Genomic DNA, 144,179 nt, shown 5'->3' on the forward strand with positions numbered 1-144,179 from the left:
AAGAAAATATGGCATAGGGACACAATGAATGTTATTCAGCCTTTAAGAAGAAGGAAATTCAGCCATTTGCAGCAAGATGGATGAACCTTGAAGACATTACGTTAAGTGAAATAAACCAGTCACAGAAGGACAAATACTGCATGATTCCATTTGTATGACATATCTAAAACAGTCAAACTTACAGAAGCAGAGAGTAGAATGGTGGTTGCCCCGGCTGTGGAAAAGCAAAAGGAGGAATTGTGGACTAATGGGTGTAAAGCTTTAGTTATACAAGATGAATAAATCCTGGAGCTCCAAGGAACAGCACTGCCCCTATTGTTAACAGTACTTAAAAAGGTGCACTTAAAAATGTGGTTGAGAGAAATGATCTCAGGTTAAGTGTCCTGACCACAAAACAGGAGGTGGGGGCAGGAAGAAACTTTGGAGGTGATGGATATTTTTATTACTTTGATTGTAGTGATGGTTTCCTAAGCGTATGCATATATTCAAACCCATCAAATTGTACACATTAAATATATACAGTTTTTTTGTATATCAATCACACCTCAATAAAGCTATTTTTAAAATACCCTGGGCCTCAAGAAAAGAGTAGGCTATTGGACTCTGGAGGAAGAACAATCACCAGAATCCTAGTAAAAGGAATAGGTTATTCAAGCAAGCCTGCCGTAACAGCATTATTACACGCACCTTGGGAGGACGAGTGAAGACAGCGGGGTTGGGGGAAGGCAGGCGTGTCCCAGCTGAGAAAGTGAGCCTGGAGATGAAACCGCAAAGACATGGGCACGTGAAACAGGGCAAGCACGTAGGAGATTACCTGAGCAAGTGTCTAGATAAAGTCAAAGACGGTTTCTAGGAAGAGGAAGAACTGGCACCAGGGAGACACCGTCAAGACTGGGACATGAGAGATGGTAGAGGTACAGTTACACACACACGGGCAGCGAGAGGCAATTCGGTCTTAGCCTTTCCATCTGTGCAGCACTCTGACTTTCAGCGGCTCTTGCACGGTAGGCAGGACCTGATCCCACTGTGTTCCACGTGTTCAGATCAGCAGGACTGCTGGGAACACTCGTGCAGATTGTACAAAGCACGGTGCTGAGGACCAGCGTTCACGTCACGGGGCACCGTCTGTGGCCACACACTGTCTGATGTGCAAAGCTGCAAATCAGAGAACCCAGGGAGGGCGTCGATTACAGTCAGTGACCAAGAAAAGATCAGCAATGGGAGTATAAGCCCATGAAAACTTTCTGGAAGAAAACATAGCAATAGGTGAACAAAAATGATAAACCTTTGGAGCCAGCAATCCCTCTGCCTCTGGGAATTTAGCTTTACAAAATAACGATGGACATGCACAAAGAGTTAGTACAAAGGACTGTCGTGGCTCAGTGCTCCTTGTAAGAAACAACCTTCATATCCAAAATCTGGGGATTGGTTAAAATCATTCTAAATGTTTTAGATAGAGGACATGCATTACAAGAAATTGGTTTTCAGCAAGTCCATCTCTAGGTAATTTATCAGGGAATGGTGAGGCAACCCAAGGCTAGCAATAGCAGGCAAAGCCCGCAGTTCCTTGGTAGTGGGCTGTTCTGGGGCAGGAAGCTCCAGACCTCAGGGCAGGTGCCACTGCCTCTGCCAAGGTGAGGGAGAATAATACCTTGCAGCCTCCCTTCCTCCTTCCTTCCGGCCTTGCCCCTGTGTCTCCCGGTGGCCTAACCAGGATGGAGATCAATGCTAAAGGCATCCTGGAAAATGTGTCCCCATGACACAGAGCGGATTAGAAGGGTGGGAAGAACATGAGCTCAGATGGAGAACAGCATGAGAGGATTGCATTTGTATACAGTGTGCACATGGGGAGAGATAATAGGCAAAATATGCCTCTCTCTAGCTGTTGAGATTATGCGTGGAACTGTATTCTCGTCCATGTTTACCAAGTTATCTACACAAACAAGTGACGTGGATGCAGGGAGTGCTGGCCAGCATCCCTCCCAGCTGAAGGAGATGCTCACTCCTGGGAGGCCAGATAGAGTTGCTCTTCAAACCCTCTGCCCTTGGCTGGAGACAGCCACCAGCCCAATGCCATGAGAGTGGCGGGTGGCCGGCTGTATCCCATGCCCGATTTTTGAAGGAAAATTAAGGCCTGCCTTCGCCCCATTTCACGGTAACTCCAAGGGCCATCCCAGACCAAGAGCTGCCTTTAGAATCAGGGAAGGCAACCAGTACTGCCGGGAGTGGGGCGAGTGCAGGTGGGAACACTGCAGAGGGTGCTGGATCCAGGAAGCAGAGCGTGTTTGTTGTGATAGAAATGCTTTCCCATGGCAAAGGACGAACACCAAACGATATCATACCATCCACCGGTGGTCACTGATTTTCTAAAAGCAGCTTTTGCTACATGAGGCTGTTGTTCCAGGTACCAGGCTCTGGTGATCTTCCCCTCCCCTGCCCACTCCCACCTAAGGTTGGTAACAGCTCTTTCCATTGCTGCCCGCTTTACTCAGCCCAGAGCTTTGTAAACAGTCCCATTATCAAATCCCCCTCAAATCATCCTGCTTCCATTCTGTCACCTCTTTCCTGTGGGAAACCTGACTGATGCAGCAGCCCACACCACGCCCGTGGCAGGGGCTTTCAGTGAATTTCCAAATTAGTGGGCATGGGCATGGGCTGAGCCAGCCACGGAACCAGCCTTGTGCTGTCATTCACCCATCTCCCTTCTCACTCGTCCTGAAGTTCTAGCCATCTTTTTTCATGCTGCAGGAGCTTCATGCCCTAAAGTCCCAGTGATTACAAAGAAAAATCTTTGTAGTGGGATTGATTGGAAGTCATTAATCCAGTTTTATGTAAGAGAACACCAATAACACCATAGAAAGCATTACTTTTAATTAACAAAAGCAATTAGCACTAATTTAAAAGCTCTCACATTTGTCAAAGAGCCCATTTCACCTTAATTGCTAGGTGTGTTAAATAGGCAATTAAAAACAAATTAAAATGAAGACCACAGATAAAAGGGGGCAGGCAAACACATCTGTGACAGCGAGCAGGTAGAAATGCTTCTCTGCTTCAAAACGCAAAACTGCACTTCACAGCCATTATACCAACTCCTGGCCCGGGACGCTTAAGAAGACACGATCATAGATATGTATTAAGGGATTCATTTAAAAAACAAAGTGAGCAAACTTGAATTCTGGCACAGAAAGGTAGAATTCTTTCTGGAATTTCACACAATCCTCACATGAGTAGTCCGTGTCTCCTTTGCAAGTTCTACAAGGAATCTGGAAACCATTCTGCCCTCCAGCTGCTTAGAGTGATGCTGCCGTGTAAGATGCTGTTTTAAGTGCTCAGGTAGATGGAAAAGATGTTAAATACAGTAAATACACTCAGGAACTAAGAGCTCGTTAGAGGGTGTCACAATCAGACAGGGTTTAATGAGAGAAGTAGAATTTAAGTCAGACCTTGAAATATGAGTTGGAAATATTTTAAACAAGAAAGAAAAAAACAAGAGCATTCAAACGATATCATACCATCTACCCAGTGGTCACTGATTTTCTAAAAGCAACTTTTAGGCAAGAAGAAGAGCCTAAACAAAGGCTCAGAGGTTGGAACTGAAACCAACAGGTCTTAGATGAATGCTATGTACTTACTAAGTGCTAAGATGTGTTGTACAGATATTTGTAAGATGTGTTGGTTTGAAGCGTGTCCTTTGGAGTGAGTTGAGCCCTAGGAGAGCAGTGAATATTTTTCAGCTGGGTAAGTTATATGATAATCCTGGCGTGCCACCCCTGACTCAGTGATGGGCTGGCTGTTCTGTGAGCAGCAATAAGAGAATTCTCTAATTCTCCAAGAGTCATCTGGCTGCCGGAGGACAAAGTGGGGGTCAGGGTTTAACTCTAGCCCTAATGCAAATGTGTGACCTTCTAAGTTACTTCTTCTTGAGATAGTTCTGTCCATGGAGGTGGGAGTGACACGTTATCAGCTTAATCAAGGACATGAAGGTATGAACACGTAAAGTTCTTTCGAGGCCTCACACAAGTGAATTAATAGATACTCAGTATGATTAAGTTGTTATAACCTCACTGACAGAAGGACGAAGTTTGGAGACATTATATGCTATTTCAGCGGTTGGTTTATTGAAAGCAAAAACATTCAAGGCTTCATTACTTTGAAAGCATTCATATTACAAAAGGTCTTGAGTTGATGTCACCAGCCCACATGAAAAATTTCTACCCTCGGGGATTTCTGAATTTTTCAAGACCATTGCAATTAAAATCAAATGTGAGGCACAGACATTTGTTTGGAAGAAGGTGGGAGTGGTGTGGGGATGAATAATAAAATGGTAGGTATCTCAAGATTCAAAGTCCAGATTTAAAAATTTCTAACTCCAAATGATGGAACAAAGTCAATGCATTGCCAGATGACTTATAATCCTAAGGCTAACTCAGTGACCTCAGTGCATAGAAGAGGGAGCCATACACAAATCTCAAAAAGCTACCAAGCTCTGATCCCAGAAAATATACGCGTGTGTGGGTGTGTGTGTGGAATATCACATCCCAAGCTCAGGCGTATCTTATACGGGTTGACATAAAGGACTTGCTAGATGATGGTACCAACCGCCAAAGGACATGTGGAAACCCTGGAGTATTGTTGTGGAGCAAATGTGTGGGGAAAACTTGATGTTAGGAGAGAGAGGGGCAGAGATGCTTAACACTTTGAAATACACAAGGTAGACCAACCCAGCGAGAGTCATCTTACCCAAAATGCAATAGCATCCCATTGACAAACACCAGGATGGCCTTGCAGCCACTCCCACTTAACTCATCCAAGCAGTCTCCTGACCAAATGCTCTTCTTCCTGCTTATATGGACCTCAGTGAAGACAAAAGCTTTATCATCCAAGAAAGAGGACAGACAAGGAGGCCGCCCAATGGGTGTTGTTTTACTTACAATACCAGTTGTGACAAGTTTCTCTTAACAGAGTTTCAGGAAACACAGGAAATATTATCAGAATTTTACACAACCCTTTTTAATCTAAGCCCAATCATCTCACAAAACTCAGATCAGAGTTCCAAATCAACTGTCCCCAAACTGTATAGACTGTATTTAGGAGTCTGATGGCTAAAGAGTAAATGGTTCCTCTTTGAGATCATGAACCCAATTCTAAAAGTGACTGTGGTGATGGCTGCACATATTTGTGAATATCCTAAAACCCACTGAATGTTATGCCTTTAACGGGGAAACTGGAGGATATGTGAAATATATCTCAATAAAGCTGCTTTTAAAGTGGAAGGAAATTTAAGACATTTCCCCCAAAAAGAAAGTTAATGAATTTGTTGCTATCAGACCAGCCCTTCAAGAAATATTAATGGGAATCCTTCAGGCTGAAAGAAAAGGACACTAACAGTAACTTGAGTCCACACAAAGAAATAAACAGCACCAGTTCAGATAGCCACATGGGCCGGGCATGGTGGTTCACGCCTGTAATCCCAGCACTTTGGGAGGCCAAGGTGGGTGCATTACCTGAGGTCAGGAGGGTAAGACCAGTCTGGTCAACATGGCAAAACCCGTTCTCTACTAAAATACAAAATTAGCTAGGCATGATGGTGTGCACCTGTAATCCTAGCTGCTTGGGAGACTGAGGCAGGAGAATCGCTTGAACCAGGAGGTGGAGGTTGCAGTGAGCACTCCAGCCTGGGCAACAAAAATGAGACTCAGTCTCAAAAAAAAAAAAAAAAAAAAAAAAAAAAAGATGGCCACATGAGTGAACATAAAAGTCAGTATTAATGTAGTTTTTGTTCACAATTCCTTTTTTAAAATCTGTTTTAAAACACAACTATATAATGCAATAGTTAGAAATCTAACTTGATAGGCACATGATATATTAAAGTGAAATTTGTGAAAATAATAGCATAAAAGCGGGTATGGAGCTACATAGAAGTAAAGTTTTATATACTATTGAAGTTAAATTGGTATTAACCTGGACTAGGTTGTTACAAATTAAGAGATTAATGATAAACCCAAGGGCAATCACTAAGAAAATGCCTCAAAAAATGTATAGTAAAGGAAATGGCAATATAATTACAATTCTACACTAGAAAACTTCTACACTTGTTTTGTGTGTGTTTGTTTGTTTGAGACAGAGTCTCGCTTTGTCACCCAAGCTGGAGTGCAGTGGTGAGATCTTGGCTCACTGCAACCTCCACCTCCCGGGTTCAAACGATTCTCCTGCCTCAGCCTTCCAAGTATCTGGGATTACAGGCACATGTCACCATGCCCAGCTAAGTTTTTGTATTTTTAGTAGAGACGGGGTTTCCCCATGTTATCCAGGATGGTCTCGATCTCCTCACCTCGTGATCCGCCCGTCTCGACCTCCCAAAGTGCTGGGATTACAGGCATGAGCCACTGCACCCAGCTTACACTTGTTACACTTACATTTAACACAAGAGAACGCAATATTGGGAGAACTGAATACCAAAAGAGATATACTACATTTAGAAACAGTTGATATTAATTTCCAGAAAAGAAATAGAAAAAATTATTTAAAAGTTACATCCCTCACACTTTGGGAGGCCAAGGCGGGCAGATCACGAGGTCAGGAGATTGAGACCATCCTGGCTAACACAGTGAAACCCCATCTCTACTAAAAATACAAAAAATTAGCCGAGCATGGTGGTGGGCGCCTGTAGTCCCAGCTACTTGGGAGGCTGAGGCAGGAGAATGGCATGAACCTGTGAGGCGGAGTATGCAGTGAGCCGAGATCGCACCACTGCACTCCAGCCTGGGGGACAGAGAGACTCCACCTTAAAAAAAAAAAAAAAAAAAAAAAAAAAAAAAAAAAAAAAAAAAAAAAGTTATATCTCTCAAAACACTATGATTTCACAGATAAATCTATAAAACTATATTATCCTAATGCCTATTAAATTATTTCAGAGCACAACAGAAAAAGGAAGAAAACTCACAGATTCCTTAAGAATTGCATGTACCTTTGATATTTCATTCTCATAAAGATTGAACCAAAACAAAATTCTACAAACCAATCTCATCTACAGCTAACAATGTAAAAATCTTAAATGAAATAATGGCAAAAAATCAATGACATTCCTAATATTAAGAAATCATGACTATAGAGGATATATTCCAGGAATGCAAGGATGGCTGTATAATGAGAAATCTATATGTGTAATTCACCTTTCAAAAAGATCTAAGAAGAAATATATCACATGTTTATTTTTAATAGGTATAGAAAAGATCAAATGCCAGAAAAAGCCCACAAAATCAACATTTAGTCCTGGTAAGTATGTTAATAAAATAGGAATCAATAGATACTTCCTTCACATGCAAATGTATATACACCTCAGTCCAAAAGCCAGCATCTTACATAAGGCAGAAACACTAGGCACATCTCCCTTAACAGAGAGGGGGGGAAAAATGCCCATTATCTTCCCTATTACTCAATATTTAACTTTGTATTGGATACTGTTATAGTTTAGATGTTTATCCCCTCCAAATCTCATATTGAAATGTGATCCCAGTGTTAAAGCTGGGGCCTAGAAGGAGGTGGTTGGGCCAGCAGGTTGGATCCCTCGTGAATGGCTTGCTGTCCTCCCTGCCGTAATGAGTTTACATTTTCCTATGCTATTTCTAGAATTATCAAGTCTACTCTTAATTTTAGTTTCTGGGATATATGAAAAGTTTTTTCTTTTATTTTCATTATTTTGCAGAAAAACAATTCAACATTAACTCACGATCAAAAAAATGTTTTATGCAAACGGCATGAGGGAACTTGCTAGGAAACGAAAATATTCTAAGTCTAGCTGGTGGTGATGCCAGTACAGTTCTATAAAGGTGTTAAGAATCACTGAATTGTACATTTACAGTGGGCAAATTTGTGAAATGTAAATCACACTTCATTAAAGCTGTTTAAAAAAATTAACTTAAAAAAATGTTTTAGCAAGAATAGAAGGAACTTCTTTAACCTGAAACCTCTGAAAAACATACTTACTGAGTATATCTCCATCAAATATCTCCAATAAAATCCAGTAAAAGACATTAGCAGTCTTTTATGCCAAGTCGTATGGCAAGTGCAATAAGATAAGAAAAAAGAGATTAGAGGTATACCATGTTCATGGATGAATAGATACAATGTACTAATTACATTAATTTCTTTCTAATTAATGTATAAATTCAACGTAATTTCTACTGAAATAGATAAACAGAATATAAGAGAAATCTGTGCTCAGATGTTCCTCTTTCTTATCTAGGACATGAACACCTCCACTACCTAGAATCAATCCTTGCACTGGCAAAGGTAATGGCTCACACCCTCTCTCATCTACCCATGAACTTTAATCCTGCAACTCTTCCCTATTTCTTCTTTCTTATTGAATTCTCTCTATTGATTGGATATTTCTTATCAACATACATACATCACAGGTGGGCAAGTCCCACAGAAAGAAGTGTTGAATTTATAATAAATAAAACATGTGTTTTTGGCACATGGATAAACACCAGATCAATGAAACACAATTAGCTCATAAAAGGACCAAGGACTTGCTCACTGAAGTCTATGAAAGAAGCCACTACTGGTCCAGGTGCCCTCTTCTCTAACTATACTCAGGTGCTGGTGACCTCATCTAGTTCTATGGTTTTCATTACTATCTATATACAACCACATTTACATCTGCAAGCCTGATTTTCTTCCTGAGCTCCTGGAACTTATTTACAAGTGCTTACCAGACATCTCCATGTCTAACAAGCATGTCAAACTTAATATTTTTTAAGATAACAAATCCTTTCATTATATTGAAAAAAATTAAGATAATACTGTATTTGGAAGAATGTGAAGAAATAAGTATATTGTAGGTAAAAGAGTAAGCCAGTATATTTTCTAAGGAAAGAAATCTGGTAGGATCTATCAAACTTGCAAATGCAAATTTCTTTTACCTGAAAATTCCATTTCTAGAAATTTATCCTTACACTTGTGTGGAATTGTATATTAATAACTATGTCTTTTAACCATAAAATGTTTGGAAATAATTGAAATAATCTATGGGGCTAGTTAAATAAATTATATACAACCATACTATGTGCTGTTTTTTCTTTCTGGGTTTTAAAAAAGTGTTATTGAAATGGTATACATTTATAGTGTACAGTGTGATGTTTTGTTATACATATACATAGTAAAATGATTAATCAAGCTAATTAACATAATCATCTCTTCACATAATGACCACTTGTGAGTGTGTGTGTGTGTGTAGTGAGAACACAAGTTCTACTCTTAGCAAATTTTATTTATGCAGTACAGTATTATTAAGTATAGCTGGAACTCTCTGGCTGCCACAAGGACAGGATTTTTACTGCCTGGTCTAAATCTTATCAGGCAGCATCGGGATATGGTGTGTCTGACACTCACCGGTGCCAATGCCGTCCCTTAGGCAGCTTGAAAGGTGAGCCTTGGGCAGCTCTCAGATTCCCTGTGCCTCCTCTGTCCCCTGGATCCGGGCTGATTACCTGTCTTAGCTAACACCTCAGCCTAATGACACCCAGGGCTGGTGCATCCGGCACCTCATCCCTCCTTCCTGTTCAATGCCCTCCTCAGAGGGGCCAGCATTTTGGCCAGAACCAGTGCATCTTCCCAGCCACCAGCAGAACACACAGAGTCTCTGACCATATTTCCCATCCACAATGCAAGTGAAATGCCACATCACAGGATCTGACCTTCCCTGTGGCAGCTGAAGAGGCAGCTGATACCCCTGGAGGCAGGACAGGTCAATATCAGGAGGCCAAGGGCAGACAGGGCAGAGAACCTTGCTCTTCCTTCTCCCAAACTGACTGTTGCAAAGCATGGGGTTTCTTCCATGTGGCTGAGCAGGCGCACAAGCACAGTGACCCAGTGTGTCTCCCAGCAGCTCCAAGGAAAGCAGGGCCAATGCCCTCACATGGACCTGGACTTCTTCCCCACCCCTGCTCCCTACCCTCTCCATCGCTCTCTGCCCTGGGATAGCACAGCCTGCAGCACCAGCAGATCAAATCTTGCCCGAAGCTCTGCTGTCTTTGAACCAGCCGTCACCTGGTTTTCTCATCTGACCATTAAATGAAACCCAACAGCCTCCCTCCTGAGCACCGGATGTGTAGGGCACATGCTGGTGTGAGTTGGAGAGAGTTCACATCCAGACAGACCTCAGCTAGATGCGGGCTTTGCCACTAACCAGCTGTGCAGCCATAAACAAGGTACTTCCTCTCTGAATTTTCTCTAGCAGGAACTTCACAAAAATCTTGCAAACTGATTAAACAGAAATTGGCCCACTTGACAGATAAATACTGAGACAAAGTTGAGTAACTTTCCCAGGTTCACACAGTGAGTGGCTGTGTTACATACAAATCTTCCTCTCAGCCGGGCGCAGTGGCTCACGCCTGTAATCCCAGCACTTTGGGAGGCCGAGGCAGGCGGATCACCTGAGGTCAGGAGTTGAAGACCAGCCTGGCCAACATGGTGAAACCCCCTCTCTACTAAAAATATAAAAATTCGCCAAGTGTGGTGGTGGGCACCTGTAATCCCAGCTACTCAGGAGGCTGAGGCACAAGAATCACTTGAACCCAGGAGGCGGAGGTTGCAGAGAGCCGAGATTGCACCACTGCACTCCAGCCTGGGTGATACAACGAGACTTCATCTCAAAAAAATAAATAAATAAAAATCTGCCTCTCATTTATTTCTCCACAAATGTTTGTGTTTTATTTGATATGCTCAACAATGACTGCAGCCAGCTACAATGTTTTACTCTCTCTTATTTGAAAGAAAGATTAATATGCACACTCAAGTTCTCTCTATGACACTAAAGCAACCACTTTAAAAGGCATTATTTCATGAAACAAGGATGCGGCATCATGAAGACCAAAATAAAAGTTTCATAAACTAGTTTAGTAAATTGAGTGTCACACACTGTATACATATACATCCACACTGCCAAAAAAATCAGTTGCTGACGATGAAATTGTTGCCAGCCATATGCTAACATCAAAAGTAAATCCTGTAGGCTGCTGCAGGGTTTTTAATTGTTTCAGGGGACCAGCATCTCAAAGCACTGCTGAGAGCCACAGCCCATATCCTCCACCGTCACGCGCAGCCTCGGCACTCCAGCTGACAGTGTGTCAGTCCATGCCCAGGTGGCATCCACTGAGGCATCTGCATAAGTCTGGATGCCAAGAACAACCGTGGAATGTACAACCCACACTCGTGGGAGTCCCATTCCTGACAGTACTGGAAAATAGTTTCCTATAGGAAGCCTTGACTATTAAGCTATAAAACACAACACTGACAGTGTCATGGATACAGCCTCAGCTGCCCACATACACTTGCTCCAACTCTGCCATCTGTGCCCACTGTGCACTATGATGGGGTCCTCAAAGTTTTCTCAGTGAGTCTCTTTGAGTTGCTGTGAAGTCTCAAGGCTGCCACTAAAAGAGCAGGGAAGTAGGAAGTGTCAGCACAAAGTCTGAGGTGGAAAAGCAACCTGTTGAAGTCACTGCCAGGATCCCTGAGCCACAGGAGAAGTCCTACCTACCAAGGAGTCCCTTGGGCCATGGAGGATGGGATGATATGGACCCCAGCAATGTCTCCAGGTACCAGGCGGGTAAGACGCCAAGACTGTTGGGTAGATCGAGGTCTACTTATTCCAGAATCCCACCACAGCCCTGCTCTATTTTCTGTTCACATGTGCTATGTGCAAGAATGGGCACGTTGGTGTTACTGCTGGACAACTTTCCGTGACCCAGCCTTTCTCTGAGCACACACTCATTGGCAGCCTCCTGTGGGCAAGCACTGTTCTAGACGCGAAGGACAGAGCCGTAAGGAGCAGAGCCTGTGCCTTCAGGGGCTTTTGCTTTACTGGGGAAGACAAAACAAGCAATAACAAAGATCCTCATTAAAGCATTGTACTATAGAGTGTGATCAATGCAATTCAGAAAACAGGGCGCCAGGAGTGTGAGTCAAGGGAAAAGGATGCTATTTTTGATGTGGAGGGTAAGGTGAGGCCTCTCAAAGGTGGGATGTCACTTGGTTAGACCTGGAGGAGAAGAATGAAGGAAAGGGTGTTCCACACCCAGAATGAACATGTGCTGGCCGAGGTTGTGTTTTCACAGTTTCATATTCAGGGTTCTAGGGCAGAACACGTCGGCAGGTTTAAAATAGAAAGTGGGGCCGGGCACAGTGGTGCACACCTGTAATCCCAGCACTTTAGGAAGTCAAGGCAAGTGGATCACTTGAGCTCAGGAGTTTGAGACCAGCCTGGGCAACATAGCGAGATCCCATCTCTACATAAAGTACAAAAAATTAGCCACACATGGCAGCAGGCGCCTGTAGTCCCAACTGCTCGGAAGGCTGAGGTGGAAGGATCGCTTGAGCCTGGAAGACAGAGGTTGCAGTAAGCAGAGTTGTGCCACTGTACTCCAGGCTGGGCAACAGAGTTAGACCTTGTCTCAAAAAAATTTTTGAAAAATACATAAAAAATAAAATGTGCTGATGTGACTGGAGCCTGGAGGGGAGGTTTGAGTGTTAGACATCGTGGGAGGGAGGGCTGGGGCGGACACGTGGGGCCCGCAGGATGCTAAACAGATTTCATTCTGTGAGTGGAGCAGTAAGGGAAGGTGTTTAAGTAGGGGCATGTCATGCTTTCAATGACTAATGAGAAGAAGGTAGGAGCTAACTTATTTTATATCTACTGCCTATCTGAAGCTGAGAATACACCATCCTCCTGCCCCCCTCAGCAAATTCATGGTTTGTCTAAAACTGTTAGCTCAAGATTCAGGAAGAGCTAAATAGCACTGGAGTTTCCCATGAGGAGACTAGATGGGATACGGTATAATGCCACAGCCTGCAGTCCGAGTTCTCTTTATTGAAGCAATATCGTGGGCAGCTCAAGGGACCCCAACTTCATTACTCTGCACAGCTGTGCCCAGCTCTATCCTAAACATACCCCTATTTGGAAGGATACTAGATATACAAAGAGCCAGAGAAAATAATGTGTGAACTTTAGAAAAGCTAAGGTTTCCTGCTCAATGCACGATAGTGTTTTCAAAGCAGCCTGCCCAGCAAGAGGTCAGCAGGGTGGAAGTGGAGGAGAACATCAGAGCGTAGGTCTTTTATTCTCAGCCGTCCCATCCTGCCCTGATCCTATGTCTACTTACAGGTTATGGGGGGAAAGCACATTATTGAGGCTTTGTTGAATTTCTTAAATCCTGAAAATATTGCCTAAAATGGTTACAAGATGGCAAAATACCTTCTGTTAAAAGTTTATATTCCGAAGATGTGCAAACAGCCAATAACACGTGAGAAGATGTTCAACACCATTAGTCATTAGAGAAATGCAAATCAAAGTCACACTGAGATGCTGCTTCATACCCACTGGGATGGCAATAATAAAAAATCAGAAAATAACGGTGTTGGCAAGGATTTGGGGAAACAGGAGCCTCAGACGCTGCTGGTGGGAGTTTGAAGTGGTGCAGCTGCTGTGGGTTGGCAGTTCCTCAAAAACTTAACTATGCAATTGTCGTATGAACCAACAATTCCACTCCTAATATGGACCCCAAAGAACTGAAAACAGGGACTCAAAAAAACATGAGTGTGCATGGTGCACTCTTCACAAGCATCAAGGAGTAGAAGCAACCCAAATATTTGTCAATGCATGAGTGGATGAACAAATTGTTTATATGCATACAATGGAATATTACTCAGCCATAAAAAGGAATAAAGTTCTGATATAGGCCATAACGAAAGACGAATAAAGACCAATATTATATTATTCCATTTATATGAAATATCCAAAACAGACCAATCACAGGGACAGAAAGCAAATTAGCATTTCCCGGGAGCTAGTAGGTTGCAGGGATAGAGGGTAGCTGGATACAGGAATTTATTTTGGGGTGAGGAAAGTGTTTTGGAATTACATAGAGTTGGTGGTTGCAGAATATTTGAATGTACTAAATGCCAGTGAATTGTACACTTAAAGGGGTTAATTTTATATTGCATAAATTTCACTTCAATAAAAAATAGCCTATGTTCAGCCAACACTTTCTGAAATAGAAATCCCCCCAGCTCAGCCCTCCGCATCCCACAGTGCTTAACTTTCCTTGGGCAAAAGGGTTCCAATGTTCTCCAGCAGCCTCTGGTCTCCCCTCCCTCCACCATGATAGACTGCAATGGGAGTGATGGAACCAGGAGAAAGGAAGAGGTCATATATTATGAGTTTCTGTTCTAGCTTTTTTTTCTTTTGAGATGGAGTCTCACTCCGTCGCCCAGGCTGGAGTGCAGTGGTGCAATCTCAGCTCACTGCAACATCTGCCTCCTGGGTTCAAGTGATTCTCCTGCCTCAGCCTCCCGAGTAGCTAGGATTACAGGTGCGCACCACCACGCCCAGCTAATTTTTGTATTTTTAGGGGCAGTATTCACATAGGGGAATCTTTAAGACCAAAATACTGAAAGTGTAAGTAGTGTGATCTGTCACTGAATAAACTTGAATTTGAACTAGTTCATATCTCCGGGTGTAAAGAATAATACATCCCTTCTTATCTAACTTATAGAGCTTTGTGATAAGCAACTGCAGTTTTATAAGTGAAAGAGTTCTGAATAGAATATAGCATTGTAATAAGATTTCTTAAGTTATTATACTTTTATGCATAATATCCTTTTCCTGCAGTTAGGATATTTAAAGAGTGAGACATGTTTGGCAATTAAATATTCTAATATCAAATTGCCATACACATTCATTACAAATGTACCAGAAAAAGACAAATAACTATCTTATTTCCCACGCATAAATTACTGGATACTGACGAAATTTATCTTTGAAGATTGAGAAGGCACTTTGTGGTCGGTATTTATATCCCCAACTCTCAAGCAGCAGATGCAAATAAAGCCAGTGGGGATTTGGATTAACAGGACGCCAGATATTGATGTGCTTAGAGACATGCTGGCTTATAGGAAAGGACAAATAATGGAACGAATGGGCCGATGCAACACAAAGCCGACTTCGGGTATAAATGTGTGGTTTCAGGGACTTGAATAAGAGCCACAGCTGCTCACTGGCTGGCCCGGTGGCTCTGAATCATTCTCTTCCTGGTTCTTATCAGCAAGAGGAGGGTGATGTTACCCAGCTAGAGAAGGCTGCAGGACAGATCGATTCAAGAAGATGAAAGCGATGTTCTGCCTAGTGTATGTGAACGTCTTGAGAGGAGATTTGCACAACAGGGAGAGAACTGGGGATTGAATGAGTAATCAGTACCTAGAATACTGAGGAAAGAACAAGAGGAAAAGGGGGAAGGAGGGGGAGAATGGAGGGGGTGGCAGAAAGAAAGGAAACGAGAGAGGAGGGGAAGAGAGAGGAGGGGAAGAGAAAGCGGGGAGGGGAGGGGAAGGGGAGGGGAGGGAAGAGGAGGGGAGGGGAGGGGAGGGAAGGGAAGGGAAAGGAAGGCAAGGGAAGGTGGAAGGAAGAAAAGGAAGGAGAGAGGGAGGTGAGAGGGAGGGGAGAGGGAAGGGAGAGGGAGGGGAGAGGGAGGGGAGAGGGAGGGTAGAAAGAAGGGAGGAACAAAGGAGGGAAGAATGGAAAGAAGCTATGCTCTATCAAAAAGAAAAGAAACCATAGTATGCTACAGAGCCCAGCTCTAATGAGATTTACATAGTCATAGTAATATAAACATCAACATGTGATTTAACTAAAATTATACTAATAGCATATTGGGAAGACGGGAACAGAACAAATGTGTGTATACAGAGTAGTGGAGAAATTGGGTGAAAAAAGGCTAAATCCTCAGCTTTCTTAATGGGAAAACAAGACAATGCCTAAAGCTGAAACATTTAGAAAGCAGAAATATAAGCATGATAATTGGAGTTATAGATGTAAATACCAACAAAATATGCTGGAAGAGTTCAAAGTAATAGCTTCAGTTCAAAGTGATAGCTTCTGGGGAGAATACTAGAGGAGGAGAAATATTCTCTTTCATAACTGGTTTTGTAACATAATTTCACTCTTTAAAACATATGTGTGCATCTCCTTGTTCAAAAATAAAAACTACATTTTGAAAGTGTAACGGATGGCATGAATCTTGTAGATCAAGAAAGTCAAGAGTCGTAATTTTAGAGGCTTCCCACTTTACACCCTTCACCCAGGGAGTAGGAATTGAGCCCAGGGTAGGAATTCAGTGCTGTGCCCCACAGCACACTGCTATGGTAAGATCATCACAGACTGGGATAGGCTTGAAGTCAGGCCAGAAGTCAATTCCAAGTTGTGCTGATGACTTGCCGAGTGAACTTAGGCAAGTTGCAACCTCCAAGTTCCATTTCTTAATCAGAAAATGGAAGATGCTACCTAGTTCACAGTTCCCCTTGGTGTCAGGGGACTCCGTGAAAATGTGGGAGTATGTCCCTCAATCTGCACTCACCTTTCCTGTTAAGGACGTTGGCTGGATTCTTGGAGAATAATTCCAAAAACACTCAGCTAGAGACATTATCTGAGCCCAGAGTTCCATAAACAGCCATGGGTGCCACAGGGAGAGAAGCAATCATTGCCCAGCAGGGGAGGGGCATTGCTGCACCCTCCCAGTCACACACACTTGACTTGTTATAGCTGGGCTTAGAAACAGAGACGCTGACAACACAAAGAGGCTCAGCCTCCTGGGGAGCCATTGTCTCCTTTTCATGGCTCCAGTGTACAATTGACTAAGATCAATCTCAAACTTCACTAAACAAGTGAATTCTTTTTATGCAAACAATTTGTCTTACGTTTAGGTAGGAACACATCTCCCCCTGGTGTCTCATGCTTGCAGATATACTGTACTCATCTTTTTTTTTTTTTTTCGAGATGGAGTCTTACTCTGTCACCCAGTCTGGAGTACAATGGTGCGATCTCAGCTCACTGCAACCTCTGCCTCCTGCGTTCAAGCAATTCTCCTGCCTCAACCTCCCGAGTAGCTGGGATTACAGGTGCCTGCCACCATGCCCAGCTAATTTTCTTATTTTTAGTATACATGGGGTTTCACTGTGTTGGCCAACCTGGTCTCGAACTCCTGACCTCAGGAGATCCACCCGCCTCGGCCTCCCAAAGTGCTGGGATTACAGGCATGAGCCACCGCACCTGGCCTGTACTCATCTTAAATCAAGAGTCACACTGTCCAAGTCTTAATATCTCAGTGGAAGACAGGCACTGAACAGCACTGAGCCTCACCTAGTTCTCCCATGTCAACCCCACAGCGTTTAGGTTCAGGCCAATCAAATTAAGTTCCCACCATAACTTGACACAAGGCAGGTGCTTCCTACTCTCATGTAACCTTCAGTGTCCCTAGGCATTAGGTACTATCCCCACTTTACTAATAAGTCAATGAAGATTCACAGATTTTAAATTCCTTAGGAGCAAGTTATTTAGAGGCCACTTTCATGCAAGCCCAGCACAGCTTCCTTAAGGTAGCTGCTGGGCAGCTTCATGCTCACAGAACAACAGAATGAAAAGGAATGGAGGCAGAGCAACACTACATCCAGGTGGAACGTGCCCCTAATTGCTTCAAATTATTGATCAAAGTCTCCTTAGGAAATTGAACGTGAAAAGCCCCCAGCCACAGTCACTCAGACCATCAACAATGCATTGCCAAGTGGAAAGTTTTTGAGCACCTGTTTTAATGAAAATCATTATAATTAACAAACTGATTAGTGTCAAAAAGTCCTACCTGAATGCAATTCTTATTAAGATGAGCATTCCCCACCCCAGACACTGTGATTAATTTGCCTTCTTAACTGTACAGCTGCCTCCGGGGGCCGCTGGTAGTAGACACTGGCTGTTGGTCTGCCCAGCAACCATTTCCCCTTTGTTCTGATACACAGCTTAGCGACTCGCATGTAGGTTTGTCTTTGGTTTAGGTACTCATGCAATCAGTTGATTCAAGGGGCAGGGCTATAGAAAGTTTACACCGAATTCACACATGGGAGCTGTTCCTCCAGTAGACAGTAGCTCGCTGTTGCCCAAGGCACAGCTCTGCTCCAGAACCCTAGAGTTCTGTCTACAGCTCCTCCATCAACTTCAGAGCATCCTGACCCAGTGTGGATGCTCCAAGCACCGCCATACCTCCTAGTTTAGGAGGCTTGAGAATTAGGGCAACTTGCGCCTGCCTTGAACCGTCTACTTGTTCTGCCCTCTTGTTCTGTCTTCCCAAACACTGACAGCTTTCCCATTTGCCCATAAGTGGGTCAGGGCAATATTCTCCAAAGTGCTTATGCTGCCTTCAAAATCTGAAGAGGCACACCAAACACACACCTCCTTCTTATCAGTAAGAGGGTCAAGTTCAAGAACTTCTCGTTCCCCTTACAGGGGATATCCCAGCATGTCCCAAACCATCAGACCCCTACGAACTTCGCTGATATGGCAGCCTCCCAAATATTCCCGGGTTTTCACTCCCATGCTCTGTCTCACTTATGAGTTACTAAGGCATTTAGGATACCTGCTACTTTTGGTTTTATCAGATTCAATTAGCGGATTGTCATCAATACTATGGATTAGTGTGGCAGTGTGTGAAATGTTGAGATGTTCAAGGTCTCTGTGGAATAGATGGTAACAAACAGCTAAAAGTTCACATAGCCACAGGGCGAGACAGAGAATGAGAACCTGTTTCTCCTTTCTGAAGATGAAACTGATTTTGATCTTCCTTATTGATGACTACCAAGAAGAACGCATTTGATTTCACTTCTAGGTCATTACCTAAGAGAAATGGAAACAGGGAACTCTATAGAGGCAGAACTTGGAACAGTCGTTCCTTAGGACTTGCAGGGAGGGGCTAGGGAGATAGGGGGATAAAGGGTACAGGGTTTCTTTTTGAGATGATTAAACCTTTCTAAAACTGACTGTGGTGATGGTTGCACATATATGGAATTTACTAAAAGCCATTGAATTGTACACTTCAAGTGGATAAATAATATAACATGTTAATTATATCTTAACAGAGCTGATCTAAACAAAGAAGAAGGAGAAAGATGAGAGAGAGGAGGAGGAGGAGAAAAAGAGGAGGAGAAGGAGGAAGAGACAGAAGAAAAAGGAAGAGAAGAAGAAAACATTTTCAAGTCAGTAACCATGTATCAAATGGCAAAGGCTGTGTTGGTCCACTCCAGTGAAGATATCCCCCCTAGTAAGACCCAGAGCCAGCGTGGCAGCTGTGACTGGAGTTACAACCTAGATAACTAATCATTGTCTACTATCACCTGCCATGATGCATCCTGTTTTTACAGAAACCCGGCTGGTGAATTAATCAGGCATATGATTGAAATCACCATCCAGCATCCTTTATTTTTGGTGATACTAATCTCTGCAATGACTCAAACGTGAGCGGGTTTCAAAAGCTTCCCCTTGTCCCTTCCTACCATAAAGCTCCTTACTTCACTGTATCAGGCTGTTCTTGCACTGCTGTAAAGAAATACCTGCGACTGAGTGATTTATAAGAAAAGTTGTTTAATTGGTTCACAGCGCTGCAGGCTGTACAGGAAGCCTAGCAACATCCGCTTCTGGAGAGGCCTCAGGAATCTTCCAATTATGATGCGAGGCAAAGCAGGAACAGGGACATCACATAGTGAGAATGGGAGCAAGAGAGAAAGAGAGAGAGGGGTGCGCATACACTTTTAGATGACAAGATGTCATGTGAACTCAGAGTAAGAGCCCACTTATCACCAAGGGGTTAACCCAAGCTATTCATGAGGGCCCCCCCATGATCCAAACATCTCCTACCAGCCCTCACCTCCAACATGGGGATCACAATTAAACATTTGGCAGGGACATGCATTCAAACCATATCACTCACACATCAGGAAATTAACCTTAGGGTTCCCTCTGCTGCTAAGTCTATCCCAGTGTAAAACCAGCAATGATACAATTTAATAGATCACACTGATCCATTCATATTATTGCAATTCCCACTCATAAATTACTGGATAGTGATGAAATATCATATTATCATATTATCACTGGAGTTGGTGCTACCTATTATTTCAGTAATTGCATTTTTGTTGTTTTTAAAACATATTTTACTTTTCTTAGCAGATCTCACACACAGCAGGGATCTAATGAGTGACAGCTAAGAAGACAGTGGGTAGGACTGATGGAATGTTGTAATTGTTCATCTCACCACCAACAGTGAATGTCTACAGGATGTTCATGGTGCAGTTCCATCCAGTTCGGTTCAGTTACTAAGTAGTGATCAATGCATCCAACAAATAATATTAGGTTGGTGCAAAAGTAATTGCGGTTTTGTCGTTAAAAACTGCAATTACATTTTCTTTTTGGTTTTTTTTTTTTTTGGTTTTTTTTTGTTTGTTTTTTGTTGTTGTTGTTGTTTGAGGCAGTCTCACTCTGTCACCCATAATGGAATGGAATGGCACCATTTCGACTCACTGCAACCTCTGCCTCCTGGGTTCAAGCGATTCCCCTGCCTAGCTAGGATTACAGGTGCACGCCACCGCTCCTGGCTAATTTTCGCATTTTTGGTAGAGACGGTGTTTCGCCATGTTAGCCAGGCTAGTCTTGAACTCCTGGCCTCAAGTGATCCGCCCGCCTCAGCTTCCCAAAGTGCTGGGATTGCAGGCGTGAGCCACCATGCCTGGTCCACAATTACTTTTACACCAACCTAATCGTAGCATATTGGTAATGAAATCAACTGTTTCAAAACTTCAGCCATCTAAAACAGAATTAACATTCACTAAAATGTCAGCATATTCTGTCTTCTACAATATTTATTTTATGGCTCCAGGTTTTTATCTCTGGATTAAACTTATATCTCATATTCACACAAAATATGCATTAATAATAGCAGAAGTATAATTCTTTATTCCTTCTAGGCAGGTTTGTATCCAAGGAAAGCAAATTCTTAACTGAATGAGGGTAGCTCCCCGAGGGCTGTATGTTTGCCAAGTAATCATTTCAAGCAGTGCTTAGGATACGTTTGAGCTTCATGTTCATATCACGCAGACTTCTACCTACTCTGCCTTCAGTGGTCATAAACTTCAACTGAATAATTGTATTTGGTGGTGCATCTTTCCATGTCACGGCACATAGAATCCCAGGTAGAGAGAATCAAGAGAAGGGGAAAGAGAGCTGCATGACTGGAGAGACACTGAAGAGGTTCGTACATCCAGAGACGGAAGCTGGGAGGGAAATAAGGAGCCACGCGTGAAGCAGGCAGCTCCATCCCCGCCCCAGCCCATCATTCTCACCTGACACACTGTGTCATGCCTGTGCCCTCGAGAAGCACAGGCTGAGATGGAGGTAGGAGTGCCAGAGATTTATGGAGGGGTGAGGAGGGGAGAGTGCCTGCGAAAGATAGAGAAGAAGAAAGATGGAATATCATCTCACACTGTGGAAGAGCACTAATAAAGTCTCTACAAACTCATTGGGGAACTTCAGGGCAAAAATTGCCCATCGGAGGTTCAGGACAGAAGTGGTGAGAAGCCTCTACTCCTCTCACCGTGGAGCTCAGCAATGGCCTGGGGCCCCTCAGGTTGAGCACAGCCTCATTTTAAAAGCCAAGGTGGACTCTGAAGGTGCTGACAGCTGGATGTCATGAGTTGACTGCACTTCTTGCAGCTGAACAAATTCTGCATGGTGGCCGAGGTTTATGCGTGGGGCACACCTGCACGGTGGCTGACACCCGTGTGAAGGGCACATCTTCATGGTGCCTGAGGCCCATGTGTAAGGCACACCATCATGGTGGCTGAGGTCTTTGTGGGGTTCACCTCCATGGTGGCTGAGGTGTGGGGTTCACCTCCATGGTGGCTGAGGTCTGTGTGGGGGGCACACCTCCATGATGGCTATGTCCACCCAATGCACCTCCATATATGTACATGGGGAAGATTCCCTGAAGTTCCCCTGAGCCTCCCTTTCTGAGGGGAGATTGAGAAATGGGGGTCAATGGCACAAGCTGTGCCCTGTCATGCAATTGCAGCTCATCCTCATCACCTTCCTCCTCCACTGTACTTTATAAATTCCCCTCTTCCTCTGTTGTCATCACCTCTGCTGCTCTCAATGGCTTACCTGGTGTTTTGGATTTGCACTGTGTCCTCCAGAAAGGTATGCTGAGATTCTCAACCCAAGTACCTGTGAATGTGACTTTATTTTGAAATAGAGTCTTTGCAGATGTAGTTAGTTAAGATGATGCCAAACTGGAGAAGAGTAGGCTCTGATTGAAAATGACTGGAGTCCATATAAGGAGAGAAAAAGACAGAAACACAGAGGGAAGATGGCCAAAGTGAAGGCAAAGGCAGCAATTGGAGAGATACATCCATAAGTCAAGGATTCCCAGGAGCTCACCGAAGCAGGAAAAGGCAAGGAAGGATTCTCTCCAGCGTGTTTCAGAGGGAGTGGTCCTGCTGACAGTGTGTTTTCAGACTTCTAGAGAAAATGAATTTCTGTGATTTGAAGGCTTTCAGTCTGAGTACTTTGTAACAGCACCCCGGGAAAACCAAAGATGATCCAGTCCTGCTTAAAGGGGTCTGAGCCCCTGAGGATCATTCCTATTTTAGGCCAGGGTTGCTATTCTTGTTGATTCACAATCACAATCAGACAAGGGAGTACCCAGGGGAGACAAGTGGATCACTGGAGTCCCACGCTGGACGCTCACACTGGAGTCCCATGTTCCCTTCATGGTCTTACACAGCAGCAACCCTATCTTCCCCTGCTAATCAGGGCCACTTATCCCTGCTAAGACAGCAACCCCTCTTCTTGTCTGCTGGCCCCTGGGCACAGAGAGTCCAAAGTATCCAGCCAGCAGCCATAATTCAAATCTCACCGGGACCTTTACTGAGTCTCCTGGAAAGAATATGCACCCTTTGGGGACCGTGATCTCCAACCCTGCAAAGCCCAGAGTTGTGGGCATGGGAAACAAAATGTCCCCCAGTGGAGAGTCATCTGTGCAGGCAATTTGCTGCTGGCCAGAAGATACGTATGTATTTTCACTCGGGCCACTTCTCCTTCCACACAAGTGGGTGACCAGCCAAGCCCAACACTTTGTCCCTTAGGAAGACTTTCCCTGGCAACTGTCTTCAAGGGCACCCCCAAATGCAGTCATAATGCAGCTGCATCTATTTTTGGTTTGTACCCAATACTGCGCCAACTTATCTGTAAACCAAGTTCTTCTCCTTCAGCTTGTCATATGGGATACCTTTGTAAGGCCACAGGGACCTGGAGGAGGGGCTACTGCAGCCATAAAGGGCAGTAGGAGTGTCTGGGGTCCCTGTTCATGCAGCTTCCACAGGCCTCAGGCCACCCTGGGATATACCATTTCCAGCTTACACTGGACTGCTGCTGGGCCCTACTGACTTCGTGACTTGGTAGGTCTGACAACCCACTCATGATAGGCTATTTCCGGTGCATAGTCCTTTGGTGCTCCACAGCCACGCATTACCAGAGCCCAGTAGCACATAAGGCGTACATAAGAAGCTGTTTGCAAAGGATCTGTAACTCCCTACTGCAGGAGGCACAGCGTGCCCCAGAGCCCCACTGGATGTGGGGCGTCATGGAAGAGGAAACCAGGGCGAATGCCAGGTCAGTAAACTGGTGCTGCTGGATTAAATCCAGAGATCCTGATTCTGGAGCCTGAGCTCTGAACTTCTGAGTATTGAGGACCATTCAGTTTGCTCAGGGACCAAGAGAATTTCTCAGCTGTCAGGGAAGGAGAGATGAGCACAAATTTAAAGAAAGTTCTCATGAGAGTCACAGTGATGCCACACCATCTTCAGGCCCCAGCCTGGACTGCAGGAATAAGGATGAAATGGTTTTTAATTTAATTCTGCTTTCTTCCTAGGGGCTAGACATATGTGTGCACGGGGAGGGGGAAGAGGTCTGACTGACCCTATGCTATGAGCTCCGGCAGGACACCTGCTGAGTTCCCAGAGGATGAGAGGGTAGGTGTCATTCAGCAGACTTTTCTTTTAAATACTTTATGTAACAAAGTCGCACATTCTGCACATGGGATACATGGGATACCTGGGATACATGTGCAGAACGTGCATGCTTATTACATAGGTAAAGATGTGCCATGTTGGTTTGCTGCATTTATCAACCTGTCATCTAATTTCTCCTAATGGTCTCCCTCCCCTAGCCCCCATCCTCCGACAGGCCCCGGTGTGTGATGTTCCCCTCCCTGTGTCCGTGTCTTCTCATTGTTCAACTCCCACTTATGAGTGAGAACATGCAGTGTTTGGTTTTCTGTTCCTGTGTTAGTTTGCTGAGAATGATGGTTTCCAGCTTCATCCATGTCCCTGCAAAGGACATGAACTCATCCTTTTTTTATGGCTGCATAGTACACTCCTCTCTGCACTGTGCAGATACGCTCTTGATAGCCCAACCTATAGAACAGTTCTGCAGACATGCATGGTCATGTTCAACTCCCAGCAATGAGTACAGATGAAGCTCAACTTGGGACCATCGCCAAACCAGAAAACCGTCATGTTCTCAAAATATTAAGAGGGTAAGGGCAAAGGTGCTGCCACTTCTCCTCCATCAAACTTCATCCTCCCTTCCCCTCTCTGTCTCTTGGTAAAAAAGTGTTTCCTCCAATAAATACTGTAGAAACTCTTTGGGTTTTTTTTTTTCTTTTCCTGAAGTGTAATTTTATTCATGCTGTGCTTACCTTAAACATAAGCATATTGGAAGAGCTCCCAGACATTCTGCATATTTTTAAAACATTTCCAGCTGATTTTCCTCGGTAACAACAATCTTCCTTCTTCCCGGAAGTGTCTCCAGCAGCCGACGCTTCCTTTGAGGACCACCTTCTACTGCACGCAAAGACTTTAAAGGGGAGGTACTTTAGCTGGCATTGAGCAGAAGAACAAAAAGCTCTGAATAAGCATTGTTCTCACTTCCAAAGAGGATAAACAACATGGATTTTCCATAGTAAAGAAACGCTTCCAAGGTGATTTTCCCAGGAACTTCTCAGATTCTAAGTTCTTAACTCTTCTGTCTCCTGCAGGACTCTCTTGTCTAGGAAGCAAGACAAGTCCGCCTAAAGTCTTAGAATGCCTGCGTGCTATGATGTCATTATAGGCTGCTAATTTTTTTGTGTTTAAAATGAAGCGAAGACTGCATTGCAGAGAGTCGGGAGGTGCACTTCACCTCCTAGCTCTAAATACGTGTGCTCCATCATGACCTTAGGCACGGCATTTGATTTAAATTTATTTCAGTAGCCACTGAAGGCCATTAACCAAGTTCAGTGTTCCTCAAAGTCTGGCCCAGGGATGACCTATGTCAGAATCACTTGGATTGCTTGTTTAAAAAAAAAAAAAAAAAAAAACAGATTTTCTGGTTCTTACTGCAAAACTACTGAATCAGAATCTCTAAGGGTGATAACTACAAATAGGCATTTTAAACAGGTTCCCTGCATGACTTATAAACATTAAAAAGTTTGAGAGCCATTACCCCATGGAGTGATTACTCTTCCGTGTCTTGTCCTAGCCTGGTCCTTGGGAGCATCCGTTGGACTGACAGTAAAGCATATGCAGTTAGAAGGAACGGATGTGGGGTTATGAGACTCAGGATGAGGATCTGACTTTGCCTTGAATGTGCCACTTAACTGACATCTTCATGAATCCTCTTTTCTGATGTCTGAAACAATAATGATAGTATTTCTCTTTTGCCAAAAGAGTTGTTGCAAAAATTTCAAGACATAATAAATGTAAAAGCATTTCAGACTTAAATTCTCCTTTTTAATTTTTTTAACCACCTAAACCTTAGAGAAAGTTTGCCATACAAACTTTTTGTATTGCAACACAGTACCAGAAAAACAAACCTTTTTTCTTCTCTGAGCCATTTGAGAGTAAGTTGCCATCCTAATGCTTTTGTGGGTATTTTCTACAATCTAGGATGGTCTCTTATATAACCATAATTCAACCATCAAAATCAGGAAACTTGCAGTGATATGTCACCAACATCTAATTCTTTGACTCCCCTCAAGTTTTGCCAGCTGCCTCAATACATTTTTTAGAGCAAGAGAAATCCTGTTCAAGCATCACACATTATATTTAGTTACCATTGATCTTTATGTAGGATTAATTAAAACAACTTTCAGATCTTTCCTTGACTTCCATGACCTGGATCCTTTTGAAGATTGCAGGCTAATTATTTGGTAGAATAGCCCTCAATTTGGATTTGCCTGGCATTTTCTTGTAGTTACATCCTGGTGACACATCTGTGGCCGCAGCAGCTCAGACATGACCCTGCGCTCTCCTCATTGCATCCCTCGGGTGCCGCATGACTTGGATTTCTTCCATTACTGGAGATTTCACTCTGACCACATGGACAGGGCGGTATCTTCCAGGCATCTTCATGTAAAGTTATTCTTTCCTTCTTTTTGTAATTAGTAAATATTTTGTGGGGAGATACTCTGAAACTGTGTAAATATCCATGCCTCATCAAACTTTCAATCTATTTATTTCCCTATTTATATTGGTAAGAACTCCTGGCTATTTTACTCAATGGTTTAACATCTGTCACTATCATTACCTATTTGACCCTCAGATCCCCTCTGATGTGGGCAGTGGGAGGTCTTCTACATGGCTTCTGTGTCCCTTTGGCTTATCCCCATCATTCTTTGAGCACTTTCTTGTTTGCTGGCCAAACAGGAGGGTCTGTTCTCACCTTTACTTTCTCTTCTCCAGTCCTGGTATCAGCCATTTCTCCAAAAAGCCATAGCTCATTGTTGTGGAGAATAATATTTAGAAGCCAAATTTGGGCACTTGGGGTGCTCATTGCAGTGGAAGTGTTGCTGCTCCCAGTTCCTCTCAGTGAACAGAGCTAGGGAATATCTTGCGTGTGTGCGTGTGTACAACACACACATTTACATCTATATTCCTTTAACTATTCGTATGTCCATATTTTCATACATATAGATAGGTTATATATTCTTAATATACATAAAATCATTTCATTCATACAAAATTATTTGTTTGCATAAATATCTCCAATGTCAATCCAACATTGCAGTGTTCATCCTAGCGATTTCCCTTCTGATATGGTTTGGCCGTGTCACCACCCAAATCTCATCTTCAATTGTAGCTCTGATAATTCCCACTTGTGGAAGGGACCCCGTGGGAGATAACTGAATCACGGGGACGGTTCTCCCACACTGTTGTCGTGGGAGTGAACAAGTCTCACGAGATCTGATGGTTTTTTCCAGGGTTTCCCCTTTTGCTTGGCTCACATTTTCTCTCTTGCCAGCTGCCATGTAAGATGTGCCTTTCTCTTTCTGCCATGATTGTGAGGCCTCCCCAGCAACGTGGAACTGTGAGTGCATTAAACTTCTTTTTCTTTGTAATTCACCCAGTCTTGGATATGTCTTTGTCAGAAGCATGAAAACAGACTAATACAGCTTTCCATATCTGTAACTCCATTTTGGCAACTCCCTTCTCCAATAAGAAATCTGGCTTCTCATATCTTTAATGTATTTACTTCACTGATCAGTCTCCTTGTGTGCAATCAGCCTCCCATATCAGCCTCTACCCCCTCCTCTGGATAAGACACTCTCCTCACCCTCTCAAGCTCCAACACCCCATGCCAGGCCCCTCACCAGGATGCCCCACCCTGCTAGGATTCTGACACCATGCTCTGTGCTACTGTAGCCCACTACCCCACTGCCAGCACAGACACCAGTGTGATCCACCTCACTACTGGCTTGAAGATTAAGGTGTTCAGAAAAATCCAAGGGGAAAAACCATTTTTAGGATTCTTTTAAAATGTTTTACATGTTTAGTCCTAAGACATGTGTTATTTATCAAAAACTATAAGGAGATCTTTTAGGTATAATTAGTCTCAAAAAAAGGAGATTTGCTGCCCATTTTCATTATCTGGGAGTTCTTAGGACACCAGAGGGCTGGGGCACCTGTGTCACTGCTCTGCATTCATGCTGAGAAAGATGTAACCTACAAGGCAACCTTCAAGCATCAGAGCACAGCGAAGAACTGCTTATGTGCCTGACTCTGGACGGTATCCCAGGGACAGCGTGATGAAAATAAATAGCATCTGTGCTAGAGAGGTTTAGTATACAGGAGAAGGATTCAGACACATAAACAAGAGCAGTTAACACATAGTCATGCTATGATGGGCACTTACGAAGGGACCACTGGGGGGGGACCAAGGAAGGTTCTGTAGTTTATCTGATGGGATCTGGAAGGGGCTGCATTAGAGAAAGTGGTGCTTGTGATGTTATTTTAAGCAGAAGGATCATGCGTATAGGTTAGGAGAATCATTAATAAAAGTCAGACGTAAGGGCGTTTGAGAGTGATGAGGAAGGTCTCGTATCTGCCATGCTGCGTTAATTGGGGGACGACTGGCAGGTCTTTTAGCAAACTGTGTGTGAGTAGAGCAGGTTAGGGAATACTGTATATCCTACTTCAAAAACTAGGTCTTGAGGAACCAACAGGAAGAAGACTGGAACTCCTTCATAAAATTTTATTTTTTTATTTTATTCATTTATTTATTTTTGAGACAGAGTCTCACTCTGTCACCCAGGCTGGAGTGCAATGGTGCGATCTCAGCTCACTTACAGTCTCTGTCTCCTGGGTTTAAGTGATTCTCATGCCTCAGCCTCCGGAGTAGCTGGGACGACAGGGGCGCGCCACTACACCCAGTTAATTTTTGTATTTTTAGTAGAGACGGAGTTTTACCATGTTGCCACACTGGCCTCAAAATCCTGACCTCAGGTGATCTGCCAGCCTCAGCCTCCCAATGTGCTGAGACTACAAGAGTGAGCCACCAGGCCCGGCCTTAAAATTTTGCATCTGATGAAATCTGTTTGGAAGTAGTATTCCAGACCAAAGGGTACCATGATGTATGTGGAACCTAGGACTCTAAGCAAAGTCTCACAAACAGCACAGGTGTTGGCCAGACCAAAGAAGAATGACATTGGGTAGAGCATTGACTGGAGGCTGATACGAAGTGGGTCTACTCTACCACTGACCAGGAAAAACAGTCGTAAGAATCCAAAAGCCTACTCTATTTCCAGTTGGCTTGGCCCTGAGGTAATGGAAGCAATGAGAAGCTCATTTCCTGGGTGTACTCATCTGTATCCATCTCAAATTTCCCTCTGTCTCTAGGACCTGATTACCCTAAAAAAACAAAACAAAACAAAACAAAAAACCTTAACCCCAACTTTTACCTCTTTTTCCTAAATGTCTTATTTTTGTTTCATGTACTATAAAGTCGAATAATGTGTATTTACGATTAAAAGCTAAATACATGCTGGGCGCCGTGGCTCACACCCGTAATCCACACTTTGGGAGGCAGAGGCATGTGGATCACCTGAGATCAGGAGTTCAAGACCAGCCTGACCAACATGGCGAAACCCTGTCTCTACTAAAATTACAAAAATTAACCAGGCATGGTGGGCACCTGTAATCCCAGCTACTTGGGAGGCTGAGGCAGGAGAATCGCTTGAACCCAGGAGGCGGAGGTTGTAGTGAGCCGAGATCGCGCCATTGCACCCCAGCCTGAGCGAGACTCCGTCTCAAAAAAAAAAAAAAGAAAAAAAAAAAAGCTAAATGCAGGTTTCCATCTTTCAGGACAACACAAGAATGACCTATTCTCGCCCACACCTGAGATGTAATTGTCTTTGCCAAATTCCTGTGGCACCTCTGCTTTTATTTTTAGGTAGTCTTCAAAACTATTAAATATTTTTGTCCTTTGTAGAGCTTAATTATTTCTGAATATAGTAATGCTTACAATATTGGAGAATTAAGGGATTTATTAAATCTAATATATTGGTTAAATAAGGTTATAACTTTAATCACATTTTCCGACACATATATTCTAACATTTTGTTCACTCTTCGCACCTCTGCTTTTAACGTAAAATCCTTTCTTGAATCTGAGAGATGAATGGCATCAAATGCACATCATCCCAGATCACCTGCTTCATTTCTAATCGATGCTGCATCTCTCCTTCACATTGCATTTCCTGAGTGATGTATAGAGAAGAAAAGATTGACAGAAAGGCCACATGCACAGGGAGCTTTCTTGCTTTGATTGAATTTTGGATTAAAGCCCTCTTCAGGGATTTATGATTAAGCGGTAATTCCAAATGTTAACGGTTTCTGCCATAGAACTGGAAATAAACACTATCAGAATTGAACATAGCCATTCTTTGTATTGTATACAATAAGAGATTAAAGGAAACCCAAGTGCAAAGCTCCTTTCAAATATGCTTTTGGCAAAAGTCAGCACCCATGGAAAAATTTCCATTTAGACTCTGCTCTAAGACTGGAGTCAGAGTTAGTGAGGGGAGAGAAGCTTGCTGGGCACAGGTAATGACCATGGGGGCTGCAGCATTCCTGTGTGGTTTTACTTGCCCTCAAAGCCCACAGGCCACGGGTGATCTGCATCTTTCGCCATGCAGGACCTGAGAGGGGTTGGTTTGTGCGGAGAGAGGAGAGATTCCCCCAATCCCACAGGCCGTGCGAGCTTCAGGACGCCGTCTTCCCCTGGTTCTCCTTTCTGTATTCGCAGTGGGCCTGTCCACCTGCACAATTCTGTCACTTGCACATCCACCTCTGTGGCTGAAACTACCACTGAGATCAAGTCATCGCATGCTTCTGCCCCGGGTAGCAGGGAGTCAGAGCCTGCAACAGCAGCAAATTGCAGAAAGAACCACGCGGCAGTCTTGAGTCATCTCCTCCCTTGCTCAGTGCCTGCTCACTCACATCTGCACCTGCTGTTTCAGGACAATCTAAAATGTTAAAAATGCTGCTTGCGTTTTTCAGAATTGCAGCTGTCTACTCTTGGACTCTGCAATGAAGAAAATGAAGTAATATGATCTGCCATTTTTAGAAGTGGTCACAGGAAAATCTCATTTTACCTTCACAAAGACTTGTGCCTACTGCCACGTTGACTCAGATTATCCACTGGAGGAACAGTCTTTGCACTAGAAAGAATGACCGTGTGCAGCTTTGAGGGCTTCCAAATCTGCTTTTCATTTTATAAATTAATACATTCAGTTGGGAAGGCTATAGGAAGGCAAAGGACTTTTTGAAATCAACCAGGCCACTATCTAGTTTTCAAATCATTGTTAGACATTCCCAACATTTTAGGGTTTGCAAACACCCTAATTTCAATTGCGCGGATTATTACATCTATCTCTGTCTCTATCTCTTTATCCCTCCTAGTTTTACTTTGGAGGTTTTAATATTGCTTCAGAAACTACTGGTGGAAATGTAAAAGTCAGGGTTGTTAATAGTTTCATCTAGTATTTTGGAAGACCTTCAATAACATCATTAAAAATATAATGATTCCTCCTTTTTGCCCCAATCCAGAGGGATTTTAATTTTCTTTGCCTGTTGGTCCTAGAGGACATGTTGTAATCAGAGAGCTCTTGTGCCTCCCTGTGGCTGCTCATTTATATTATGTCAAATTCTGTGCCAGGTTCCGGGAAGTGAATGAAAAGACACAAACTATCGTTTATTCTTCTGTGCCTTTCCTATGACACAGAAAAGAAGTGTTTTGGAGTATTTTAGGTATGGAGCACAAGAAACTACTGATTTCTTGAAAAGGGGTGATGGGCATTAGTATACTTTTGACTGTAAATAGAATGAGTGAACTCAAACTGAATTAAAATGAAAGGAACAATAAGAAAATGATTTGGCCCTGTAATTGGATGTTTACAGGTAGGGCAGATGTCCAAACTGGTTAATTCGGCAGCTCAATGATGGTATCAAAAATACTGGTTTTCCGTTTCTCCCCTGTTTACAAAGGGGAGGCTGGTTCCCTCACAGACACAAGTGTGCTCAGTGCTTCTTCAGAATAGCTATAAGAGAGACTTCGGTGGCTCCCAGCAGCTTTTCCAAGACGAGTGAGGGACTTCCTTTTCCAGAAGGCTCTAGAAACCCTTCCTCATGCCCCATTGGCCAGAATTAGGTCACATGTCCTTTCCTCAACCAATCATGGGCAAGAAGGAGTAGCACAATCAGGCATAGATTAATAAGGGCCCATCTCTAGAGCCGGGACCATGGTTCCCTGCTGTGCATGGACTGTGAGAGGAAGGGGTGAAAATACCTGAACAAAACCCAAGTTTCTCTTAGGAATGGAAAAGGGAAAGTTATTGCTGGGGACCAGCCAACAATGTCCACTACAGGTGCTGAGGCAGAAATCAAATGATTACAGAGGGGAATCTTCCATAGCTGTACGAATACATTGCTAGACCAGGATTTGGAGCCAAATGCTTTCAGGGCCCAAGCAGGTAAAAAAAACGAATGAACAGGCTGGTGTCCTTCCATAAGAATGGCAGGATTTTGTCCAACTGAGTGTGCATGCCTTCCTAAATAAAGCATTCCTATCTTACTTAAACAAAACCCCATTCCAATCCAATCAAAATACTTCTCTTGGTGAAATCTCCTCAGAGGGTGGCAGTTTCCTGACCTCTGCAGGAAAACTAACAGATTTTGTAGAATTGTCATTTGGAATTAGAAGGAGAAAACAGTCACAATCCAAGTTATCAAATTTTGTGAATCATGAATAGCAAGTCAAGATAAGCAGTTAATAATATCAATCAAGTAATCACAAACTGTGAAAGCTATCAGAATCAAAATGAACTCACTAACGTTAGGGAAAACCTGGCAAATAGAGCCGGAGAAGACCATGAAGAGAGGGTTCTCACGCATGTATGCCTGATAACAAAAACTATCACAAAAGACTGCAAAAACGATAGCCTTGCACATCAAAATCTTACACAAAAAAACACTTCTCCAGGACCATCTGCCCTGCAACTGCCTGTCCAACCTCAGAGCAGTTCGTCCTTGTTACTGATCTTCACAGCCAAGGATAATTATTTCAAAACCATTGTGGAATCTCCTCATTTTCTCCTTGAAAACCCATTGTCTTCTTTTACCTCCCTGAATACACACGCTGTTGACTGTGGCATGTGGATTCCCATAGCAATGCTCTGTCTATTCCCAAATTTCTTTTAGACAGCCTCTGTCTGTTTTGTTTAGGTTGACAAAACACTACACTGTTATTTATTTTTTAATCCTTATTTTATCATTTTAAGATCCAGACTTTTTTATTTTATTTATTTATTTATTTATTTTTTTGAGACAGAATCTCACTCTGTTGCCCAGGCTGGAGTGCAGTGGCACAATCTTGGCTCACAGCAGCCTCCACCTCCTGGGTTCAAGGGATTCTCATGCCTCAGCTTCCCAAGTAGCTGGGACTATAGAAGTGTGCCAATATGCCCAGCTGATTTTTGTATTTTTAGCAGAAATGGGGTTTGGCCATATTGGCCAGGCTGATCTTGAACTCCTGGCCTCAAGTGATCCACCCACCTAGGCCTCCCAAAGTGCTGGGATTACAGGTGTGAGCCACCGCGCCCGGCCAAGATCCAGGCTTTTTAAAGATCCCATTTCATTTAATGGACAACCTTTCTCCTAGCCTTGAAACCCCAGAGGGCCCTCTGCTCCACCTCCTTTACTCTCAGGATTGGACAAAGGGCCACCAAGTCCTCCAGAGGCACCTGTGCACCGTCACTCAACACCTTCCCCTTCCTGGCCTGACTCACATGGCTCAGGGCTGCTGCATGGCCTCCCATCTGGTTCCTCTTATCTTCTCTTTTCTTTGAAATATCCTTCAGTCTGCTCTCAGGGGGATTTTCCTGGAATCGCTTACCTGCGCCATGTAAAGGCTCAGTATCTCAAGTGGTTCTGCTTTGTCTGCAGGTCAGAAACCAAAGCCGGGACTCTGTATGACTGTGTCTTATGGAATCTGGCTCCAGTCATGCCTGTCGCCTGTCCCCTCTGGACTGTGGGCCTCCTCGCCTATCCTCATCCAGGAGGCTCTAAGTCACCCCTTCCTTTTGTCTGTATATGTCCCACCCCCTCCCTGCTCAGCCTAAGCTCCCTACGCACCGTCACAGCTTTTTCCAACATAGGCTTCCTTCCAACAGCAACCATCCATTCAGAGCCACACAGCTCCCAGGGGCACTACTGGACAACATCTGCATGATCTTAGTGGATTGCCTGGTGTCTCCTCCCAGATGAGTTCTCTGTGTCTAGACCAGCAGCAAGTGGCAAAGCGCTTAGCAAAGTTTAGCAAAGTGGCTGCTGCAGACGCACTTGATAACCTCGGGCAGCCTTGCCACTCAGGACGGTCCTGCCCTTCTCCCGCCTCCACTTCCCCACCTGCTGTCCCTCAGCGTGACACAGTGGCTTTGAGGACCACGAGAGGCCTTATCAAAGTGGAGAAGTCATTGCATGTTCAGGGAGCACAGCGTCCGAGGTGCTGAGCCCGGAGAGCCAGGGGGCACAGAGCAGGGTGCAGCCTGTGCACCTGACTCATCAGCCTTCCTCCCGCTTGCCCCAAGATCCTCATCCCCACTTCTCCTCCAAACCTGCACTGACCCTCTATGCCCAGACCCCCCCCAGATCTCCCCCATGGCCGGTCCTTTTCCTCCCTTCTCCTCTCGGTCCTGTGCAGCCTCCGGTGCAGAGTGTAAATCCGACCCACTGGCCAGTGTGAATGACCCAATCACAGACTGTACCAAAGCGCAGGGACCTAAGATGGAACGTTAATAAGCTGGTCCTAACAATTATGAAATTATGAATAAGAATCTTGTTTTTTATGTTATTATCCGTGGGCTCCATATCCACACATTCAACCAACCAAGGATTAAAAATACTGGGGGAAAAATGGATGGTTGCATCTTTACTAAACACATATAGACACTTTTTTCTAGTCGCTATTACCTAAACAATACAGCATAACAATTCTCTCCATAGCATTTACATTGTATTAGGTGTTATATGTAATCTAGAGATGATTTAAAGGACATGGAAGAATGTGCATAGGTTACACACAAGTACTACACTCATTTTCTAGAAAGGACTTGAGCATCTGTGGATTCTGGGGTCCATGGGGGTCCTGGAACTCATCCCCCATGAACACTGAGGGATAACAGTACCTTACATTGCCTAATGCCCTGCCCCCAGCTTATATTCATTTCTTGAATCCAAGCTTTTGAATATAGTTGAAAGAGCTGGACAGGCCTTACCTATATTTGAATTCATATCCATACAGACTCAAAGATTAATATCCACCCCAAAGGTATTTGGGTGATCGCACGTGGACTTACATAAGTCATCAAGCCCTAGCCTCATGTGCTCAGGAATTATCCCCCAAGCCCCAATCTTAGTTCAGACAGAAGTCTTGAATTATTCTGTTTTTATATGAAGCTATTGAGTCACATTTCTCCCCTAAGATTCCAGACTCTTACCCTGATCTTGCTTTGTTTGAATCTTCCACAGCGCAGAGCTGGGTGAGCTCTCAGTAATGCTTGCTGTGTTGACATTTTTAACCCTTCTTACAGAATCCCATCTCTAAGGCTAACACTGCCTCTGGGCCTAACCTGCCTCGGCCCCTTCAAGCGGACCATTTAATTTGGAATTATGTATTCGTTGCTGACTTTTGCCTTATCTGATTGCTGGTGTGAACTTTCCGCGGGGCTCTGTTATTTTACTTCTACTCAAATATTCAGAAAAGCCTCCAGTATCTGTCACAGCCTTTCAACATTTTCATTTATTCCCATCAAATGTCAAAGTCGTGCTCTAGTGATCACTGGCGTTCCAAGAGCGCACGCTCATCCTCCAGGCCTCCCGTTGTCTCACGCCCTCGGGGCCGGGCAAGGAGGTAAGGCCGCCGCTGCAGGGGTGGAGGAAAGGAGGCTGCACAAGGTCAGTGGAGCAGGCTGAGGTCACAGCCCCGGCCTCCTCAGCTCCTTCCTGCCCAGTGACAGGTCAGGTGCCCCTGGCCACCCTTCGCTTCTCCCCTAACCACCCTATTTAAAATGCTACCCTCCCATATCTGCCACACTCCCTCTCTCCTTCCCTGCATAGTTTTCTCCATAACACTTATCACTAACCAAAATCCATCTCATTTACTGTTTTATTTGTTGTCATCGACACCATAAAGCCACATTTTGGTGTGTTTGTTTTGCCCACTGCTGTGTTTCCAATGCCCAGAATGGTACCTGCACGTCCTGGTAAGTGCACAGATATTTGAATGAATGAATAAGCGAATAACTGAGCAAATAGCATCTCCTGCCCAGGATCGTCCCAGGATGCCTTTTCTCATCCCACATTCGTCCTCCCGCCCAGGATCGTCCCAGGATGCTTTTTCGCATCCCACATTCGTCGTCGCTGTCACAGAGCTCGCACTCTGTCTGTCTCCATTATTATACATCACTGTGTGCCAATTTGCGAACACAGCAATAACTATTTGTGGACCAAATGAACCCAAACCTTCTATTTCTGAATCCTATATTCAACCCACTGCACCACAGTGGTCATTTAATAAAACTAAGACCTCGGGTTAACTCCACTACCTTATCCTTGAAGCTAGGAGAGATGGAAAACCCAATATCCCAGCATAGGAGTTCTCATTCCTGACCCCAAGTGTTCGTAACTCAGGTGTGGGCAAGTCAGCAGACTCATTCAGAAGCTCCTTCCCTTTTCTCATTTTCTCAGTGCTGTGTGATCACTTGGAAGATGAAGCCTTGCCGGCCTCGGACAACCTGACACTACAACTCGTTTCTCTGCCTTTCTGCTCCCCGGAACACTTTCACACTGAAGTCAATTGTGCGCCTTCTCTCCCGCTCAATGCCGTTAGTTCTTAGAGACCTACGTGTGTAACTGAGGGGTTCACACCACCCAGAAGGTCCTATTAAAAAGCTACATAACATCTTCCTTTGCCTGAAGATAATTTTTTATTTCCTTTTTGATTTCTTGTTTGACCCATTGGTTGTGGTTTGAACCATTGGTTGTGAAGGAGCGTATTGTTTCATTTCATATATTTGTGAATTTTCCAAAATCCCTCCTGGTATTGATGTCTGGTTTCATACCATTGTGGTCAGAAAAGATACTCGATGTGATTTTAATCTTCTCAAATTTCCTAAGACTGGTTTTGTGGCCTAACATTTGATCTGCCCTGGAGACTGTTCCGTGCGCACTCGCGAAGAATGTGTCTCCCGCTGCTGTTGGATGGAGCGCTCTGCAAATATGTTAGATCCATGAGGTCTGCCACAGTGTTGTTCAAGGCTGCTGTTACCACAAAAAGTAATAACATTGATGATAGTAATAATAAAGGGACCAGGAGGAAACTCTGGGAGGCGATGGATACCTTTATGGCCTTGATGGTGGTGAGGGTTTCACGGTTGTGTGCATATCCCCAGGAGGAAACTCTGGGAGGTGATGGATACATTTACAGCCTTGATGGTGGTGATGGTTTCACGGTTGTGTGCTATCCCCAGATGTATCAAGTGGTGTGTTTTAAACATACAAGGCTTTTCACACGTCAGTCACTCAGTAAAGAAGGTACAGAACAGGCTGGGCACGGTGGCTCACGCCTGTAATCCCAACACTTTGGGAGGCCAAGGCAGGCAGATTGAGGTCAGGAGTTCGAGACCAGCCTGGCCAACATAGTGAAACCCTGCCTCTGCTAAAAATACAAAAAAATTAGCCAGGCATGGTGGTGAGCACCTGTGATCCCAGTTACTCAGGAGGCTGAGGCAGGAGAATCACTTGAACCCAGGAGGTGGAGGTTGCAGTGAGCAGAGATCACACCATTGCACTCCAGCCCGGGTGACAGTGTGAGACTCTGTCTCAAAAAAAAAAAAAAAAAAAGAGGATGGTACAGAACAAATAAGAACGTCAGGCCCAGGGCGTGTGGGCTGTTTTGCAAACCCTAACAACTGTGTTGACTGCATGTGCTTTAAGCTGGGGATCGAGTGGGGGTGGCTCTGGGCTGCGCAAGTGAGTGCCCTGCTCTGGGAGGAGAGCCCTCCCCAGGCCCACACAGGTGATCACCCCATCAGAGCCCCTTAGGCAGCTCCACTTCCCCGCGCCCGCTGCTGCTGACATGCTCGACGTTTCAGAAAGGAAAACACAGACACAACTCCTTCTTGCTCTGGTTAGCCTCGAAAAAACAGCTCTCCAGGGAGGCCCTACATCCAACAGAGGTACACCAGGGGCTGTGGAAGGGGCAGAGGCACCTTCCTGCTCTCACCTGGCTGTGGAGAGGGGAGGATCCTGGCACCTGAGGATTCTCTTTCTCAACATGAGGCCATTCTCGAGCTTACCTTTGCGCCCACAGCCCTGTTCACAGCTCCGTGAACTGGGGGCATGATACAGTTTGGGTATCTGTCCCTCTAAATCTCATGTTGAACTGTAACCCCCAGTGCTGGAGATGGGGCTGGTGGGAGGTGATTGGATCCTGGGGGTGGATTTCTCATGGATGGTTCAGCGCTGTCCCCTTGGGGCTGCCCTCTCCATAACGAGTTCTCACAGGATCTGGCTGTTTAAAAGCTTGTGGCCTCTTTCCCCTCCTTGCTTGCTCCTGCTCCTGCCTGTGATCCGCCAGCTTCCCCTTTGTCTCTCCCAATGACTGTAAGCTTCCTGACTCACCCCTGGAAGCAGAGCAGATGCTGGCGCCACACTCCCTGTACAGCCTGCAGAACTGTGAGCCGATGAAAGCTTCTTCCTTTATAAATTACCCAGTCTCAGGTATCGCTTTGTAGCAAGGCAAGAACAGCCTCCTTTAGGGTAGTAGTAGATATTTTCCAGGTGAATCTCCACTGTGGCTGCTGCGCATCCCATGCCAGTGCGCTTTGGAGAAAGGGCTGACCCGAGTGCCCAGAGACGGCTCCAGCAGCAGCTTCACCTCCTCCCCGTGAGCAGTGCCAGCTCCCAGCACACCCAGGGGCACTTAGCAGGGGCACACAGAGCTACTGGAGGTCGGCCCTGCTGATTCACAGCTGTGTTGACAAGCCAGGGCCACCTCAGGGGACTGAGCTGGGGACCTCCTTCCTAGCAGCATGGACTGCACCTCAGCTTCCTGAGGGACCCATGAATCCCCGCCCGGCAGGAAGGGCTTTGGACAGCTGTTTCTTTCAGCTTTCTCCTGTAAACATCCATCATTTAATCCAGCTGCTGAATGGCCACCCGGTCATTCTTTCCTCCTAATTATAAGGTTGCTCTGGCACTGCCCCATAAGAAGGGAGAGCAGAGGCACCTCCTCTCTGGAAAGCTGCTCACGGCATGTTCAGGTGGGGTTGGGGTTAGGGTTAGGGTTAGGGGTTATTTTGTTTGTTTGCAATTTTTTTCCTTTTTAAGCAGAAAACAGATAAGCTGCCTCACATCTCTCACCCCTGGACAGAGGCATTCCCCTGGCCTGGGGATTCCCCTGACCTCTGCACAGAGGTAAGAGATGTGAGGCAGCTTACCTTCTCTCTGGCTAACCCTTGTTTAGCAACTCCCCAAGAGGCTCAGCTCCCTAATCTGTAATGCGTGCTGCAGGAATCACCTCTGCCCTGCCTCGTGGCAGTGTGGTTGAGTGGTCTCCATCTGCCTCCTCCTCCATGTCGACTTTAAGTTTCTTTAGGAAAAGAATTCAGTTTGGCGATGTGTCAATGTTGGATACTCTTTAGGCTGAGAAGAAATCTAAAACATATGCCTCACATCCTTCCCCAGATTCTCATATGAACACAACTCCCATCTACCAAACTACCACAGCGATCACTGAGGATAATAGAACAAAAAGAGATAATGCATGTACAGTTCTTAAAACAGTATTTTTTTCTGGCTGGGCGCAGTGGCTCATGCCTGTAATCCCAGCACTTTAGGAGGCCAAGGCGGGCGAGTCACGAGGTCAGGAGATCGAGACCATCCTGGCTAATATGGTGAAACCCCTTCTCTATTAAAAATAAAAAATAAAAAAATAGCCGACTGTGGTGGCGGGCGCCTGTAGTCCCAGCTACTGGCAGGCTGAGGCGGGAGAATGGCGTGAACCCAGGAGGCAGAGCTTGCAGTGAGCCGAGATTGTGCCACTGCACTCCAGCCTGGGTGACAGAGCCAGACTCCATCTCAAAAAAAAAAAAGAAAGAAAGAAAGAAACTGGGAGCCGGACCCATAGTAGTGGCTCATGCCCATAATCCCAGCACTTTGGGAGGCCGAAGGGAGCAGATCACTTGAGGTCAAGAGTTCAAGTTTGAAACCAGCCTGGCCAACACAGTGAAACCCATCTCTACTAAAAACACAAAATTAACGAGCATGGTGGTGCGCACCCATAATCCCAGCTACTCAGGAGGCTAAGGCAAGAGAATCGCTTAAACCTGAGGGGCAGAGGTTGCAGTGAGCCAAGATTGTGCCACTGCACTCCAGCCTAGGTGACGAGAATGAAACTCTATCTCAAAAAAAAAAAGAAAAGAAAAGAAACTGGGGCTCAAGGAGGATAAATGACCAGCTTAAATTTGCACCCTTAGTAATTGATAAAGTCAGGACTCAAATCCAGGCCTTGTGACTATGGACTAAAGTTTTTTTCCATTTTGTATTCTGCTCTATGCCCTCATCTACGAATCCATAAAGCGTTACTTCACGGCGGCTTCTTTCTTTAATCTCCCTTTATAAATCAAGAGTAAAGATTCCACCTGAAGCTCTGAATTGCTTCTATTTCAGCCCTGAAATGTAAGCGCTTCGCCAGCGCTTACATTTCACATTCCCCGCGCTCCACCACCCGGGTAGATTCCTCCCATTACGCCCAGCAAGCCGACCATGTAATTGATCGTGGCTATTACTCTCTGGAGGGTTACGAGTGCCATCAGATCTGGGGAGTAGACTCACACTCTAGTTCTCATTTAAAATGTTTAAATAAGGAAAAGAGTTATGACATTTGAACATAAAAATGATCTTTTAATTAAAAGGTGATATTGTATTTGGCCCCTGTTTTTTACATCTGGTACTTATGTGACTTTCCCCCCAGTTCTTTGGGAATGTTTGCAGGGAGGGGTTTTTTTTGTTGTTGTTTATTTGGGGATTTTTTTTTCTTTCAAAGGAAAAAAGAGAATAACCTAAGTACGAAATTCTCTTTCACACTGTCAGGGTCTCAGCCTGGCCCAGCTTGGCATATAGGCAGCAGGACACAGCTGAATTACAGATAAACAATGATCCTGGAGGTTTCTGCTTCACCCACAGTCACAGTGGCATTAATGTAGAGCTGTAAAGTGGCATTAATGTAGAGCTGTAAAGTGGCATTAATGTAGAGCTGTAAAGCAACATTAAAATTTCAGATTTGAGTAACTCCATGGAGGCATGGAAAGAAAGTTATCCCTGAAAGCTTCCAGCTCTCCTCCTTACATTCTATGCTCATGAAGTGCTTTCTGATTTTACATTGTGATCCCATCTCTGTCATTATCATAACCTTCTGAGGACGAGGATGGCAGTAATTGAAGGTCTGAAATGAAGATTCAAGATTAGGTGCTGATGGGTCATCTGGTAAAATTTGGGAGGCCCCAAATGGCCTAGCTCCAAGTTCCCCATGCACTCGACTCCTATAGCTAAGATCCTAGAGCCAAAAAACCCTCCCTGTCACAAGGGCCTGGCACAGGCCCTACCTATCCAGGAGTGGCAGATGGCAGTTCCCTGCCACCTTGTGCAATTACTCAGCCTCCTGCAGGGGCCAGGCACACCTCACCATCTTGTTACCACAAAGCGTGCCTCCTACAGCCCCTGCTTGTTCATTCCGTTCCCAAGCACAATCGCTGTGTGGCCCTCACGGCATGTGGCACCGTCTTCCCCTGGGCTGTGAGTCTATGTGATTGATAATGTGCTATTAATCTCATCTGTCCAGTGTTGGGTACTGTGTGTTTCACCAGCCCCATAACCCTAGGGGAAAAATCCCTGCCTCACCACAGTGTGAAGGGGAGGTGATTTTAAAAATGGGTATATTAGCCTCGTTTCAAAAATGTTGAGAAATATTAGCCCAAGACATATGGTTATTAAATAATGGGGCATCTTAGATCTTCAGACTTGAATCCCAAAGCTCTTTCCTGCTTCATTCTGCTATGTTTTGGTTGAGATCTCCCAGAAGCAGACCCTGACCTGGGGACTTTGGCACACATGATTTATTAGGGAAGTGCCTGCAGGAGAGACCACTACGGGGGTGGAACAAGGAGGGAAATTAATGGGAACCAGCCAGGCCATGGAAGAAGTTTCCAGGGAAAGTCACAGCCTCCGTCTGAGCCCACAGGGAGCCCTGATGTATAAATGCATTTCAGATTTTTTCCCATCTTGAACTTAATTAAACTAAAAAGCTCTCCACCACCAAATAAATAATCAGCAGAGTGAACAGAAAACCTGAAAAATGGGAGAAAATATTTGCAAACTGTGCATCAACTGGAGGATTAATATCCAGAATTTACAAGGAACTCAAACAACTCAGCTAAAAAATAACAATAATCATCTCATTAAAAAGTGGGCAAACAATATGAATAGGCATTTTTCTAGGTAAGACATACAAATTGCCAACAGACATATGAAAAAACGGTCAACATCATTAATCATCAGAGAAACACAAATTAAAACCACACCAGTTAGAATGACTTTTAGTAAAAAGACCAAACATAACAGATATAGGTGAGGATATAGAAACAAAGGAAACTCTTCTACACTGCTAGTGAGAATGAAAATAAGTACAACCTTTATGGAAAACGGTATGGAGATTTCTCAAAGAACTAAAAATAGAACTGCCTTTCAGTCCAGCACTTCTACTACTAGGTATCTGCCCAAAGGAAAAGAAGTTAGTATGGACAAAAGCTACCTACATCCATATGTTTGTTGCAGCACTATTCACAATAGCAAAGATATTGTGAATATCTTTATGAATATCAACCTACATGCCCATGATCAGAAGACAAGATAAAGATAATGTGGTTTATATACACAATGGAATACTGTTCAGCCATAAAAAGAATAAAATCATGTATTTTCCAACAACATGGATTGAACTGAAGGCCATTACCTTAAGTGAAACAAATCAGACACAGACAAATACTACATGTTCTCACTTATACGTGAGAGCTAAATAATGTGCATGCATGGATATAGAGTGCGGAATAATAGACACTGGAGACTCAAAAGTGGGGGTGGTGGGGGTGGATGATGAGAGATTACTTAATGGGGGTACGTTATGGGTGGATGATGGATACCCTAAAAGCCCTGAAATCTGTGCATGTCACAAAATGATACTTGTACCTCATAAATTTATATAAATAAAAAATAAATAGTGAAACCCCGTCTCTACTAAAAATACAAAAATAGCTGGACATGGTGGCATGTGTCTGTAATCCCAGTTACTCAGGAGGCTGAGGCAGGAAAATTGCTTGAACCAGTGAGTCGGAGATTGCAGAGAGTGAGATGGTGCCACTGTACTCCAGCCTGGCAACACAGTGAGACTCCATCTCAAATACATACATACATACATACATACATACATATATACACACAATTTTTTTAAGTTAGTTTACTATCTTAACATGAAAACAAAAAGATTTTGTCCCATTCTGAAGCCTTGCTAAGCCTTACCAGTGAGTCACTGGCTCTGGCTGACCCCACGGGGATGTGAATCCTCAGACACCTCTGGTCTCTACAAGGCCATGCAGCAGGCAGCCCCTAGTCAAAGAACCATCCTCATAAGGAGGCCACAGCTGTGGGCTGCTTGCAGTGAGAATGCCAGATAGAATGCAGAATGCCTAGTTAAATTTAAATTTCAGATAAACAATGAATAATGTTTTCATATGTGTGTGTGTGTGTGTGTGTGTGTGTGTGTGTCTATTCCAAATATTGGATGGAAAATACTTATACTAAAATGTCTTTATTATCTCTCTGAAATTTAAATTTAAATGGGCCTCCTATGTTTTTATTTGCTAACCCTTTTAGCCCTATTTGCTGCAAACCAAACGCATACGGGGGATGTGCACACAGTCCTGGTGAAGAGAACGGGGCGTCTGGATGGAGCAGCGAGAGCGCCCCACCATCGTGCTGCTTTAGGACTCCACACTGCCTTGCAACATCAAATTATTTCATCTCTCAATGCTCTCCAGCCTCTATAAACTCTCCAGACTGATCAGCATGGCCTGAATATAAAAAACTAGAGCATGCTCTATTTTTGCTTCTTCCATGGACAAAACTTCCTAACACTCAATTCCTTTCTTCACACATGACCATCTTCCCCATTCTTCCAGCAGAGCTCACTCAGCCCCCATGTTTTCCACACAGCTCCTCCTGTCCATTTCAGCTGACAATGATGTCTGTCTCCACTGAAGCACCCATTCAACTTCTTATCCAACAACCATTTAGTGACTGCCTACTAGACACAGGGGTGTCCCTGGAGAGAAGGAGTCCATGTGGCCAGGCACAGTGGCTCACGCCTGTAATCCCAGCACTTTGGGAGGCCAAGGTGGTTGGATCATCTAAGCTCAGAAGTTTGAGACCAGCCTGGTCAGCATGGTGAAACCCCACCTCTACTAAAAAACACAAAAATTAGCTGGGCATGGTGGTGCACACCTGTAGTCCCAGCTACTAGGGAGGCTGAGGCAGGACAATCGCTTGAACCTGGGAGGTGGAGGTTACAGTTAGCCAAGATCATACCACTGCCCTCTAGCCTGGGTGACAGAGCAAGACTCCATCTCCAAAAAAAAAAAAAAAGAAGAAGAAGTCCATGTGGTGCAGCCCAGTCCTCTAGAAAGGTTATGCAAGATGCAATGGGAAGGTAGACGAGAGATGTCTACATCAGAGCGGGGCGTCAGTTCAGTCTGCAGATCTGCAGAGGATATGACATGCCCTTGAGTTGAGGTTTGAAGGAAGAAAGGAAGTTAGACACAAAAGGAAGCAGGAGGAGATCATTGGGGTAGGAGTGTGAAGATAAACTAATGAAGAAATTAAGGAGCAGCAGATGGAGTCTGTCATATCAAGGCCCTGGGAATGGCTCTGCTTTAAGTACTTTTAGGTGGCAGACTCAGCAGGGTGGACTTTTTTTGGGTTTGAGACACAGAAGGGCAGTAAATAAAAAGGACTCACCTACAACAGTGGTTCTCACACTTGTCTGAGCACTAAAATCCCCCAAGAATACTTTAAAAAGCACACATTTCTGGGATCTTGTGGTCAGCCAGGTTTAGGACTGCTGACATAGGACGACAGACATATTTTTTTGCACGTTGGTAGAAGAGAAAGAGTGTGGGGGAAATGACTATTCTCAGACATGGGTAATTCCATAAGCACCAATCAGCTCTGAGTGTCTTGGGGAGGCCCCTTGCCCTTTGGGCCACCCCTCCACTGCCCCCAGCCCTGCCCCATAATCTTACAGGGCCTGAGTCTGCTCTTTCCCCTCACACCATGCAAGGCACTGCTCACATATCCTACTTCAAGTGATATGCTCCCAGAAAGCTGTATACCAGTTGTATAAACTTTTAAATTTAGGTTAGCTTTTCTTAAAAAACAAACAAAAAAAACTGAATTCTGTGAAAAATACTTCTACTAGATCAGAATCATCACTTCATTTTCGTTACATATATAGTGAAGACATACAATGAGTCTTCTATTTGGCAAATAGTTCAATTCTGAAAAACTCTGTTGTTCTGAAGGTAAAATGATCGTCCCAAGTGACCAAGGCATAAAAGTCTACATGAGGATGAGCCGCTGAGTAGTCAGGCCTTGGTCTGGTTTTGGTTTTCAATTCTCCATTAAGTTTTCACCTTGTTTCGGAGGCAGATGCAATGCCATCGCGTGCCCTTTCAGTCTGGCTTGTCCCAACGTGGCGCTTGGTCCCAGCTGCCCCCTCTCCTGGCTTCCTCTGCCAGCCTAGGCTTTATCAAAACATGCACCAGACTTTGATCTAAAGGAAGAATATTGCACTTGATAACATGCCATTTAATCCTAATTAAATGCCAATCATAAGCTCAGATGCCTTCTTATAAATACAGTTTATTAATTTTTTATGTGACTACAGAATTCACTGTTTTCAGTTGAAATTGTATCAAAGCTATTAAACCTTCAAAAACTTAAAATCTTCTACATTTCCATTTAAGATAGTATAACAATGTTTTCTGCTACCCTTTCTGTTCTAAAACCCATAACATTCAAGGAGAATATACATGAGAAATGCAAAGTCCATCCTTGGTGAAATTAAGAGTCTCTGCTCCCACTGTCCCACGCGAAGGAGGCCGCCACGCTCAGGGAAAACTAGGCCGGGGTATGAGATGACCCAGGCACCAGTACCTATATTTTCAGACTTCAACGTGGCAGATGATTTTCCAAAATAGGGGGTATACACCTTGAGAGGCAGAAAGAATAACCACTGGTTCAGAGACAAAACACTGTGGTGTTGGACTGGCTCCAAGAGCCTTCCTGGATCCATTTTAACACCAGAGAATCAGAATAATTAAACATGAATAAGGAAATGCATCAACACCCACTTGCTCCTGCGGTGCAGTGCAGGGGGGCTGCATGGGCCTGGCAGCTCCTGCGGTGCAGTGCAGGGGACAGTGGTCCACACACATCCACACACTCTCACCCAGTCAGGCAGGAGGGAAACAAGGGCATGGCCGCTGAAGTCACCACTCCTACAGATCGGTCCACAGGACGGGCACCCAACTCAGGTCCAGCGTCCCCTATCACCACCAGTCACCAAATACTTCCACAACCTATAAAATCCTCTCCCCCTCCACCGCACCCTAAACCCACTGCAGAAAAGACTTCCTGGATACCATAGGTCACCTCCTTTACCCTGTCCACACGCTTTCTCTGGAATCATCAGTCCTCACCAGTTCTCACCATCATACATTATCTGATGGACACCAAGTCTCAGCATCTTTTCTAAGCCTCTCAGCTTCCTTCAGTAACAACCATCACTGCCATGACCTATTACAGAAAGAAGACATTTTGTATAATGGACTCAACCAAAGAAACTCACCTGCATGAAGCCAAATTAATAAATTCAAAGGTATAATAACAGAAGCTCCTGGAGAAGCTCATGCTTAACTGCCAATTATTAACCACAGACCAATAGTTTTCGAAACGTTTCATGGAGCCCTAGATTTGAAGAAAGATGCTTCCGTGGATGGTGGAGATCAGGTCAAAGGGCTCTGGATCAGCCATTCCCAGTACACACATGCGTACTTAGGCACACAGGCCTGTGTGCTTGCACATGTGCACATACACACACATATAGAAATGGAAATATGACCTAATATGTGTGAACTTAAAATTTGAAGGCACTGAGCAGATTTGAAGAATCTGATGGCAAAAATAATACTACAAGCAGAACAAAATTTTACAAAATAAGCATTTTGAATGAAAACATTAAAAAAAACAAAAGAAAACCAGGGAGACAGCTAGAAAGCACCTCAGTAGCAGCAAAACACAAGGAAAGAAAACATGAATTAAAACTAACTCATTGAAGTTGTAGCAATAGAAGTTGATAAAATCAAAAGCCCAAATAAATCCTCTTTGGTCTGCACCCATCATCCTGCAAGTCTCAGTTAAGCGCTGTCTCCTGGAAGGGGCCGTCAGACCCCAGTCTCCCAATTTTTCCCCCAGGGCGTCTTTCTCTTCCTTAAATCATAGTCACAGTTTATTTTTTCTTTAACTTGCCACAGTGTTCATTGTAAACATCTCCACAGCGTGAGCTCCCCGAGGAAAGGGGCCATGGCTGTTTTGTTCAGCCCTGCATTCCCAGGGAGTATGCAGGCCATGGCAGCCACTACAGAAACGGATGAATGGAGTCGGACCTGAGGCCTTGGGTGGACAGGAAGTGGACACACTGGGTGCAGGTGGACAGCGGTCCACGCACATCCACAACACCTGTCCAGTGAGGCGGGGGGGAAACCAGGGCACAGCCACTGAGGTCACCACTCCCACAGACCATCGGTCCACAGGACTGGCACCCAACTCAGGTCCAGCATCCCTTATCACCACCAGTCACCAAATACCTCCACGATGTATAAAATAGGTTGAAAGCCGGGCGCGGTGGCTCAAGCCTGTAATCCCAGCACTTTGGGAGGCCGAGACAGGCGGATCATGAGGTCAGGAGATCGAGACCATCCTGGCTAACACGGTGAAACCCCGTCTCTACTAAAAAATACAAAAAAAAAACACTAGCCGGGCGAGGTGGCGGGCGCCTGTAGTCCCAGCTACTCGGGAGGCTGAGGCAGGAGAATGGCGTAAACCTGGGAGGCGGAGCTTGCAGTGAGCTGAGATTCGGCCACTGCACTCCAGCCCGGGCGACAGAGCAAGACTCCCTCTCAAAAAAAAAAAAAAATAGGTTGAAAAAATGAATTTAAAACAACTCATTGAATTAATGAATTAAGAACAACACATTGGGCTGGGCATGGTGCCTCACACCTATAATCCAGCACTTTGGGAGGCCGAGGCAGGTGGATCACCTGAGGTCAGGAGTTCGAGACCAGCCTGACCAACATGGCAAAACCCCATCTCTACTAAAAATACAAAAATTAGCCGGGCGTGATGGCCCATGCCTGTAATCCCAGCTACTCAGGAGGCTGAGGCAGGAGAATCACTTGAACCTGGGAAGCAGAGGTTGCAGTGTGCCAAGATCGTGCCACTGCACTCCAGCCTGGGTGACAGAGTGAGACCCCATCTCAAAACACACACACACACCCATTGGGTAGACAAGAAGTGGAGGTCTGTGCTCTGAGAGGCAAGACCAGCCCCAGAGCTGACTCCACAGAAGTCAATGGGCCTCACAGGGTATTCTGTTTCATCCCCTTTTCTAATGGTCATTCATTCCCTTACCTCAGTTGTTTTCTGTTTGTTTGTTTGTTTGTTTGTTTGTTTTTAACAAAGTAAAAATTTCTATCTCTGTTCCTGAGAAAGCTCCTCACTGTGTCACGGCTGCCCAGCAAATCTTGGAATTTGCCTTCCAAGGCTAACTCTTCAGGAAACAACTCCTTCTTTTTCTACCTCCCCCTGGCTTCTGGCATCGTAGTTTCTTCATCATTCTTCCAAACATCAGAACTTCACTTTCTCTAATTCCACGTAATGGGAAATGTCAATAAGTTTCTTATACTAGGTAATCATAGAGTTGCTCTTGGGCATGAGGCAATGTTGTTTGATTTATCTCCAATATGTATTGATACAACCCCATGTAGGCAGTCAGCAGGCAGATGCCCGAACGCTGTAGCCATTTATAACAGACAGGGCAGCAAATGATTGTGTAAGCACTGTAGGCCCAGCCACAGACTAACCCAGCACCCTCCACTCCCTCCTGCATGCCCTGCATTCTTTTCAATAGTCATTACCCCTGACATTTTATAACTATTTATCTGTTCATTATCTCTACCTCAACTAGAAAATGTAAAATCTATTAGAGTGCGAACATTCTTTTCACTGTTATATGAAGAGCACTATGCATAAATGTGTTAAAGTAGGAATAGAAATTAACCATTGGGAAAAACAAACACCAGAGTCTTCTCTTATGAAGTGATCATCTAGCAGGCAAGGGAGACAAGTAATTAAATAATTATTTGTGTGCGCGTAATTGGGATTATTATCTTGATTTCTCCTTTGGAAGCAATGTGTTCAAATGAACAGCTATTTAAATGTCTAGCAGTATGTTTCATTTTATTTAAGAGATAATTGTGTAATGACTGTCAGAAATTGCACTTTGCAGAGAGAGAGCAGAATACCCTGAAGGCCCTGACAGACTATTACCTTGAAATAGTGCATAAAATAGAGTTAATATTATAATATTTGTCATCTAAAAGCAAATGATGGAGGGAGAACGCAGGAGAAACATGCAGCAACGGTAGAGACATGCTTTTAAAATGTGTAACTCTTAGAAGAGAGACAGAAATACCAAAAGTAGACAGACTTGAAAAAGGTCAGTGATCTGGGGTCATCGAGAACAAGAATAACTAATCTTCCGTCTCCATAGCTTCGGAGAGCACCAGGTGTTCAATAAGTCTTAATGCCCTAAGGAACATTCTGAATCTTCAAGACTGGCTGAAGTTCAATATATTTTGTATAATACTCCTTCACTTGTGAGAACTTTTCCGTTCCAAATTACAGGTAGACGTTTAGATGTGTAAAGACTTTGGTCATTGTTTTTACATACCAGGTGCCAATGTATTTATTTCTAATAATCTGCTATAAATGAGGAGGTCAGGAAAACCTAAACAAGACAACGATAGGAGGACATCTAGTCTACAAAGCAGAGCTCTGAACCCATCCAGTCTAAAGAGCAGAACTCTCCTTTAGTAACTGGTAGGAGAGCTGGACGTCGGGAGGGAGGTCAGGGCATCAGCCAAGTCACGCTTCCTTGCCTTCAGATGCCTACAGGAAAAGTGATTCAGGAATAGACAAATTACCACATTTATTTTTCTTCCAGACATATATATTCTGTTTTGTTTCTTTCCAAAGAATCCTCAGGCACAGATTATTAGCTACTATTGATCCTACAATCCCAATTATTAATGTGAAGTCACATCCACTCCCTGGCCAAGCAATCTCAGTGCTTGGACTTTTTTGTCTTTTCCTAATAGTATGTCCTCACCGATCATTCTTTTCTCCCATCATCAATCATTCATCACTATCTCCCACTTTTCTTTCTCTAACTATTCTTATTTCTCCCTGCTTTATTATCTACTGCTTTATTTTCTTGCATAATGATAGTTCTATTCAATTTGCCAAACCACCACATGCTTAGACATTTATGGATTCTCACGCACATACATTGTATAACCTGACTTCCAAAGGAAATTACAGGAGGCCCCCTGCAAGTCTCCTCATTGGTCTTTCTTTCTCCAGTAGAGAGGTTAAGAACAGAAGTTTCCAATCAAAAGGTGGGTTAAATCCCTAACTCCTGCTCACCAGTTGTATCATCTTGGTAAAATATTAAACCTCTCTAGGTCTCAGCTTTCTCATGTATAAGGATAATAATACCTACTTATTAAATTATAGTGAAGATTTTCAAAGATGATGCACTTAGGAACTTAGCACAAGGCTTGGCACAGCTTCCATTCAAGTGCTTACCACTTACAACAACCCCATCGCCTCTGGCTTCATGTTCCCTTCCCAAGGCTTGGGTTAAGCTCGCACTGAGGACGCTCAGTGCAGACACTTGACTCTTCACATCCAGGCTCCTTCCTTCTCTGGGTTAAGAAAGGAGTAACCCATCCATGGGTTTCAAACCTAGATGAACATAATAATCACCTGTAAAGTTAAAGATATGCCGATACTGAAACTTCACTCCAGACTTACAGAGTCACAGTCTTTCAGGATGGTGATGTGCAACCAGGACACAGAAAGACAGGTTCACGTTAGCTCCAACTTCCCATGAGTCTGTGATTCTAGATTCCCTCTGTCTCCTTCTGATTATCTGAAATCCAATCATTTCATGCTCAACAAGGTGAAAGCCAAGGCCATGTACAAAAAAAAATGATTAAATTCTGCCTAGCGAGCTTGCATATGATTCTCAAGAATATTTCCTGGACTGGAAATAAAACACTTGGACAGAAAAGTAGGTTTTTAACTCCGTTAAAAGAGGGGAAAAGAAACTTTGTGAAGACTATTACAAATTCCCAAACTCTGCTTCCAAGATCCCACAGAGGAAACTTGGAAAAGCAAGTTCTTCCTTATTAAACAGCTTTCTGTAATAATTGTATCACATTTGACTCATGCAAAAAGACACTGAAAAGATAGCCAAGTTATTTGTGGTTTCTTCTGTGTGGGATGAATATAGATACCTATAAATCTTCTAGACATGACCAGACAGCATCAATAAACTTGAATGATGGCCCAGCACTCACATAATTAAGAAGAATTAATCCTACAGACTCTGCAATGATAGGTGAGTTGTCCATAAGAGCCTTGTCAGCACTTCAAATATTTCTCAACTGACAAAGATTGGACATTTGGGAAAAGCAAATATATGTAGTCAGACACAATCTGACAAGATCTACTAAGATGAATCAACCTCCCAACTGTGGGGGAAAAAAAAAGAAAAGGTGTGTTAGGAAAGCAGACAGTAAGCAAAGTTTTATCTCTCAGACTCTAGAAGTCAGAGAAAAGTTAACTTCACAAATGTAGCTGATAAGGAAATGACCCAGAGTGATTTTACTACAGAACAGGAACATAGTCTATAGCACAGCCACTCAAAGTGTGACTTGCTGACTGGTGCCAGTCTGCAAACCATCCCAGTCCACAAGCCGTTAGTGCTGGAGCTTAAGTCAATGCCATTAAGCACACATTCAGTTTCGTCTTCTTTTTGTTCATAACAAGACTCAACGAAAGTATTGTGTTGCTTTACATTTTGATGCAAGCTCTTAACCTTATCGAAGACTTGTAACAATCTGCAGTCATCTAGAGTAGCACCCATCTAGAGTAGCCTCTTGGCTCTGATCATTTCACCCCTGCAGTGGGTGCCATCCAGATCCCTCTTTGGGAATGAGGTGCTCATTCCTCCAGCTGGACGTGTCACAGCTCCAGGAGTTATTCTGGACCAGATGGCCCACCTAAGGTCACTCCTTCTTCTTGGAGAGAGCTTGCACCCAGTGATGGGTTGATGCAGGGGTACAAAGACCTGTCCTCCATGCCTCAATGTGGACAGCTCTTAAGAGTCAACCTGAGGCCTCTGCTGCGATTGCTTCTTCCACCCAATCCTGTTCCCTTCACAACTCACGGGTATTGTTCACAAAAGACCATCACCTCCCCTCAATGAACTTTCTTAATGCAAATCTCAGCATCTATGTTCCAGGGGACTTAACCTGTGACATTCTGCTACTCACAGAAAACATTATGAAGGACTTCCTAGGATGTGAAGATAAAGCAGGAATAGCATGAAGGCCTTTGAGGTACTCTGTGATGTGGCTAAGCGCACCTTTCTAAATTCATCTCCCAGCATGGGCCCCGTCCTGCCCACTGCTCTTCTCATCTCCTGGCATGGGCCCTGCCCCACCCTTTGCTCTTCTCATCTTCCAGCATGAGCTGCCCCCCAACCCAACAGTATTTCAGTTCACCAAAGTATTAACCTAATTTTGTTGGGTTTTTTTTTTTTTTTTTTTTTTTGTATACAGGAATACACACTCTTTTGTATTCTGCCACTTAAATTATTATACAGATCAACTTGAATAATATTCATTTTTTTCTAAAAATATATGAGATACCCCTGTACATCAGAGGCAAACCCTGTGCTTTGCACAATTTCCCTTTCCCTCACCCCTCCTGTGTGTCTCTCTGTATCTCTCTCAGTCTCTTTCTCTGTTCCTGTCTCTGTGTGTGTCTCTCTGTCTCTCTCTTCACTCTTGAGACAGAGACAGGGAGATTGTGTACCTTTGCTCTATCAGCCTGCTCTTATGTCCTTTGGAGATAAGCACCTTGCCTTCAGATTGTGCCCCACTGAAAGGTAAACACTTCAGAAGGATTACCATGAAGGCATTTCTGTTTGCCTAGAGAATAGATGCATGGATCATAATCTGTAGGGGAAGAATAAGGCATAGTCATAAACCCAAAACAGAGGATTGAAGGCATAGTCATAGATCCAAAATACAGGCACTCTCTAGCCAGAAGAAACCTGCATAGTGAGCTCTAGGCAGCCAAAAACAGAGAGTGAAGGAGAGAAAAACAGTATACACTGGCAAGATTCCAGAAGTGCCTGCTAGATGGGTATTTAGCTCCTCCTGGATAGAGGTGAGCACAGTGGGGGAACCAATCAGGAAACTGGTCAGGAAAGACAATGGGGAGACTATAGTCAGGGAGATTAAATTCAAGTTTATCCTACTTGGGCTAGGATATCTGTTGGCTTTTAACTACTTATATGTGTGTGTGTAAAAAAGAGAGTGTGTGTGTGTGCACGTGCATGCGCGTGCATATATGTGTACATATATGAGGTGTATGAATGTATTTAGGCAGGCACATCTGCACGTTAATGTCATCAAACTTGTGACCTTCCAGCTTCCTCTTCTGCAGTAGGGTATGCTTTCCTTGAGGTCTAGGAACTGTTTTGGAGAGAAGAATGTCAGCCAGGGTAACAGTCTTCTGTTACCCATCTTTAAGCCAATAAATAAAGATGAATGCCTAACTAGAGAACTCACCAATTAACCACCCTGCAAATTTTCTCAGTTCCCTGGATATATTTTCCTGGGTCTGCAGATACGCTCATCTAAAGCAGGTTGGACATTTCTTACTGACTCTCACTCACTCATCTTATTCTTCAGTTGCTTCTCTCCAGTGTTTGCTTTACTCTTCCCAGCTTGAAGGAGACAGCAGCAAAGACCTCAAAGTCCATTTTGTCCTGTGCCATGTGTCACCATCTGCCCCTTTCTTGTTCCTCATCTTGCTCCAAGCATAGATTTTCTTTAAAAGCCTTTTTGATATCCTAAGCATTTTTCATGGTCACTTTTGCCCTTACTGACACTTTTTTTAAAAAAATTCAAAGCACTCTTTCAGACTCATTCTGCATTTGTGGCCCTTCCTTGACTCTTGAACATGTACTATTAAAATTAGAATTAAATTCTTATTGCATCAAAAAGGACCCATGTAATTTCATTAAATATGTTCTCCCTTTTCTTACTTTTTTTTTTTTTTTTTTTTTTTTGGAGACAGAATCTTGCTCTGTTGCCTGGGCTGGAGTGCAGTGGTACAATCTCGGCTCACTCCAACCTCCACCTCCCGGGTTTAAGTACTTCTCCTGCCTCAGCCCCCCGAGTGGATGGGACTACAGGCACATGCCACCACAACTGGTTAATTTTTATATTTTTAGTAAAGACGGGGTTTCACCATGTTGGCCAGGCTGGTCTCGAACTCCTGACTTCAGATGATCCGCCTGCCTCGGCCTCCCAAAGTGCTGGAATTACAGGTGTGAGCCAGTGCACCCAACGCCCTTTTCTTACTTTTTAAGATCAATGATATTACTTTCAATGGCAAAAACTGCAATTACTTTTGTACCAGCCTAACAAGGACTACCATTTCTTCATCATCGACGTGTTGTCTGAACATTACATGCACTCTCACTAATTCTTACAAGAAGTGGTATTCCTACATTATTCCTACTACAGAAGAGAAAGCTGGAAGGCCACAGAGCTTGGGTTTAAGATGAAAAGAGACGCCAAAGCCCATGGTCAGCATTATACCATTTTCCCTCTCGCAATTACATTGCCAGGGTTTCAAGTTTCTATCATTTTTCTTTCCTCTTGAGACACATGTTATTGTTCAGTCTCTGACTTATCTCACGTGGATCCCTTCCTTGGGCCTGAAGTCGGCTTTCCTAAGCTTTTCCTAAGGTGGATATCTGGCAATGCCCTGTCTTGGCCTTTATGAATTTCACAAGACATGGGCACCTTCCCCTAGGTTCTCTCTGCTCTCAGTGAGCTCTTATTTGTCCTCAAAATAACATATCCTCTCATCGTCCTCTCTGCTTCGTGGGAAATGGAAATTATAGCAAACTAAACCAGGAATCAAGCAATTTAACATCACAACCACGGTGACCAATTTTGTGTTAGGACCATAGACCGAAATTTGCCTGGCAGGGAAAGTCCTGACAGCCCTAGGCAAGGTTTTCAGAGGTCATTTACTCTTTCTCCCTGGAGGACACTTGAAGCAGAGGCTGAGGATTGTCTACCCAAGGGCTTCCTGCCCTCCTTCCCTATGTCTCCACCTTCACACACACTCCATGCAGCAGCCCTGACTCCAGTCCCCAGTGACTGTTCCTGGGCTAGAGGTGGAGGCATGACCCAAGGTGCCCGACCAGGTTGAAGTGGAGGCTTTCTATACTGTGATTGCTGGGACGTCTCTCAGACTCACACTCTAACTATCCTCCCTCAACCTCCACTTGCTGCATAGAAATAGGGAGGCAGGTAGCCACACATATCGCCAGCTCCCATCTTGTCATCTGGTGACCATAGGCTATAGAGTGGAACATCTGAAAAGAAACCCAGGCCTTTTCGGCATAATTTGTCTTCAACCCTGGGGACTACTCTCACTCTGACCTCCAGTGTTTAAGAAGTAAATTCCCTATTGTTGAAGCCAATGTGAGTTGGGGATTTTTTGTGACTTACACTTCCGAAGTTCCTAGGCCTCAAGGAAAGCATACCCTACTCTTAGGATGAAATACTTGCACCTCTTCTTGGAGGGTATAACCTACAATTCAGGGAGAAAACATGCTAATTGTGGTGACTAATGCTGGTGCTTCTTAAACTTTTCCACCAGGATACCACCAGTCAGAAGAGAGTGGTTAGAGATGACGGTATCCTGGAGCCAGAGCCAGAGGCAGCTCACTACAATCACAAATTTTCCTTGAAGTTTCATATTTTAATGTAAAAAAGTCATGAATAAATTATAGTCTACTCCATGGTCATTAATAGAAAAGGACAAATTTTTCCAAACCTTTGTGGAAACTTGGTCCTCCAAGAAGCGGTTTTGCAAACCCTTCTAGCATACTGTCACATACCCAGGGGTCCTGGCACCTCAGCTAGAGAATCACAAACCAGACAGAAGTCAAAACCAGGGTTGAGCCCACCGGGCCAAAACTGTTGGAGCTTTATCCTTACTTCATGCCACAGCTGCAGGAACAGGAAGGCAGCACAACCATGTTTCCAACCGTTAGAATTCATAGTGTGCTTTATATTTCGACACAGTGTTTTCAAATATACTACTTTACTTTATTTTCACTATCAAATCTGTGATACATGTAATTATTTTTCCCATTTTACAGGGAAAAAACCTGAAGACCTGTCCAACTGTCTTATTTAAGATCACAGAACTTAGAGCCGAGTCTCAAATTTGGAATTCCTTACTTTAGAATCTAAGCTTTTTCTACTAGATGACGCTGCCTGTCAATATTTTTGAGCTGTGAGTTGGCAATATTTCCAACTGAGGAAACTAGGACCCCAGAAAATGTATCATAATTTGCTCAAGAGTTCAAGGTTGGTAAATAGGGAGCTCAACTTTCAAACCCAGGTCTACTTCATTTAAAACCCTATGCTGAATCCACTGCACTTAGGGTCCAGTCTCATCAAAATAAGGCAAGTGGGCATTGCATGCCAGCCACCATTTTAACTCTTTGTTTATCACTAACTATGTGAATTATTATGATCATCATCCCCATTTTACAAAAGGGAAACAGAGATGCAATGCAACTGAATAATGTGTCCAAAGTGATATGATTAGTAAGTAGCAGTGACAAGATTTAAACTCAGGTATTCTGGCTCCAACGTCAGTGTTCTCAGCCACTACATTTGTTGCCTCTATGGCAGAGAAGGCAGAACACATATGTCCTGACAACCAGCTCAAGGCAGCCATTGGATAAAAATACCTGTTCTCCAGCACTTAGAACAGGTGGATGGGTGGATGGGTAGATGGATGGGTAAATAGGTAGATGGGTGGAGGTGGGGATGAGTGGGAGGATTGGTGGATAGGTAAATGGGCAGATGGACAGTTGGGTGGATGGATGAGTGGGTGGAAGGGTGGATGGGTGGGTAGGTGAGTAGATGGATGGATGAGAAAATGGATGGGTGGATTTGTAGATGGATAGACATATAAATGAATGGATGGGTAGATGAGTAGATAGATGGGTAGATGGGTGGACAGATGTGAAGATGAATGAGTGGATGGATGAGTGAATGGAAAGCTAAAATAGATAATGCACATAGAAATAGAGACAAGGGAACAAGCTGCATAGAGCCTTGGTGTTTTAAGTGAAATACCATATATAGAATCAACTGGGACTTGTATCTGGTACATAACACACATGTAGTCAGTCAATAAATACTGGCTAAACATATAAACCCACACAACAATAATCCTATAAAATAACTATTAATAAGCCCACTTTCTAAGGTGCAGAAACTGAGGCTCATTCGAACTAAATAACATGCTTAAAATCACACAGCTAATAAGTTATTAGAACCTGGGTTCAAATATGAATCTGTCTGACAGCAAAGCCCCATGCTGTGCTATCTCCCACTGGTAGACAACATCAGATGATAACCCTGAAGCTGCCTCGGCTCTCTGATGGTCTCATTGTACACCAGCCTCTCAATAGCATTCCATGTGTATATGTGTGAGAGTGGAGGCAATGTGGGCAAGGTGGGAGAGAGTTTGTCTTTTACTGAGATTTCACCTGCCTTACGGTTTAAAAAAATCATCCATTTTAGGATTATTTCCCTTTTGCCCCATCAAATCATTGCAGAAACAAAGATTATTCTTGCAATCATAAATTTTCATTGTTGAAGGTTTTGAATTAATAAGATAAAATTGTCTGATCCATGCTTTTTAGAGAGCTCTTTACAGCTGCATTCTTAACCTCAGCATTAGTCACCAGGAGCATCACTGAAGCTCACCTGTCGTTCTTCTGTGACACGACAAGCTCCCACATGTTGAAAGTGCCATCCCCCAGTGGGAAACAATCTTCTTCCTTCCAGAGATACAGCAAAACTCTTCCCAGAATACTACCTGCCAACACATGTCTTCTCCATAAGTTGAGAGTCCTGCAATCCTGTGGGGAAAATCAGAGAACCAGGTGTAGGCTGCAAAGGAATCACGGGACTTTAAGTGCCAAAAAAGACCTGAGAGATCATTGAATCCCCTTTACATTATGAGGGGAGACAGAAGCAGATCAGGAGAAAAACATCATCCTCAAGGCCTCAGCCTCAGGTGAGAACTTTGCATGGTCTCCAGGCAATGGCAGGCTGATACCCTTCGGGAGAGGGGGCTGCACTGCTTCTTCCTGCCTGGAGGCTTCAGGGGGACCTGGGAATTCCACATTCTCAGGAGCATCCTTTCAGCACTGCTATCCCAGATCTTAGCAGAGGAAACTTGTCAAAGTAAAGGAGTCAACATCCTTGGCAGTCCTGCCATGTTATGATTAAATTTGGGGACTGATTTTCTCCACAGTTTTCCCTCTAGCTGCAGATGAGGGTCTCCTGAAATGCTGCCATGAAAACCTTCAGGCCAGCACAGCACACCCTGAGTTGATGCTTGGATGACGTGCACCTCTCGTTCTGTTTCTTCAAGGTGTGGATCCCAATTTACCTCCCTGGTAGTTACCATCACCCCATTCCTTTTTTTTTTTTTTTTTTTTTGTGTGTGTGTGTGTGTGTGTGTGTGTGTGTGTGTTTGTGTGTGTGATACAGAGTCTCACTTTGTCACCGAGGCTGGAGTGCAGTGCATGCAATCTTGGCTCACTGCAACCTCCACCTCTCAGGTTCAAGTGATACTCCTGCCTCAGCCTCCCAAGTAGCTGAGATTACAGGTGGGCACCACCATGCCCGGCTAATTTTTGTGTTTTTAGTAGAGATGGGGTTTCACCATGTTGGTCAGGCTGATCTCAAACTCCTGACCTCAAGTGATCTGCCTGCCTCGGCCTCCTAAAGTGCTGGGATTACAGGCTGAGCCACCGTGCTTATTCCTTTTAATTACTAGAGTTATTGCATAAATCAGTGCCCTCACTTTCACCTAGACCTCATCCAAATCTGCCCCAGTTGAGAGTCTTGGTTATCGTAGTGCTGCCACAGGTCAGGGCTGAAAACCAGCCCACTGATTTCCAGTGACAGGATTCTTATATTCATATAACCGTGAAGCAATCCAATTTCAGAATCCTATCTTGAAGGCCTGCTTCATAGGGTCACTTCCAAGATAAATTGTGTTAATCTGATTCCCCAGAAAGTAGACTCTAATTCAAAGAATTTTTCACAGAGCGTTTACTTTGGGTGGTGATGCCAAGAAACAAAAACTGATTCATGGAATAAAATTCAAGTTATTAATCTACCACAGACAACTGGAGCTCAAACCCAATGGGAATCATCTAGGAACCATGTAGAATTGCTCTATCACAGGATGGAGAGGTCAGTTATTTATCCACTAACTCCCACCCACCGTTGGCTGAGCATTCCCCAGAGGCATTGACTTCATTATACTTTGGGTCGTACGTGTGCATGGTTGAGCAGCCTTGAGTAGCCTCTGAGAAAGCTGATGAGCAAAGAGCGGCTGTGTCGTTTGCACTTTGTGTAATGCTGGCAGCGGGGGGTGTGGAGCTGTCCACGTAGCAGTGCTAAAATCAGGTCCAGGGGCCATGGTACAGAGCATCACAAGCATCAGTTACCACACCTAGGAAGACACGTGAGTACCACAGAGTGTGAGACAAACCCCAGAAAGCTCAGAGGCCTGCCATGTGGTTGCACTTTCTAGCAGCACTGTCCAATAGAACTTTCTGCACTGATAGAAATGTCCTGTGGATGGGCTATCCCACACAGTAGCCTCTGGCCACACACGAGTCTTGAGCGTCTCTAAGATGTGGTTGGTGTGATTAGGGAACTAAATTTTTATTTTATTTGTATTTTAATATTCCTATGTGGTGAATGATTACCATACCAAACAATACAGTTCTAGAGTACCAATAACCTGAAGCATGTCAGGATATCCCTCTTAGGATAAGAGAAAAGTAACTACACCTTGCACTGCTCATGTAAAGAGAGAGGCATGGTGCTTGGTGAACTTCTTGGCATTTGGTAGCAACATATTCACCTTGAGAAATTATATTCCTATCTATGTAAGGAGTAACACGTAAGAAGGCTTCCAGTTTTAGGGCCTAGAGCAATAAAAGTCACTACAATAGATTCCAGCTGCAGTCCAAGCTGCCTCACTGTTGACACTTATGACCTTGCAGAACCAATTATAATGGATGTGTCTGCAGCAGAAAGAGATAATAGAGGGGCCTCTGGCCACCCCTAGTAGCAGAATCCTGAGGTCCTGGAGAAAGGTTGTGTGTCCTTTGGCAACAACTATTCTCCATTGGAAAAGGCACTCATGATCTGTTTTATCTGAGCAACTGATAATGGGAGGCCAGATGACTGAGCATCTCAAACTGCTACTTCTACATGCACCATGGAGAGTCAACGGCAGAACTGCATGAACTAGATATTTTCCCGTCCACCAAACCATAAAGTTGTACATGCACAGCAGCACTTGGATAAGAGAATGCTTCACCCAACACCATAATACCCAACACAGTATGGCCACAGTCCATACTACACGTGATGTGGCAATGAGAGGGCTGCTGAGTCTTGTACTCATGAAATGTACTGATCTTCTGACACCTAGCACCCAGCAGCAGCTAGTGATGTAAGAAGGCCTAAGGAGGGCCTGTTGTGGGTCAGCTAGAAGCTACACCCTGCAAGCCTGGTGCTTCCTGCTGGATTCAGTCTGTGCTTTGCCTGTGACCAATAAGAGATGCCTTCTCCCCCATAATCAGAAGTTTGTGAACAAATGAGTAGAACTGGGAGGACCCTCCCACCATAATACCAAATAACCCATGGGGATCATTTGTGCTTTCAGACACCACTCTCGCCTCTAAGCTTAGGCTGAGAGTACAAGGTGCTCAAGAGAGGAATGCTGCCAGCAGAGAACATCCTCATGGAAGGGATGAGCTGAAATCTGAGATAGTCCCCTGGTCATTTGGGGAGCTTAATGCTATTGAGCCAACAAGAAGAGAAAGAGATCACAGAACTGGTCAGGATGGTTGATCCCAATTATCTAAAGGAACCTGGATTGCTGCTACACAACTGAGCAAGGAAGACCAGATGTGGATCCTTCAGAGCTCACTGGGGTGCTCTCAGTTCTCCCTTTTCCAGCAGCTCTTGTAAATGGCAACATGCATCACCTGATAGAGACAAGACTGCCAATGATTAAATTCTATAGGAATCAAACTTCGGGTCACCCCATTATGTGAAAAACCGTGTCCATCTGAAGTGTTAGAGGAGATTAAGAAGAATGTGAACCAGGTGGTAGGAGAAGCCAGCCACAATTATTAACATCAGTCTTTTTTTTTTTTTTTTTTTTTTAACAATAGCTCTATCCCCCAGGCTGGAGTGCAGTGGCACCATCTCAGCTCATTGAAACCTCTGCCTCCCGGGTTCAAGTGATGCTCCTGCCTCAGCCTCCCAAATAGCTGGGATTACAGGTGCCCACCACCACGCCTGGCTAATTTTTGTATTTTTAGTAGGGATGGGGTTTTGCCATGTTAGCCAGGCTGGTCTTAAACTCCTGACCTCAGGTGATCCATCCGCCTCAGCCTCCCAAAGTGCTGGGATTACAGGTTTAAGCCACTGCGCTCGGCCAACATCAGCCTTTTAACCAGCTACAGAAAGGAAGCTTTGGAAGCTATATTTTAGATAAATTAATCTTTCTTTCCCCTGGCCTTTTCTAATGCAACATTCCATGAAAACTCTGGTGGCAGCACACGTGGACATTAGGTGGGAATGATGGAATGTGACACTCCGTGAGGGCATGGCAGCGGTTCACATTTGTGTGTCCCCATGTCCATATCAGGGACATGAGGTTTTCACCTGGATAAAAATGAGAGTGAGGCCTGGCGCACACCTGTAATCCCAGCACTTTGGGAGGCTGAAGCGGGTAGATCTTGAGGTCAGGAGAACGAGACCATCCTGGCTGATACAGTGAAACTTCATCTCTACTAAAAACACACACACAAAAAAAATTAGCCAGGCATGATGGCAGGTGCCTATAGTCCCAGGTACTCGGGAGGCTGAGGCAGGAGAATCACTTGAACCCAAGAGGCAGAGGCTGCAGTCAGCTGAGATCATGACACTGCACTCCAGCCTGGGCGACAGGGCAAGACTCCATCTAAAAAAAAAAAAAAAAAAAAAAAAAAAAGAGTGGATGCTATACGGCAAAATGGGTGAACAGCTTCTCTTTGCCCCTCCACATTCACTCCCCATTGACTTCCATATGCCTATGCCCCAGGATGCTGACCTTTGTAGAAAGTCCCCTGATTGCAGTTTTGATGTGGCCAGTGGGCATCACTGTCAGATTGGAGGGAACAGGGAGAGTGATTGGGGGTACTTATTTTCTCAGCTTCCCCTCTCCTGGGTCACCATGGACTTGCCATCTCGCTCTATCAAAGACCACAGCCTTTGTCAGCATCCCTCTACACATAGCTATGTTCTCTGGATTCAGCTGCCCAATCTCCTTGAAGGTCCAAGAGTAGTAATGGGCCCATGGCTGCTAACCCCAGGGTCCTACTGCCCCTTCCAGGCTTCCTAAAACCTGCCTGGGCCTCCTACACAGTCTCTTTGCTAAATTCCCCTCCATTTCCCAGTATGAATTTGCCGTCTGTTTCCTGCCAGGATCTGACCAATATGTCTCTATAATTTATGTTTCTATCTAATTCATTTACAAACTTCACAATCTCATAACAAAATATTTGTTCCATATCTTACAATTGAGAGACTCACTTAGTGGTTGAAAAACATCTCACTGTCTAATGAAGTTGACCACTGTGTCAGGCACTGAGCCAGCCCCTCGGGACATAAAAACGCATGGAGAAATCACTTCTCTAGAGGAGCCCACGGTCTGGTGGCAGAGAGTCACACTGATGTCAGTTACAGCAGCGCACAGGATGTGTTACGGTAGAAATGGCCCAGTGGTCCCCGGCAGCACAGTGAAAGGGAACACAGGAGGGTTGTAGAGAACAGGTAAAAACTGAATAGCTTTAGAGAACGAGGGTCACAGGGAATAAGCAAGAAATCAGAGAATTGTAGATCACTGAAGGGCCAAAGGAAGGCGGAAGAGGAAGTGGGGGTGACATGGGAGCAGCGTGTCCTTCACAAAACACCCACGTCATCCAGACCTGGATGGACACTGTTTTTTGGAGCACAAAATCCATCCAGTTTATCTGCTAAGTGAAACAACTAAAGGGTAGATGCGCTAACTAAGTCACCCACCATAACTCTTTCCTCAAACATCAGGCATGAGTAGGGAATATCCTCAAATGTACCTCTTGAGTTAATACTCAACTTCTTGTGTCTTTCAAGCCTTTGCTGGAAACTTTAATTCTTGTGCATTTCAGTTGAACCCAGAATATGAGAAATCGGTCACTAACAGCAATTAATTACATGGCTGCTCTTACGTGGTAAGAAATTGTCTTAAGAGTATTCCACGACTTTTCTCTGTGGAGTGTAATCTGTTGCTAGGCTGGAAAACGGGCTGGGAACAGATGGATCAGTAAGGCAATAATTCTCAGTGCAGCCCCCCAAAGCCACCTCAGTGGCCAAGGAGAAAGAACGTGCAAGGAATGTGTGATCATCCTCCAGGTGTCACAGGCTCAGGAGTAAAGATCGGGTGATGTATTCCCGGCTGGTGGGAATGCGGGTGCTGATTATGTGCAGCTGTGCCACGCGAGGGTGCCGGCATTTCAGGGACAGTCACTTGTCAGGGGACCTGTTTAATCTCCTGTCAACCCACTATCATCGCTAAACAGTTTTAATCTGGCTTCACCACTCTGATTAAAACTGTCCACAAAGGAAGTATTGCTTTACAAGATCAAGCATGGTAAACAGTGTGTGTATCAATGGGTTTATTATAGGGCAGACGGAAGTGTCCAGAATCAGAGAGACAAACCACATTTCCTCTCCAGGCGAGGACTCACAGGGCCAGGTCTGTGTCACACCGAGAGTCAAGCACTTCTGCATGCACCATGGAGAGTCAGTGCCAGATCCGGGTCACACTGAGAGTCAATGCCTCCTAAGCACCTCGATGTGCGCCGCTCCTGTGCCGCACACGCCCCTCTTTAAAAATGCTACATGATTTATAGATATGTAACATTTTAATTTAATAATCATGCCTCTGGGTGTAGAGCACCTCATGGTTTTTGAGATCCTTCATCATACACCATTTCACTCTATCTTCACAAAAAAAGAGAGGCAATTGCCATAGACACATTTGACCAATCAGGGAACAGAGGCTTAAAAAAGTAGTGACTTTCCCAAGTTCAAATACCACCTTCCTTTCTCATTCCTTGTCCTCCTCATTGTCTTCCTCTTTCATCTTTTTTATGATCATTATCTTCATTATTATTTCCTTCTCTCTTTAATTAAATGGCTACCACATACAGATTGAGCATCCCAAATCTGAAAATCTGAAATCTGCAGTGGTCCAAAATCTGTTTTTTTGTTGTTGTTTGTTTTGTTTTGTTTTGTTTTGTTTTGTTTTGTTTTGAGATGGAGTCTCACTCTGTCACCCAGGCACAATCTTGGCTTATAGTAACCTCTGCCTCCCGGGTTCAAGTGATTCTCCTGCCTCAGCCTCCCCAGTAGCTGGGATTACAGGCACCTGCCACCATGCCTGGCTAATTTTTGTATTTTTAGTAGAGACGGGGTTTCACCATATTGACCAGGCTGGTCTCAAATTCCCAACCTCAGGTGATCCACCTGCCTCGGCTTCCCAAAGTGCTGGGATTACAGGCATGAGCCACTACACCCGGTCCAAAATCTGAAACTTTTTGAGTGCTGACTCAAAGGAAATGCTCATGAGAGCATCTCAGATTTTGGACTTTCAGATTGAGGATGTTCAACTTGTAAGCATAATGCAAATATTCCAAAATCTGAAAAAGTCTGAAACACTTCCAATCCCATGCATTTCAAATAAGGGATCCTCAACCTGTACAATGTGTTGTATTGGACACATTATGGACATGGCTATTTCATTTTTCAATATACTCAGGGGTGAATATTTTTATCACTTTTCATATAAATGATGGATGAGGCATAAAAAATTAAGTGTCTGTGGTGGTTAATTTTCTGTGTCAACTTGACTGGGCTAAGGGATGCCCAGATAGCTGGTGAAACATGATTTCTGGCACATCTGTGAGGGTGTTTGGGGAAGAAATTAGCATTTGAATTGATAAACTGAGTAAAGAACATCTGCCCTCCCCAGTGTGGCTGGGGATCATCCAGTCCTCTGAGGCCCTGAATAGGACAAAAAGGCAAGGAAGGGCGAATTCTCTCTCCCTCCCTTCTTGAGCTGGCACGTCCACCTTCTCCTGCCTCAGACCTTGGTGCTCCTGGTTCTGGAGCCTTGGACCCTGGACTTATACCAGCAGCCGCCTCCTCACCTCTAACCCCTGTCTCTCGGAACTTCAGACTCAAACTGAATTACATCATCAGTTCTCCTGGTTCTGCAGCTCGCAGAAGTCCGATCAGCAGGTTGTGTGGTTTCTTGGCCTGTGTAATCACATGAGCTGCTTCTCATAATAAACCTCCTCTTACACATCTGTGTATATCCTATTAGCTCTGTTTCTCCAGAGAACCTCAACTAATGCCATGTTGGACCTAGCTAGTCACACACATATCTAGAAAAAGGCAGAACCATAGTTAGAATCTAGCTTTTGCTGATACCGAACAGCAAACTAATAGTTTCCCTCACAAGACTGACTAAAAGCTGTTATTTCTGTTTTTTTAAAAAAAGTTTTATCTAAATGCACCACCTCTTCTCTCATACACTCTTATTTTTATAGTCATTATCATCATAAATCTCTCCCTAAAGAGGTGGATTGAGGAGCTGTGTTTTTATCTCCTTGTGAGGGCTGGGGAGACCAGGCACAGGCTTGACCAGCAGCAGCCACATGGGAGTCAGGAGTGGATCTTGGTGTGTTCCCATGGAAAGCCCAGCGCTGGCCTCAACAGCTCCTACTATCTCAACTCTATCACCTCTCCTCAAAGTGCAGATAAACGGAGAAGGGGAAGCAGAAGGAGGAGCTAGGAGAAATACTGCTGGGGATACAACCAGGAACAAAACAGATGTGGTCGCTGCTCTTGGGGACTAAAGCGTTCAGTAGAAGGGACAGAGGATCATAAAAAGTACTTCTAAACAATTATTAAATTAAGAGAATCCAAAATTAACTTCAGAGGCAATGAGATATTTCCAAAGTGAAATATGCACAAAGAGTAGGAGATTTGCAAAGTGAAATGTGTGCAAAGAGTGCTTCATGGTTATATCACTTAAGAGATAAGAAGGTACAAGTGGAGTAGGTGGAACAGATCAGCAGACACATCTCCTCACAGTCTAGCCCAATACTAGTCAATATCCACTGACTGCTACTTGTCCTCCAGAAAAAAGCTAGGGGAGTAAATCAACAACGGCCAAATGAGCTACAGCTGGCCCTAGAAACCCTGGGAAGAAGCAGACGTATCTTCAGCCATCACTCCCCCTGCCAGCTTCTCCTCCCCATGCCTGCAGTGGAGCCCTGTGCTCTCTCACTCCCCTCCTCCTTCACCATATCCAAACTCGTCCTCAGAAAAACACGACCACACAATGAGAAGATCACAGGACAAGAGCCAAAACTCTCAATGTCGCTCCCAGCTCTTCCAGTTACCAGTTGGGTTCAGTCATTCAACCTCTCAGATCCTTAGTGGTTGTTGCTATTTTAATGTACTAATACTTTACATATCTTCCTCACAGTTTATAGTGAGAATCAAACATGACTTTTTTCAAAAGTACATTCATAAAGTGCTGAGATAGTTTGCATGCAAATATTTGTAACAGTATCTGGCACACAGTAGACATGTCATACATGGTAGAATGCTCTAATCAAGTGGGCCTTAAGTTCCTTTATGTCTCTCAAACACTAGAGTTGTATGACTTTAGGCATTTCCTTCCCTTTGTAACAATTAGATGGGAGAGATGAGCCCTTTGGGTGAGCTCAGCCTTCCTTGGTGGTAACAAGAGAAAGGGAAAGCACTCGAAGGAATGAACTGCCACTGTTTCTGAAAACTTGTCAATTCATACAGGCCAACATCCCAGGAGGATGAATTCTACCATCCTTGAATCCTTAGAATCCTTCTATGCAGGAATGGCCACCACGTAGAACTGGTGATATGATGTTGATTTACAAACATTGAAAGTACTTACACTGACTATAATAATAGCAGAAAAAATGGGATCTGCATGCCCCCAAGAAGCTCCAACGCTTACAGCAATTGCATCATCATTTTTATTTGCAACACAACACTCTACTTGAGCTGCGTTATTCATTTTCCAGTGAGCATACCCCTCCCAACCTGCTCTGAGTTTCCTACAAGAAGAAACAAGGAGAGTTTTGTTTATTCCTTGATATATCTCCTAAATGTTCATGTAGGACCCATGAGATCGGCATTCACCCCCTCAATGAGCTTTAGGAGGGTCTCACTCTCTGTTGCTCATCATAAATTAATTTGTGGAGGATGCCTGATGACTGGAGTTGCCAGGTGAAGGCCTGCTCAGTTGAGTTACAAACGGAGATTCGGCTCCATATGGTCACATTCTTAGAAAGAACTAGCAGAGCAGGGATTTGAGCCAAGGAAATACGGCCTTAGAATCCTTTCTTGGGTGGGGAGGGTGAGGAACGGGGAGTTGGTCAAAAGGCACAAAGTTCCAGTTAGGATAGGTAAGTTCTGGAGATCCATTGTACAGCTGATGACTATAGTTAATAATATTATATTGCATACACAAGGTTATGTGGGGACTAACCATCATAAGATGAAAATATTCTAGTGAAAAATGCATTTAATACACCTAAACTACCAACATCATAGCTTAGCCTAGCCTACCTTCAATGTACTCAGAACACTTACATTAGCCTACAACTAGGCAAAGTCATCTAACACAAAGCCTTTTTTTTTTTTTTTTTTTTTTTTTGAGATGGAGTCTCACTCTGTCTCCCAGGCTGGAGTGCAGTGGCGCGATCTTGGCTCACTGCAAGCTCCACCTCCCGGGTTCACGCCATTCTCCTGCCTCAGCATCCCAAGTAGCTGGGACTACAGGCACCCGCCACCACCACATCTGGCTAATTTTTTGTATTTTTAGTAGAGATGGGGTTTCACCGTGTTAGCCAGGATGGTCTCAATCTCCTGACCTCGTGATCCACCCACCTTGGCCTCCCAAAGTGCTGGGATTACAGGCGTGAGTCACAGCACTGGCCCACAAAGCCTATTTTGTAATAAAGTATTCAATATCTCATGTAATTTATTGATGTTCTGGAATGCGTATAGCTTTCACACCATTGCAAAGCCAAAATATTATAACTTCAAGACCATTGAGAGTGCTTCTTAACTCTCCTGACCACACATACAACTAGCATGTGAAGTGATTAATATGTTAATTAGCTTGATTTAATCATTTTATTATATATGTCAAAACTTCATATTGTATATGTAAATATATACAATTTTAATGTATTCATTATACCTTATTAAAGCTGAGAGAGGTAAGAGAAATATAAAACAAAATAAAAAGAAAATGTAATAACGGCTTGGATGAATTGCTGTCAGACTTTCCAAACCAGCCATTTCTTCTAACTTGTCATTAGTCAAGAAATGCCCTGTACTACGATTGTTTCTGTCAATATTATGCTAGCTTAAGGTAACAACATAAGAAACAAACAAATAAATCTTTTGGGGACTTAAAATTATTAGACAAATTAGGTACAGGACAAAACTATTTCTAAGGATAAAGCTGTTAATTCATAATGTAATTGTAACTTGAAAATAAAATTCTTTTCATCAGTCATCCTTCCCCTCTCAGTCCCCCAGGAAAAAAGACTCTATCCTATTAACTGCAACACTATAGCCACAGGAGCAGTCTAGTTCCTGGCGGAAGGGAAGAGAAGATTTTTCACAAAGCATGACAGAGGTAAGAAGTGGAGAGAACACCTTCACCATCCATGACACTTGGCTGGGAAACGGCCCTGGATATTTTCGGAGATGACAATGTCTGTTTCATTTTGCTGTATCTTTGAGGATAGAATGAAACATCCAGGAAAGCTGAGCCCTTGTCTGCTTTTGTTACTCCTCTTCTTGGGGGAAGTTTTTTTCCTTTTGAGGAAAGTCACTATAAAGACATCAGATGAAGACAATGGCTTTTCTCTGCAGAGTTTCCACACATACTATAACTCTATCCTTTTATGAGAGGCGGTAGATGAAAAGGAGAAGGCGGGGAAAGCAGGGGCTTTGTGTAGACAGATCTAGCATAGCATCATGGCTCTTGCTTTCTGAGTTATTTGACCTTGAGCCTCCTTTTCTTTGCTCGTAAAGGAAGGCAAATTCCACCCACCTTGCAGTGTTGTCATGAGAATCAGATGAGAAAACGTATGCAAAGCACAATGCCTAGCAAATGGTGGGCATTCAGGTAATACAATTTTCCCTTTCCATTTTGTCATGTTTTCCTTCTTGTCTGCCTTTCTTCCATGTAACCCTGGTCTCTCTTTCACCTCTGCTCAGCCTTGCCTCTCAGATCCTTCATGCATCAAATGTATTCATGTCTCCTGATAACAGTCCTTCACTCCAGCCAGGTAACCTTCTTATTCTGCTCTGCATACACCTAATAGGGCATCCCCACACTTACTTGATCACTAAACCTCTGGGGCTTCACAAGCCCATCTCTCTTCTTCCTGCAGAATAATCAACATCACTTCATCACTCACTCTTGCTTCAGTGCATTAGCTCATGCCATTTCCCATGCAGACTTCTCGGACTTCTAAGCTTGGTTCCTCAACTTCCTCCAAGGAGCTTTCTATGACAAAGCATCATTAGCTGAATTATCAGGCATATGTCTTTGCTGAAGTTGGCAGACCTTGGATAGGAGATAGTTAAGGATGATGGGGTGGGTTGCAGGCCCAGCAGCTGGCAAATCAGGAGGAGATTTGCTTGGAGCAACTAAGCTAAGAGACTGGACATCTGTCTTTGAGGTTGGGAACATAGCAGAGAAGGATCCTGGCTCTCAAAGGATACAGCCACTGGGCAGGGAAATAAGTTGGGGACTAGACAAGCACCCCGTAATATTAATAGAACGACGAGAAGGACAGAGAAGAAAGACCAGCTGGAAACTGGACACTGATGCCGAGCCTTTGACCTGCCACTGGCGTGTGTAGGTTCTGAGCTGTCCTGCAGGCCATGGGGACTGTGATTCATTATCTGTTGCGGCTGTAACTAATTACTACAGGCTCAGCAGTTTAAGACGACACAAATTTATTATCTTGCCATTTCTGTGGGTCAGAAGTTCAACACGAGTCTTGCCAGGTTGAAATCAAGGTGTCTGCAGGCTGCATTTCTTTCTGGAGGCTCTGGGGAAGAACCCATTTCCAAGCTCACTCAGGTTACTGGCTGAATTCAATTTCTTGTGGTTGTAGGACTGAGGTCCCCATTTCCTCGCTGGCCACCAGCTAAGGGCCACCCTCAGCTCCTGGGAACTCCCTTTTAGTCCTTACACATGGGTCCCTGCACCTCAGAGCCAGCAATCCAGGCGGTGATTCCGCTTCAAGCTTGCAGTCTCTCGTGCCCATCCGCTACATCTCTCTGACTCCAGCTGGGCAAAGTTCTCTATTTTCAAGGGCTCATGTGATTACAGTGGCCCGTAGAGACAATCCAGGATAAGTTTCCTCTATTAAGGTCCATAATTTTAATCATATCCGCAAAGTTTCTTTTTCATGTAAGGTAACACATTCGTAAGTTCCAGGGATTAGGGTGATGACATCTTTGTAGGAGGTACTATTCGGCCACCATAGGTTGATTTCATAGAAATAGAAATAGTGTTTACCAGAAGCTGGGAAGTTGAAGGGTGGAGGATTGGGGAGATGTTGGTTAAAGCATACAACATTTCAGTTAGACAGGAGGAATAAGTTCAATAGACTGGTGCAACATGGTGACTATGGTTAATAACATACTATATTCTCGAAAAAATGCTAACAGAGTGCATATTAAGTGTTCTCATCATAAAAGTTGTAACTATGTGAGGTAATGTGTATTTTAGTTAGATTTATGCATTCACAATGTATGTATGTATGTATGTATGTATATGTGTGTATATATCTCTCTCTCATAAAAGACACATGAAGGATGCATAGTGTACCTGTGAGGAATTTATTTTCTTTTGTTTTTCTCCAATTTATATCTGTTTCTTCAGACTTTTTTTTTTTTTTTTTTGAGATGGAGTTTTGCTCTTGTCGCCTAGGCTGGAGTGCAGTGGCGTGACCTCAGCTCACTGCAAGCTCCGCCTCCCTGGTTCAAGCGATTCTCCTGCCTCAGCCTCCCAAGTAGCTGGGATTACAGGCATGCACCACCATGCCCAGATAATTTTGGCATTTTTAGTAAAGACAGGGTTTCACCATGTGGGCCAGTCTGGTCTCGAACTCCTGACCTCAGGTGATCTGCCCACCTCAGCCTCCCAAAGTGCTGGGATTATAGGTGTGAGCCACCATGCCTAGCCTGTTTCTTCAGACATTAACTCTCTATCAGTCTTCTTGTTAACATGGACTGTTTGATTGAAGTTACATCTTGCTGATGTGTTTACATACCACTTTTGAAGAGATGAAGGGCAAATTATTATTAATAATATTAATGATGCATTACAGTGGTGCAGTTTTGTATCTCAGACAGCACTTTTATATGCCCTATTTCAGTTCATGGTTGGTTGTTTTTGTTTTTTGTTTTTTGTTTTTTGTTTTGAGACAGAGTCTCACTCTGTCACCCAGGCTGGAGTGCAATGGCACAACCTTGGCTCACTGCAACCTCCACCTGCTGGGTTCAAGCAATTCTCCTGCCTCAGTCTCCCAAGTAGCTGGGATTACAGGTGCACACCACCACGCCCAGCTAATTTTTATATTTGTAATAGAGACACGGTTTCATCATGTTGACCAGGCTGCTCTCAAACTCCTGACCTCAGATGATCCACCCACCTCGGCCTCCCATGAGTCACCACACCTGGCCGCTCAGTTCATGCTGTAAACATTTCTGTACCACAGGAAAGGCTTTCGACAACACACTCTCGACATTTACAAGTGATTTCCAGAAGCCTTCTCAGATCTTCAAAATCAGTGATTTCCCCCATAAAATGGAATAAAATGCACCTGAAAGGCTTAAAGAATAACTTCAGACATGATAAAGAGAGAACAGTGTTTTATGGTAAAGAAGAAGCTAGAGTCCCAGGCACTGAGTTCAGAGCTGCAGTTCCAGGCCCAAGGCCCCAGAGATCTCCCCGCCTGTGACCAGTGGCCCCCACTCAGCCTCTCAGCACTGAGCTCAGAGCTGTGGTTCCAGGCCCAAGGCCCCGGAGATCTTCCCGCCTATGACCAGCGACCCTCACTCACCCTCTCAGCCCACTTCAGCCACTGCCTCTTCCTGGCCATGTCATGGCCCATCAATCACCTGTGATGGTCGAAGCTGAGGAAGCTGAAGTTCCAAGGGTCTACTGCAGGATGACGAACTGTCATGGTTCATTGTCAGCATTTCCCCACACCACCCCTGTTGGCAGATGCCCCTCACTATTTGTGGAAATACCTCGCAGTCATCTCTGAACTTGGCCTCCAATCCTTCTCTGGCACAGTGTTCTAAGCAGCCAAAACCAATCACTTAGAAGTGGTGTGAAGCTTGCTCTCTCATCGCTCTGGTGCTATATTATTATTCTGCCATTCTAATGTAATCAGAAAGATTCTATATGATTTAACCAGGCTCAGAGAACTGTGGGGTATCAGAATGGGAAGTGCCCTTGGGGACTGAGATCAATCCATTTATTTAATAGATGGAAACTAGAGAAGTGATGTGGATTACCAAGGGGAATCTATGGAAAGGACCAGGCCTAGATTTTCCTGCCCAGTCATCTACTAACATTATTAATAGGCTTTCCAAAGAAGAGGGTGGGCACAGTGGCTCACGCCTGTAATCCCAGCACTTTGGGAGGCCAAGGTGGATGGATCACTTGAGGCCAGGAGTTTGAGACCAGCCTGGCCAACATGGAGAAACCTCATCTCTACTAAAAATATAAAAATTAGCCGGGCATGGTGGCACACACCTATAATCCCAGCTACTTAGGTGGCTGAGGCAGGAGAATCACTTGAACCTGAGAGGCAGAGGTTGCAGTGAGTAGAGATCGAGCCTCTGCACTCCCGCCTGGGTGACACAGTGAGACTCCAGCTCAAAAACATAAACAAACAAAAAAAAAGAGAATCCCCTTGTGCTCCCCATTCTGAATTATAACATTACAGACCACCTGAGTCCAGAGGCACCCTAGTGCCCACCTGACCCCACTTCCCATCTGCTATGGCCACTGTCAGAATGTGCCCAGCATCAGGGAGTTCTTTGTCAAGAACCCTTTCCATTTTGGGTCCTAACTGAATTAAAATCTTCCTCCCTAGAGCTCTCAAAAACTGGCCCTAGTTTTACCCTTTACAAGAGCCCCACAAACTGGTGAATGTATCTTCTTTTCCTGGGAGGATAGAAGTTTAATTTAGTTAAATGTATCCATCTCCAGATGGTTCCTACAACGTAAATCAAACGGTGACCATCCTGAGCACGATTCTGGGTGGGTGGGAAATATTTTTAGGTAAACTGATGTTCTGTGGGGAACTTTAAAACAGCTCCTTCTAGACTGCTGCTTTCTCCTACACGCAGGGCCAGGCCTGGCCTCCTAGGAGCAACAACCCTGAGTGGGGCACCTGCAGCCAGAAAGCCACAGCCAGGCTGCTGTCACTCAGGCTGCCACGGAGGGCCCTGTCCGTCATCCAGATGTCACCTTAAAATAACTTTCTGAGGGTGAAAATGGCTTCCTCTAGGCGTGCGAGCTTCTCGCAATCTGCATTTTGACAGATGGCAATTTTTTTCCACAATGTAAGCCGTTTGACATGAAGAGTGTGCTTTTCCAAGGCACGTTTGAACTGATCGTTCGCCATCAGCTTTTGACAAAGCTACATATTATCGGAAATACCAAAGGCACAGCTCTCCTCTCCACTATAACTCATGAAGCATATTAGGCACTGAAATTCTAATACCTCATTTTCATGACAAACGATGCAACAAGAGCCCAAAATGGCTGCCATGAATCTCCGTTGCTGACTGCGATCGCCCTGGGAGAAGGAAAGTGCGGAACGCTTAACCTCTCTGCTTCAGCACGTGGTCGCATGAGGCACAGGGGACAGCTGGCCACGCGTTAAGCCTGTCATTCACATGGCTTTGGCACCCTCGTAACCTGGAGTGGACTGAACTGTGACGCACAGGAACACGTCAGGAAACTGGAAGGATAGCAGGAACACCGACATTGCCCCAAACACGGGGGCCTTGGTGCAGAGTTGATTGACAGCTGCGGAGTGAAGCCGTCCCACGGAAGCGGCACATTCATCGTGGTCGAAGATGGCTCTCCAGGGGCCCTGTGAGAGCATCGGAGGGTTTCCAAACCATTGGTAAGTCTTCACTTTACTTAATTGGTATGCAAACAGAAACATGAGCCAATGCTTCTATCAACCCTGGAGTATACACTCAGCCTTAGTTATGACACTTTTCCCTACAGAGCAGAACTCAGAAGTAGAAAATGGGCTAACTTGACCCTCCTGTAGGAGACCCAAGCAACTAAAATACAAGGAGCTTGCATTAGTCAGGGTTCTCTGGAGAAACAGAACCTATGTACATATACATATACATATACACACACACGTATAGATGTATATATATGTGTATATATACATGCATGTATACATACACACACACATATACACATACCCATATATAGAAATAGAACATATATCTATATATATATGAGCCAATTCCCAACAAATATATGAGTCACTCTCTCTGTCACTCTCTCTCCATATACATGTGAAAAAACAGCATATATATATATGCCAATTCCCTATAGCAGTAAATCTCTCTCTCTCTCTCCCTGTCCATATGGAAAGGGAGAGAGAGAGATTTACTGCTATAGGGAATTGGCTCATATGATTATGGAGGACGGAAAGTCCCAGGATCTGCAGGCTGAGTCTGCAGGCTGGAGACCCAGGAGTGCTGATGGTGTAGCTGCAGGGTCGAGACCCAAAAATAGTTGATGTTTTGGCTTGAGTTTGAAGGTAGGATGGAATGGATGTCCCAGCTCAAAGGCAGGCAGGAGGAACTTATGCTTTTTTAGCTTTCTTTGTCCTATTTAGGCCTGTGCCTAAATGAAGCCCACCCACTCTGCCTTACTCGGCCTACCCGTTCAAATGTTAATCTCATCCAGAATCACCCTCGCAGACACACACAAAACAATTTTTGACCAAAGGTCTGGGCCCTCTGTAGCCCCCAGTCAAATAATACATACAATTAACCATCACAGCACTTTCTTGTCAGCACACTGGTGTAAGGCAAGTCAGTGGCCCCAAGATCTCTGTGGTGTAAAACCTTGGAGGAGATGGATAAAATTGTTTCTAGAAAGAAAATACACTACTGAGAGGCAGAGATGAATTTTGAGAGAGAGAAAGAGAGACAGACTACATTTGTATCTATGTTTAAAGACTGTAATTTAGAGCGGATGCGGGATTTTGGGGGTCTTTCTTTCATTTTGTTTTTTGACTGGGGAATTTCTCTGACAAAGCAGTCAACATGTGCTCCCAAATCACTTAGTAAGTAGACTAAAACAAAAAAAAGTCTACAGATTTGAGATTTTCGAACTCTTTGTCTAAGCAATGTAGAAGTTGGCATCACAGAGGCAGAAAGATTTGTCTTTCTTCATTAAAAATTTCTAAATCGGCTGGGTAGGGTGATTCAATGGGTAGGGTGATTCAATGGGTAGGGTGATTCATATGTGTAACCCCAGCACTTTGGGAGGCTGAGGCAGGTGGATCACGAGGTCAGGAGATTGAGACCATCCTGGCTAACATGGTGAAACCCCATCTTTCCTAATATACAAAAAAAAAAAAAAAATTAGCCGGGCGTGGTGGCGGGCACCTGTAGTCCCGGCTACTCAGGAGGCTGAGGCAGGAGAATGGCGTAAACCTGGTAGGCGGAGCTTGCAGTGAGCCAAGATTGCGCCACTGCACTCCAGCTTGGGTGACAGAGCAAGACTCTGTCCCAAAAATAAAAATAAAAAATAAAATAAAAAGTTCTAAATCTGTGACAGCCAGGAAGTGATGCTATCAACCCTGTACATGCACAATACAGTGTGGTTCCGGCTCTGGACAGCCTGAGCTGCTGTTTTAGAAGACAGGCATCATCGTGGAAGAGCCACCGAGGTTACCAACTGGACCAAGATGAGGGGCGCATGCTCCTCTGCTTCCCAAACCTTTTGGGAACCAGTCTAGAGTTCTGGTTGGGGTTTCCCAGAACAGAGGTCCCTCTGAGCTGCATCTGACCATGCTTTGTCTTACAAAAAACATGATGAACTTTTCTTAGCACTTATGATATGCCATGCACCGTCTTAAGCTCCATTAAGTGCATTACCTAATTTATTCCTCCTGACAACCTGATGAGGTAGACACTATTGTAAGATCCATTTTAACCCCAGCACTTTGGGAGGCCGAGACGGGCGGATCACGAGGTCAGATCGAGACCATCCTGGCTAACACAGTGAAACCCCGTCTCTACTAAAAAAAATACAAAAAACTAGCCAGGCGAGGTGGCGGGCGCCTATAGTCCCAGCTACTCGGGAGGCTGAGGCAGGAGAATAGTGTGAACCCGGGAGGCGGAGCTTGCAGTGAGCTGAGATCCGGCCACTGTGCTCCAGCCTGGGTGACAGAGCGAGGCTCTGTCTCAAAAAAAAAAAAAAAGATCCATTTTACAGGTGATAAACACAAGTTCCAGAAATAAACAATGACTCCCCTTCAAAAAAAAAGTTAATAGTATCATGCATCTGATTTGCATTTACCACTGGGTGTTATATTATATGACCAGGGATGCAGGCAGGTGGTGTGAACCAGGGTTGCTGGTATAAAGGCTCATACAGTTTGCTCAAATAGCTCACTTTTTAGAGAAATATAGCATTAAGAGTACTCATCCCTTAGTTTTCTCACTATGAATTCCCTTTAAATGGCGAATACCTTGGAAAGGTAACACATTCAGCCTGTCACACTTTTACGGTTTATAAGCATTTATCAGATCGGCAAGGCATTCCGGAGCAGCTGTGTCAGGCTAGACCTCTATTGGAGCTGGAGACTGGGAATCTAAGAAGGGCAGAAATGGTGTCAAAAGGGAGACCGGGGCCACCCTCATGACACCAAAAAGATCCGTGGCCCCAGCATAGTGCAGACTGTTTGGATCATGGCACCCACAAACATTTATTGAACTCTTAATGTGGTTCAGTTACATCTAGATTCTGGGGGATATAATTATGAATCAGGCATAGCTCTTATTCTGAAGGTAGACCAAGTAAATAAGTAATTATAGTACAGTGTAATAACCATCATAAGAAAATAATGCAAAGGTGTCCTATAAGGAAGGCTTCTAAGCCAGCTTAGGAGGTCAAGAATGCTTTCCCAGGAGAGGTGACAGCTAATTTAAGTCCTAAAGATGATGAGAGGTCTCATATCTCTCTACTGTGTACTCCATTTGCCAAAGCAATAAGGAATGTGCTGGTGAGAAGGGTACCATCCTCCAATCCAGTCCCATTAATTTATTTGAAGATTCCTGAATACCTACAGTTGGTCACTCTGGGCCACTGAAAGTTTACTTTCTTTGCAATCTGTATTCTACCCGATGTCAGCCCACTCTCCTTAAAACCCTGCCTCCCATGTACACATACATACTCATGCACTCACACACACAGCTCTCTCCAGAACACACACACACACACACACACGTGCATGCTTTAACCTTGGGAGATCTTACTCATCCTTCCTCAGTGGTGGCTGTCCTCTGTAGGCCAGGGCTTATGGTAGGAGAGCTCTCAGATAGCAATGAGATGCCAGAAGCATGAAGTACTAGGGATAATGGTGATGCTACATAGTCAGGGATAAGGTGAGCACAATTATAACAAGCAGTAGGATTGGAGGGATAGCCAGGAAAGCCTCACCGACAAAGAACCACGGAGATTATTAGCAAGGCAGGGGGTCTCTGGGGGAAAGAAAGATGAGCAGCCAACAAAAACACTCCACATCCCTACAGCCAAAAGAAGCCAAGGAAGGATGATTTGGAGGATGAACCAATTTGGGGACCTGAAACCACTGACTGAAGGAGAGGCCAAAGCCAGGAAGAAGGGTCCTGCACCACCACAGCAGATGGATGCGGTGTGATTTCCCCATGCTTCTCTAAAGAGAAGGCCATTTACTCAGTGTATCCGTCCATTCTCGCATTGCTATAAAGAACTATCTGAGAGCGGGTAATATATAAAGAAAAGAGGTTTAATTGGCTCATGGTTCTGCAGGCTGTACAAGAAGCATGGCTGGGGGGCGCCTCAGGAAACTTACAAACATGGCAGAAGGTAAAGAGGAAGGAGGCACGTCTTACATTGCCAGAGCAGGAGGAAGAGAGCAGGGGGAGATGCTACACACTTTTAAACAACCAGATCTCATGAGAACTCATTCACTATGACAAGAATAGCGAGGAGGACTATCCTCCCCCATGATCCAGTCACCTCCCACCAGGCCCCTCCACCGACACTGAGAATTACAATTCAACATGAGATTTTTGGCAGGGACACAAATCCCAACCATATTACTCAAGTAACCACAAACTTGGAAGAGGGAAACATCTAAGTGTTTTGAGGATGCTTAGACATCAATGAAGTTGACATTGATCCTGTGAATCCCAAACCTCATCATACCTTCATGTTTCTCCCCCTATCCCCAACCCCTTTAGAGTAGGGCACATGGGGACTAGGTAAGAAATGGAGTCATGACCCAGATTAACTAACAGTGGATCCACTGAGGTTTTTTTTTAATTCATCTGGTGATTATTTTCCCAGTCCTTGAATTTGCAATTGGACTAGTCATATATAGTAATTGGCAGAAGATCCACATTGGTATCTTGTCCTGTAGATAAAAACTATCATGGCCAGGAAAGCCAAGTGAAAGCTCTGATGCTAACTTCCCATGACTACAGTAAAAATATAAAAAACAATGCCACACCCCAACGGGACGTGCAGGACCTTAAAGATCTAAAAGTATGTATGGGTTGTGGTATTCATCATACATATTTTCATTTAATTCATCAGTCTTTCTCTTACAAAAGACAGAAAGAAAGTATGAAAGGAATGACTGCAAAGTTACCCAAGTAGTAGCCCCACATACAACTGCTATTCTAGATATCACATTATTGCTAGAGCAATAATACACTCAGGTATATTTTGGTATGCAGTCATTGATCTGCATTGAGCCTCATCAGAAAGGCATATCAGACACTCCTTGTATTTACTTGGAAAGGACAGCAGTACACATTTACATTCCTATCACAGGGTTACACTAACTTTCCATCTTTCCAAAGAATCTGAAGGGTCCTGAGCCACCTGGACAACCTCCAGAACATCATACTGGTTCACTCTGTAGGTGACATCATCTTTACTAGACTAGATGAAGATGGCAACATTTATTGGAGGCTTTGTTAGAAACACATGCTCCAGAGAGTGACAGATAAACCATACAAGATTGAGGGGCCTGCTTCACAGCATGTATTTTGTGGTTCAGTGTTCTGAGCATGTGGGAATTCCCTTAACATACAGGATAATTATTTCATCTTCTATCTCCCATCCTCTATGAAAAATGAATGCTTAATGCCATGTAGGCCTCTTTAGGCTTGGAACACAGCATACTTCATGCTTGGACATATTATTCTGACCCATATACCAGATGATCAAAAGCTACCCCTTTGTTGTGGTCCCAGCACAGAAACATCATGGCAGCAGACACAAGCCATAATGTAGACAGTGCTGCTGCTTGGGGCATGAGACACAGCAGACCCCATGGTATTAGAAGTATTTGTGGTGGGAAAAATGTCATATAGAATGTATGGCAAGCCTCACCAAGAGAATCATGATATAGATTCCTTAGGGTGCTAAAGTGAGACCAGATCACCTGCAGTGGAGAATTACATACCTTCTGAAAAAAATAGCTCCTGAAATGCAAATGGGCCCTGGTAGAGAAGGAGCATCTGATTCTGGGACATCAATGACCACACAGCATTGATGGCCAGAACTGCCCCATCTTGAGTTGATTTAGACCCACCCACCCAAGTCATGAGGTGGGGTGGGCCCAGCAGTGATCCACCATGAGACAGAAGTGGGCTCTGTGATTAGGTGTGAGCAGGGCCACAGGGTGCAGGCCAGCTGCACAACCAGAGGGTGCAAACCCCAACCCCATCCAAGGCTGCTGTACTAGCGCTTCTTGCTCAGCTCACAGGGCAGAGGCGGTGGGGGATAGGGAGTCCTCCTAGGACTAGGCTTGGAGAGAAAAAAGACTAAGCTTTGTTCACCATACATGGAAATTATAAACACACTTGAGGTAGCCCTCAAACATACTGTTGGGGGGATATCCTCCCAACAGACGGAGCTTTGGGTAGGACCCTCGTTGTCTACTTTGTGTGAAAGAAGAGGTAGCCTGAGCGTAGAAATAGGGCTTAGATAGGGCCCTAGAAAGGTCCAAATTGGGGAATCGTAGCAAGAAGCTCTGGGAGGGGCCTACAGATGGGCCTATGGCAGTGGGCATGAAGGTCTTTATCACATGACAATGCTCTCCAGACAGAAGTTACTTCAGAAGACTCACCAAGCAACCGAGTGTACAGAGGGACTTGCCTGGTTGAAGCTGGCCAGCCTTTGTCATTGGCCACCCCAGGGCTGGCACATGGGCACCGAGATAAAGTGGCCACAGTGGCTGAGATAGAGGCCGGGTTGGGGCCCAAGAGCATGGACTCCCACTTTCCAAGGCTCAGCTGGCTGACACCCGGCTGATGGCCATCCTGTCAGCAACAGAGACAGGTGCTAAGCCCTAGTAGGAGCCCACCCCTCGTGGAGACCAAACAGATGATTGGCTGCAAGTCGGCTACACTGGACTACTCTTCAGTGGGGAGCAACTAATCTCACTACAACCGACAGATTCCGGATGCATTTTCTTTCCTTGCCTGCATGAAAATTGCCACCCATCTTATGGCATTTTGTTAGAGCAGCCTGAACGGACTCAGGCAGAATTCACTGTAGCTGAGCTGGATTCCTCTCTTTGAAGATGATCTTTCTGAAGATGATCTGGGACCCCAGACCAGCAGAGCCTCAGCTGAATGCACTTTGGGGGATGCACGAGAGCTGGGGACAGTTTTCCTGTGTGATGGTTTGTCGTCTGAGTGTAAAGTTGGACTCTCTCAATTCTGGCTTAGCTATCGCCACCTGCAGAAGAACCCTCATTGGTGGCTTCATGTTCCAGAGGGAACCCAGGGCCAAGGACAGCCTTGAGAAAGGCTTGCATTCAGTTCTGCTCAGCTCTGCACCTTGGCTTGGTAGACTTGGAGTTTCTAGCTGGCGTGTCTTTGTGGTTTCTCGCTGCCGGTACTTAATGCTGAACCACTAGAAGGTGGCCTCAGGGCTGGCATGGAGCTGAGGCAGTGGGCAGGGAGCGAAGTGGACACATGAGAGTGGTGTCACGGAGGCAGAATCCAGGCATTCTGTGATTAACTGGAAGCTGAGGGATGGAGCAAAGTGGTCAAGGAAGACTCCTGGGCTTTTAGCTCCAACACTTGGATGGATGGGAGAGAGTTTAGCGTGTGTAGATGTTAAAAGGGGTGAAAGAGGGGGCAAGGGAGGAAATGAATGATGGTATGAAATTAAGATCCAGTTTGGAGTAATCCTGCCTGGGGCCTCTGCCTCTGGCTGGGCCACGGGTCTGAGTGAACCTCCTGCTGGCATCTGGGTTCCTATTTGTGTCACCACCTCCTGTGTGGTCCCCTCAACCGATCCCCACCTCAGCTGCTTGACCTCTCACCTGGGCCCTGGCAGCCAGCCCTGAGGTCCCACCTGCACACACCTCAACCCCTCCCTCTGAATGCTCAGTAAGATGAGCCCCAGTTCCAGGAGAGATGAGGACATCCCCTTGCCAGTATTGCTCAAGTGGCTGCCACACTCTGTCGTCACAGCCTCAACTCTCTCCTGATTTGCCTTTGCTTCTCTCTGTCGCTGTCATTCCTGGCATCACCTGGGAACACACTTATAACAAAGACCAAGTGAATAATGCTGGATGGACAGAAAACACATTAGTCATCTCCCAGCTCCATTCCAAAGCCTAGCTGAGCTGATTAGATTTGATTAAAGGATTTTGAGGTTAGCTTGTTGGAGAGATAAGGATTAAGCAATAAGGAGCTTTCCCTTCCTATGATCTCCAAAGCCATCACCACAGAATAGCAGTGCCCTAGCTTCTTGGAAGCTTTTCCTAAACTGCCAGCGTCTCTTCCTTCATTTGTATTAATGAAATCAGTCAAAAATGATTAAGCTTTCTGTAGCTTTGAAACTTTTGCAACTCATAAATTATTGAATATAAAAGTTGGAAATGAGTTTAGAAGGCATCACAGTCTAAAACCTCATTTTACAGATATGAGAACCAGAGAAGTTAACTGACTTGCTCGAGGTCACACAGCAAGTTCCAGGCAGAGCACTGAGGAGAACCCATGTCTCTTGTCTCCTGAATTAGCCCTGCTTTCTGTCTTCTCTCACCCCTAGAAGCGGAGACTGAACCACATGGAGACTAGAAGACGATGGAGGAGTGCCCACTCGAGCTGATCATTTCTGTTGTGATGGCTCTGCTCTGTGTCTGTCAAACAAGATGCATGGATTTTGAGCAGCAAGCAGCTCTGATATCTCACTAGAGACTGCCGAGGGAGTGGTGTCCTGGGAAAGCTACGGGGCTATAAAACTGGAAGGAAGGGAAAGGGTGACATCCTGGGAAAGCTACGGGGCTATAAAACTGGAAGGAAGGGAAAGGGTGACATCCTGGGAAAGCTACGGGGCTATAAAACTGGAAGGAAGGGAAAGGGTGACATGGAAACACCACAGAGAAAGTGCACCTTGGCCATCAGTGCTACAGGCAACGTGGCTCCTGTGTGTTTCCTTTATGGCCACTATAAAACTACAGCCTGGACAGTGAGACTCCCCTAGACAGGAGAGGCCTCCACTGAGCTGGCCGGGCACCCTTCCTCCAAGGAGCAGCGAAATGTGGAATGCAGGAGCTTCAGGGCTGGAAAAGATGGAAGGCCCTCTCACATCAGGGTCACAGAGGTCAGGGTCAAAGCCAGGACTAGAATGTAGATCCTATCGCACTCTCGTCTGCGACCCCAAAGGCACCCACGCTACGATGACAAGCAGGTCTAGGGTGAGGGAATGGTGGGACTATCATGGAAGGATGACAGTGGCTCCATCCTGGAGGGCCACACCCCAGAGAGGTCAATAGCACCCACATGTAGATGGTGGCTGGAGCCGGGGTGTCTGCCATGAGGACTTGTGATTACCTGGATTCATCCAGCCCAGAGAGGTGATTTCTTGGTTATCTGGCACATGCTGACCACCTACCTGTGAGCAACTCAGTGCCAGCTATTTTGGGGATTCAGAAGGCACTGAGAACAGACATCATTCCTCTCTGTCTGGAGGCCCTTTCTGCCTGTGGCTGAAAGGATGTTCTGGCTCTAAATCCTTGTTCTCAGCTTGCCACATCCTTTTAGTCTTACCGTGCCAGGTTACTGTTGCTGCCTTGAGTTCTTGTTTCAGAATATGTCAACTGAGCTGTGGGGCCTACATTTCCCTGACCTCCCTTCCCTTTCGGTCTTGGGTCAGGACTGGCCCGAAGAGAGCTCGAAGAGACGTGGAGGGGCGCACAAGTGCAGTCACTGCCATGCTCTGCAAGGAGCTCAGGGCAGGTACTGCTGGGCACATGCCTGTCGTCTGTGACCCTCTGGCTCACCTGCCACTGGGGCAGCTCATGCCGGGGCCCCACCTTCAGCCTGTGGCATCTGGGGCTGGGGGCACATGCAGCCTCTCCTGCAGGCGGCCGCGTCATCGCTAGGAGAGGGCAGACGCGGTTCCAGGCTGCTCAGCCTCCCTGTCCATCTTTCCTTCCTGCTGGACAGCCTCAGGCCCAGCAGCAGATGCAGAGGCCACGGCCTCCCCCAGACAACCTAACGAGCTACACGGCGGCACCGGATCCACCTCCTGTCCTCCCCCAGGCGGCCTAACGAGCTCCACAGCAGCATTAGATCCACCTCCTATACTAAGTTCCTTCCTCCAGGACAGTCACATCTCTGATTGAACACTATCCAATACCTGTTATTATTAAGACCTTTTATAGCTTGAGCCACTCATGAAAATTTTATATTGCTACTTATGGTATTATTTTTCCCTACCTTAGAGGTCACTTTTCCAGGCTTATGGCCTGAAGCATGACCCCCCAGTCCCCACCCCATTGCTGACTTTTATTTATATATTTATTTTTTGTGTGTTGAAGGAAGGAGCTGTGATCTGTCTCCTTCTTGGATTTTTTTTTCTCACTCAGAAGCCCCATCATGACTTTCTCAAGGGTATGCCTTTCTGTACTCACTACACAGCATAGGTGCCCAAGAAGCACTTGTTGCATTGAATTGGACTCTCCAAGGGGAGCCCCGCCATCTCCCATACTGACCAGCTGTGGGCACAAAGGCAGCCACCCCAAAGGCTCAGCCAACTATAGTTGCTGAGCAAATGCTGTCCACGGCAGGCGGGAGCATAGGACCCCCTTCTCTGCAGCAAGTAGGTGTCTGAATTTTTTTTTTTTTTTTTTTTTTTTTTTTTTTTTTTTTTTTTTGAGACAGAGTTTTACTCTTGTTGCCCAGGCTGGAGTGCAATGGTGCGATCTCGGCTGACTGCAACCTTCACCTCCCAGGCTCAAGCGATTCTCCTGCCTCAGCCTCCTGAGTAGCCCACCACTCCCAGCTAGTTTTTTGTATTTTTAGTAGAGATGGGGAGGGTTCACCATGTTGGCCAGGCTGGTCTCGAACTCCTAACCTCAGGTGATCCACCCACCTCAGCCTCCCAAAGTGCTGGGATTACAGGCGTGAGCCACCATGTCTGGCCAAATTTTCCTTTCTCTCTTGGGTCCAAAATTCAATCTGCCTAGGGTGATTGATTTGTTGGCTGGAATCCAGGCAGACAGTCTGGAATTGCACTATAAGATCATCTATTTAACCTTAAAATATTGCCACGAATCTAAAAATTACCCTGATTCTGTGTCCTTTTTATCAGCTTGGGCCTCCTGGAATAATGCCTGTCTCAACTGGGCCTGAGTCATCCAGGCTCTAAAGAACACTGGACAGTGGTCTTCTCTGAGCAGTGTTTGGGGAGATGATCCATCCTGTGACCACATAATCACCCCATCCCTTCCACAGCTTTCCTTGTATTCAGTTATCCACATGCCCAGCACGGAAAAGGCACTGGGGCAGGACCTTCCAAGGACTCTGGAACACACATAAGAGAACACACAACTCCAACTCACTTAAATGATTTAATTGATTTATTGAGCTGTGTAAAGCCAGAAGCAGATAGGATTTTAGGTATGGTTCAACGAGATTTCTGTCTCTCCTGCTCTGTGATCATCTTGGCTTTGCCCCCTCTGAGTGCCATTCTATCCATGGATGGGCTTGCCTCATGGACACAAAATGGCTGCTAGCAGCAATAAGGGCAGCAGGCTTCTCTGTGCATATTCAGAAGGAGAGAGTGTAGCCTCCTGACTTGTGGAACAAAATTCCTGACCTACGGTCTGACTGGATCACACCTGAACCAGTGCCTGTGGTGAGAAATACCATGTGGTGATTGTCTAGGTCCACGTTAGGTGCCCAGTACTCCAGCAGGGAAGATGCTGTTAACACACGGGGAGACCAGTCCAGGCTCCCATGGGCAGGAGCTGGGTGTGAAGTCAGTGATTTCCAAACGGCAAGACAGAAAAATAAGAGGGGAAGATGGAATGAAAGTTGGGGAGGAAATCATGACTTCTACTCAATAAGGCTAGGGCCTTGAGTTGCATCTTCAAGAACGGATAGGAGGCTGGGCACGGTGGTTCACGCCTGTAATCCCAGCACTTTGGGAGGCCAAGGTGGGCAGGTCACCTGAGGTCGGAAGTTCGAGACCAGCCTGACCATCTCTACTAAAAAATACAAAATTAGCCAGGCATTGTGGATCATGCCTGTAATCCCAACTACTTGGGAGGCTGAGGCAGGAGAATCACTTGAACCTGGGAGGTGGAGGTTGCTGTGAGCCGAGATCGCATCATTGCATTCCAGCCTGGGCAACAAGAGTGAAACTCCTTCTCAAAAAAAAAAAAAAAAGTGATAGGATCGGGATACGGCACAGTACACAATAATCCTAGATCCACCTGTCTTGTCCAGCAAGAACCCAAGGGCCAACAAATGTTCATCAAATTTATTTCGCCGTAATATTGTGTGGGCAATGCATAATTGTGAGCAAGTCAAAACTAAGAAAAGCCAAGGTGAAGGTGAACAGCTGGCGAAGGCATGGGATGGAAAAAAAATGACAAAATCAGAGGGCTCTTCAGCTGAAACAATTCCACCGTTTTTTTTTTCCTCCAGAACATTATTTTGATTGGCCAATTACATGCTATAAGATCAGATTGAATTCCACGAAGAAACACTTGGATAGAAATAATTGTAGGTAGAGTCATTTTATTAGTATTCCTAAAGACCTCTGATGAGGAATAATGATGGTAAATCATTAATAGATATTTTCAGCTGCTTTAAAAATTAAATCTGTTCCACAATGTGTTTCACAATTTTATAGCCATTATACGGAGCCCTTTGGGATAGTCTCATAAAAGGCATTCCATAAATTTGATCTGTCCTTGTATTGCATTACATTTTACAGCAATAATCTGGCATTTTGAAAAGCTCCAAGGCATCATCTCCTTCAGAAGGAGCAATGAAGGAAAGTGCAGGAGAACGGAAAATGACAGGTGCTGCAGAAGGAATCACCATCCTTTTCTCAGAACACTACCAGGAAAGGGGTCAGGTGTGATCAATGCTTTCTGGAGGATTTATTCCACTATTCCCTGAGGCCTCTTGTGAAATCTGACTGAATATGTCTCTTCCTCAATTGTTCTTTTGAAAAGAACCCCACAAAGGGATGTGCTCTCCAGGATAGTCTCCGGCGCGCATCACCCCTGCCTCCTCACAGTGCAGCCGAACGCATTCCGCACAGATGAGCCCAGCCTAGGAGGTGGAGAAGCAGCTCATCCTGTTTTCTCAGCCTGCTGCATGGTTGCCAGGTCACAACCAAAACTCTACTTCTGTAGTGACTGTGAGGCTCTGCAAACCTCCCTAGGCATTTGAAATTTCAGACACAAAACTCACAAAAGACTCAAGAAGGGAAGGCAAAGGATCTCCCTAATTTGCAGCAGTATTGCGTTTTTTCAATCAACTAAGCACTGCTTTAATTTTAGGTTGGAAAATCTAAGGGGTGTTCATTAATGATCTTAAAGTCAACGGCATCATACAGCTCTAACCAGAGGGCCCTGACAATAGTGCACAGAAGACTTGGGATAGAAGTAATTTAAGTTCAGACTCTGATTTGTACACCAGTTCATGGGGCTATAATTGCTGCACAAGGAACCCAGACTCTACCCAGCGACCTGAGCAACATTCCTCCAGCTGAAACAAATAGAATCATGAATTAAAGAAAATGGGAGAGGCAAACATTTTGTGGGAAGAAGGGACTCATTTCAGGAGTCATAGTCACTTCATGGAACAAGGCCTGAGCTATACAATGGGCATGTTCAATGTTATGGTGGCAGCAAACCACCCAGAACTAGTGGGTTTTACATGAGATGGTGCGCATCACCTGGGCCATGTCAATGTCTGGAGCTTGATGGACAACATGGCTGTCATACCCAATATTGCTGGCCATCAGTATCCAATTCTCTCCACCTTAGGTTCCAGGAAGATTGTACTTTCCAGACCCCTTGCAGCTAAGCAGGGCCATGGGACCACTTCTAGCCAGTGAACCGTGAGCCGCAGTGACATGTGTGGCTTCCAACTGCCACTGTGCCCCTTGAGCCTTCTTGTGATCCCCTCACCCAGGAACATGGGGCCCCATGCTGCATTGGTGGAGCAAGACTGCAGCCCCAGAGGACAGCTGTCCTGGGCTGTCTCCCACTCTCATGGAGAATTTTTTAGGAAAGGCAAATACATTGGTGTTAAGCAATGGGGATTTTGGATTTTTGTTATTGTTACTCCAGCACAGCCTCACTTATGTAGACTAATATAATAACTGAACATAATTTAAGGTGAACATAAAAAAGGGTAACTATTCTCAACCTACTGTATGAAGTAGCTTTGTGAAAACTTAAGGAATAGCCAGTTCTCAGCCACTGCAAAAGCTTCTGAGGGTGAAAACAAAGGGACCTCAGGATCCCTGGGTGAAATGCCCACCTCATGGGAGCCTGTTGGCCTGAGCAGATGTTCCCAGGATGCTCCTGATTTCCACACCAAGGATGAACCATGCCCACTGGAGCACAGCCCTGGCTTCCGGTGCCATTGGTTGATGGGGTGAAGGACGACAGTGCTGGCTTCTGTGATCAGCTCAAGCCATATACAGGTAAGTGGCTTGGCAGATGCTCTGGAGCCCAGAGCAAAGGCACTCAGCCCCTGTCAAGAGCCTCTTGGCAGCAGGTGGGGCCCCTCTGAGGGTCTCACTGACTGTGTGGGTAAGTGCCCAGCATAGCTGCCCACAAACAAATGATGAAGACTCAAAACCAAACCAAAGGACTCAGAGGATGTTTCTGCAAGACAGACTTTACAGGTGAGGAGAGCGCCCCTAGTGGGCCGTTTTGGCCAGGCTGTGAGTGGGACTTCAAGAAGTTCAGGCACAGACACAAAGAGCAACTCAAGGTGAGTCCCTGCAGATCCCGCTGGCCCCTCCCACCTTGGGCTGGGATCTGCCCTCCCGGCGAGGAACAGCATGTGGTCGTCTGTGCCCCTGGCAACTTTTGTTCCTGGGAACACATCCTATTCTCCTCCATTCCCCTCCCCATGTCCTCAGCTTAGGATGGATTTCATTAGAAGCAGCAAGGACTTCTTGGGGAAAAAAATTCCCTTTATTTAGATAACATTGATCAACTCCAGGACCCTAATAGAGGTCACAGTCAATGGAGTATCTTTTCTGGCCAGGGGGTGGCTCATGACTGTAATCCCAGCAATTTGGGAGACCGAGGCAGGAGGATTGCTTGATCCCAGAAGTTCAAGACCAGCCTGGGCAACATAGCAAGACTCTATCTCTACAAAAAAAAAACTTTAAAAATTAGCCAAATGTGGTAGTGCATAGCTGCAGTCCCAGCTACTGGGGAGGCTGAGATGGGAGGATCACTTGAGCCCAGGAGTCAGATGTTGCAGTGAGCTGAAATCACACCACAGCATTCCAGCCTGGGTGATAGAGCAAGACCTTCTCTCAAAAAAAAAAAAAAAAAAAAAAAATGAGCTCAGCAGCCAGTGGACAAGATCAGTGCTTACTGGGCTTAATTAAATTGTAGTCTTGACGCATCTGTGAGCTTAGTTTTTATCTTTATGGAATGAGTTGCTCTATTATTCAGTCTTTTTCTTTTTATCAAGTGATCAGATGCAAAGTATAAAGTAAATGTTTTTCTTTCCATTTTCTTCTAGATTGGAATATTCTTATTAATATAGAAAAATTCTAGCTTCCTGGAGTACATTTAGGACTGAATAGAAGGTACTTCTCTTAGAGAATTGCACAGCAAGAAACCTCCCACACATCTGATTGGCAACAAAGACACCACTGCCGTTGAGTGAGGGCAAGATCAATAAATGGGCAAGATCAATAGGATATTTGTATGGAAAAAAAATGAATCCTGACCCCTCTCTCATACCATACTCAAAAATTTATTAGACATGGATCATAGACCTGTGAAAGGTGAAATAAATAAAACTTTTAGATAAATGCATAGACTAGATTCATGACATAGGGGAAAACAAATTCTTAAACATAGCAGAAAACGCACCAGCCAGAAATTCAGAGCTGATAAATTGACTTCATGACCATTCAAAACACTGTCCATAAAGAGGCAGGATTAAGATTGTGAAAGGAGGCCAGACGCGGTGGCTCAAGCCTGTAATCCCAGCACTTTGGGAGGCTGAGGCAGGTGGATCATGAGGTCAGGAGTTCGAGACCAGCCTGGCCAACATGGTGAAATCCCATCTCTACTGAAAATACAAAAATTAGCCAGGTGTGGTGGTGTGTGCCTGTCGTCCCAGCTACTCGGGAGGCTGAGGCAAGAGAATTGCTTGCACCCCAGAGGCAGAGGTTGCAGTGAGCTGAGATTGTACCACTGCACTGCAACCTGGGTGACAGAGTGAGACCCCATCTCAAAAAAAAAAAAAAAAGAAAAAGAAAATAGATTGTGAAAGGACAAATCACAGTAGCAAGTCAGGTAGCCTCTCACACAGTCCTGCAAGTTCCCAAGATGGGTAGAATTTTCCATCTTAATAAGGGCATTTCAATCCAGCAGCAAAAGGAGACGACAAATAGGAAAATATTTACTTTGCAAAAGAGGGGAACACATAGACCTGACAGAGAACTCATATCTCAAATATGTCAAGAACTCCCTCAAATTGATAAGACAAAGACAAGCCAATTAGAAATAGGCAATAGACTCGAGTAGACAGTTCATGAAAAAGGACATGCAAATGACAAATAAACATATGGGCAAAGCAAAACGTCATTATTTATCATGAAAATGCAACCAAAAGCCTCAAAGAGATAATGCTACACACCCATCATAATGGCTAAAATTAGGCAGGCTGTGGTGGCTCACATGTCATCCATGAGAGGTCAAAGCAGGAGGATTGCTTGAGGCCAAGAATTTGAGATCAACCTGGGCAACAAAGCAATACCTCATCTCTACAAATAATACTAATAATAATTATTATTATAGCTAAAATTAGAAAACTAATAATACCAAGTGTTGGTGAGCTTGGGGAGAAAGTAGAAGCTGCATTCCTGGTGGAAATGTAGAACTGACAGTATTTACAAAAGCCTCAGAGGCAATTACCCTATGACCCAGCAATTCTACTGCTAGGTATGTACCCCAATCATTACTGCATGTGTCCACCAAAAGACACACGCCAATGCTAGCAGCTATATTTATAAAGACCAAAAGTAGAAACTCCTTAAATGCCCATCAATAACAGAAAGGATAACGCAGGCAATAGATGGTTACAATGGTGGTGGTGTAAAAATGAACTACCACTGTACACAACCACGTGCATGAATCTCAAACACAATCATGGGACAAAGAAGCCAGACACAAGACTACACACTCTAAGATTCCGCTTATTTGAAGTTCAAGAACAGATAAGACTACTCTATGGGAGTAGAATTCAGAATGATGGTTAATTTTGTGGGAAGATATTACCCAGGGAAAAAGCACGAAGGGGCCTTTTGAAGCTTTGGAAGTATTTTTGAATGTTGACCTGGGTGGTGAACACACATACTTGTACACACACACACACACACACACACACATGCACGCAAAATGTATCAAGCTGTCTCTTGTAGATAGGTTATATTTTATACATAGTAATCCTACTAATAGAAAAAGAGACTAATAAAATCTACTGTTCTTCCTATTAGCTTCATGTTTGCATTCTTCCTTGTTAGATTGTACTGAAATAAAGGACAATCTATTTTGTTAGATGAAGAACATATACTTAATTAGTAGGTCTGTTAAGTCATGAATTCGGGGGTGGGGGGTAAACAGTGAGAAAAACAAGACATAAGGAGATGGCATCAGTTTGCACCCCCTTAGAATTGTGGCAGCATGTCTGTGATGCACCTGCTATTCATAGGCAGGGAGGTGGCAGATGGGGAGATTCAGGACTGAGAAAGCACAGGAAGTGACATCCCACAGTGTCCTCCAAACACAGCCACTGTTTGTCATGATCCTTTCTCCTCACTTCCCACCCATTTGTTTAATGAGGCTGATAGATATCAGCCAAGTTGTGGCACAAAGACTCCAGATCTAAAGCCAAGACATTGCATCAAATTTTAGATCATTGTACGGGTGAGGAAAGTGAGGCCCAGCAAGGTGGAAATGACACATCCAAGGTCACACAGCTAGTGACTACACGGGGAGGTCAGTGGCTTAGAATCCACATCTGCCACCTTCCAGTCTACTCTTCAGTGCCTTCCAGGGCTGTGCTGAGCTCACCTACTGGGTCACAGCTGGACAATGAGGGAAAATGTGGGATGGGTGTGATTTAAAATATTGAAGAACAGGATGGAACAGGCAAGCTGTTTCCCATCACTTTTGTGGAGAGAATATCGCAGCAAGAGGATTTTGATTAAATCTGAACAGAAGAAACTGCTTTTTACTGGGCACCTACCAGGTGTTGGTATTTTGACTCCAGTCCAGCTCCACGAGAGACGGATGTGGACTCACGTGAGTTCCAGAGCTGCGGTTCTGGGCTGTTAGAGAACAGACACGTGTTTATCCAGGTGGCTCTTTCGACCCCACTGCTGTGAGTGGCATGAGAGTGCAATATTGTCACATCATCATTCGCACCCTTAGCAAACCCTCTCCCTCAGAACTGGCCAAAAGGACTCCCAGGAAGCCAGGTAGCCAGGTGTTCATGCCTAGGGGAAGCCAGCCCCGTCATTTCCCAGCAGCAGCTTTGTGAGAGGAAGCACAGGTGTCAATGCCATGTAGATAATTACGTGGCTGCCTCCCCACCTGCTCCTGGTTGCGGACGGGGACCTTTGCTCTGGTGCTAAATGTCCCAAGGGTCCTTCTGCATGACGCTGTTCACTTCCCCACCATGCCGCTAAAAGGTTTCCTGCCAAAAACTACCTGTCTCTCTGGGCTGCCCTAAGCCCTGAGCTCCCATCATTAAACTTAACTAGTTAATGGGTCTTCGGAGATGTGTATTGTAGCTGAATAAAAATTTAGTATATCTTGGCCAGGCACAGTCGGTCATGCCTGTAATCCTAGCACTCTGAGAGGCCGAGGAGGGTGGATCACTTGAGGTCAGGAGTTCAAGACCAGCCCAGCCAACATGGCAAAACCTCGTCTTTACTAAAAATACAAAAAAAAAAAAAAATAGCTGGTCATGGTGGCGTGCACCTGTAATCCCAGCTACTCGGGAAGCTGAGGCAGGGGACTCGCTTGAACCCAGGAGGTGGAGATTGCAGTGAGCTGAGATTGTCCCACTGTACTCCAGCCTGAGCAACAGTGAGACTCCATCTCCAAAACAAAAAACAAACAAAAACCTCAGCTCTATAAATAAACCTTTATTGTTACTGTTGTAGTTGTTGTTGCTGTTTGATTTATCTACCATGCGTATGTGTTGGAAAAGGAGGACGGCCTTTCCTGTGTCAGCTCAGCCTGCAGCACTGACCTGAAATCACTGAGTAACTCTTAGCACCTGCTGTTATCAACAGCGAGTAAAATCCTTGCAGATGAAACACACAGAATGATTCATCCTTTATTAGAATAAGGGGAATAAGAAAGTTGGGACAAGAATATCTAATTAATATAATGGGTGAAACCAATAGGATTTAAAATTTTAGGTGATGAAATTTCAAGTCCATTGGCTACCTCTCTAGCCTTTTGCTGACATTTCCATGCAACATGATTCAAAAACAGACATTGAGTGCCTAATTTGTGTGCAATATCTGTTGTGATTCTAAAAATAAACCAAATGAACTGAGGAGGTACCTAATCCCTATGAGTGAGAAGGTAGTACACAAGTAATTAAAACCTGAGATTAAATGTATTAAGTACTCAAAGCAAGAAACTGCATCGTATGAGTACAAGGAGGGAGACGGTGTTTCTGGCTGAGGAGTTAGAAAAAGATGGCAAGCAACCTTTATGACTGTTTGGATTGCAACTCCTGGAAAGGCATAGAAGGTCACATTTATAAAATGTAATGTAAAATGATAAAATATAAGATAAGATTTTATAAATGAAATAAAATAAAATATGAGCAAAGGGGTGGAGGTGAAAGTGGATGGGATGTCCAGGGAGCAGAGGGCAGTTTGCTTTCACAAGAATGAAGCGCCTTCAAGAAGAAGAAAATAGAATATGAAGCCGGCCAAGGTGGCTCACACCTGTAATCCCAACACTTTGGGAGGCCAAGGTGGGTGGATCGTGAGGTCAGGAGTTTGAGACCAGCCCGGCCAACATGGTTAAACCCCGTCTCTACTAAAAATACAAAAAAATTAGCCGAGCGTAGTGGCAGGCACCTGTAATCCCAGCTACTCAGGAGGCTGAGGCAGGAGAATCACTTGAACCCGGGAGGTGGAGCTTGCAGTGAGCCAAGATTGCACCACTGCACTCTAGCCCAGGCCACAGAGTGAGACTCCATCTCAAAAAAAAAAAAAAAGAAAAGATAAAAAAGAAAAGAAAAGAAAAAATAGGCTAAGAGCTTTAAAAGGCAGATCACTTTTTAACTGTGAAACCACTTCAGAGGACAGTAATTGTGCTTTTGGTTTCCATTGATTAAATATATACAATGATAAAGAACTGGGCTCAGTAAATACATTAAATGTAGAGTTGACTAATCCTCGTGCATCCTTGCACATTTTTTAAAAATTGGGTAAATATGGGCAGACAATGATTCAACATAAGACAAGCACAGACCCCACGGCAGTAACTCCTCAGCCCACAAGTTGGGAATACCGTTTTGGAACGTCCCATGATCTACCCCGAGGTTCCAATATCCTTGCGTACCACGTCAGAGGACTTGGCCAGGTAAATCAGTGGCTAGAATTTCAGGCAACTGCACAGAGAAATTTTTAAGCGAAGAGTCTTCCTCTTATCCTAAAATTTGGCATGTCCTGCCAGGAGTTACGGCCGCCAGCCTGTTCTCTTTAGGTCAGGGACAGAAGAAAGAAACACAAAAGAAAGAAAATGAGAAACTGTTGCAGGGACACAAAGAAGAGAGGGGGCAGGCGGAAGGTGGGAGAGAGAAAGCAATTGCAGAAGGAACACTTCCTGGCCAATCCCATTATTAGAGGTCAAGGCCACAGACATAAATCTCCTTCCCATCTGCCCTGTGACTTACTACCTCTCCAAATGACCCTTTCCCATCCTCTCTTCTCCCTCCAGCACACACATGCACGTGCATGCAAACACACACAGCACTCCTCACTGATTCCGGAGAGGCCTGGAGAGGATGCATCAAAGTGAAACTAACCACAGTCCCTTCAGAGCTACTTATCAGTCATGCCTAATTCCCAAGTTACATCATAACCATGGTGCATGCAATTGATTACATGTTCGATTAGCTTTATTGCAAGTTTCCTTTAATATCAATACTGAACTCTGTTCTGTGAACTCAGCCTTCGCTGTCCGGGTGCTGTGGTTCCTGGAATGGGAAGGAAGGACCAAGGCTCGGGTAGTTACATCCAAAGGAACTGCCTGGAAACAAACCAGCCACGCTGGACTTAACTGATGGAACCAGGGGTTGGGCAGTTCTAGAGACAGGGAGCAAAGCCAGGGTTTCAGAAAGTACATAAATACTGAGACCAGGGAGGGGTGGGAAGAGGGCAGAGCAGGATGGAGACCCTTTCATAGCTGGGGCAGAGCGGGAGCAAAGGTGAGGTGGAGGCAAGGCCCAAGCTGATTCCAGGTAGGGCACCTGAGTAGGGGTGTGTGCTTACGGAACTGAAATAATACTGGATCCAGGGGACAAATGTAGTATATTTGAAAAGATTTGGATATGGCAAGTGTGCTCTTCAATGATTAGAACTGGAGGAAATGCACCCATGTCCACAGCAGCCTTATCACAGCAGCCGAAAGGTGGACCCAACCCGAATGCCCATTAATGGATGATGGATAAACAAAATATGGTCCATCCGTGTCATGGAACAGGATTCAGACTTAACAAGGAAGGAAATTCTGACACATGCTTCAACACGCTTCACATGCCTCCACATGCTTCACATGCCTTGAGGACATCATACTAAGTGGAAGAAGCCAGTCACAAAAAGACAAATACTGCATGATTCCACTCATATGAGGTTCCTGGAGTCATCAAATCCATAGAGACAGAAAGCAGACTAGTGCGCACCCAGGGCTGGTGGGAGGGGAGAGGATGACATGCTTAACAGGGACAGGGTTTCCGTTTTGCAGGTGACAAAGTTCGGGAGCTGGATGCTGGTAGTGGTTGCACAATCATGTGAATGTACTTAACACTCTACTAAAGTGTACATTTAAAAGTGGCTAAGATGGTTACATTTATGTTATCTGTATTTACCATAATAAAAAAAAAAATCTAGAGACAGGTTGGGATGTTGGGAAGGAGACAGCTAACGATCCTTTAAAGGGGTTCACAGAGGTTCAAGTTGAGAGTACGGGTGGGGGACATCTCAACCCAAGTGACTGTATGTCCTCTCCCCATTCCTGCAGTGATTTTGGCTTTGTCCCTCCACCAGCCCTCCCCTCCGCATCCCCTCTTCCAGTTCCAATCACAGCAGCCTGATATTCCAAGAAGGCGCGAGGCAGGCCAGGAAGCTGGAGTTCAGAATCATTTGGTAAAGGGTAAATTAAAATGTAGCAAAAAGGGCACCACGTAGAACCTGAAAAATAAATGTCTTTGGATATTTATGTAAAGAACCATTTTCTTAAACGTCTACCACGTGCTATTCTGAACTGCTTTGATGTATTTTTTAAAAAAAAAAAACTGTACTGTTGTAAAAAGGGGAACATTAAGAAATACTTTGCATTATAGCCTGGCACCTTGGTGTATATGATCTAACTTGACATTCGCAGAAGCTCATCGGAGAGGTCAAAGCCTATCAGTCAGGGCTGGTCTAGGCCGAGCTGGCACCAGAGAGCCTGCACTGCCCACAGCATCCTCGAGTGACAGGAGCCCCCCACCGCGCCGAGGCCCTGGCGTCCAGGCCTGCTTAGCGCTGATCCATGTGTCTCTCCCCGACACTTGGCAGCTGCTGAGTGGGTTTAGATGGCAGTGGTGAGAGCGATTAATCATCCCAGTGCACCTTTGATCACATTTTAATAAAATTATAAATCAATACCTGACAGTGAGCGAAGTCCTCAGAAGCCATGGGCAGTGGCACCAGAGCAAGTGCCAAGCCAGACACACGTCAGAGCGGTCAGGGACGCCCAGGCATGGAGCAGGCTCCAGCAGACGAGGCCCCACCAGAGTGCCTGGAATTCATAATGACGTAGCCCATCCCTCACCCCGCTTTCTCTGGAGAGCTCGGGGCCATATTTGATGTTACCCTCTGGGCTTGGGGTTCGATTCAGCCTGTAAGCACCTGTACAGCCACCCTGTCAATAAGACGTTGAAACCTTTCCATGCCGGATGATAAACGTCCACAGCCCCAAGCCCCGAAATGACCTTCCCACCCCAGCCACTCAAACCCTTGCCCTCGCAGACCTCACCACCATCCAGCAACTAAAAGCTTAAGCTCGGGCCCAGCAGGGGCTCCAGGAGCCTTCTTTCCTGCACTGGCGGAATCCTTTTTACAGCAGTTGATCCGCTGTCCTGAGAGCTGGATATTTTTATTATCATCCCACCTGGGCTGCTGTAATTTAAATCATGCAAATGAAAGCAGACTAGCCTAAAAAGATGCAGACAGGAACAAAAAAAGTTAATTCTGACATATGAGTATTCCTGTACAAGAATTTTATTTGCAGTGCTTAGACAACTCCATTTATCAGGTCTAGAAATATACTCTTTTGAACAAATGTGCAGTTTTTTGGGGTTTTTTTTAATGTTTCTAGCATCAGACTGGCTTCACTTTGGAGTTGCAGTATTTGTAGAAGAGACGAATGATGATTTCCTACCTGTCCCCCGGCATTTGACCTTCCAAAGTCCTATCTTCTGTCCTCTCAAAAAATTCCAAAAAAAAATCCAAAGATAATATAAGTACATAATTCCAAAAAAATAAATGTAATGCCTTACTTTACTAAAGGAGATATAAACAATTTATAATAAAATGGCATCTGTTTCATGTTTGGACACAGCTATCCCCAAAATAATAAACTATATTGTCTGGCGTATATGGATGGATATATAGTGAGTACATTTGGATTCTGGAAAAAGAAGACTAGAAGCGAATTCACTCAAGTACAGAAAAGCAAAAGAGAAAGGTAAGGGTGGACATCAGAATAGAAGCCATTTGAGTTGGCATGTAATAAAACCATGCAAAAATACTCTGTGCTTCAAGGACAGAAAACCAAACACCACATGTTCTCATTCATAGGTGGGAATTGAACAATGAGATCGCTTGGACACAAGAAGGGGAGCATCACACACCGGGTCCTATTGTGGGGAGGGGGTAGAGGGGAGGGATGGCATTGGGAGACATACCTAATGTAAATGACGAGTTAATGGATGCAGCACACCAACATGGCACATGTATACATAGGTAACAAACCTGCACGTTGTGCACATGTACCCTAGAACTTAAAGTATAATAAAAAAATAAATTATAAAACAAAACACTCTGTGCTTATATGTAAAATGGAATTCGGCTCTAGGCTCAGATGTTATAAACAAATTTTGCACCCTTGCATAATATTTTAATGTCATGCTGAACAAGAACAACTCTTTCTTGGACAGTGCTGTTCTGCGCCTTGAGGGACATCCTTGGATTTTATCCTCTTAATGCCCATGATGATCCCTTGGTGTGACAATAAGGAATGCTCCCACCAATTTCCCAAATTCCCTTAGAGGGTGTTATTAGCCCCAGTGGACTAATAAGTGAATCCCTAATCCAAATGGACACCATGGAGACTGAGACCTCACCTCCTAGTGACATGTTTGCATGAGTGTGTCATGACTGTCCGCAGGGCTTGGGCGGGAGAGAAAGCCCCGTCTTTTCTCCTGATGTTGGAAGAAAAGGGAAAGGCAGAGAATCACGTTGAAGGTTAGGTTTTAAGCTTGAGTGACCTGGATAGTGGTGCAGCCAGCGGTTGGTTTAAGTCAGCTCACGCCAGCCTACCAGAGCCAATGGTGTGCCACTCCTCCCAATGTCACTGTCACTGACAACATGTGACAACCTCAGAATCAGCCTTGGTGGGAGTATTTACACCGAGGAAATCAGGGTATGTTTTTCATGAGCCTGTTAACATGAGGAGGAAATCTGCTTCATCTACAATCCCTTTTCCCTCTATCTCACCCCAACCAGCTGCCTCCCAGACACCTCTTCCACTACAAGGGCAGAGCTAGACCTCCAGCAGCAATGTTCTAAGCTAAACATTTACCAGCACACCATGGGATCTTCCACAATATAAATGAGTAAGAGAAGAAGAAGGGAATGTTTTAGGAGAAGATGATGAATTCAGCTTTACACTTTTTTGTTTTTTAAGACAGGCTGTAACTCTTCACCCATGCTGGAGTGCAGTGGCGCAATCATAGCTCAGGGTAACTTCAAACTGTTGGGCTCAGCCTCCCAAATACCTGGGAATACAGGCACTCACCACCATGCCCAGCTTAATATTTAGTAGAGAAAAGGTCTTGCTGTGTTGCTCAGGCTGGTCTCAAACTCCTGGCCTCAAACGATCCTCCCGCCTTGACCTCCCAAAGTGCTAGGATTACAGGCATGAGCCACTGCACCTGGCTGGCTTTAGACATCTTGAGTTTGGGGACGACAGTGTTTAATGACTAGTCTATAATTCACTTAGGAAAACAGAAATTCTTGATAGATAATTCTCATTTTATTTTCTGTCCTAGAGAATGGGATGACTGCCATGGTCCAAAGCTTAGAACATTGCTTGCTGGAGGTCTACCCCCAGCTCTGCCCTTGTAGCTGGAAGAAGTGTCTGGGAGGCGGCTGGGTGGGGAGAGAGAGGGAAAAGGGATTGCAGATGATGGAAATCCCTTCCTCATGCTAATGGGAATTGACAAAGACCATCCTCTTGACCAAACTCTAGTCCAGCTCCTCTGAGCCCTCTCTTTAACCAGGCCTCAACTTTGGCTATAAAAACAGCAGACTCTCAGCACAAAATATTTCATCCATATCCCCACTCCATGCTAAGTCTTAAACAACACTCACATCCTTGCTAACAGCCCAAGGTCAAATCCCTAACATGACCCTAGCACTGCTAAAGTGCCTGCCTGAGAAAGCTCAAAGCTGCTGGGAGGGTTACTGTCTGTTCCAGCTGATATCTGGTGACAGACAGGCCCCGGGAAGCCCTTACAGCAGCTACTGCATAAAGCTTGCAGTTGCATGTCCTTTCTCTCCCGCTTCGTGATGGTCTTCCACCACCCAGTAGGTCTTCTCAGGGACCTGGGGTTTCTCTCAGGAATGCAAACATTCAGAAGAAGAACTCGCACTCTCCACCATCAGCCCGGTGGGCTCCTTGCTCTAATCAGCACAACCACCTCCTGTCACAGATGTGAGAAGTTTGCTTCTCCTTTCAGATAAGCACCAGGGAACAAACCAGTCTCCCCTGGAGCCCAGCTCACCCGCCCCTTTCCCTTTAGGGTGCTCCGTTGCCTATGCACAAATGCCAGATGCATTCCGACCTCACTGGGGCACCTGCCCCATTGCAACGGCCATTACTGAGTAAAACCCATGCACCCGCCTTTAACCAGCGCCCGGCTTTATCTCGCACAGCATGACTGTCCTTTCCCAAAATGCCACACTCCAGGGTTCTTGTTTTGTGGTTCCTTTCTTCTTCCACTACTGCCCTTAAATAGTGCCTGGCACAGAGCAGGCTCTTGAAGAAGTCCTTTTAAATGGCTGAATGCACCAGGTTTTACGTCATCCAGAGTCTGCAGATAGAGAAAGGCAAGAGGGGATACAGAGACACACCCTGTGCCCCACCCACTCAACTGTCCCTGCCAGACCAGGCAGTGCCCTGGAGCAGGAAGACTCGCTCCAGAGGGATCTGGAAGCCTGCAGGACACAGAACCCAGGGTGGCCCCACACGGGAGCTGCTCCATCATGAAGCTCCCCACTGTGTTTCCATTCATCATTGTCTGGGACCGGCCCGCACTCACCACTGGGAGATTAAGTTAACAGGAACACATTAAGTGCTGGTGTAAATTAAAAGCCAAATCATTCTATAATCAAATAGTCATTATTCCAAAAGGAATGACTCAACTGGGAACACTTTTATCAGTATTTATTGCCCCATTATATTATAATGGGCTATTTAATAATAAAAAATACATTATATTGATTAGAACCCAGCGTTGCATTCAGACAAAATCGCAGAGGTCCTGTGTATATTTTCATTTATCCTATAATTTATTGCTCACTGCTCTTTTATTTTTCCCTGATCTGCAGGAACAGTTAAGGACACACAGATCTCTTACCCTCCCCCCCAGGGAGCAATACATGGGGACTCAATGAACCAGTTTTGAATTGGGCATTATTCTCCACTATACTTAGGGAAATCAAATATTGCTACGGAAATACACCTCCTGTTTTCTGGGATTGGGAACACACAGCCTCTGCTTGCCACACAGTGGGGAGGAAACAGAGTATTCAGGTCACTGTGATTATAGAAGGAGTTGCAGGCAGTAGAGACAGGAAAGGCTGTGAGGAGCCAAGGGAAGGAGGCGAAGAGAAAGGGGGACAGGAGAGAAGGCGAGAATGAAAGAGAAATCAACAGGGGGGAAGAGAACAACAGGCAGAGGGAGAAGGAAGTACGTTTGCTGAATTCTATATTAAGAAACTGGTAATGTCCTATAAGTCAATAAAACCATAAACTTTGAGGTTATCTTTGCTATTAGTCAGAAAAAAATGAGAACCCTTTGTCAGATTTCTGCAAGTTAACGTCTAATTTTACAGGGTTGTAAAACACCTGGGTCTCAATCAATTGCTAGTGAGACACAATTCCCCTTCCCATGAGTCAGACGACCTTCAGCTGGGCTTACTGGAAGATGCTTGGCATGATATTCAAAGGTTGTGAAACCATGTTTTGCCCTTTTTCAAATGTTAGGCTACTTTTTCCTGAAAATCCTCTGCATGAAAAATTCTACCGACCTTAGTGGGTCTCACACGAGGACAACTTCAACCCGAGCTGTCTTCAGCCTGGCCTCCAGGCCCCTGTCCTTAGGGCGGGACCCATCCTCTGCTTCCTAAATAACCAATACTCCTTTCCATTGCCCAGAAACCATCCCTGCTGCCTCTTGAAGAATTCACTTTACCCAAAGAAAGGCCTGGTCTCTGTCCCAGGTCCTGGGAGAAAGTCCCTGAACTCCTAGAAGGTCCCAAGCGACAGGAGTGTCTGTTCACGGTGGGCCCTTCCAACCATCTGGCAGTTTATACATGAGGTGACTCAGGGTGGGGCCAGCCAGAAAGAACAGCCATATCATTCGAGGTTTGGAACTTTGAGCTGCGTGACATCAGCTGATATGGTTTGGATATTTGTGGCCACCCGAATCTCATGTTGAATTGTAATCCCCAGTGTTGGAGGTAGGGCCTGATGGGAGAGGACTGGATCATGGGGGCAGATTTCTCACGAACGGTTTAGCACCATCCCTTTGGTGCTGTCCTCACAATAGTGAGTTCTTGCAAGATCTGGTTGTTTATAAGAGTGTGGCACCTTCCTCTCTCTCTCTTGCTCCTGATCCAGCCATGTAAAGTGCCTACTCCTGCTTCACTCTTCACCATGAGCAAAATCTTCCTGAGGCCTCCCCAGAAGCAGATTCTGCTATGTTTCCCGTACAGTCTGCAGAAACTGGAGCCAATTAATGACACACGCACACATATGTTTATTGCAGCACTGTTTACAATAGCAAAGGTTGGAACCAACCCAAATGCCCATCAATGATAGACTGGATAAAGAAAATGTGGCACATATACACCATGGAATACTATGCAGCCATAAAAAAGAATGAGTTCATGTCCTTTGCAGGGGTATGGATGAAGTTGGAAGCTATCCTTCCCAGAAAACTAACACAGGAACAGAAAACCAAACGCCGCATGTTCTCACTCATAGACGGGAGTTAAACAATGAGAACACACGGACACAGGGAGGGGAACATCACACACCGGGACCTATCAGGGGGTGGGGGGCAAGGGGAGGGAGAGCATTAGGACAAATACCCAATGCACGCAGGGCTTGAAACCTAGATGATGGGTTGATAGATCCGGCAAACCACCAGGGCACATGTATACCTATGTAACAAACCTGCACATTTATCCCAGAACTTAAAGTAAAATAAAAAATAAAATAAAATAAGTAAATTACCCAGTCTCAGGTATTTCTTTATAGCAATTCAAGAACAGCCTAATATATCAGTTCAAACAGGGAAGAGAAGGAGAACGGAGGGGGAGTTTACTGCAAAAGCAATGATTCAACCAATAATGCCTAGGCAACGAAGCCTCCATAAAATCCCCAGACTCGAAGCACAGGTGAGCTCCCAGGTGCAGAGAGGCCATACCATCACACATCCACGCTGAGAGGGTGATGGGAGCCCCCAGACTTCATCCTCTGCGTCTCTTCCTTTGGCCAGGTCTAATTTGTATCCTTTTGCGATAATGAAACTGTGATTGTAAGTATGGCACTTTCCTGAGTTCTGTGAGTTGTTCTAGTGAATTACTGAACCTGAAGGTGGTCATAGGAACCCCATATTCTTAGCCAGGTGGTCTGAACTGAGGGTGGTCCCTGATATCCCCAATCTTGTGACTGGTTTCAGAGACTTACACCAACATGGCAGTCTTAAAGGTTGTGCCCTGAACCTTGAGAGTAGCTAACGCTGGGTACTTTCTTTACTAGTTATTCTTAGCTACAGAACAAATCAGCACACACTTGGTAGCTTAAAACGATGCACATATATTATGACCCAATTTCTGTCAATCAGGAATCCAGGCACGACTCAGCAGGCTCCCCTGTGGCACCAACGTCTCTCATTGGGTTGCACTCACGGCATCGGCCAGGGCTGGAGTCTCCTCTGAGGCTTCACCTCTGAGCTCACAAGGCTGAGAGCAAGATTCAGTGCCTTATGAGGTGGGGCGAGATCTCAGCTCCCTGCTGGCTGCTGGCTGCTGGCTGATGGCTGCTGGAGGCCACCTGCAGTTCCCTGTCTTGCAGGTCTCTGCATATGGCAGTGTGCACCATGAAAGCCAGCAAAGAGGCCAGGTATGGCAGTCTGCATATGGCAGTGTGCACCATTAAAACCAGCACGGAGGCAGGGCGCGGCGGCGCCTATGGCAGTGTGCATCACAAAAGCCAGCAAGGAGGCCGGGTGCTGCGGCTCACGCCTGTAATCCCAGCACTTTGGGAGGCTGAGGTGGCAGATTGCTTGAGCTCAGGAGTTTGAGACCAGCCTGAGCAACATGGCAAAACCTCATCTCTATAAAAAAAATACAAAAATTAGCTGGGCAGGACATGCACCTGTGGTCCCAGTGACTCAGGAGGCTGAGGCTGGAGGATTGCTTGAGCACAGGTCAAGGTTGCAGTGAGTGGGATCATGCCATTGCACTCCAGCCTAGGTGACAGAGTGAGACCCTGTTTCAAAAAAAAAAAAAAAAAAAAAAAATCCAGCAAGGGAGAGAGGCAAGAGAGTCAGCCAGCCGGACAAAATGCGTAACATCTTCTAATCTTACATAACATATTCATGGAAGCAACACTCGTGGAAGCAACATTTGGTTGTTCTGTGGCGGGCAGAGGTGTCCACAAGATGAGATGCTGGAAAGTGGGGATAAGGAGCCCCTTAGCATCTGGCTGCCACACGTTCTATCAGGGAACTCCCAGGTTGAAACCATTTGACTTATTTTAATTTAAACCATGGATGACCCCGAAGAAAGCCTAAGTCTGCGGAGAGAAAGTCTGCTCGCTCAGTAGCAGCCACCCTCTCTCTCCCTTCCTCCGTTCAGCCCTCGGTTTGAGGCACAGGGCTCTGTAAGGAGGATGGACCTGGACCTGAGTCTCAAGACAGCAGGGCCTCAGCCATCAGGGTTCACGTGAGGTCCCACTCTAAGTTCTGAGGACGGGAAGACGAGTAAAACAAAGTGTCTGTCCTTAAAGGCCCAAAATGCAAACTTCAGGCCAAGGGACATTGTCAGTCAGTAGACACACGGGGAATAGTAAGATTTGTTTTAGAAAGAGAATGCTGCGGGCTGGGTGTGGTGGCTCACACCTGTAATCCCAGTACTTTGGGAGGCCGAGGCAGGAGGATTGCCTGAGCTCAGGAGTTCGAGACCAGCCTGGGAAACATGGCAAAACCGCGTCTCTACTAAAAGGCAAAACATTAGCCGAGGGTTAAGGCCGGTGCCTGTAGTCCCAGCTACTCAGGAGGCTGAGGCATAAGAATCGCTGAACCCAGGAGGCGGAGGTTGCAGTGAGCCGAGGTTGCGGTGAGCCGAGGTTGCGGTGAGCCGAGGTTGCGGTGAGCCGAGGTTACCGCGAGCCGAGGTTGCGGCAAGCCGAGGTTGCACCAGTGCACTCCAGCCTGGGAGCCAGAGTGAGACTCTTTCTCAAAAAAAAAAAAAAAAAAAAAAGAGAAAAGAAAGAGAATGTGGGTGGCAATGTGTAGGAGGGGACTACAGCATTTTTCCTCTCTTTGAAATTATTGAGAATTTCATTTCTGTCTTCAAGCCAAAGTCCCTGAAGTCCCTGAAGCCAGGAGATCCTCCAGACGGAGCAGATGTGGAAAGACTGAGTCTTCACTCCCCACGCTGCCCCAGTCCTGTCTCCTCCCCTGGTGCCACTGTCCCACCCAGCATGACTGCTGGGCAAAGCTGGCGTCCACGCAGGACAGCGGCTCTCTGCAAAGCCACATTCCAGCCATAACGGCTCGACATCAGACTGGGTGCCCGGAGATACGCCATCCGTCCCTGTCCGAAGACAACTTTAATAATGAAATTGTTGGAACCGAGGGGACAAGAGGAGGCCATGGAGTCACTTCCTTGTCGTACAGATGAGAGATAGAGGCCCAGACAAGAGAAGTAATTTGCCCAAGGTCACCCGGCTTTTACTGCCAAGATTTGTCTACAGGCCGGTTTTTCTGCAGGCTCCCAGGCAGGGCACTTCCTGCATTTTGGTGATTGCGGAGGAGCACTCGCCCTTGGCTTGGCCCTGACTTCAGTTATCCAGATTAATGGCACCAGGAGGCGGAGGTTGCAGTGAGCCAAGATTGAGCCAGTGCACTCCAGCCTGGGAGACAGAGTGAGCACCGTTCTGCTGGACTCAGACGCTCGGTTCCGCGTGTGGCACCATGGAGAAATAAACGCTGCGGCTGCCTGGCAGCCTGCCCGCTGAGGACATTCCTACCACACAGGGCGAACCCTCCAGTCTCTCCCGGCCCCCAGGCATCCCTCATGAGGCCTCCCGGGCATCTGGGCCTCTTGCTTCTCTGAGAAGCAAAGTTGTTTTTCTCTCCTGATGTCCCTTCCTCCTCCCTTCCCTCTAGTTCTTCCCTCCCTCCTGTTTCTATTAGCTCCCACACTACAGTACAGAGAGCTGATTTTTAATTATTTTTATACTCAATTTTATAATTTCAGTTTTTAATGCCGAAAACAGAGAAGGGAAACATTTTAGATTTATCTCTCTTTAAAACACTTTTAAGTTGTTTTTACATATATAATAACTTCATTTGTATTACAAAGGATATTCTTAATTTATTATCTATTCCCTGAGGTTTAATCAGCCTCAACAAGAAGTTGCCCATTCAGCTCCTGAAAATCAGTGCAAAGCCGCTTACTACTGAGTATGAATGCATTAATCACACACTTTCCTAGAATTTATTCAACCCACAACTATATACTGATTGCCTACTATTGAGGTCAAAGCTTATTACATGGATGAGTCTTATTTTCAGGAAACAATTTCCATCTGTAGCAGCAGAAAAGAGTCTAGAAGACCCCTCATGCCTCCAGGAAAGTCTAACTTATTTATTAATAACTAATACAAATAAGTTAAAGATGCTGTTAGAAAAAGGCAGGAAATGAGCAATCAAATGTACTAACAGAAAAATCACACCCACCAAAAAAATGTTGCCATAAAACAATTAAAAATGGTGACCTGATATTTCATGTGCATTTTCTTAAATCTTAAGAATTGCCTCTATTGAGGAAGAACATCAAGCAGACACTTAGTTACTCAGGAAAGAGAGCATGAGATGGTAAGAACAAGAGGAAGCAGCAGTGGGCAAACTGGGGAAATAAATTGGAGAAGGAAATAAAATCATTGCAGAAATTAAGACGAAATTGGAATGAGACGAGGGCAAACCACAGGCGTAGATCCTGGCTCAGCCGCTAAGTGATTCCGGGGACAAAAACTACACAAGTGATAGAGTGAAAACAAAAACTGAATCATTATTAGTATTATTATTATTTTGAGACGGAGTTTTGCTCTTGTTGCCCAGGCTGGAGTACAATGGCGCGATCTCAGCTCAATGTAATCTCCACCTCCTGGGTTCAAACATTGCTCCTGCCTCAGCCTCCCAAGTAGCTGGGATTACAGGCATGCGCCACCATACCCAGCTAATTTTGTATGTTTAGTAGAGACAAGGTTTCTCCATTTGGTTAGGCTGGTCTTGAACTCCTGACCTCAGGTGATCTGCCCACCTCAGCCTCCCAAAGTGCTGGGATTACGGGCGTGAGCCACCGCGCCCAACCCCAAAGACTGAATTTAAAATGACTAGAGAGAATAGAATATATGGAGAAAACGATTAAAAGCAAGTCAATGCATACATAATTAAATTTTTTTACCAAAAAAAAAATCAGAATAATGGAACAAATTAAATTTATAATTGAAGAACTCTTTTATAAAATAAAGATTTGTATGTACACATTTAAAAGAAATACAATGTACCAGGGAAAATTAACCCAGAATTGTTGACCTTACAACATGGGCTATTAAAGTCACTGAACTTCAAAGATTAAAAAGGAATCCTTCGTGCAGCCAGACAAAGAAAGTCACCTCTAAGGGAAGAAATCGGGCTTGCCTCAGCAAAATTCAGAGCCAGCAGACAATGTAACGATACATACTAGGCCTTCAAGTACAGAGAGTGTAAGCCAAGTATTTTGCATCCAGCCAAATGGTCCTTCATGTATAGATGACAGACAAAAGTTTTTAACAGGAAAGAATTCAAATGATATTGCTCTTACGAGTCTCCTTCAGGAAAGTGCTAGAGTATGAAACTCAGCTAACCTGAGGATTGGTTTGTTACACAGGTATACATGTGCCATGGTGGTTTGCTGCACCTGTCAACTTCTCATCTAGGTTTTAAGCCCCGCATGCATTAGGTATTTGTCCTAATGCTCTCTCCCCCTTGCCCCCCACCCCCCAACAGACCCTGGTGTGTGATGTTCCCCTCCCTGTGTCCATGTGTTCTCATTGTTCAACTCCCATTTGTGAGTGAGAACATGTGGTGGTTGGTTTTCTGTTCTTGTGTTAATTTGCTGAGAATGATGGTTTCCAGCTTCATCCATGTCCCTGCAATTGACATGAACTCATTCTTTTTTCCGGCTGCATAGTGTTCCATGGTGTATATGTGCCACGTTTCCTTTATCCAGTCTATCATTGATGAGCATTTGGGTTGGTTCCAATCTTTGCTGTTGTGAATAGTGCTGCAATAAACATACGCGTCCAGCACAGTTTAGTCAACCAGTCTCTAGTGGTGAAGCTCACAGCTGAAAGGATGACCACAGTGACTCACGTAAAAGGAAAGCCAAAGGCTATGGAGAGAAGATGCTGTGGAGTCAGAACACCTGGGAGACACCTGGATTCCTGCCCAAGCTCTGCACCTTAATCACCATCTGACCATGGACAAGTCACTTAGCATCCTGAGCTTCAATCCTCTTGCCTCTGAGCCTGGACTATGCACCTCACCGGGTTGTATGTAAATTAAACTGGATAGTGTGAAAACACTCAGACCAGTCTCTAGGACAAGGGAGGAACTCGATGACTGCTGGCTGAGTCTGAACAGCATCCTTCCACCCCAATGGAATAGGTCACTCTTCCTATGCCACTGTCCTTTCCTCCATGCCGCTTCCTTTCATCAGCTGTCACTGTCTCTGTGGAGGCTCCTTACAATTAGTGGCTGTGTTTGCATTTTGAGGACTCACACCTGGGACAAGTGACATCCTGACACTCGATGCCGGCCTCATTCTGGTCTGACTTCCTTTGAAAATACAGTCTTTATCCTGATGAGGAGCTGGAGTCTTCTTGTTCCTCGAGATGTTTGCTCCTTCCCATCTCTGCTGAGTAAAATGCCACTGAGCATCTGAAGGTGTGTGATTCTGCGTTCAGCACTGAGGGACAGAAAGGAAGTGTCAGAATGAGTCCATGCCTCCAGGGAGCAGAAACACGCCGGAAACTCTGGGTGATGGATAGAATGTCACAGTGCGGGGCCTAACTAATCCCATAGCACCGGAAAGAGAGCGCCAAAGAAGGGGACAAAGAAGTCTTCACAGAGGAGGAGGCTGAGCTGCACCGTGACGTTGAGGTGAGATTGGGGAGGAGGAAAGAGACAGATGTGAAGCCAGTTTCAATGCAGCAAAGGCAGAGGGTTGTGCACGAGCTTCCGTCACTGTTCGGGATGTGCCTTCAGAGGCGCTGGGAACCAGGTCTCGGTGGGAATGAGGACACGCTGAGGGGGTCTCGCAGGCCAATCAGAAGCGTGTGCTGCCTTCCTCTCCACCACCCCAGGAATAAAAGGGAAGACATAGAAAGTGACACTCACAAATTCGAACTGGACACATTTCCGAGGAACTGAGTAACTCCCAAATTTGAGGGAAGGGCTGAACAGCCAAACCACGGAAGACGGAAACTAGACAGTCCTGGCCAAGCTCCCAGCGCTCTGCACAATCACCAGGGCCCCAGCTCCAGTCTGCGTGGCCACCGCTCACCGTTCCCATTCCCGGGAGGACGAATGTGATTGGCCTGAGATGAAAATGATGCTGTTCCCAAATCAGTCAGTGACCACAAGTAAGTGCATGGGGAAGACAAGAAGGCTCAGAAACCATGAGCGTCTCCCATGTCCTGGGGCAGTTTCCAGAGAATAAGTCATCACTGGCTGAGGAGACCCCCCCACGGGGGATCTGCTACACTAAGGCCAAGGCTTAGCTGAAGCCCTGCCTTCTAGTAAGGGGCATTTTTGGCTGTTAGGACACATAGCACCATCTCCCCATAATGACTAAAGAGGGAACAGTGCAGCCTTGGGTGATGAGCGTGAAGAGGCTGATTTTATGGACACGCTAAGTCTGGACCTTCAGAAATAAACCCCCTTCTTCCTGCATACTCACAAGTGGTCTTCTGGGAACCACTGGATACCTGCCAGTCACAGAAGATATCAAGGCTTTGTGCAAGCCGGGCACAGGGGCTTACGCCTATAGTCTGAGCACTTTGGGAGGCTGAGGTGGGAGGATTGCTTGAATCCAGGAGTTCAAGACCAGCCTGAGCAACATAGCAGGACTCTGTCTCTAAAAAAAAGCACTATTCTGAAAAAGAAAAATATTTTAAAATCATACCTGTGGCAGCATTTGGTTAGGAAAGCTCAGCTTATTTAAGTAATATTTAACTTGATTGTGAAAAAGCTCATTTATATGTTGTCTCTTTTCCTATATACTCAGCATGGGTTTTTAAAAAAAAGATAAACTTAGGCATATTAAAATCTTAATGAGGCTAGGTGCAGTGCCTCACACCTATAATCCCAACACTTTGGGAAGCCGAGGTGGGCAGATAGCTTGAGCCCAGGAGTTTGAGACAAGCCTGGGCAACACTGTGAACTTTTTTGTTGTTGTTGTTAAAACCCCATCTACCAAAAACAAAGCAAAACAAAAACAAAACAAAAATTAGCCAGGTATGGTGGCATGTCCCAGCTACTCAGGAGGCTGAAACAGGAGGATCACTTGAGCCCGGAGATTGAGGCTACAGTGAGCCATGATTGTGCCACTGCACTCCAGCCTGGGCAACAAAGTGAGATCCTGTCTCAAATTTTAAAAAAAACCTTCATGCAGTCAACCAGGACACAGCCTCTTCCCTGCTGCATTTCTCTCCGGGCTGGCGAAGTTGTCTCCCAATGCCGGCAAATCACTTGGCTGGGGACAGAGTTCAGAGCCCTGCTGGCTTCTGGAGTTGAATAACCGTCACCACCAGAGTGCCCAGTCCACGCATCTGCACGGAGCCAGCCAGCGGTATTTCTAGTACTTTCTCATTCTCTAATAGCATTATTTCCAATAAGTCATAAAAAAAAAAACTTTTGAAATATGTCTTTGGGAATATTGAGAAAAAGCTGCTACTTTCTAAGTAAGGCAGTAATAAAGAGGAGAGAGAGAGGAATATGAAAATAAAAATAACTGGCCTTCATGTAGAATCATGTATCATGCAGAGTGCTAGAATGGAGTAAATTTCCCATGGTCACAGAGTAAATTATTAGAAGAAATGGAACCGGAGCTCTCCTTTTCTGACCAGGGGCACCCATGGAACTGCTAAACTTGGCTTATTGAGAATCAGCGAAACAAGGTCTTTTTCTTTTTCTTTTTCTTTTTTTTATTATTATTATTATACTTTAAGTTCTAGGGTACATGTGCATAACGTGCAGGTTTGTTACATATGTATACTTGTGCCATGTTGCTGTGCTGCACCCATCAACTCGTCAGCACCCATCAACTCGTCATTTACATCAGGTATAACTCCCAATGCAATCCCTCCCCCCTCCCCACTCCTCATGATAGGCCCCGGTGTGTGATGTTCCCCCTTCCTGAGTCCAAGTGATCTCATTGTTCAGTTCCCACCTATGAGTGAGAACATGCGGTGTTTGGTTTTCTGTTCTTGTGATAGTTTGCTAAGAATGATGGTTTCTAGCTGCATCCATGTCCCTACAAAGGACACAAACTCATCCTTTTTTATGGCTGCATAGTATTCCATGGTGTATATGTGCCACATTTTTTTAATCCAGTCTGTCACTGATGGACATTTGGGTTGATTCCAAGTCTTTGCTATTGTGAATAGTGCCGCAATAAACATATGTGTGCATGTGTCTTTATAGCAGCATGATTTATAATCCTTTGGCTATATACCCAGTAATGGGATGGCTGGGTCATATGGTACATCTAGTTCTAGATCCTTGAGGAATCGCCATACTGTTTTCCATAATGGTTGAACTAGTTTACAATCCCACCAACAGTGTAAAAGTGTTCCTATTTCTCCACATCCTCTCCAGCACCTGTTGTTTCCTGACTTTTTAATGATCGCCATTCTAACTGGTGTGAGATGGTATCTCATTGTGGTTTTGATTTGCATTTCTCTGATGGCCAGTGATGATGAGCATTTTTTCATGTGTCTGTTGGCTGTATGAATGTCTTCTTTTGAGAAATGTCTGTTCATATCCTTTGCCCACTTTTTGATGGGGTTGTTTGTTTTTTTCTTGTAAATTTGTTTGAGTTCTTTGTAGGTTCTGGATATTAGCCCTTTGTCAGATGAGTAGATTGCAAAAATTTTCTCCCATTCTGTAGGTTGCCTGTTCACTCTGATGGTAGTTTCTTTTGCTGTGCAGAAGCTCTTTAGTTTAATGAGATCCCATTTGTCAATTTTGGCTTTTGCTGCCGTTGCTTTTGGTGTATTAGACATGAAGTCTTTGCCCATGCCTATGTCCTGAATGATACTACCTAGGTTTTCCTCTAGGGTTTTTATGGTATTAGGTCTAACATTTAAGTCTCTAATCCATCTTGAATTAATTTTCATATAAGGAGTAAGGAAAGGATCCAGTTTCAGCTTTCTACTTATGGCTAGCCAATTTTCCCAGCACCATTTATTAAATAGGGAATCCTTTCCCCATTTCTTATTTCTCTCAGGTTTGTCAAAGATCAGATGGCTGTAGATGTGTGGTATTATTTCTGAGGACTCTGTTCTGTTCCATTGGTCTATATCTCTGTTTTGGTACCAGTACCATGCTGTTTTGGTTACTGTAGCCTTGTAGTATAGTTTGAAGTCAGGTAGCGTGATGCCTCCAGCTTTGTTCTTTTGACTTAGGATTGTCTTGGAGATGCGGGCTCTTTTTTGGTTCCATATGAACTTTAAAGCAGTTTTTTCCAATTCTGTGAAGAAACTCATTGGTAGCTTGATGGGGATGGCATTGAATCTATAAATAACCTTGGGCAGTATGGCCATTCAGCAGCACATCAAAAAGCTTATCCACCATGATCAAGTGGGCTTCATCCCTGGGATGCAAGGCTGGTTCAACATTCGCAAATCAATAAACATAATCCAGCATATAAACATAACCAAAGACAAGAACCACATGATTATCTCAATAGATGCAGAAAAGGCTTTTGACAAAATTCAACAGCCCTTCATGCTAAAAACGCTCAATAAATTCGGTATTGATGGAATGTATCTCAAAATAATAAGAGCTATTTATGACAAACCCACAGCCAATATCATACTGAATGGGCAAAAACTGGAAAAATTCCCTTTGAAAACTGGCACAAGTCAGGGATGCCCTCTCTCACCACTCCTATTCAACATAGTGTTGGAGGTTCTGGCTAGGGCAATCAGGCAAGAGAAAGAAATCAAGGGTATTCAGTTAGGAAAAGAAGAAGTCAAATTGTCCCTCTTTGCAGATGACATGATTGTATATTTAGAAAATCCCATTGTCTCAGCCCAAAATCTCCTTAAGCTGATAAGCAACTTCAGCAAAGTCTCAGGATACAAAATTAATGTGCAAAAATCACAAGCATTCGTATACACCAGTAACAGACAAACAGAGAGCCAAATCATGAATGAACTTCCATTCACAATTGCTTCAAAGAGAATAAAATACCTAGGAATCCAACTTACAAGGGATGTGAAGGACCTCTTCAAGGAGAACTACAAACCACTGCTCAGTGAAATAAAAGAGGACACAAACAAATGGAAGAACATACCATGCTCATGGATAGGAAGAATCAATATCGTGAAAATGGCCACAAGGTCTTTTTCTATTCCTCCCTTGCTTTCCGTCCTGTTTCCCAGATTCCGCATTGAGAATCTCAGGCTTAGGAAGCCCTGGGACACAGCGCCCCAGCTGAAGTCACCCTTCTCATGGGATCAGCTGGGGTCTCACCTTCTATTTAAAGCCATTTTCTCTCCATGAGAAAAATGATCTGTGCACTCATCCAAGATGTGAGCACACAGTCCCAGGAGCTCTCAGGATAGTTCTCCAAGTAGCCTTGAACCGACCCATTTCTCTCCTTTTTCCCAGCATGTAGCTCTCAGAATAACCATAAGATATGCTGGAGACGTAACATCCTGAGAGACAGAGGAACTGCCTGAAGCAGTCAGGCCTTGTCCTGTTCCTCCTAAAGAGTTTCAGATCTTGAGGTAGGAAGGTGCTGCCCAGGACAGCCCGGTTCCAGCTGGGAGGCAGGATGTCCTTCAAAGCTTTGCCCAGCCCTGCGCTGTATTACCCAGGTGGGCTGTCCTTCAGGGTCCCTCGGCCGTGGTGCAAGTGGAACACACGCAGTTGAGACTCCATCTGCCCCAGGATAGCGTTCTTGAGCCTTGGGGCACAGGCTCAAAATGGATCTGAGACATCTTGTGTCCCTGGCTGCCAGTTCCTAAGGAACACCCTCCTCATATAGCTGGTTTCATGTGAGTGTATTTTGTTTCACAGACTTGGGCAGCTGGTAAATCTGTCGCCCAAGATGCCACGGGCAGAAGCGACTAGACTCCTACTCCTGGAAGCAGGCAGGGTGACGATCTTTGCCTTCTACGCTGTGTGGGAGTCCTCCCTTGGGATTAGTAATTAGCAAACCTGCTCTGCACAATCCCGGGGTCCCGTTTTGAGATTCTACTTGCTGCAGGGACTTTGAGTACCAATTATTGCACCAGTCAGGATGCTAACAGAAACAGCATGCCTGAATAAAAGCAAATGAAGCAAGTTTATGGGAGGGGTACCCCCGAAGCTACTGGCCAGGTTAAGGGAAATCAACAAAGGAAGATGAGTGAACCTGGAGCCCACATCTTTAGGAAGCCATTGGCATTCCTTAGCCTGAGATGGAAGGGGAGGGCTTGGTTATCTGAACCTCCTGAGACCTGTAACTGTTAGAAAAGGTGGAGCCTAGGAGCATTAGGTGGAGAAAGGCAAACATTGCCATATTGCAACCCAGCAAAGACATCCCAGGGCAGTACATAGCCTGGCCTCTCCTCCCTGCTTTCCACCTCCTGTCAGTGCCTCTCACTGGTGGAATACAACGCGAAGCCACTGGACAAAGGAGCCAGAATGTGTCCGGAGGCCAGCCTTACGCGGTGCAGAGCAGTGTGTAAGAATGCATGCAGGGAGAATGGGTCTGGAGAGACAAGCAGAGCGCACCCAGCTCAACAGTGAAGTCGCCAAGCCCAGCTCAGTGACTTTATCCAAGTCACAATTTCTCTGGGCCTGTATTTTCTCTACACGATGCCTAGCACACAGCAGGTCCTCAAACAGCAAGCGTTCCTTGAGTGAGTGAATGAATGAATACACGGATGAATGGGCAGGGAAGCGGCCCCTGTGATCCTGACGTGAGCGGCGCCTCCGCCTCCACCTGACGGCACCAGCGCCCCACTCTTGTCTTGGGTTGTTTTACACCTTCCTCTCCCTCTGTCAGTATCCAGGGCCTGATATTCAATGGCCACATCTGAGTCATGGATGCTGCAAGTGAAGAGCCCTCGGTGTTAGGACACGTGGTAGAGACAGGGTCCCTCAAGGCTCACAAGCATGTGCTGGGATCACACCAGCCAACACTCACCAGAGGATAGGAGGACAAACCACCATGGGTGGGATATTGAGGGCGGCTCCTGCTGGCTCCCCCACCACTCCTGGTGATGTTCTCCCCACGCCTGTCTTGTAATAGGACCTGTGGCCGTCCTGGGGGGACACCAAAATGGCCGTGGGGAGTATTGTGGAACATTGTAGGTCAAGATGCCTACAACTAGATAGGGCCAGATCCACCCATGATCCCTGAGCCTTAGAAGAATTGGTGAAGACCCTGAGTTCCCAGAGAATGTTTGCTCATTGTAAATACGTCCCTGGGAAGGATGAAATGTCCTCTGCAACCATCATGCAATAAAAGTTGGCTGAACAGAAATGCATCTGTTGAAATGGGTGGAAACCCACAGTGCAAGGTTAAGGACTGTCCTGGGCAATCCCTGCCGCCTCTAGCTGGGCCCACAGGACAGTGAGAGGTGAGGGAGTGAGTTCTGCCTCTAAAACAGGAGGCATTTACACCCTGGCACCTGAGCTTTGGGTAGTCTTCCTGTGGAGTGGAAGCCCTAAGTGCCCAGACTGGCCCCAGCTGTCTCTGTGAGGGCACCTGCACAGTCTGGGGGTCTCTGGCGCCCTGGTCCCCTCTGACATGAAAGTTTTCCTCTGGGATATGCTCCCCCAAACCTCCAGACTTTGTAGAAAGATATTCGATGGCCAAGCTTCAGACACCGAGGGAAAGGGAAGTATTTGTGCAGTAGCTACCTCAGCAACGTTGTTTCTAACCAGCCCAGCCCAGCCCAGCTTGTAGGACATGAATCCGAGGTAGCCAGTCAAATGAAAGGCACGTTGTGATGACTATTTTGTTCCTCTGCCACAGCCTGCCCTTCTGAAGCTGTGACTCTCGCCTTGGGGTGATGTTAGAGGCAATGGGGTGATTTTGAGGAAAGGTACTCAGGTCCCCAAATTCCTACTGCAAATGCCTGAAATTCCTTCTTTCCAGTTTCAGCCCTTTGGCCCAGGGCTAGAATAGTAAATATCTTTGAATAATGTTTGTCTTCCATTAGAGCCTTAAAAAATCTTTCAATAAATTCTTATTGCTTGTATTTCTTTCCTTGGGGTCCTGTGAATTGTAACTGCAGCAGGGTCCGAGGGACTGGTAAGAACTGCTAGGGAGATGGCCACATGGTCCACAATCATCCACCCCCTCTTCCTTGGGAGTAAAGCTGCTCCTTCAACTGAAAACAACACTCCCTTAGAAGCCACATGGCAGAGACGCACGTAAGCGATGAAAAAGCACACTGCTATGTTTTAGAGACACAAAGTGTTGTATTTTGTGAGGACACCCAAAGTACCACTTGTGTAGACCCACAGCAGGAAGGAGTGAACCCAAAAGTAGCTGAGACAGGTTTCAATCAGCTCAAGAAGTTTATTTTGCCAAAGTTAAGGATGTGCCCGTCACACAGCCTCAGGAGGTCCTGACTACACGTGCCCAAGGTGGTCAGGGCACAGCTTGATTTTAAACATTTGAGGAGGAAAACAGACATCAATCAGTATGTATAAGATGTATACTAGTTAGGTCCAGAAAGGCGGGACAACACGAAGCCTGGAACTTTCACGTCACAGATAAGAGACAAACGGTGGCACTCTTTTGAGTCTCTGATCAGCCTTTCAGTGACTATGCAATTTACAAGTGAGAGAGGGGTAGAGGAAGAGTCACTTGTGCCTTAGTCTGGCTCAGTGAAACTGCATTTGTCCATGAATACAGGGCAGAGGAAGTCATCAGATGCACATTGGCCTCAGTGAGTTCTGTCCCCGTCCAGCACCTGGGAAGATAAGCTGTCAACTCACATTGCCAGGGTGAAATTCCACACAACTGTTTTAGGGTAAAGATATTGAGGCACGGCTGGGCACAGTGGCTCACATCTGTAATCCCAGCACTTTGGGAGTCCAAGGTGGCCGGATCACTTAAGGTCAGGAGTTCAAAACCAGCCTGGCCAACATGGTGAAACCCTGTCTCTAATAAAAATACAAAAATTATCCGGGTGCAGTGGCACATGCCTGTAATCCCAGCCACTTGGGAGGCTGACACAGGAGAATCACTTGAACCCGGGAGGCAGAGGTTGCAGTGAGCTGACATAGTGCCATTGCACTCCAGCCTGGGTGACAGAGCAAGACACTTAAAAACAAGAAGAAGAAGAAGATCTTGAGGCCCACGAGGATTCCCTACAAGCAAGTGGTAAGGGAGCTGTGTAACTTTTTATGTTTGTAGCCATCTTACTTAGGAATAAAATGAGAGGCAGGTTTGCCTGAAGCAGTTCCCAGCTTGACATTTCCCCTTGGCTTAGTGACTCTGGGGTCCCAGAATTTATTCTCCTTTCACAGAAGTGATGACTACCACAGGGTGAAGGCGGTTCTCTTTCTCTCCGAATCATTTCTGTTTTTACTGAACGTCTCACTGCAGCACTTACTGATTTCAGCATTGTCTGTCCTTCTGTGTAAAACGTGGTGGTGAACTGAACAGAGGCCGAAGCTGTTCTGTGTAAAACGTGGTGGTGAACTGAACAGAGGCCGAAGCTGTTCTGAGACACACAGGGAGTCACAGTCATCCTTGCAAAGGGCTGCTGGCATTTTCAGCGAGGCCGAGGGCCTTGAGTTGTGAGATGGAGGGTAGGCTGCGGTGAGGCCACAGGCAGCAGGAAGGGACCCCAGGAGCTTCTGACCTCAATGACAGCAGAGCGGCCCCAGGCTCGGAGCAAAGGGCACCAGTCAGGGGTATCTAAGCAGAGACTCTCAGAGCCACGGGACTTTCTGACCTCCAGTATTGAACCCAGGCCCCTAAAACCCCATGGAATCATTCATTGCATTTTTGCTGAAGCAGCAGTTTGAACCTTTTTTACCAAGAAGCTGCAGCCAGGGAAGGAGCCCGTCAGCAGGCGGACACAGCTCGGCCGGCTTTCAGCTTCCACACCGCATCGGTGGGTGGCTGCAGGTCTCCAATTATTGTCACAAGTCCATTTTATGAGAAAAGTTGTGTGATAAAATTATGTGAGGATTGAAGGGGTTGTCAGGACACTTCTAAATGTGCCTGCAATTAGTATATTTTGCTCAAATTCAACCCACATATTCTAAAATTTATTAGGAATTCTCTTACCAGCTTAAAAGAAGCCCCAACCTAGAAATGGCCACCACCATTCAGGCTGGATTCCCGGATGAGAGCAGAGCTCTGGGTGACCGACTATCTGGCTGTTAGGAAGACCCCAAGAAGAAAGCAAAGGAGATGCAGGTGGTGACTTAGAAAACGGAAACAGAACCCCAGAGAGTGGAGAACTAAGTTCTTTGAAGTCTGGAAAGAAACAAATCCTTTTTTTTTTTTTTTTTTTAACTTTAAGTTCTGGGTACACGTGCAGAACATTCAGGTTTGTTACACAGGTATACATGTGCTATGGTGGTTTGCTGCATCTATCAGCCTGTCATCTAGGTCTTATGCCCCACATGCATTAGGTATTGAGGAACAAACCTTTTTATTTTTTTTTTTTTTGTTTCGTTTTTTTGAGATGGAGTCTCACTCTGTCACCAGGCTGGAGTACAGTAGCACCATCTCAGCTCACTGCAACCTCCGCCTCCCAGGTTCAAGCGATTCTCCTGCCTCAGGCTCCCGAATAGCTGGGACTACAGGCATGCACCATCATGCCAGCTAATTTTTGTATTTTTAGTAGAGATGGGGTTTCACCATGTTGGCCAGGATGGTCTCAAACTCTTGACCTTGTGATCTGCCCACCTTGGCTTCCCAAAGTGCTGGGATTACAGGCATGAGCCACTGTGCCCAACAGAAAACAAATATTTTAAGAACCAAAACCTAAAAGCCGATGAATCGTGGGCCCCTGGCACCAGCTAGACAGTGTTTCACAGGGTCAGCAGTGCCACAGAGGGTGGGACCAGGTCCTATTCTGTGGCACCAGACAAAAGCTCAGGAAGTGTTTCCTGGGGGATGAGGAAGTGTGGGGATGAGGAAGTGTGGGGGATGAGGAAGTGTTTCCTGGGGGATGAGGAAGTGTGGGGGATGAGGAAGTGTTTCCTGGGGGATGAGGAAGTGTTTCCTGGGGGATGAGAAAGTGTGGGGGATGAGGAAGTGTTTCCTGGGGGATGAGGAAGTGTGGGGGATGAGGAAGTGTGGGGGATGAGCGAGAGAGTTAGGGAGGGAGGGAGTCTTTACAAACATGTAATATTTAAGAGAGCCTGGAGAGATGGATAACCCGATAATAACAGACTAGATAATTCCTATCCTGAGCCCCCCTGCAATGTCTAGTATTCAATAAATGTCTTCGATGATACATAGTTTTTAAATGTCAACACTTTAACAAAACACTTTTCAAAGTTAGCAATGTGGCCGCCCTGCGTCGCCATCAATTTTATTGCCATGCCCTAGTATTGTGACTTCCTGTGCAGCCTGAGCCTCTCCCAACTTTGATTTTGTCACCTCAAAAAAAATATTAAGAAGTAATGCCTCCCTGTCTCATTGGGCAAGGCTGTTTCAGGGCTGTAATGATGTATGTGAACGTGTTTTGTAAAGGATCAAGCCACAGGCAAATACAATTTGCATTGCTAAAGTCCATAGCATGTGTGTTGAGCCCCCAAAACCTTACAACAGCTAGCATGGTAATAAGCACATTTTAAACATTCAGTTAATAGTCCTGGATAGGATTTTTACTTAATTAAATTAAAGGTCATGTGGCGGCCTCACTAATAGACCTACTGAATCCATGAGCAACATGCAAAGCCTTTTCAAATCTGCAATTCACAGTGGGGAAATCTTTAGTCATATTTTATAAAGTAACATTTCTTATCTATGATGTATATTCAATTAGTCATCTCTTGGGAATGCATGTGTACACAAGGGTACATATTTTAAAAATAAAATTCAAGCCTCCTAATTGTAACCTCAGCATCAACTTAAAAAAAGGAAAGGCCAGGTGGGGCATGGCCACTATTTGCATGTAAATGCCTGCCCTGCTTGAGTTCTTCATTAGTCAAAACAGTGTCACGCAAAGGTCTTCATGGTGGACTCACACCGTGAAGACTTGGTGATTTAGGATCTTCATTGAGATTTGCTGCCAACTGCAACAGCAACCACTGCACCTGATATGGTTTGGCTCTGTGTCCCTACCCAAATCTCATCTCAAATTGTAATCCTCATATATCAGGGGAGGGACCTAGTGGGAGGTGATGGGATCATGGGAGCTGATTTTTTTCACACTTTTCTGTTGATAGTGAGAGTGTACTCACAAGATCTGATGCTTTAAAAGTGGTGGTTTCCCCTGATCTCTGTTTCTCTCCTGCTGCCATGTGAGATGTACCATGTTTCCCCTTTGACTTTCACCACGATAAGTTTCCTGAGGCCCCTCCAGCCATGCAGAACTGTGAGTCAATTAAACCTTTTTTCTTCGTAAATTAACAAGACTCAGGTAGTTCTTTGTAGAAGTATGAAAATGGACTAATACAGAAAATTGATACCAGCAGTGGAACACTGCTATAAAGATACCTGAAAATGTGGAAGCAACTTTGGAACTGGGTAACAGGCAGAGGTTGGAACAGTTTAGAGGGTTCAGAAGAAGACAGGAAAATGTAGGAAATTTGGAACTTTCTAGAGACTTGTTGAATGGTTTTGGCCAAAATATGATAGCTATATGGACAATGAAGTCCAGGGCTGAGGTGGTCTCAGATGGAGATGAAGAACTTTTTGGGAATTGGAATAAAGGTGACTCTTGCTATGCTTTAGCAAAGAGACTGGATGCATTTTACCCCTACCCTAGAGATCTGTGGACCTTTAAACTTGGGAGAGATGATTTAAGGTATCTGGCAAAAGAAATTTCTAAGAAGCAAAGCATTCGAGATTTGACCTGGAAAATTTCTAAAAGCATATAATCATATATATTTGCAAAGAGAAGATCTAAAATTGGAACTTATGTTTAAAGCAGAAGCAGAGGATAAAAGTTTGGAAATTTTGCAGCCAGACCATGTGGTACAAAAGGAAAACCCATTTTTTTTCTGGGGAAAAAAAAAAACTCAAGCTGGCTGCAGACATTTCCATAAGTAATGGAAAGCTAAATGTTAATAGCCAAGATAATGGGGATAGTGTCTCCAGGGCATTTCAGAGATTTTCACAGCAACCCCTCCTATCACAAGCCCAAAGGTCTAGGAAAGAAAAATGGTTTAGTGAGCTGGGCCTAGGGCCCTGCTGCTCTGTGCAGCCTCAGGACATGGTGCCCTGCATCCCAGTCACTCTAGCTCCAGCCATGGCTAAAAGGGAGCAAAGTAGAGCTGGGGCCATTGCTTCAGATGATGCAAGCCCCAAGTATTGTTGGCTTCCACATAGTGTTGGGCCTGTGGGTGTGCAAAAGACAAGAGTTGAGGTTTGGGAACCTCTGCATAGAATTTAAAGGATGTATGGAAATGCCTGGATGTCCAGGCAGAAGTCTGCTGCAGGGGCGGAGCCCTCATGGAGACCCTCTACTAGGGAAATGCAGAAGGGAAATTTAGGGTTGGAGCCCCACACATAGTCCCCACTGGGGCACTGCCTAGTGGAGCTGTGAGAAAAGGGCCACCATCCTTCAGACCCCAGAGTGGTAGATCCACCAACAGCTTGCACCGTGCACCTGGAAAACCCTAAGGCATTTGACACCAGCCCTGAAAGCAGCCATAGGGACTGAACCCTGCAAAGCCACAGGGGCAGAGCTGCCCAAGCCATAGGAGCCCACCCCTTGCATCAGCATGCCCTGGGTGTGAGATATGGAGTCAAAAGAGATTATTTCGGATCTTTAAATTTAATGGCTACCCTGCTGGTTTCTGGACTTGCATGGGGCCTGTAGCCCCTTTGTTTGGACAATTTCTCCCATTTAGAATAGGAATGCATCTACCCCCACTGTCTCTTGGAAGTAACAAACTTATTTTTTATTTCACAGGCTAATAGGTGGAAGGGATTTGCCTTGTTTCAGATAAGACTTTGGCCTTGGACTTTTGAGTTAATGCTGGAATGAGTTAAGACTTTGGGGGACTGCTGGGAAGGCATGATTGGTTTTGAAATGTGAGAAGGACATGAGATTTGGGAGGAGCCAAGGACAAAATGAAATGGTTTCATTCTGTGTCCCCACCCAAATCTCATTTTGATTTGTAATCCCTACATGTCAGGGGAGGGGCCTGATGGGAGATGATTGGACCATAAGGGCAGTTTCCCCCATGATGTTCTCACGATAGTGAGGGAGTTCTCATGAGATCTGATGGTTTAAAAGTGTGGCACTTCCCCCTTTGTGCTCTCTCTCTCTTTCTCTCTCTCTCTCTCTCTCTCTCTTTCTTTCCTACCACCATGTAAGATGTGCCTTGCTTCCCCTTCATCTTCTGCCAGGATTGTACAGTTTCTGAGGCCTCCCCAACCTTGCAGAACCGTGAGTCAATTAAACATCTTTTTTATATAAATTTCACAGCCTCAGGCAGCAGCCCCAGTCAGTGACTTATAGATAAAACCCCCACCTCCCTGGGACAGAGCACCTAGGGGAAGGAGCAGCTGTGGATGCAGCTTCAGCAGACTTAAACCTCCCTGCCTGATGGCTCTGAAGAGAGGAGTGGACCTCCCAGCATAGCATTCAAGCTCTACTAAGGGTCAGACTGCTTCCTCAAGTGTGTCCCTGACCCCGATGTATCCTGACTGGGAGACACCTCACAGTAGGGGCCAACAGACACCTCATGCAGGAAAGCTCTGGCTGGCATTTGGCAGGTGTCCCTCTGGGATGAAGCTTCCAGAGGAAAGAACGGGCAGCAATCTTTGCTGTTCTGCAGCCTCCCCGGTGATACCCAGGCAAACAGGGTCTGGAACAGACCTCCAGCAAACTCCAGCAAACCTGCAGCAGAGGGGCCTGACTGTTAGAAGGAAAATTAACAAACATAAAGGAATAGCACATCCACTCAGAGACCCCATCCGAAAGTCACCAACATCAAAGACCAAAGGTAAATAAATCCATGAAGATGGGGAGAAACCAGTGCTAAAAGGCTGAAAATTCCAAAAACCAGAACATCTCTTCTCCTCCAAAGGATCACAACTCCTCATCAGCAAGGGAACAAAACTGGACGGAGAATTAGTTTGATGAACTGACAGAAGTAGGCTTCAGAAAATGGGTAATAACAAACTCCTCCGAGCTAAAGGAGCATGTTCTAACCCAATGCAAGGAAGCTAAGCACTTTGAAAAAAGGTTAGACAAATTGCTAACTAGAATAACCAATTTAGAGAAGAACATAAATGACCTGATGGAGCTGAAAAACATAGCACGAGAACTTCGTGAGGCACACACAAATATAAACTATACAGTCTCAGATTCTTTATAGCAGTGCAAAAGCAGACTAATACAATGCCTTTCCAAGTCCTTCCAAGCCTCGGTCCTGCATCAGATTTAAGCCCAGCCTCATCGGGGGACATTGAAATCTTCCATTACTTTAGTTATTCCCACACTGTCCCCAGAAGCCCTGACACCACCCTTCAGGGCTTTGGGTAATAGACTGATTGACTGATGGGTTGATCGATTCAGTTAGAACCAGAGACCCCATGAGGAAAGCACCAATCCCCAAGCACGCTCATGTGTCACCGTTTAAAGGTTGACAGAAAAATGGACCCAAATGTAATTTTCAAGAGCTTTCACCTTTGAAAGCAAACAGCCTATAAAAGCAGGTTTATTTTGCCAACCCCAGTAACTGACACTGCATCAGCAGTTCATCAGGGGAAAAGGCTATTTTCTTGTGACCTTGTTCAAGACCCTGTTAAATTGGTGGCAAGTACACGGATATTAAAGCATAAGGGTTTACAACTGTCCTGACTGCTTCTGCCGGGACGATGCTGTTTCCTTCAAGTCATCGCCCTCTCAGTGACTGTGATGGGAAACAATCCAAACCCAGGATCCAGATCCAGGAGAAGGGAATTGAGTCAGTGCAACCAACTGAGCCTTGTTCCCATTTCCAGCCCTTCAGTTTTCCCAACACCTTTTCCTAACCACATGGCTTCCTCATGTAATGTCTCCACCAGACCCTTCCTGTGGTACTCAAAGGCCCCACAACCTTGTCACCATCTGGCTTCCAGCCCCTCCTGTGACAGAAGCACCCTCAGCTTCTGTGGGCCTGGCCTCAGGCCTGTGCCCTATGCTGTCCTTCGGTCATGACACTTGCTTGCCTAGAATCTCTCCCTCCCTTTCCTTCGCCTCCTGAAATCACGTATAAACCAGGGATGTGTTGGACGTTGCTTTTGATCCTCAGCACCCTTCACCCTGCACTGGAAATAACATTTCCCAGACCCCTTGCCAGCCAAATCCCAATTTGATACCTCCAACGAGAAACTTGTGCAGGACTTGGCAGGCAGGATAAAAAGAGGATGCTATTATTCTCAGTGGCTTGGAATTTGCAAGATCAACAATCACGGGGTCTCAGTTCACCTCTGTTGGTGCTGTACTGAGAGCATTCATTGGCACCTTCAACATCTCTGGGTGTCCTCCCAAGACTCTCCTACTTTGATGCTATTAAAGGTATGATTTCCAGCAATCTCTACGCTTCCAGATTTCCCGAAAATAACCTCCTTGATCTTCACTTCCTCAGCTTTCCAGTGGTAGTTTAATCTCACAGTTCTCAATATCGAGTCTCTTCCTACTTTATAAATCAAAGTTGCTTCTCTCTTCTGGCTGATCCTAAATGAGAAAGTGGAGAACTGTGAACATTTTTAACAGCTGGCTTCAGAAATGCTTTTAGGAAGAAGCTTTATTTGCTGGGAGGACCTCTTGAAAAGTACTTAGAGTAGAAGATGAGATATCCAGGGTCAGATGTGTAGATGGAACCTTTTCTCTAGAGAGTCAGGAGGTGATGGAAGAGGAGACAGGCTGGAGCCAAAAGTGACACTACCTCTCCAGAACCTTCAAATCTTCAATGAACTAGAGCTTAAGAACAGCATGCCACGAATATATTTCTTATAGACAGTAATTTTAGAAGTACCTCTGTACACAGGAAGCCCAATGGAGCTGGGAGAGCCTGAGTCTGGGAAATCAGCAAGAATCCCAGAGGAGGATGTTCTGCCCAACTCCCCACCTTAAGTGCCAGGGTCCTGCTACTGTGCCAAATTCCTGAGGGCTCACGGCCCACCTGCCCACAAGTTCCCATTCTCTTCCCTCAAGGAGCTCTGAATGATCTTGGACCCTGCCTGTTGTCCAGCCTACTCTGATCAATTATTCCTAAGTAAATGCTGCCAACAGTGTGTGCCTCCTCCCACAAGCATTCTGGAAATGATAACTTAACCCAAGAAGAGTCAGCTTGATGGAGACATTTCAGGTACAGCTTCAGGTAATGAGAGATAGTTGGGACTTTTGGGTATCCATAAGACCAAGTTATGGACAACTCTTAAGCATGGAGAAATTATTATAAACTCTAGAAAGAGAAAGCATTAACAATAAAAGCAACTGATTGAAACGCTAGAGGACGTCAATGAACAATGCAGTATATGTTCATTCTGACACTATGCACCCCACGTGCCCCTACAGACATATTTACCCAGATCCAGAGGCTCTGTTTGGAGAGTGTGCACATGGATGAAAACTCCTTTCCCCAGGAGGACATTTCTTGCTGTGATTTGCCATGCGGGTTATTTTCTCTGGAGAAGTCTGTTCTGAATGTGGTGGTAACTGACTTCACCTTGCTCAAACCGGAGCACTTCTGGCTTCACAGAATCCCTACCGACACTACTAAATGCAGGTAGGTAGATGTAGGTAACCTACATGTCTCTGGGGCACCTTTTTCCCCAGACTATGTGTTATGGAAGATTTGTTACAAGAAAGAGACAACAAACTCAAATAAGTTTGGAAAATGCTCCCTGTCTAACCTTCATTTCACAGATTTACAAGGTACATCAGCAAAATACAGGCTAGAATCAAGCAATAAAGAAACCCTTTTAATCGCCAATTGTCTCATGATCTCCAATATTTTCTAAGCAGCAAAACCTTTCTCAAAGTGTCCTGTGAAAACAGGCATTCCAAGGATCCCTCTTTTGGAAACTACTCCAGAGCAAGTATGGTCTAGGTTTTATGAACCCCCGTGCCTGTTTACCTGCCCCCAACATTGGGCACATATTCCTCTCTGGGCCTTAGGTTCTTAATTTGCAAAATAAAGATAATGGAATAGACCTCATGCCATAACAAAGGTCTATTCCGTTATCTTTATTTTGCAAATTAAGAACCTAAGGCCCAGAGAGGAAAGTGACTTGCCCAAAGTCACACACCAAGGGGCAGGGCTGGGATTTGTCCTCAGGAGACCTAGCTTCTAAGCCCGTTCTTCTAACCAGGAAGCTTCTTCTAACAGCTGCTCCTTGGACAGCCTTGGTTGGCTTCAGTTAATCACCTTTTTGCCCCAGGTTAATTGAGGTGTAATTTACATACAATATCATTCACCCGTCCTATGTGTTCAGTTGTGTTAGTTTTGGCATATATGTAGTCATGTAACCACCATGACAATCAAGATTAAAAACATTTCCAACTCCCCAAAAGCTCCTCCATGCTTCTTCACTGTCAGCTCCCTCTCTCCTGACCCCCCAGACGAAGGAAACCACTAATTGTCTGTGGCTATCGTTTTCTCTGTCCTATGAATGGAATCGTGGTACTTTTTGTATCAGGTTTCTTTCACTTGCACTAACACTCTTGAGATTCATCCCTGTTGCCATGTGGCCAACGGTGCACTTTTTCATTGCTGCGTAGTAGTCCATTGCATGGCTACACTAAGATCTGTTTACATGTTCTATTGCTGGTAAACATTTGGGTTATTCCCAATTTGAGCCATTATAAATACAGCTACTGTGAACATTCACTATGCTTTCATATAGGATGGCAGGATCATGTGTTTTTTGTTTTTTGTTTTTTTTGGTTTTTTTTTTTGGAGACATAGTCTCACACTGTCACCCAGGCTGGAGTGCAATGGCATGATCTCAGCTCAGCTCACTGCAACCTCCATCTCCCAGATTCAAATGATTTTCCTGCCTCCCAAATAGCTGGGATTACAGGCACCTGCCACCACACCTAGCTAATTTTTATATTTTTAGTAGAGATAGGGTTTCACCATGTTGGCCAGGCTTGTCTCAAACTCCTGACCTTGTGATCTGCCTGCCTCGGCCTTCCAAAGTGCCCAGTCCATGATAAGTATTTTTTAACTTTAAAAGAAACTGCCAGATTGTTTTCCAAAGTGGTTGCAGCATTTTCCATTCCCACCATCAATATATGAGAGTTCTGCTGTTCCATGCCTTCACCAATGACTAAGTATTGCCAGCCTTAAATTTTGCCATTCTAGGTAGTGAACAGCATAGGTCAATGTGTTTTTAATTTGCATTATCTGATGACCAGTAATGCTGAACAGCTTTTCATGTGCTTGTTGACCATTCTTATATCTTCTTTAGTGTAGAGTCCATAAAAAAAAAAAAAAACAACTCTTGTTCATTTTATTTGGTTGACTTTTATTATTGGGTTGTAGAGTTTTTTATATATTCTGTACTAAAGCCAAAAAAAAGAGTTTTTTAAAAAGTATCTTCTATACACATTTTCTCCCAGCCCTTGATTTACCTTTTCATTTTCTTAACTGCACCTTTCTATGCAGCAGGCTATATGAATTTTTTTCACCTTTTAGTTAATATTTTTTGTCTTTGTTCTCTTTGGCACAATGTCCAATCCAGTGTAACAAATATTTTTTCCTGTTTTCTTCTAGATGTTGTATAGTTTTTACTCCTATAACTAGTACTCACTCAACCACTCTTGGCTATTTTCAGCCACTCACATATGAACACAAACATGTACATCCTGAGATCTAACTGTTATGGAGAAAAATATTTAGGAATAACTTATTCACATATCACACTTGGCCTGATCACAAAGGCCCACTGACCACCACTACTGATGCACAAATTTGCAGTATATTCTGCTGAGGACATAACTTTCTTCCCCTTTTGAGTATCTCTTCCATCTGGATGGATAGATGGATGGATGGATGGATGGATAGATAGATAGACAGATAGACAGACAGATAGATAGAGAAAATCACAAAGCATCTGGCATCTGAGTCAGGTCTCAATCAGTCTAGAGGTTTATTTTGCAAGGTTGAGAACACACCGAGGAAAAACAGACACAAGTCACGTAGAATCTGTGGCCTGTGCTTTTTCCAAAGGGGATTTTGAGCACCTAATTATTTAAAGGGGAAAAATGGGCAGGAGGGGCAAGAGGAACAGTCAATTATGCATTCATTTCACACTCAGTAAATCTGCATCTTACAGAAAACTGAAGCTGGACCCCTTCCTCACACCTTATACAAAAAAATTAACTCAAAATGAATTAAAGACTTAAATGTAAAACCCAAAACTATAAAAACCCTAGAAGAAAATCAAGACAATAACATTCAGGACATAAGCATAGGCAAAAATTTTATGATGAAATCGCCAAAAGCAATTGCAACAAAAGCAAAAACTAATAAATGGAATCTAAGTAAACTAAAGAGCTTCTGCACAGCAAAAGAAACCATCATCAGGACAAACAGGCAGCCTACAGAATGGGAGAAAATTTTTGCAATCTACCCAGCTGACAAAGGTCTAATATCCAGAATTTACAAGGAACTTAAACAGATTTACCAAAAAAAAAAAAAAAACCATCAGAAAGTGGGCAAAGTACATGAACAGAACACATCTCAAAAGAAGACATTTATGTGGCCAACAAACGTATGAAATAAAGCTCAACATTACTGATCATTAGAGAAATGCAAATAAAAACTACAATGAAATACCATCTCAGTCCATTCTGACCATGCCAGTCAGAATGGTGACTATTAAAAAGTCAAGAAACAACAGATGCTGGTGAGGTTGTGGAGAAATAGGAATACTTTTACACTGTTGGTGGGACTGTAAATTAGTTCAGCCACTGTGGAATACAGTGTGGCAATTCCTCAAGGATCTAGAACCAGAAATACCATTTGACCCAGCAATCCCACTACTGGACATCTACCCAAAGAGAAAGAAATCACTATATAAAAAAGATACAAGCACTTGTACGTTCATTGCAGCACTATTCACAATAGCAAAGACATGAGATCATCCCAAATGCCCATCAATGATAGACTGGATAAAGAAAATGTGGTACATATACACCATGGAATACTATGCAGCCATAAAAAGAATGAGATCATGTCCTTTGCAGGGACATGGATGATGCTGGAATCCATCATCCTCAGCAAACTAACACAGGAACAGAAACCAAACACTGCATGTTCTCACTCATAAGTGGGAGCTGAACAATGAGAACACATGGACAGGGAGGGGAAAAACACACACTGGGACCCATCAGGGGTCGGAGTGAGGGAGAGCATCAGGATAAACAGCTAATGCATGCTGGGCTTAATACCTAGGTGATGGGTTGATAGGTGCAGCAAACCACCATGGCACACATCTACCTACGTAACAAACCTGCACATTCTGCACACACATCCCAGAACTTAAAAAAAAATTGTTTTATTCTGCAGTTTACAGACAACAAAGTTAACATCAAGTAGAGGAAGAAACTAAATATACATTTGTCTCAGGGTGAGTGGAGGGATAATTTCTAGTCTTGTCTTTGTCCCATGCCTATGAAGATGAGCTGTTAATTTACATTGTCGGGGCAAGGAGGCCACCTGGGCAGAAATGTGGCCTTCTATCTTTGCAGCTATCTGTTCAGGAACAAAAGGAAGGCAGTTTTTTGCATGACTCAGTTCCCAAGCTCAACTTTTCCCTTTGGCATAGTGAGTTTGGGGTCCTGAGATTTTATTTTCCTTTCCCAAATAGATGATGGATGAATAGATGATGGATGGATAGATGAGATAGATGATAGAAATGATAAATAAATAGGACACATTTATATATCTCTTTTTTCACAAAACCCCTCCTGACTTCCATTCCTTGTTCCTCTTATCCGAGGACAATGGCACAAGTTAATGGGTTCTTAGTGTTCTTTGAAGGAAAGACCTTAAGAAATAGGATAGCACCAATTGCACCACCGTTGATGGATAGTGAGAGGGTGCTGGGTTTATTATTTACCTTCTACAAGTATTTTATAAAATTGCTATTTGTGATTTGAGAAAAATTCTAAATTTAGAAGATTGATTTATACAAAAATTACTATTGCTATTTTGGTCGTGTCTTTTAACCTCTTAGTGGTTTCAAACACTAGTAGAAAACTAAAAAATGTATATTATTATATCAAGCACAATTCCTTTTTATTAATTTGCCTAAACTTTTTTTTTAACACAAAATGTGGAAGATCTTTCTCTTTGCTCTCCATTTCAGTCTAGCATGAACACCAAAGCATGGACCAGCCCTGAAGATGGGCTCTTTAGGGGATCCATAAGCACCTTGAAGGCTGCAGTGAAAGTTTACATTAAGATCAACTCATTAGCAAGTGAATTGTTGGGAATAAATGTTCAAAATCTTAAGGAGACTGAACACTCAAACACAGGATTCTTAGCAAAGCAATTTTCTGCGCAGAGGGATGCTTCTCCTTGGCCAGTCGCCCTGAGAGCACACCCAAACAAAGGGGTACAAGAGCCTTTATTCCTGACGCAAGTCCTGCCCCGTACCCTCCCCCATTGGCTGGGGTCGTGTCTCACAATCTGAACTAATCCCGGTTGGCTAGACATTTGAACTTTCTTTAGATAAGGTGGGCACGTAAAGGAGAGAGGGGAAAAAAAAGAGGAAGGGGTGTCTGCAATGAGCTAGAGAGCTAGTCTCCTTTCTAACAAAGGCAAGGCATGTGAGCTGGTACTGATGAGCGTGTACTGTGGCATGTCCGGGCATGTAACAAAGGCAGAAAAGAGAAAAAGAAAAAGAGTGGGGGGTACTATGAATTAAAGAAGAAAGGATTGATCAGGCTATTTGAAGAGAAACTTCATCATATTCCACAGCTTGATCCCACTCACACCAGAAGATACTATTATAGTTGTGCTGAAAGCCTTGAGATTTAAGAAATCTGCAGAAGGGAGGCCTGAAAATACTGGTCTCCTTTACAGTTGTAAAATTATAACCCAGGTAACAAACCTGCACACGTACCCCCTGAATCTAACATCAAAGTTGAAATATTTTAAATAAATAAAAAAAAATTGTAAAAATAAAGAATTTATAGTTGCTAGGGTATAACTACAGTTTTATCCTCCCCAACAACAGGAAGAATTCCAGGACCCAAGGAGTTAGATAGTACAAAAGGCAACCAGTCAACAAGACACCTTAGCAGTACCAGCTGGCCTGTCAGGATGGTCCGTATTGTCTCTAGGAGGCACCAGTAATGAAAGTATGGCCCTCCCCAACTCCAAGTGAGATGCTTTCTTGCTTTGATCTCAGGACAGAGAGCAGGACAAGTACTCTAAGGTCTTCCAAGGTACATACACTGCATTTCTTCCATTTGTGCTGCCCCCTACTATTTAAAGTCTCTATTTAAGATGTTGCCCATAGGCCAGCAACATCAGCATCACCTGGGAGCTTATTATAAATGCAGAAACTCAAGCTAGACTGAATTTAGCCAAACTCATTGCCAAAGAAGAATTGCACTGGACAGCGGTTAAACGGGGTAGGGTGACTATATTCAAGAGTACTGCTATCAGGGCCAAGACAACTGCAATAAGGGAGACAGAATAAACACTCTGCTGAAACAGAAGGCAGGGGACTTTGAGTGCTGGGTGAACTAGTGGATAAAACTTGGAGGACGTTATGGGAGAGACTAGTCAATGTGATTAGGCATCTGTGTTTGCTAATTGGAGCTTATAAAAGTTAGGCTCCCACCCTCCCACAAAGACTGGACAGCAATTGGAGATCTGTCTTCCTTGATGATTGTATCTCAAAGAGATGGCTCCTAGGTCCTTGAGAAAGTCACTCCTGGGTTATAAAACTGGCAAGAGGCTGGAAGACGATTGATATCTCAAAGAATTTACAATTCCAAGTTTCCTAAAGTACATGTTCTAAGGAAAGGGAGGTCGGGGACCTATAGTAGGAAAAAATCTGTCTAAAGTTCCATCCAGCTGAGGGAACATGAAGGTTGCTGTGGTTACGGCTACAGACATACTGAATCAAACTCTGTGGAGACAGGGCCCAGGAATCTGTGTTTTGGCAAGCTATCTGATTGTTTCAAAGGGTGCCAGCTTCCAATTCTTAAATACAATAGGAACCTGGTGTATTAATTTGCTAAGCTTAACAAATGTCATTCTTTGTCTCCAGCCTTATCGAGGTATGATTGACAAAAATAATTGACTATATTCATAGTGCACTTCAGAGTGATTTAAGGATACCTTGTGTAATGATTCCTGCAATCAAGCTAACACATCCATCGCTCACACAGTTACCATTTCTGTGTGTATAATCATATCACTGGAGATCTATTCTCTCGGTACATTTCAAATATAAGATACATTGTTACTAACTATAGTCTCCTAGCAAATTTCAAATATAAGGTACATTATTACTAACACCATGCTGTACATTAGATCCCCAGAATTTATTCATCTTATAACTGAAAGTCTGTACCCTTTAATCAACAACTCGCCATCTCCCCCATCCCCGGGACCTTGACAACTGCCAGTCACACTACTTCTGTTACTCAAAGTTCAACAATTTTGATTCCACATATAGGTGATGTCATACAATATTTGTCTCTCTTTGTCTGGCTTATTTCCCTTAGAATAATGTCCTTCAAGTTCATTCACACTGTCACAAATGGACAGGATTTCCCTTTTTTTAAGGCTAAATAGTGCTCTCTTGTGTGTATATACTACAGTTTCTTTATCCATTCATCCATCAATGAACACTTAGCTTGTTTCCATAACTTGGCTATTGTGAATAGTGTTGCAATGAAAACAGGAGTACAGATATCTCCTGGACATGCTGATTTCATTTCTTTTGGATATATACCTAGCAGTGGAATTGCTGGGTTATATGGTGGTTCTATTTTTAATTTTTGATGGATCTCCATAATGTTTTCCATGATGACTGTACCAATCTGCATTCTCACCAACAGTGTACAAAGGCTCCCTTCTCTCCCATCCTCACCAACATTTGTCTTTTTGGTAATAGCCATCCTAACAGGAATAAGGTGCTATCTCATTGTAGTTTTGATTTGCATTTCCCTGATAACCGGTAATGCTGAGCATCTTTCATATACCTGTTGGCCATTTCTACATCTTATTTGCAAAAATGTCTATTAAAATTGATATGATTTGGCTATGTCCCCACCCAAATCTCAACTTGAATTTTATCTCCAAGAATTCCCATGTGTTGTAGGAGGGACCCAGGAGGAGATAACTGAGTCATGGGGGCCAGTCTTTCCAATACTATTCTCATGATAGTGTATAAGTCTCACCAGATGTGATGGGTTTATCAGGGATTTCCACTTTCGCTTCTTCCTCATTTTTCTCTTGCCGCTACCGTGTAAGAAGTGCCTTTTGCCTACTGCCATGATTCTGAGGCCTCCCCGGCCATGTGAAACTGTAAGTTCAATTAAACTTCTTTTTCTTCCCACTTTCAGGTATGTCTTTATCAGCAGCATGAAAACAAGCTAATACAAAGATCCTTTGCCCATTTCTTAATCGGGTTGTTCAGTTTTTTTGGAGGTGACACAAAAGCACAGGCAATAAAAGCAGAAGTAAACAAGCGGAACTACATCAAATTAAAAAGCTTCTGCAGAGCAAAGGAAACAATCAACAAAATAAAAAGGCAACCTATGGAATGGGGAGAAATATTTGCAAACTATATCTCTGATAAGGAGTTAATATCCAAAATATATAAGAAATTCACACAACTCAATAACAAATGTCATTTTGATGAACTAGCTTCGCCCACAAAATAAAGCAGGCCAAGGGGAAAACTTCAGTGACGATATTTCCATGTTAAGGAGATAATTCTGAAGCTGGAATTTGGAGGGGCTTGTTTTTTGTGTGTTTCATTTCATTTCAATGAGAACTCACCCAAGAAAATTTACTATCATTCAAACAGGAATTTTCCTTGGGACTCTGGACGCCCACACCTTGGTAAAGGCAATTCTTTTTCTTTAATGTGCTGTATTGCTTTCAGTACATTAAGAGTATTACTTTCCAAGTGCTACAGGGAGATGTTCTTTATAGGTTCAGTATATCACAGGATAAGAACTAATTGAAACTTGCTTGCTATACCTTTGTGGGCTAAGTCTTGCAACAGGAAAGCAATCAGCCAGCAATTAAAATGCTAATACAGGGCTCACCCCAGTTGGGTGCTCTTGCCAAAATGCAACGGGCAGTCCCAGCAGAATTCATAAGAGCCAGCTTGGGCTGGACTTAATTTAAAAGCCATCGATTTATCAGAGTTGCAAATAACACTGCAGGAGCATTTGCCAATGAAAAATAACTATGACAACAATTATAATAATAAAAGAACCGTTTGTTATGATGCAAAGCAAATTATTGTCAATGATCTGAGCCTAGTCAGCTCAGCTGTTCAGGATTTAATACAAATAAAACCAGCATCTTGGGTTCATCCCCCAAGGCTTGCTCTCCTAGGGACCCAGCCCCTAAGCAAAGCTGCAGGTACCACATTCAAACATTCCAGATCGGAAAAGTGACAGAGGTGTGTTGAAGTGCATCCATCTTATGGACTCTGGGGTTGAAGTGATCTCGATTCAAATCCTGAATCTGCCACTTGCTAGCTCTTGGTCTCTATCAAGTTATTTCCATACTATCTGCCTCAGTTTCCCTATCTGTATAATGAGGATATTAACAATATCTGCCTCATAAAGTTACGGTGAGAGTTAAATGTGAGACTGTACAGCAGTTAACACAGTGCTGGTACAGAATGAGTGCTTATAAAATGAGTTCTCGTTGCCACTGTCATTATTTATCTCTCTGGACCCTGCCCCTTCTCAGGTTGTCACCCTCACATGCTCTGTGCACCTGCCTTACCTGCTGCCCTTTGCATTGTACCTGTTACTGGGTTTTCTTCCCAAAGCCCTCCATGGCTGCTTCATTGGGAATCAATATTCCCACCTCGCCCCTGTTTAGGAGAACCCGTTGGTACTGTGTTCCACAGCCCAGGGCAGGATCCAGATGGCCCCACACCCAGCCTGGCCTTACAGTCTCTGCCAAGGCCTCTGGGTTTCCAAGCAGGGAGCTTAATAGGTTCCTATCAAATTTCCCTCTTACTGAGGGGAACTTTAAGAGCAACACATTTACATAAACTCTAGTTCAATTCAACAAAAAAATAAACAGAGTCCATCGTGATGGATGAGGCACCATGCTGGGCAGGCTGTTGCTGCCCTTTGTAGCTTTCCACTCTGAAATCAGATGGTGCAGTAAACGGGATAATGCCCTCCACACACATACACAAAGGTTGCCACGTCCTAACTCCCAGGACCTGTCACTATCTTACCTTTTGTGACAAAGAGAGCTTTACAGATGGGATTACATTAAGGACCTTGAGGTGGGGGGATTATCTCGCATTATTCAGATGGAAATAAAAGGGAATTTGGACCCAATTCCTTGGTACAGCTGCTTTAACCTGTGCAGTCACATTTTAAATGAGTGTTAATAAAAAATTGGTTTGTGGTTCAGGAGTTTTCTTGGAGAAATTCTCAACAGCAAAAAACTGAAGAATAGAATACATCAACTGCCACAGATATATGGAAACTTCCCCCCTTTTTTTCTGTTGCTTACCATTGTGAGTTAAATTGTGTCCTCCAGAAAGATATGTTGACATCCTAAACTTCTCCCCATCACCTATGAATGTGACCTTATTTGGAACTAGGGTTTTGCAGATGTCAACAAGCTAAAATGAGAGCGTACTGGATTAGGTGGGCCCTATGCCAGCCTGACTAGTGTCCTCATAAGGAGAGAGACAATTGGAGGCAGAGACAAATGCACAGGAAAGAAAACTGTGACACCAGAGGCTGAGACTGGAGCGATGCATCTATGAGCCAAGAGACAGCAAGGATTGCCAGCAACACCAGAAGCTAAAAGGGGCCAGAGCATGACCTCACTGAAACCTTGAGCTCACACTGCTGGCCCCCAGAACTATGAGAGAATCAATGTCTGTTGTTTTAAGCCACGAATCTTGCAGTATTTTGTTATAGCAAGACCCTTCCCAGCTGGAGGCTTTAGAGAATACAAGTCCCTTAAGTTGTCTTGGCTACAGCTAATTCAAGATGAAAGCTTCAATGTCAACTTCGCCCCGGTAGGAAGAACAGCAGCAATAACAGCTGTCAAGCATCACACCCATCCTACAAGCTGAGAGGAGCCCTCTAGGTTGCATCGTCCCACTAAGTACAGTCAGAAAATACTGCCTGCTCAGCAAGTTGACCCTCTTAGTTTAAGACAAGTAACTCATAGGAAAGGAGCTTCGTGATGCTGAGACCCAGGGGATGGCTTTTCCTCAATACTTTCCAGCTCCATCCCACTCCACTGCTTCTGAAGAAACCAAAATTGTCTAGACTCTTGGAGCTGAGGGTTAAGTGACACAAATTTGTCACCAACTTGTAACCTCAGGCACAAATTCTTAACCTCTTTCTCCTGGGTTTCTTCATCCATAAAGGGAAACCATAACAATGGCTCTTTCTAGATACAGGCTTATTATAAAAATCAAAGGGTCGTGCTATTTTTACACAGCCATTAATTATTTGAGTTACATCCCATCTACCCCGGAAGGTCCTGAGGGGCGGGGAATAAGCACATTCAGAGACAGTGCTGGATCTAGCGTGGATCTGTGCCCTAACAAAGAAAACTCTATGTGATTTTCAGCCCAGACTTGTGATTTGATTCACCGAGTCTCCCTTTTCTTCTGCCTAAGCCACGCACCTTAATGTTTCCTTTCTTTGGGGATCTATAAAGCTAATACTGTTTTAATCAGTATGATGGTGAGAGGTGACAGTGGGGGATATGTCAGAGCTGGCAGCAGCCAATGGAACAGACGTTCTGCAAAACAAAGACAGGAACTATGCACCAGCACCTTCTCATCTTCCCTTCCTCCTGGGGCTCCCACGTTTACCCCACGCTATTCCCAGACACATATCCTAACACTCTGTCTACTTAAAGTAGTATATAAGTGATTACTCTTGACTAACACCTTCCTTGATAACAAGGTATTACTCCTCCCACACTTCTTAGCTAAGAAAGTTTCTCTGAGAAGCTAAATACCCTCTGTTCTTTTTTAAATTGACATATAATAATATAATATATTTATGGGGTAGTGTTTTTTAATACATATATGTCTAGTGATCAGATCAGGGTAATGTAGCATATCCATCATTGCAAATATTTATTGTGTTGGGAGCATTCAATATCCTCCTTCTAGCCGTTTGAAACTGTATCGTATATTATTGTTAACTGTAATCATCCTACAGTGGTATAGAACACTAGAAACTCCCCTTATTTAGCTGTAATTTTGTATCCTTCAACAAATCTCTCCCTATCCCCCTCTTCCCCCTACCCTCCCCAGCCTGTAGTGCTGTTCCACTTCTTCTTTCTTCTATGAGATCAACTTTTTGGCTTCCACATACGAGTGAGAACATGTGGTATTTAACTTTCTGTCCCTGGCTTATTTTACTTAACATAATGTCCTCCAGTTTCTTGCTTAGTGCCACAGTGATAGAATTTTGTTCTTTTTTATGGCTGCGTAGTATTTCATTGTGTATATATACCACATTTTCTTTACCCATTCATCTGTTGTTGGACACCTAAGTTCATTCCATATCTTGACTTTTGTGAATAGCACTGCAATAAACAGAGAGGTGCAGGTGTCTCTTCGATGGACTGATTTCCCTTCCTTTAGATAAATGCCTAGTAGTGGGATTGCTGGATCATATGGTAGTTCTATTTTTAGTTTTTTGAGAAATCTCCATACCATTTTCCATAGTGGCTGTACTAGTTTACATTCCCACCAACAGTGTATAAGAGTTCCCTTTTTCTCCATATCCTTGTTAGTGTTTGTTATTTTTTGTCTTTTGTTTAATAGTCATCCTAACTTGCATAAAATGATACCTCATGGTGGTTTTGATTTGCATTTCCCTGAGGATTAGTGAGGTTGAGCACTTTTTCATATATTTGTTGGCCATTTGTTGTGTTCTTTTGAAAAATGCCTATTCAGAAAATTTGCCCATTTTTGTTTGTTTTCTTGCTGTTGAGACATTTGAGTTATTTCTGTATTCTGGATATTGACCCCAACCCCCCAACTTTTGGATGAATAGTTTGCAAATATTTTCTCCCATTCCATAGGTTGTCTTTCATGTGCCAAATCTTTTTAGTTTAATGTAATCCCATTGTTTATTTTTGTTTTTGTTGCCTGTGCTTTTAAGGTCTTATTCATAAAATCTTTCTCCAGAGCAACATCCTGAAGCATTTTCCCTATGTTTTCTTCTAGTAGTTTTGTAGTTACATTTACATCTTCAATTCATGTTTTTTTCCCAAGAGAGAGTTCTTGGATCTCACTCAAGAAAGAATTCAAGGTGAATCCATAGAGTAAAATGAAAGCAAGTTTATTAAGAAAGTAAAGGAATAAAAAATGCCTACTCCATAGGCAGAGCAGCCTAATTCATTGTGAGTTGATTTTTGTATAGGGTGAAAGGTAGTTTTATTCTTCTGCATATAGACTTCTGTTCTTTCACCTGGGCCTTATGACAAACATTGTCAAACCCCTTCTTCTTGATAATCTGTTGGGTCAATTTTCCTCGTACAGTGATGGATGGGATGCAACCCCTGAGCAGGCAGACAACATCACTCTGCTGACTCATTGAACTTCTAGTCAACAAAACACAAAATCTACATGTTTTTCACATCTGATGTTGGTTCCGCTATATCTCTCCTATTCTCTAATTGTACAGTTAGATTTTTTTCAACACAAAAGCAAAACTTAACCAATCATTAAAGCCAACTGAGATCTCTTAGGATCTTGATTCTGTCATCTACCATATGAGCTACCCCTAAGAAAATTTATATCATTCAAAATATTTCATTAGCCAGCCATTAACGTCTATACCCAAATTGCCATAAAAGACAAGATGCAGGCAAAATCCTATCATTTGGTTCTAGGGATAGCCCTGCATACTATTACAGCTCCATTAAACAGTACTCCTTCAGTATGTTCGTAACTTTCTATGTTTGTAACTTTGAACACCCCTAATTCTGCCATAATTAAGCCTACATTTTGCAGGGGAAGTTCTGGATACGTTAAGTTTCTGAAACATTCAGGAGAGGTTGTACACGCAGGTTTAGAGATCAGGAAATAGACAAAGCTAGGAATCTCTCTCTCTCTCTCTCTCTCTCTCTCTCTCTCTCTCGTGTGTCTGTGTGCGTGTGGGTATGTGTGTGTCATCAACATAAAGACGTTAGTATTAGGTGAAACCATGATAAAGAAGACAATCATACAAAGAGAGGACTGGTAAGTAGAGAAAAGGACCAGAGGTATAAGCATTAAGGAAAAGGTAGAGAAAGAAGCCTGAGAGAAACAGGCAGCAGAGAGGTTAGAGTGAGATCCAGCTAAGAGTGGTAAAACAGAATCCACAGTAGAGTTTAAATCATAAATGAATAAAGTTATAAGAGATCGTATTTTTAACCATCAGTGCTGCAGAGAGTTAAGTAAATAAGAGAAAGACTTTAGTCTCAATTTTCTAATTAAAATCTTCCAGATGCCAGGCACGGTGGCTCATGCCTGTAATCCCAGCACTTTGGAAGGCCGAAGCAGATGGATCACCTGAGGCCAGGATTTCGCGACCAGCCTGACCAACATGCTGAAACCCCATCTCTATTAAAAATACAAAAATTAGCCGGGTGTGGTGGCAGGCACCTATAATCCCAACTATCTGGGAGGGGTGAGGCAGGAGAATCGCTTGAACCTGGGAGGCAGAGGTTGCAGTGAGCCGAGATCATGCCATTGCACTCCAGCCTGGTGGACACAGTGAGACTCTGTCTCAAAAAAAAAAAAAAATTCTTCCAGAAACTAAAGTCTTGATTTTAAATAAGTGCTTAATAAACGTTTGAATAAATGAACAAAACCAATCACATGTTACATACATATGACCACGGATTAGCTCATCAAAGTATAAGAATTTCTACAATATTAATGGAGGCTCAACTCTCTGGGATCCTGTATCATTAACAGAGCTAGAAATTGTTTTCCTATCCACCCAATCAAAAAAGCATAAATAGAAGGGCCCTGGGATGAGATGGTAAAAAGTATCTTTAGTCCTGAAAGAGTAGGGACATTCCTCATGTAATCATCCACCTCCTCAATGCATCCGTCTCCAGGAAAGTGTCTTTCAAAACTACAGACCCCTCCTCCAATACTCTGTAGTGACATGATCTCAGCTCACTGCAAACTCCACCTCCTAGGTTCAAGTGATTCTCATGCCTCAGCCTCCCAAGCAGCTGGGATTACAGGTACGCCACCACACCTGGCTAATTTTTGTATTTTTAGAAGAGACAGGGTTTCACCATGTTGGCCAGGCTGGTCTCGAACTCCTGGCCTCAAGTGACCCACCTGCCTCGGCCTCGCAAAGTTCTGGGATTACAGGCATGAGCCACCGTGCCCGACATAAGTAGAAAATATTTCTGTATCAGTATAATTAACAATTTCAAGTGGAAACTATAAAAATGAGGGGAAAGGAAATGTCTGGCAACAGAGAAAACACATGTGAACCAAATTTTAATATTAATAATTTAGAAAAGGGGAAGGATCCTGGAGACCAGCATGTCAATGATGAATTCATGAGAGAGGGGAATCTGGAGTCTTGGTCAGGCCTCAAGGAAAGCCCCATCCCCAGTCTCCCAAAGTCCTGCCTTATAGACACTCTTCCCGGGCACCTGCTATGAAGAGAACTCCTCAGTTTGCTGCATAAGGTTATCTATCCAGGCTGGGATACACTCTCCTCCGGGAGCCCGCTCCACCCTCTACACCCTGCTCTTTGGACTGACTCCATTTGTTGTTAATCTGCCTCTGCTACTAATGGGCAAGCACGCCAGGAACAGGAATCCTGTGTTTTTCGTGCTTGTCTCTCCAGTCCCCACTGTCATGTCCGATACAGTCTCTATAGATGCTTGAGTAGAAATAAGAGAACAAATACCAGCAGCTCCTCCCACCCCCCATGAAAATCATATCTTTGTGATTTCATTTTAGCTTTAGAAGCCAAAATGATCAACTCACTGGCTAAACAGTATCCTATCCCGTGATGCCATCTTTTCTAAAGTTCATAGATTTCTGTGCTTACTAAGAATGTATGTGGCTTCTGTAGCAGTCAGGCAAATTGTGGACCATACTGGTGGAATCCAGACAGAAAAACAGAGTAGCCATCACCAGGAGACCTTGACTGAACTGTTCACAGAGCCAAACTAATAAACTCTCCTTCCACCACAATTCCCACTTCTCTACTTCCAGAAGAGAACATGGAGACACTAGTAATCCAACAAATGACCTCAGGCTAATTAAGTCAATAGTCCCTGCAAATGAGGTTTTTAAATGAAAGCGTTTCAAAGACCTTTAAAAAACTGGGATTCATTCCCATTGGGGCTCACATTTGAGGATAAATGCGCAAGTAGGAGAGAGGAAGGGAAAGAAACAGAACTATCTTCAGTCCTCTAAAACGTCAATTACCGTTTGAAAATGTGAAACGGAATATGTAGAGGTTCCCTTCTATTCCACTGAGCACACATAAATGCTTTCTTGATACTTATCAACCATGCAGGCATCAACATTGCAAGCAAACGAGTATTTGTCTTCCTGTAGTAAATATGTATGCACATGGTTTTGTTTCTCAAAAACTATTATGTCAGGTCTATCTGGTTCTAAAGGAAATAAAAACTACTATTAAGAGCCTGCTGTATTACATCCAATTGCCACAAAAAGAAAATTAAAAATAGGTTGATTGCCTTATTGACTCTGGGCCAAGGGTCAATGTCCTTGAATGTGTTTGACCTTGAGAAAATCCCTTACCCTGTCTAAGCCGCGATTTATTCATAACATGGAAATAGCGACAGTGCAGTAGACAGCTCACAGAAATAGTATACATGGATTTAAAATTACAACCTTAAACAAAGGTGATGCGTTTTAGGGATTTCAAAAGGCGTATTTTTTTTTCACATCTTAACATCTCTAAAATCAGGGTGTCTTATAGTCCTGCAATCACTGTCAGCCGAGGAATGGTGCAATGGTATGAATGCACATGTTCCTCCAAAATTCATGTGTTGGAACTTAATCCCAGAAGTGATGATATTAAGAGGTGAGCCTTTGAAAGGTTATTAGGTCATGAGGACTCCACTCTCAGGAATGAGATGAATGCTCTTTAAAAAGAGGCTTCAAGGAGCTACCTGGCCCATCCACCTCTTCTCCATGTGAGCACACACTGTCTGCCCCTCTCTTGCCCTTCCTGCAGGTAAGCAGACGGCAAGAGGCTCCATCTGTGAAAACAGTAAGCTTCGTGAAGCAACAGATGCCAAGTCTGCTGGTGCCTTGATCATGGACCTCCCAGGCTGCAGAACTGTGAGGAATAAATTTCTCTTCTCTATAAATCATCCAGACTAAGGTGTTCTGTTATAGCAGCACAAACGGACTGAGACAGATGGTCATGCCATGGTTGTCATTGGGGTTTGTGGGTGTGTAAACCCTCACTTCACCCTGTATTCACTTCTGTTGATAGCGTGCAATGTCTGTACCACATGTGTTGAGTTTAATTTCTAATAAAATGAAACTGCCTTTGCAAAATTATGACAGTAAGAGAAATCTGACATAGTTGACACTATCTTGCTTCTGACCTTCAACCCGTTCTTGGTCATTCGTGCACACAGGCCATATTAGCTTTGGGAGAAATTTAGTTTCTAGTTTAACATTAAGGCAAGGATGATAATAGCCCTCCCCAAAACGAAATCACCTTTCTAAAACTAATGAAAGTCCACAAGGTTCGGATCATAAGAGGGGCTTGAATTCTGCTAAGAGGTAGGTGTAGTTAAGAGATAACCAGCCATTGTTCCGAGGTCACAAGATTTGTAATGCAATTGGTCACACAATTTGTAACTTCCCCAATTACTCCTGCAGATAACATCACTATTGTAGAATCTAAGATTGGCCTTTGAGATTTTTTTCAGACTTGTGCATTCCTGAAGACTGGTTGACTCCACTTGGACCTGAGACTCATGACAATCTGCCCCACCCAGAGGCAGACTCAGCACCTGAGGACTGTTTTCCACACCCCTATGA

This window comes from Macaca nemestrina, chromosome 4, assembly GCF_043159975.1.
Source record: "Macaca nemestrina isolate mMacNem1 chromosome 4, mMacNem.hap1, whole genome shotgun sequence".
In the NCBI taxonomy this organism is placed as follows: domain Eukaryota; kingdom Metazoa; phylum Chordata; class Mammalia; order Primates; family Cercopithecidae; genus Macaca; species Macaca nemestrina.